This window comes from Mesoplodon mirus (assembly GCF_964341445.2).
Source record: "Mesoplodon mirus genome assembly, chromosome: 7".
Lineage (NCBI taxonomy): Eukaryota > Metazoa > Chordata > Mammalia > Artiodactyla > Ziphiidae > Mesoplodon > Mesoplodon mirus.
Window position 1 is genome coordinate 12,292,505 of NC_138983.1, and position 139,283 is coordinate 12,431,787.

General features: G+C 51.9%; 7 protein-coding genes across 10 annotated transcripts in view; 6 read left to right on the plus strand and 1 right to left on the minus strand.

Annotated features, from left to right (window-relative positions):
- SLC43A1 (solute carrier family 43 member 1) overlaps positions 1–225 on the plus strand; it is a 26,275-nt gene extending 26,050 nt beyond the window's left edge. For both annotated transcript variants that reach the window (XM_082626441.1, XM_082626442.1), the window contains one exon: positions 1–225. This exon is cut by the window's left edge and continues 1,001 nt beyond it. The gene's annotated coding sequence lies outside the window, so the exon portion shown is untranslated.
- Positions 226–6,510: 6,285 nt separating this feature from the next.
- On the minus strand, positions 6,511–21,617 carry RTN4RL2 (reticulon 4 receptor like 2). Its single transcript, XM_082627761.1, has 3 exons — positions 21,246–21,617; positions 14,954–15,435; positions 6,511–7,852 (listed from the first exon to the last, which is right to left on the minus strand). Exons 1-3 carry the CDS (start codon positions 21,274–21,276, stop codon positions 7,103–7,105), a joined length of 1,263 nt encoding a protein of 420 aa, XP_082483887.1. The 5' UTR covers positions 21,277–21,617; the 3' UTR covers positions 6,511–7,102.
- A 21,435-nt stretch (positions 21,618–43,052) lies between these two features.
- Positions 43,053–64,705, plus strand: SLC43A3 (solute carrier family 43 member 3). Of its 2 annotated transcripts, XM_082626687.1 has the most exons (14): positions 43,053–43,160; positions 43,814–44,180; positions 44,555–44,684; positions 47,489–47,535; positions 50,139–50,215; positions 50,441–50,533; positions 51,361–51,500; positions 52,617–52,711; positions 53,764–53,937; positions 54,163–54,282; positions 58,230–58,416; positions 59,056–59,179; positions 59,793–60,517; positions 60,746–64,011. In XM_082626687.1, the coding sequence occupies exons 2-13, from the start codon at positions 43,997–43,999 to the stop codon at positions 59,892–59,894; spliced, it is 1,473 nt and encodes a 490-aa protein (XP_082482813.1). In that variant the 5' UTR covers positions 43,053–43,160; positions 43,814–43,996; the 3' UTR covers positions 59,895–60,517; positions 60,746–64,011. The 2 variants fall into 2 exon arrangements, with proteins under 2 accessions (XP_082482813.1, XP_082482812.1); XM_082626686.1 differs by lacking the exons at positions 59,793–60,517; positions 60,746–64,011 and adding an exon at positions 64,028–64,705.
- A 16,948-nt stretch (positions 64,706–81,653) lies between these two features.
- On the plus strand, positions 81,654–83,310 carry LOC309808747 (bone marrow proteoglycan-like; the record flags this gene model as incomplete). Its single annotated transcript, XM_082629340.1, has 6 exons — positions 81,654–81,929; positions 82,074–82,107; positions 82,218–82,408; positions 82,634–82,648; positions 82,936–83,047; positions 83,252–83,310. 6 exons carry the CDS (start codon positions 81,654–81,656, stop codon positions 83,308–83,310), a joined length of 687 nt encoding a protein of 228 aa, XP_082485466.1.
- A 6,109-nt stretch (positions 83,311–89,419) lies between these two features.
- On the plus strand, positions 89,420–93,032 carry LOC309807297 (proteoglycan 3-like). 2 transcript variants are annotated; one of them, XM_082626690.1, is made up of 5 exons: positions 89,420–89,535; positions 89,984–90,297; positions 90,986–91,117; positions 91,949–92,054; positions 92,862–93,032. In XM_082626690.1, exons 1-5 carry the CDS (start codon positions 89,475–89,477, stop codon positions 92,918–92,920), a joined length of 672 nt encoding a protein of 223 aa, XP_082482816.1. In that variant the 5' UTR covers positions 89,420–89,474; the 3' UTR covers positions 92,921–93,032. The 2 variants fall into 2 exon arrangements, with proteins under 2 accessions (XP_082482816.1, XP_082482817.1); XM_082626691.1 differs by having other exon boundaries at positions 91,955–92,054.
- A 25,447-nt stretch (positions 93,033–118,479) lies between these two features.
- LOC309808748 (bone marrow proteoglycan-like) lies at positions 118,480–120,136 on the plus strand (the record flags this gene model as incomplete). Its single annotated transcript, XM_082629341.1, has 5 exons — positions 118,480–118,755; positions 119,103–119,234; positions 119,460–119,474; positions 119,762–119,873; positions 120,078–120,136. The coding sequence occupies 5 exons, from the start codon at positions 118,480–118,482 to the stop codon at positions 120,134–120,136; spliced, it is 594 nt and encodes a 197-aa protein (XP_082485467.1).
- Positions 120,137–126,232: 6,096 nt separating this feature from the next.
- On the plus strand, positions 126,233–129,733 carry LOC309808749 (proteoglycan 3-like; the record flags this gene model as incomplete). The annotated part of the gene is made up of 5 exons (XM_082629342.1): positions 126,233–126,348; positions 126,797–127,110; positions 127,799–127,930; positions 128,762–128,867; positions 129,675–129,733. The coding sequence occupies exons 1-5, from the start codon at positions 126,288–126,290 to the stop codon at positions 129,731–129,733; spliced, it is 672 nt and encodes a 223-aa protein (XP_082485468.1). The 5' UTR covers positions 126,233–126,287.
- Positions 129,734–139,283: the final 9,550 nt, after the last annotated feature.

Consider the following 139,283-nt stretch of genomic DNA (forward strand, 5'->3'; position numbering starts at 1 on the left):
AATGCTAAGGAATGCCTCTCAAGCTTTCCTATCCAGGGATCCCTGGAGGGAGGTCTGTTGCAAGTAACATTCTTTATAGTGTTTTATCTTAAAACTTCATGCAAATTTTGAGCTTCATTTTATGCTATATTCATATTTACTTTTAGCAATAAAGTGAGGCTTTAAAATTACCTGCATCAAGGGAAGACACTGTCTTTGAGGACAAGGGACCTTCCAGGAGGCTATACCTTCTTTATCCCACTCCTACATCTCTTTCTGTCCTGGGACATAAACCTTAAAGTCACAGAATGGAGGGATGGGGCAGGGAGGGACCACTAATATTTGTTGAGGATCTGCCTGTCCTAGCTACACAGGTATCTCATTTCATCCTAACTGTAGAAGTCGGTGTCTTCGGGTTGTTTCGTAGATTGAGGAAAGCTCAGACAGATTAAGGCACAAGACCCAAGGGCACACAGCTGGTAGGTGGTGGAGCTGAGCTTGGAACCTGGGCATTCTAACTGCTGAGTCCTAACCACAGGTCTGCCAAGGCAGTCAGCGGCAGAAAGGAGGTCCCAAGATTCTGAGCTCAACTTTCTGCTGCCCTCTCAGGGTTGGGAGTAACCACAAAAGCCTTATCCTCCCCCACCCCCCCCCCACACACCAAAAAAACCCTTGGAGAACCCCCAGATTTTAGCCCTGGAAGACAGTATTACAGATAAGCCCTCCCTTTGTCTTAAACTGTCTTTAGGAATTGATAAAACAGACTGACCCGCCCATTTTATAGATGCCCAGAGGGGTCTGGAGACTTGACAAAGTCACACAGCAGAGACCAGGCTGCTCTGAGCCCAGACTCCTGGCTTGCAGCACTGTGCCCTTTTCGCAAACTACAAAACCAGAACTGGACAGCACCCACCAACGGGTTGGACGGGTTCCCAGAGGCCTTGCCCTGGTCTCACTACACTCTCCGTCCCGGACCTTGACTTTCCCTACAGTCTGGTGGAAGTTGGTCACAAGCGATGAACAGCAGTGGGGCAGGCGGAGGAAGCAAGGCGTGTGCGCCGGGTGCTCGGTGTGCCCAGCAGGCGGCGCTGCGTGGCTGCGGCTGGGACGGGGTGGGAGGGAGGGAGCCGGCGGCGAGCCAGGAAGGGAACCCCGACACCCCTCCACACACACCCCTTACCCACTAGTCTGCCCTTTGCTGGGTCTCGACCTCCAGACCCCTACCCTGGCTTGCTCTGCCCTCCTTCGCCGAACATCCTTTCAAGCGTTATCCCTGCCCCACTGACCCTCGAGGCTGAAGGAGGGGGTCTCGACGCTGCCCCTGCCCAGCTGGGGCGTGGGACCGGGTGGGAGGTGCAGGCAGAGATCTCGGCCTCCTGGGGGAGGGGTGTGTCCTCCCTCCCCGTTCCCGGGGTGGGGAGCTTGGGGAGGGGGCTGGGCAGGGGCGGAAGCGAGCTGCAGCCGTGTTTGCCGCGGCGCTGCCGAGTGGAACAGATGGCTGGGGAGGGGAGAGGGTACGTGGCGGGGAGGAGGAGGGGTGCGGGGGCCGCAGGATGAGGAACGAGGAATTTCGACGCCCCGAGTCTCCCAGGAGAAGCCCCCCTCCCCATCTCTTCCCAGAAAGAGGGGCGGGCAAGCGCCTGCCTTTTTCCCGGAGAGCCCCGGCCTCTGCCTCCGGCCGACCCCGCCGTCCCCCCGGGCCGCGCCCCTCACCCCCTCGACTCCCGGCGCGGGCCAAGCCGGCGGGGTCTAGGCCGCAGGGAGCTGCGCGGGTCGCAAGGATTAATGCGGCCACACTCCGAGGGGCGAGGGGGCGGCGGGAAGCGGGCTCCCGAGCCGGGAGCGAGTTCAGGGATCGTAAATAGCTGAGGGAAAACGTGTTAATTGGAACTTTATGCAGATGAGCTGGGACGGGGGCTGGGGAGGGCCGGTGGAAGGAGAAGAAGGCCTGACGGACGCTGGATCCGAGAGGAGGGCAGGAGGGCTCCGGCCGGGGGAGTGATGGGTAGATGTGTATCCGTTTATCGCTGCGTGGGACCTCCGGGGAGGGCCGCTGGTCTCTGAAGATGAGGGCTCCTCCTTGACCCTACGCCCCAGAAACAGGGGACGCTTCTAGAGTCTCCACATCCCGGGACCAGAAATTCAGGGTCTCAGATCGCCACGAAGGTGGGGGCAACGTGCAAGTGACTGTTTCCGCTTGTGGCTGCTTACATTGGGTGTCACATTCACTGCATCCCCCCTCCCCCATCTGTCTCCATCCTTTTTCGCCATCCCTGGCGTCACCCTCTCCTTGCAAGAGTATTGTCTGTAACTTCCACCAAGTGAGTGGGAGAGGGGAGGGAATCTAACTTTTTTTCCTTTGCTTTCTCCCCTCTGCCCCCCCCAAGGACCACCCCACCTTTGAGGAGGTGTTTCTCAGCCTTTAGAGAGCTTCATAACCCACCCCTACATGTTAAAATGCAGATCCCAGGGCTCCCTTAGAGATCTGGTTCAGGGGCTCAGGGATCTGCATCTTAGCAGTTTCCCACCTAAATCAGATATAAAAGACCTTCATTTTCAGAAACATGGTGCAGGGAATTGGTGGGCTGGAGAGACTGGACAAGTCTTCATCAACAGCCCCCCACCCCTCCTCCATGCTCCTGACCTCACCTCTGTTCTGTATGGCCATCTCTGCTTCCGGTGTGAGAATACCAGGGGATGGAGAAGGTGCCAGAAAGGAGGGAAGGAAGGGAGGAAGGGGGGGAGAAAGGAGAAAGAAAGAGTGAGTCTCACCTGGCTGTTCTCTCTCTGAGCAGGGTCTTACCCTTCCTCTCGCTGCTGCCTTCTTCCCTCCCGTCTGCCTCAGCTGCTCCATCCATCTTCCTCTCTCACTTCCCTTCCCCCACCTCATCTGAAGTTTCTAAGAAGGCCAAAGAATCTTGGGGTAGGCGGTTTGGATCTTAGGGAGTAAGGGCAGAGCCAAAGTCCCCACCTCCAAAAGAAAGAGGCAAAGCACCTACCTCTGGGGTAGGAAGAAAACAGGAGGGAGGCAGGGCTTGAGGAAAGATAAGGGTGACAGCAAACATACAGGCCACCTTTCCACGGGCTATTGCACGTACTCCCCACAACAACTCAATTGAGGCAGGCGCTATTGCCCCCAGGTTATACATGCAAAACAAAACAAGGAATGTTCAGAGAGGTTAAGTGACTTGCTCAAGGTCACACAGTAAGTGGGAAAATAGCTATAGGTCCTTCACCCTTCTATTTCCCCCAGATCATTTCTCAAGAGGCTGCTGGGTAGCTGACCCAGGCCTCCCCTCCCTGCCCTACCCCCTGGGGCAGGGGGGTTGGGGAAGGGCATCCTGTACAGAGATGAAAGGAGATGCTCGGGTTTCGGAACATCTGACAAGTCTGGCTGGAAGCATTAAAAATTCATATAGAAACCTGACCCCAGCTGGACCTTGGGTCTGCCACCTGGACTGTCCCTGGCCTGGTGGCCTCTCTGATCCTGGTGGGCAAATTTCCCTTCAGCAGTGTCCTGGGAGCCCCCGAGTCCGTATTTCACAGGAGGGGGGTTCTCTCATGGATTAGGGAGCTAAAGTCAGGAGCCAGCAGCTGAGAAAGCAGAGCTGAGAACCCTCCCCCCACTCTGAGTATAAGAACCTTAGAGGTTTCAGGGCTTATAAACCTTGTCATCTGGCGTCCTATTCCTCTCCCCAGGCAGATACTCACTCTCAGTTTAGGGTAACTCAGCCTGGCTGTGATACCCGAGGTGGCCAGTGGAGGGTAGCTATCTCCTATGAGGGAGCCCTAACCTGAGCCTCTACCGAAGCTTTGAAGGACAGGAAAAGAACCCCATGGATAAGGTCCCGGAGATGCAGTTTTGGCCTTGGGGAAGGGCTCTGGAGTCTGTCATCTGAGGACAGGGGGAGAAGGCTCCTAGTTTGGGGGAGATTGAGGAATTTGGGGGAGGGTTCAAAGTAGGTTTGTGGGTTTCAAGTACATGGTAACTGATGGCCAGCATGATACAATCTTTCTAGCTGGAGTGAAGGTTTGGGAGGAGGCCACGAGAGAGAAAGCTAGAAAGGCAGTTGGGACCAGACTCTAAAGGATCTTTGATGCTTTGCTAAGGTGTTTTATCTTTAACCTGTAGGCAATAGGGAGCCATTGTACGTTCCTGAGTAACAGAATGACATAATGCAAACTTTGGTCACATGAATCTGGCCAACAGGGGCCAGTTGAGTGGGAGGGAGAGAGAGAGTGAATGGAGGAAAACCAGAGAGGAGGTTATTGCTATTTTCTTCTATATTCTAGGCATGAGGTAATGAGATGAAGCAGGGAGGTAGCAGGAGGAATGGAAAGGAAGGGCTGGATGGGGGCTGCGAGGGGGCTGGGTGAGCGAGCAGAGACAGGACATCAAAGAAAGGGAGGAGTTAACTACCACTGGTGTCAGGCAGACAGAGAGAACTCAGCATGTGGGTATACACTCAGGATGCAGGAGGTGAATGAGTTTTGTTCCTTTCAGGGCTGGGAAGTCTTGGACACATCACTTCCCATCTCTGGGCCTCCGTTGCCCCCCTCGGAGCAGTGGTGGGGTTTGGACTGGATGGCCTTGAAAGTCCCTCCTATTTCAGGGTGTGTGGCTCAGGGTTATCAGTCTGGGTTGTTTGGAGAGGCTGGGGTCCGTGTGTGTGACATGTCATGGGCGGGGACCCATGTGAGCAGCTGCACATGCGTGTCGGTATTTGGGGGTGCATCCCTCTGTGTGTGGGACCCGTGGGTATTGGCATGCCTGCACGTGCTCTCTAGCTCCGCTCTGTGTTAGTGTGTGTGAGAGAGCGTGTGTGGGTGTGCACGTGATGGGCGTCCGTGGGTCTGTCTGGGCGGGGGTGGGGGAAAGTGGCATTGCTGTAGGCTTCTTCCTGAGGCTCACACACTCCGCTTGCTTTCACTGCTCTGAAATAGCATCTGGACCAAAGGCCCATGAATATTTCACAACGAAAATTCTGTGACCTGGACTGCCTGCTTCTGAGTTCCCAGCATCTTCCCTCCTCCCCCTGCCCAGGCCCCAGCAATCCCTCCTTCAGAGCTCTTGCCTGGCTGGCCCCCTAGCCCCCCTCATTACTCTCCTCAAAGCCATCCTGACACAGGCCCCCATGAGACCCCAGACTTGGGGGGCACTATCCCCCCACCCCAACCCCACATCTTGATCCAAAGTCCACCAGCTTCAGGCCTTAGATGTTCACTCTGTCCCGTTTCTGCCTCCTCTCCCCACTATCCTTCTGACTTGTCTGGCCAGGGCCACAGAATCTCAGCATCCTTGAGCCCTGGCACCCAGGTACCCTCTCTTTCCATCCCCCAGATCCCAAGTTAGATTTTTTTTAACCCTAAATTTAAACCATCAAATGTCTCCCCAGTTGCTTCTGTTGGATGAGACTCAACCAAGTCCTTCTTAGCCAGGGCTCTTCCCTTTCCCCAGCCTGTCCTCCACACACTGGAAAGATGAAGCTTCTGATCACACCTCAAGCCAGCAAGACACCCCAGCTTGTGATTCTTGTCCCTCTGATCACCCTAGCCCCTTGATTTCTCCTCTAACCTGCTTGGAGAACTGCTTCTCTGACCTGATTCCTCCCTGATGACGTCTACCTCACAGGAGCCAAGGGAAAGAGACCATTTGTCTACAAGGTTGCTGTGTACAGCTGTGCAGGCTGTACACTGCACAAGGGCAATCAGCTGAGGGGGCAAGTGTGAGCTGAAATCCAGCCTTATGCTCTGTTTGCTAGTGTTTGCTGTGATATGGGGCTGGGTTCCCCTGAGGAAGAGGTGCCTTTTTCAGATTTATCCAAAGTCATGTTTGGGCTGGCTGTGACCATGGCTGTGACCATGTTACTCCTTGCAGGGGAAAGAGGGAACTGCTCTCCCTTCCTGAAGGAACAGAGCCTCAGAGAGAACGGTTAGCCAGGCTGGAGGCCTTCCCCAGGCTTAGATCCTCAGGCATAGACAACTCAGGGTCGTCTGTAGCTGCTTCTCCTGGACAAATGAGGAGGTGAGGTGCCATTAGCACCCACTCCTGGCTCTCAGATTTCACCTGTCCTGCCTGGGACTCCAGGGTCACAACTCTGTTCCTGAGGCTTCAGCTTCTTGTCATGGGAAAACAGCAAGAAGCACTTTGATAGCATGAAATGGTTCCCCTTTTTCTAACCCTCCTGGCCCTGAAAGCCTGATGGTTCTAAGCCCTCCTCCCACTTTTTTTTTTTTTTTTTTTTTTTTTGCTGTACGCGGGCCTCTCACTGCTGTGGCCTCTCCCGTTGCGGAGCACAGGCTCCGGACACACAGGCTCCGCGGCCATGGCTCGCGGGCCCAGCCGCTCCGCGGCATGTGGGATCTTCCGGGATCGGGGCACGAACCCGTGTCCCCTGCATCGGCAGGCGGACTCTCAATCACTGCGCCACCAGGGAAGCCCCCTCCTCCCACTTTTGAGGACCTGAGCCAACAAATCTTACAGAAGATAAAATAATAGAATTTTTTAATAAATTTTTTTTTTTCCCCAAACAACTTCTGTTGATCTTCACCACACAGGGGCCATGGTGGAGAGGAAAGTTCTCTCCAGGCACCCTAAAAAGTGTCCAAGGTAGACATAGGAGAAAAGTATTTCTCCAGTGTCGGGAGGTTGAGGGGTGCTAGGATAAGCAGGGGCCTAGGGTTGGCCTGGCCCCGACTGAAGCATCCCTCCAAAGGGCTCCTGGTCAGGGCTCCCTTCCCGGGAGCTTCCAAAGGCTCTGCTGGTGGAAGATGCTCTGCAGACAAAGCCCCTCCCGAGTCCACTGTGGGCACTGGAAGAAGGGGTCAGCGGCTGCCTGGGGTGTCCACCCCAGCCTTTGGATGGGAACGGGTTAACGGCCAGAGTTGGGGAGAATAGGGCTGAGCCACCAGATGTGTCCTCCTGGGGCTGCCATAAGCCAGCAGCCTGAGAGGCAGGGAGAGGTGGCCTGGTCCCAGGGGAAGAGAGGAGCTGGGAGGGGAAAGAAGGCAGCAAGGCCTCAAGGCCAGAGGGCGGGGCCTGGGCCGGAGCCGCAGCTGGGGATGGAGGATGGGGGATGAGGGGCAGCAAGACACACCGGCCTCTTCAGTCTCAGCACCGCAGTCAGAGGTGGTGTGGGACCAGGAGCAAGACGCAAAGCAGAGGGGTGGGGAGCCCGGCCGAGAGCGCGGGGCCGCGGGAGTCCGGGGTCGCCTGGCAGGCAGCGCCGGGGCACGTCTGCTCGCCCCGCTGGTCCTCGTCCCCGTAGCTCCCCCAGTAGTCGTCCTCGGTGGGTGCGTCCCCGCCCTGGCGCCCCCGCGGGTCTTCGGCTGGCAGGTCTCGGTAGAGGGTGGAGGGGTCGGCGGGGGGCGCCCCGGCCTCGGCCACCCCGTACAGGTGGTTGGACGAGCTGTTGCCGCGGGCGCGGCTGCCGGGCCGCGTGGGCACGGCGGGCGGGCAGGCCTGGAAGTCGGCCTCGCTGAGGGCGCGCAGGTCGCGGCCCTGGCGCTCCGGGGGCGTGGCGCACGTCACGTCGGAGCTGGACACGCGCGCGCGCTGGAACCAGGCCCAGAGTGGCCGCGCGCGGCAGTCGCACGCCCAGGGGTTGGCGTTGAGCCGCAGGAACTCCAGCGCCGGCAGGTCGGCGAGCGCCTCGCCCGGCAGCGAGGCCAGGCTGTTGTTGAACAGGTAGAGGATGGTGAGGCGGCTGAGGCCGCGGAAGGCCGCGCGGTGCACGCCCTGCAGCCGGTTCCCGTGCAGCAGCAGCCGGTCCAGACTGCCCAGGCCGCGGAACACGTGCTCCGTTAGCAGCCGCAGGCGGTTCCCGTGGAGGAAGAGGTGGCTCAGGTTGGCCAGGTCCGCGAACAGATCATCCTGGCGGGGCGGGGCGGGGGGGCCGGAGGGGAGAGAATAAGAGTGGTGAGTGGTTCTGAGACAGGCACCGAAGAAATCTGGGAAAGAAGGGGAGCATTGTGGTAGAACAGAAGGGGTTTGACCTTCTGATTCATAGAGTCCTGGGTTCTAATCCTGCCTCCTCTAACCTATTTAGAGGTTAATGTGAGAAACGCAATATAGTTCTTAAAACTTTGGGGGTGCATCAGAATCCCCTGCAGATTCCTGAGCCCTGCCCGCAGGGTTTCTGATTCAGCAGGTCTTGGAGCGGGGGGGGGGGGGGGGGGGGCGGCGGGGGGGTGAGATTCTGCACGTCTTTACAAGTTCCCAGGTGGTACTGATGCTGCTGGTGGGAGGACCACGCTTGGAGAATGAGAACCTCTGATTTGGCTAAGTATGCTGACTTTCAGACTCCCTGACTTTCAAATCCTGGCCTTATTAACTGACACTTGAGCAAGTCACTCAGTATCCTTATGACTCAGTTTCTTCATCTGTAACATGTGGAGATTAAATGAAACAACATGTATTAATACATGTGGTGGGCATTCTGTGAGTTAGCCATTATTGTGAACTTGGCCAAGCCAGCAATCTGGCCAAGCCAGTCTTTAAAATGGAGGTGAATGTACCTCCCCCTGGGTTTGTTTTGAGGATTAAAGAAGACAATCCCCATACATATCAGATGGGTGAAGTGCCGGGCACAGGGCCTGGCACATGGGGATTCGGTCCAGTGATGAAGCCCACAGGCTCAGGTGTCAGCAGAACCCTGGCTCAAATCCAGCTTGCCCTCTTCCCAGCTGCGTTACTTTGGGCAAGTTATTTAGCCTCATTGAGCCTGTTTCCTCAGTGTGTGTAACTCAGAGAACAACTCTTTCAGCAGGCTGAGGGAGGGTTAGATGAGATCCTGTAAGGATGCCGTACCCTGTGGGCACACAGACCACCATCAATAAATGGTGGTTATTATGACAATAGAGTCTTAGTTAGAATTAGGTCCCATCCATTTTCCTCTAATAGAGGAGCTTCCTGGGACCCCAAAGTTCTGCTACTGGGCTGGGACATTAAGGGGACTATATCAGCTCCACCCCACAGAGGCGGGAGGGGAGGGGAAGGAAGCCTGCTGCCCCATGCCCTGCATCACTGTCCCCTTAGAGGGGCTGTCCCACCTGCCCAAGGCTGGGGAGTCTCTGAATCAGACCACATTAGTGCTGGAAGGACCTTGAACTGTGGTTCAGGGGAGTGGAGGAGCGGGTATGCTCCATGGAGGGGAGAGAGCAGGGGGCTGGCCCTTCATTTTAACCAGTTCACCAAGGTATTGGTCATGGTCAACCAGATTTGGGAATTAGTGCTTCCGGGTGCACCAGCCTAGCCTGCGTTTCTGCAGAGGAGAGCACTGAGACCCAGAGAGATGAAGGGCTTGCCAGAGAGGGGACCAGAGCCCCAGTACTGAGGTCCTCCCCTCTTGTGGAGGACATCACTGTGGTCAGCAGACCCAGGGGGGTCTGGTTCTGGGGGACAGGGGCATCCTCTGTGCTCAAACCAGCTCACCCTGGATTCCCGTTTCCTGGCGGTGCCTCTCCCACCCTTCCCTGCCTGGGGAGATGATCCCCCCACCTCACCCAGGAGCCTGGTCTCAGGCTCTCAGGTGGGGGGAGGGCGTTGACTCCCAGCCCACACTCACAGCCTCCGCCTTCCTGTGCTCCTGCATTTTCTCGCCCCCTCCCATCTGGCTTCCGCCCTCTCTGCTACAGGAACTGAGCCTGCCAAGAACCCTCCTCTTGGCCACATTGAGATCCGTCCCCCTCAACCTTCTCGGCTGCCTGTGACACCAGCTTTCTCCACCTCCTGCTGCCACGGCCCCACGCCCAGCTCAGGTCTCCAGTGGAGGGCTCCCTGCACGTCCGTGGCCTCAGCCTGGCCCAGCATGGCCTGGTGTCCTTGTCCTTTTCTTCTTGGCCCCCCCAGGGAGTGGGTTGAATCCCTTCCACTCAAACACCTAATTAGGGTTTCTCTTTTTAATGGAGTGTTAGCAAGAGTAGGACACGCCCAGAGATACCTGGTCAAAGGATAATTATGGGGTGGGGTGGGGTATAGAGGGAGCAGAGGTGATTGGCCCTCTGGGACTTCCGGAAGTCAGGAAGGGAAGACCAGAAGTTCAGGGATGCTAGGGAATTCAGGCACCTCTGACCTACAGCCCCAGTTTTTGGGCTACAGGATTCCTTGATTCCAATCTCCTTCTCCTTCCCCTGGCAAAAGTCCTGCCCCTCCTGCTCTGAGCCTCAGCCTGGGGGTCCATTCCCCCAACCCCCATCCACAGCTGTTGCCAAATCCTGTTGTCACTTCCTAGGCTGCAGCTCTCAGATCCGGTCCTTCCTCTAAAATGGTTCTCTGTGCATTAAGAAGCTCTTGACCTTCACAGCCCTCCCCCTCCCCCACCACACTCCCTACCGTGCCCTCCCTCTGGGCAGAGAGTGTCTGTTAAAGTCATCCTCGTCCATTTTGAAAACCACATTTCCCTCACCTCCCCCTGGCCAGTTCACAGCTCTCTGAAACCATTTGGAACCTCAACGCAGCATCCCTGCCCCCTTCCCTGGACAGCATCCTGTTCTTAACCTTGCCTCCCTCCAGCCTCCCAGCTCCAGTCTCTGGCACTGGTCAAATCAGCTGCTGCGCTGTGTGACCTTGGGCAGCTCCGGGCACCTCTCTGAGCGTCACTTTTTTTCATCTGTGAAACAAGGGACTTGAGATCGTTGATCATTAAGATCCATCCTCATCTGATATTAATGAGCGAGTGAGTCCTGGAATGTACGTCATTCATTCAAGAAAGCTGTACTGAGTGTCTGCTCCGCGCCAGGCACCCCACTCACAATGCTCACCGATCTAGGCTGGGTATCATCGCCATCGTTTGCGTCAGCAGCTGACTAACAGAGCGCTTACCGTGTGCCAGGCTCTGTGCTACACAGATCCCATGTAGTAACCGAATCATCACAGCCCCACGAAGCAGATAATTTTTTTTTTTTTTGGCTGCGCCATGTGGCGTGTGGGATCTTAGTCCCTGACCAGGGATCGAACCCATGCCCCCTGCATTGGGAGCGCGGAGTCTTAACCACTGGACCGCCAGGGAAGTCCTGTGAAGCAGATAGTATTATTCTCCCCCTTTCAGAGGTTAGGAGAGGGAGGCTCGGAGAAGGCAAGTGACTGGCCTAGAGTTCAAGAGCCGATATGTAGTGGAAGGCAGACGTGAACTCTGGAGACAGAGCTCTGAACGGTTGCACTTTGGAGTCAGACAGACCTGGGCTCATTCTAGGCTGTGCCCTTTACGAGTTGGGTGACCTTGGATGGGTGCCTTAACTTCTCTGAGCCTCAGTGTCCTCAGCCATTGAATGGGGGAAATGATGCTTACTCTGGACTGGTCACACTAAACCCCTTTCAAGTAGCATCTCCTTTAATCCTCACAACGAACCCCTGAGTTACAGGTCATTTTTTCCATTTCACAGATGGGTCTACTGAGGCTTAGAGTAGTTAAGTAATTTGCCCAAAGCCACAGAGCAAATCAGATCTGCCTGAATGTAAAGACTGCTCTTTTACGCCATGCAGGCTGCTCTCACAATTAGAAGAGAGACAGGTGCCTCTATCATCTGGTTCCACTCCAGTAGGAAATACGCTTCAGGAGAGCAGGGACACAGTTTTTGTTCACTTCTGAATCCCTGGCACCCAGAACACTGCCTGGCATATAGTAGTTGCTCAGTAAGAATCTGTGATGAACGCACCTGGCACAGTGCCTGGCCTACAGCAGACAGTCTGTGAGAACCTCCACTCTACCCCATTCCCACTTCTACCTTCCTTATCCTGAAAAGCTGTGGTCCTCTTGCCTCCTCCAGATCTCCCCTCTCGGGGCAGGCCCGGTGGCGTCTTGGGTCACACCTGCACTCTGCGGATCTCAGCCCAGCCCGCATGCTTCCGCACCTGCCTGTGGCATCTCCCAGCCTAGTTTCTCCAGGCAGTTCACAGGCAGAGGCTGTCTCTTTCTTTCTCTTCTATATAGGGCCAGGTGTGAAGATGTTTCCTTCCCATGATGCCCCCTACCATTCATGCCAGGGGTGTGCAGAACCAACACTTCCCATTTCAGAAGACCCCAGTGTCCACTCAAGGTGAGTGTCCACTGACCTTGCCCAGGTCTTTCCTGACCCCAGGCCCTGGCTGCCATTTGTGATGGAGGATCAGGTCATGACGACAAAATTTATTCAGCGCTTAACTATGTGATTTATATATACGAACTCATTTACTCTTTACAGCCATTCTTTATGGAAGGTATTATTTTTATTATTCCCATCTTAAAGATAAGAAAACTGAGGTTCAGAGGGGGCAGCAACTTGTCTAAAGTTAAATAAGTCAGAATATAGCAGAGCAGGGATTCAAACTCAGGCCTGCTGACCCCAGATTCCTAATCTGAACAGCTAATATATGTTGACAAGGAGGTCAGGATCTCAGTAGTAGTGGTTGTCACAGTACTAATAATAATTAACAATAATAATGACAGCGCCCATATAGTGATGTGGCCCTGTGCTAATTTTTTTTCTTTTTCTTTTTTTTTTTTTTTTTTGCGGTACGCGGGCCTCTCCCTGTTGTGGCCTCTCCCGTTGCGGAGCACAGGCTCCGGACGTGCAGGCTCAGCGGCCACGGCTCACGGGCCCAGCCGCTCCGCGGCATGTGGGATCTTCCCGGATCGGGGCACGAACCCGTGTCCCCTGCATCGGCAGGCGGACTCTCCTGTGCTAAATTTTAATCCTTACAAAACGTCTTAGGTAAGTATTATTGTTAATTACTATCATGATTGCCATTTTACAGATGAGGAAATGGCAATGGAGAGAGTGATTTGTCCAAAGTCGTATAGGAGCCAGGATTTGAACTTAGGTCTGGCAGACTCCAAAGCATGTGCTTTCACGGACTTCCCTGGTGGTGTAGAGGTTAAGACTCCGCGCTCCATTGCAGGGGGCATGGGTTTGATTCCTGGTCAGGGAACTAAGATCCCACATGCTGCGCGGTGCAGCCAAAACCAAAACAAAACAAAGCATGTGCTTTCAAAGATGAGCCTGCTCTGCTGTCCTTCTGAGTACCATTCCCCCTGCACCTGGTCGGCTCCCAGTGGAGAGTTCTGAAGGACAAAAATGGCCTGAAGTGTCATCAGACTACGAAGCCTGAAGTGTCACCAGCTCTTCCTGGTTGTGTGGCCTCAGAAACTTCATTTTTTGTCCCTACTGCCCCTAACCATCCCTACTGCCAGCCTGTTGTGAGGTTTGACGTGACACTGAGAACACGTTAAGCCCCCAGGCACATGGACAATGATTTAAGAGACTTTGGGACCCTTGGTCTCAGCTTCCTCATCTGTAAGGGAATATAAACAATCTCCCGACAGGGCTGTAGAAATGAGATGAGGTGACTTGCACACTTTGGAAACCATGAAGTGCAAAGTCAGGAAGAAGAAAAAGGAGGGAGTGTTCTAGGACCCACCCATGGTCTCAGTATAATCCTTGAAGTTGACCCATATCTTCAGGATAGGGTCCAAGATGGGCCATTTCACTGAGACCAGTGTTAAATGAGGCTTGTTTCTCTTTTTAAAATAGTATCTTAACAAGCATTTATAGCGTGCCCACCGTATGCCAAGTGCTGTTCCAAGTGCTTTACAAATTATTCGTGCACTTAACACTTATAAAATCCCTAGAAGATGGGTGCTATGGCTACCCCTATTTTACAGATGGAAAAACTGAGGCTCAGGGAGGTTAAAAAATGCCACACACTTGTAAATGGCAGAGTTGATACCCACAAAGTCCTTAGCACAGCGCCTGACGCATAGTGTGCCTGCTACGTGCTAGTGGGCTATTATTATCATTACTTATGCAATAATAACAACACACAACATATTTTCCCAACATGCTGTACATTTTACTTCTTGTCTCTCCCCGCCACTAGAATGCTCTCTGCGAAGGCAGGAGTTTCGTCTGTTTTGTTCGCTGCCCTTTTCTCAGCACCAAGCACATTCTGAGTGCTCAGTAAACGTTAAATTATTATTGCTCTCGTTGTTATAATTATCAGCATCAAATCCACCAGTTAGGCCTCAACCTGGGATGGGGAGAAGGAAGTGCCTTCCAGGTTGGTGTGGGGAGAGGGGAGAGTTTGGATATCCAGAGGCTGTGTAGCCGAGGGAGAATTTTCTCCCAGAGGGGCTTGGAGGGTGTGTTATTGCTTCCTGGGGAAATAGAATGGGAGGATTTGACTGTCAAACAGTCAGCATAACGACAATAATAAACAATATTTAGATCAATAATAATAACAATAAATAGCAACGACTGTTATTCCTTCCGTTTTCAGAGCATCCATTTTCCAGCTGCTTAACAGCTCTTTACCCTTTTTTTCCTTCACCCGTCGCACTGAGACAACAGATTTGGGGGATAGGTTTGGGGGACGGAATCTAGAAAGGGTAGGGTTTCCCCTTGTCCCATGACCCAGTGAGGTGGAACCTCCTATGGGATACCAGTTGCAGTGGCTCTGCCCTCTTGCCCACCTCCCCGTGTTGTGGGAGGGCATGGGGGTGGGTGAGAAAAGCCGCCACGAAGCCCTTTGGGCTGGAGTGCCTGGGGAAAGGCAGAGTCCCCTAAAGGCAAACCAGGGGGAAAGGAGAGATCACAGAAAGACACACACACCCAGACAGACATGGGGGTGTGTGTGTGGAGTGGGCGTGTGAAGGGAGACAGACAGAAGAGGCAGAGGGAGACAGATGGGGGAGGCAAGTTAGTGAGCGAGACAGACAGGGACAGAAAAGGAGAGACGGACAGACAGGCAGAGGCAGTCAGAGGGGGGGTGGGGTGTTAGTGACAGAGAAAGATAGAGGAGACAAAATAAAGAAAAGCCCCTGGAGAAAGTGGGAGGGACAGAAACCTAGGAAAGGGACAGAGAAATAGAGGTGCTGAGACAGAGGCGGGAAGGGTGAGCAGCGACAGAGGGGCCGAGAGGCCCCAGGGAGAGAGGGAAGCAGAAGAGGGCTGTGTGTGTGTGCGCGCGTGCGCGCGCGCCGGGCTAGGGCCGGCTCACCTGTAGGTGGAGCAGGCTGTTTTCCTGGAGGTAGAGGTACTGCAGGCTGACCAGGCCGCGGAAGATGTTGCCCGGCAGGCTGCTGAGCTGACAGCGGTACAGATGCAGCGACTGCAGCCGCTCCAGGCCCTGGAAGGTGTCGGGCTCCAGAGAGCGCAGGTGCCGGTTGTCGCCGAGGTCCAGCTCCTCGAGCGCCTGCAGGTGGCGGAAGGTGCCCGGATAGATGGCGGAGAGGTTGTTGGAGAAGAGCCACAGAGTGAGCAGGTTAGGCCCGAAGGTGCCGGGCCGCAGCGTGCGGATGAGGTTGTTCTGCAGGAACAGGCGCTGCGTGCTGGGCGGCAGGGACAGCGGCACCGACGAGAAGTTGTTGGCCTGGCAGCTCACGGTGGGCGGGGACGAGTAGCAGGTACAGAGCATGGGGCAGCTGGGGGCAGCTGGGGGCAGGGCCAGGAGCATCAGCAGGAGGCAGGCCGGGGCGGGACCTGCGGGGAGGGCGCGGAGATCTCTCTGGGCGGGCTGCGAGCGTGGGAGTGCCAGCCAGGGGCCCCGCCCACCCACCCCTAAGGCGACCCTTGCTGAGAGCCTTGCGTTTCTAGCTTGGGTGGGGGGTTCTGGGTGCAACCTCAGAGTCGCGAGAGGCCCTGGCCACTTCCGCTTTTGGAGGCTCGTGGTATATTAAAGAATAAAGAAATGCCAAGAGGACATTGTAGGAAGCACTGTGATAGGTTGAAAGTTGTTTGATGAGTGATTGTCTACTTTCATTCCTGTTTTCACTATGGTAGGTTTGACCATGACTTTGGTCTTGAGACTTGGGCTGGACAGTGCTTTGTTGGAGGCAGTCCTATACAACGATGTCCTATATAGGGTGTTTAGCAGCATCCCTGTCCTCTACCCATTAGAGGTGTAACACCCCTCCCCCTGCCGTTATGATAACCTATGATGACCGAAATGTCTCCAGACGTCGCCAGGTATCACCTGGGGAGCAAAACTGACTCCATTTGAGAACAGGTGGTATTAAATTGAGACCCTCTGTGAACCTAAGGCCCATGGAAAATGGCCCTCCGGCTGCCTCTGGGGTCTGGTCTTGCTGGCCCACTGGTGACCACAGCCCTCCTCCCTCATCTCTCCACACTGGAAGGGGTCTTAGGAACCAAGGGACAGGGGGTCTCCAGCCACCTGCAGCAGAATCATCAGAGGGTCCTGGAAAGAATGCTGCTTCCTGGGCCCTGCCTGTGCAGAATCAGCATCCCTGGGGGAATAGCTCAGGAATCTGCATTTTACACCCCAGGCTTTTCTCATTCAAAGTCACTTAAAAATTCTTTTTCAGGACTTCCTTGGCGGTCCAGTGGTTAAGACTCTGCGCTTCCGCCACATGGGGGCACTGGTTTGATCCCTGGGGAACTATGATCCTACTTGGTGCGGCCAAAAAATAATTATAATCGTTTTTCAAAGTAACTTTTGAAGGTTGGCTATGACCCAGCCTTCTTATGATATAGATGGAGAGGCAGGCTCAGGGAGGCCCAAGGGCCTGGGGGCTAAAGAGTCGTGTCTAGGCCTCCGTATCCCTGAGCTATAGCAGGGCCTCTGGGGCCCCTCATCCATCCCTGTCCCCTGGCCTTCTGACCCTCACCGCAGCTGATGCAAGTTCTGGGCTGGAACTAGCTTGACCTCTACCCTTTATCATGACTTCCAGATGAGTCTCGGGATTTTCATCTGGCAGGTTTTGCACTCCAGAAGCCAGGCAGTCATTCTCTGGGCACACATGGAATGAGCACCTTCTGCTCCAAACAGTGTGCTACCGCCTGTGAAGGCAGAGGAAGACCTTTGCCCTTGGACCCAAGGACCTGAGATCCTGGGTCCTCAGGGTGGAGCCTGAGGGGTCCGTGACTTTCACTGACGCCTGGTGTCAGAGGTTGCTGTGTGTCAATGCGCGTGGGAGCCGGGTGCCCTCTACACGAAGTGCTGCTGAGCCCGGGGTGGGCACATGGCACCGACAGGCCCCGCGTGTGGCGCGGACATCACTGAAGCTGGGCTGTGCCTCCTCCCGCGGAGGAGCGCAAAGGCGCAGGGTGGGGACCCCGGCGCCACGCCACCCGGCCCACAGCGAGCGTCCCGGCTCCTCCCCGCGCCGCTGCGCGCAAGCGTGTGCCGGTGGTCCTCCGCGTGTGTGTGAGTGCCGGGCCCCGTGCGTGTGTAGGCTGGGTGTGATGTAATACTCGGTGACACAGCGGCTGCTGTTCCCTTCGTTCACACCACCTCCGCGTTTCTCGGCCCTTCTCACCCCTCCCCCGTGCGACGTTTCACGATTACTTTCTCCTCCCGAGTTTTTCCACATTGGGTGGAAGAGCATGTCTCTCACCCCTCAACCCAACCAGGCAGGGGCGGGGTGCGGGAGCCCGTTAGGGAGCCCTGGGTGGGTTTCAGGAGGGCTGAGGTTTGAGGCTTAGAACAGGAGATCTTGGAGGTGGAAAATCCTCCAGGTTCACCTGGTTCAAGCTCTGGTTCTACTGAAGTGATGGCTGGGGCTCAGAGAGGGAAAGTGACTTGCCCAAGGTCACACAGCAACGTGATTGGCAGGGCAAGGACTAGAAAGGAGTCTCCTGATGACCGGCCAGAGCACTTCCCTTCCTGGTGGAGTCACCCTCTGAGCTCGCTTCCCCAAGGACTTGACACCAGAGAAAGCCAAATCCCTCTCTGATCCCTTAATCCCACCCCTTATCCACAGGCTCACAGGGTGTTCATTCAGAAGGCCGCCAGCCCTCCAAGGATTATGGAGCTCTTTCCTCAGCCTCTAGGGCCAACTGTTAACCCAGGAGAGACAGAGGGAAGGACACGTGATCCCAGAGTGCTCCAGAGTCGGGAGCCAGTCCCCTGGCACCAGGGTCTCTTCCAGCCTGGAGGCCGAGCTCAGCAGGGGCTGGCAGGGGCCCCACTCATTCCTCTAGCCCACAATTCCCTGGCCCCCCGCTTGCCCTCATTCGAGGGCTTCTCTCTCACTTCCCCACATCCCCTCCCTCTTGCCCCCATATCTCCCCCCATCATGGCCCACCTCCCCAAGGCCAAGATGGTGCTCCCTGCGGGCTCTTTGAGGGGGGGCCCTGAGCAGGGGGCCCCTCCGTGACAGCCGTGGCGTAACAGTGGCTCTGTTGCCATTTCTGGTCCTCGCTGCTGCCGTGCAAAGCAGCTGTAACCCAAGGAGCCTCATCCATAATTCAGGCTGCGGCTCTCACTGGAAGCAAGCGAGGAGGAGGGGCAGGTGGGGCTCTAGAGTGCTCTGCCCCCAGGCCTGGCTGGAGTGCTCCTGGGCAGAGGCAGCGGGCCCGGTGAGCCGAGCCGAGCCTTTCTCTCCCGCCTCCGCCCTCAGCCCCTGCCCAGCGTGTGCCCTTTCCCTTCCCAGCACCATCGCCTCCCCACCCCCTGCTTCTCCCAGCTCTTCACCATCACTCCTTCCCTCCAGGCCCGGGGCTTCCCTCTCTCCCCAAGGACCACAGTTCCACTCCCGGCCCCCATTTTGTGAATCCCTGGCAAAGACGGGGGCAAGAGGCACACAGAGTGTCAGAGCAGGAAGGTGGGGGACACCTCATCGGCCATCAAGCGCAAACCCCTTATTTCACAGGCCACACCGCTGAGGACTGGAGAGGGGAAGAGTTCATTTCTGAGGGGGCAGCCCAGGCCCTGACCGAATCTCTGTCAATCTGCCTTCGGTTATCTTTCTCGAAGGCTTCATTTTATGCCCCTACTACTATCTGGGCCGATTCTAACAGCCTCCCCACCCTCTCTGCTCAGTCCATCCATCCTCTTTTTTTTTTTTTTTTTCTCTCAAGTCAGCAGGTGATGGCTAGAGTTGCAGGGGAGCACAGAGCAAGGATGGGCAGAAACCATCTGTTATTAAACACCTACTGTGTGCCAGCCACTGTATTTGTACATGTCTTTATGCATAGAACACAACATAACATAGCCCCGGTGAGATCAATCTTATGGCTCCCAATTTGCAGATGAGGGGAGGGAGGCTCACAAACATGAAATGAGTTGCCTCAGGTCATGCAGCTAGTACAGGTGGAACCCAGATTGGACAAGTCCATGTCAAAAGGGACTCTCTGACCTTTCTTTGGGAGACCCCACATCATCCACAGACACCACCCCTGAGTGTGAGCGTTACGGCACTCAGGGTGGGGTAAAGGGAGCACAGAAATTGCACCCAGGTGCACAGGGCTGGGCCAGCAATGACACCGGCTCTGTGTGGCTATTCAGGGTCAAGGCAAGGTAAAGGACCCAGGTTCTCTCCAACTTTCCCCTCCTGGGCTCCAGGCTGTGGTTGTTCTAGGGGACGGCCCACCTGGGAGTCAGGAAGAGATGAGCAGTGTCCAGAAGATGTGGCCAGAACTGACCAGGGGAGGGAATGGAGAGAGGCCAGAACATGGTATTGATCCCAGAAGACTGAGGTGCCCAGAGCCAAAAAGTATCCACTCACTGAGGGCCCACTGTCAAGGACTCTGGGCTATCATCCTGGAGCACCAAGGCTCACAAACAGAGTTCTCAGCCCAGGAGCCACCATTAAGTCCAGAGATCCCTGTGAAAGAAGAAACTTGAGAAGGAAGCAGATGGACCCAGTGTAGAGGCAGGAAACAGGGTGCCAACCCTCAGGGCAGAGTGGCCCCAGGAAAAGTACTCCCTGGAAAGGGAGTCAAGGCCTCTGGTTTTGAAGGAGGGGCACAGGGTCCCAGACAAGAAGCAACAGCTCCACACCCAAAAGGGCTGGGCCTGCCGGGCAGATGCTGAGGTGGCAGGGGCTTGAGGAGGTGGGAGCCGGGGAACAGAACGGAGGTGGTGATGATGCCAGTGACGCAGGGGCCTGGGGAGGCACTGACGCGGGTGATGGAGGTTTAGAGCTGCTGCAACCAGCTTCTCACTCTGCCAGAATGTAACACCCCAAAATAAGCAGCCACCGTGGCGGCGGCGGCAGGATCCCACGACAGGGCCCAGAGATATAAATGGCAGCACGGAGCCAGCCAGGGTGCCCACCCTCGGAGGCTGCCACCCCACTTGAATGTCTTCCCCCTCTCCCCCTCACAGCCACCCCCAAGGCCCTGAGCTCAGAGCCCAGGGTCTGGCCCACTGGCCACTCCCTGAGAGAAGAGAAGTGACAGGCAGGCGCTTTGGAAATGGAGGGCTTCCCACGTGGAAGTGGTTACCAGAAGTCCCTTTGTCTCATCCTTAGGCCGCCCCCCTGGTCTCTCTCTCTCTCCCTCTCCCCTTTCTCTCCCTTCCTCCTTTCCTCCCTTTCCAGCCCCCATCCCCATCCTGATCACCCCCAGCCCCTCTCCTATCTCTGGTTTCCCATCCCCAACCCTACAGCTCATCCCAATCGTCTTCCCCTGTTCCTGACACCCCATCTCTGTCCACCATCCCCATCCTCCTCTGGTTTCTGGCTTTCTGATCTTCTCACTCCCCGTTCCTTCCCCATCCCTAGGGTCCCAGCCCTCATTCTCTTTCCTATTTCTCCCACCGCCAGGTTCTGGGTCCCTGGCCCTGGTCTTCTCCCCACCCCTCCCCTAATCTGGTCTCCCCTCTCTTTCCCTCTTCCTCTGTCCTCACCAGGGTCTCACTTCCCTCCAAGCTTTTCCCGTCTAACCTTTATTCCTCCTCCTACCCCCCCCACCCCCGCTTCCTATCGCCCTCCCCTGACCGCTCTCTCCATCTTTGGCCCCTTCCTATCCCCTTCCTTCTTACCCCTTCCCCACCCCACCCCCAGTCTCTGGCACACCCTTGTCTGTCCGTCACTCAGTTCGGGGAACTATCCCTTTTCTAGCGCCCTCCATCTGTTCTACCGCGGAGGGCCATTTGGATCTCCCTCCGCTCCCCGATCCTCCCGGACAGCCCCCTACCCTCATCCCTCGTCCTCCCCGGTGACTGGAAAGTGCTGAGGCACGGGGCACGAGAAGTTGCTGAGTCGGCGCTTCCCCAGCCGGCCGGAGTCCTCAGCGTCCCCCAGAGCAGGTGGAGCCCGGACAGCAGAACCTGAGCCTCCCTCCCCACCCCCCGGGGCCGGTCCGCCTGCCCCCTGCGTCCCCCCTCGGTCACGGGTTCCCCGCACAGCCCAGCAGGCTCCGAGTCGGGTGCGCGGCTCCTGCCGGCAGCTCTGGGGGCGGGGGCGGGGCCCGGGGCTCAGCATTTTTCCTCCCAGGCTACCCCCACCCCCACCACTGCCCCACCCTCGCGCCCTGGCGGAGGGGGCGCCCCGCTTGCCTCGGTAGGATGCTCTCTGCCCTCCCGCAGGCTGGGGTCTCCCTACCTTGCAGCAGGCTCCTGAGCCCGGGCAGCATCTTGTCTCGACGCTCGGGGGAGGGGGCGGCGGGGGGGAGGGCGCTCCAGCTCGCTCCCTGAGCCGGCCAGACGGACGGCGGGGACTCCGCGGGGCTCCGGGGGGGCCCGGGAGTCCCCGGGCTGTGTGGCCGGGCCGCGGCGCTCTACCCCGCGCCCCCTGGGCTGCGAAACTCGGGAGGAGCCATCGGCCCCGACGGGACGGGGTGGGGCGCGGCGGGACGGGGCTCGAGCTGGCTGTCGATGCCCGGTGCCCGCGCCCCCCAGCAGCGCAGGCAGCGCGCGGTGTCCGTCAGTCCGTCGGTCCGTGCGCGCCGGCTGCTCGCCGAGGGAGAGTGGGGACAGCGAGGATGCTCTTCCTAACCACCCCCCTCCTTCACGCAGTCGCTGGCTCCTCCCTCGCTTCCTAGCTTGCCGACTTAACCCTTTCCTGGCCACTAGGAGGCGGGAGCGGCTTTCTAGCCCCCTCCATCCAGGCCCCCTCTCTTTCTTGGGGGATCCGGAGGACTGTGTTCGATCGCCTTCGCGGCGCCACGCTTCTAGAGCAATCCCTTCCTGGGGGGGGTGTGTGCGGTAGTGTAAGGGAACCCCGTGGACTTGCCCAGTTCCCCCCTCCCAACTTTCTGGGAGGAGCCGGGCTCTTGGGTCACCTCCTCCTCCTTGCCGGGCCCCAGGCACCTTTGCCCACGCCTCCAATGTTCCTCTCCTCTGGAAGAGCTCCAAGATCCCACTTTCCCTTTCGTTCCCAGACCCCAATCCCTGAGTGTGTGCGACTATAAGAATAGTATATGCAAGAGTTTGTGGGTGCGAGATCGAGTGCATATGAGCGTGCACGCGCGCGCAAGGACGCTTGTGCAGGTGTGACTGAGTGCTTGCACGTTATCTTTTACACGGGCCGGGGGAAGCAGGGGCTCGTGAGTGTGCGAATGGGTGAGCCGCTGTCAGCCAGCGCGCGTGTCTGCGCGGATGGGAAACGTGTGAGAGTTTGGCGCAAACAAACTCGGGGATGGGTGGCCAGGGTATGTGTACCGTGCTGTGTGTATGCCCCTTAACGCATCTGCAAGCGGGTGCAAGTTTGGGTGCGCGTGTGTCTCATCGCCCGTGAGGGGGATAGAAGACTCAAAGGTGGGAGGAGAGCGTTGGCTTCACGGGAGCTTCTTCTGCTTCCTTTTAAAGAGGGGGGCATTCTGATCTCTTCCGGACCCCTTGCGCCCCTCGTGGCCTCGTTCAGGGCGATACCTGCAGGCCCGCGACGCAACCGTCTCCTTATAAAGGGGGCGATGCGGATCACCCTGGCCTTGACCTGGTCCAGGGCGTCGGGCATCCGGACCTTGGGAGCCGCCCCGGCGCGGGACAGTCGCGGGGCCCTCGGGGTAGCCGCTTTGGGGACAGTGGCCAAGCGGCGCAGGCCGGGTTGGGGCTGCTGGAGCGGCGCCGACGGCCAGAGCCAGGGAAATCTGCGCGAAGCCGGCCCGAGGAAGCGCGGGAGTCCCGGGCGGCCGCTCCCGCGAGCAAAGAAAAAGACCCCCCTCGCTCCTCCACCTGGCTCTCTGGCTCCTCCTCTCCCGTCTGTGCCAGAGCCCAACGCAGCGCCTGGCGTGCAGTCGGCGCTTTATAAATGCTGGTCTCATTTTCCCATTCATTTTCTGTTCCATCCATAATCTCATTCTTCCCTCGTTCTCGTTCGATTTCTCTCATTTTCTCCTCCCGCCCTTATTCATATTTTATGGTCTCCGTCTCTCTGTTCCCTCCCTCCCTTCCTCCCCTCTTTACTCTCTCCCTGCCATTTCCTTCCTTTATGATTTGTCTCTTTGTGTCACTGTCTTCTCTGTCTCTCTCGCTTTCTGTCTGTGTCTCTGTCGCTTCCCTTCTGCCCTTGTGCCTCCTTCCCTCCCTGTCTCTCCATGTCTGGGTCGGATGTCTGTCTCTTGTCTCCCTTTCCACCGGCTTTCAGTAGCGGGCTCCCAGCCCTCTTGCACCTCGACGCTCGGGCGCCCCCTGCTGGTTACATCCTCTGCCCTTCCCGGGCTCCCAGGCCCTCCCAGCAACTAAATTTCCTCTTCCGGCCCGTCTTATGTTCGGGTGAGGTGGGAGTAAAAAGGGGCGTCTCTGGGGCTCCTGTCCCTCTCCCATCTCTAGAAAGCAGGGGGCCCTGCGTTTCCCGGGACCCACCCTGCCGAGGGCCCGCGCCTGGGAGGAAGGCCTGGAGGGGGCGGCGGGGAGGGAGTGTTGGGGGTAGTAGGGTGGGATTTGGCGTCCTTCCCCGGCATGAGCCGCGGCACAATCTGTCGCTGGGTTTGTTTGCCGAGCTGCCTCCGGAGCGCAGTGGGGCTGGCTCCCGGGGAGCGAAATATCACAAGATGCGGAGACAGACGCTGAGGGGCGGGTGGGCGGCGGGCTGACTCAGGTGTGTGCTGTCATCCGTTCCCTGGGCTGGCGCTCTTCTGGGTGGGGGGACTGGGACCCCAGGCCCCCAACCCAGGCGGGGACCCGAAGCTGGGAGGGGAGCCCCCATCCCGGGGTGAGCTGCAGGAAAGGGGGCGTCCCCGCCAACGATCCTTGGCTCCAGTCCTGTCCTTCAGCCCTGGGAGCCCCAAGAGACACCCCGAACTTGGGTGTGCTCCAGACGGTCAAAAATTCCTCTGCTTGTACCCCACTGTACAGGCGTCGGTTTCCTATAGTCATCTGCTGACTCACTACTTTCCGCTACTAGACTGACAGCTTTTTGAGGGCAGGAAATTCCTCTCATCCATCTTTGTGTCCCCAGCATGTGCTCAATGAACACTGTTGGATGGATGAATGGCGCATGGGTGGATGGCCCAGGGTCTCAGTTTACAGGAAATGTACCACAATGCATTTGATATTCCCAGTAGAGCATTCTGACCCCTTGTTCCTCCTCTCCCTATTCACATTTGCAGTCCCCCCAACCCCCATCCCCTCCTTCAGACAGGCAGAGAATTGGAAACAGCTCTCCCCGAAGACCAGAGTCCTCTAGGTGACCCGAAGGGAGTTACCTCCTTTCCTGTTTGCCTCAAGTTTCCTCCTCTGTACAATGGAATATACCACTGACGCATAAGCTTCAGCTTACCCAGTAAATCTCCAGCCAGTCAAGGTATGAGAAAGTGCTTCATAAAATGAGGTTCTAACCAGTGTCTGTAGTGGTAGCTGTTGTCATTACTCTTTTGCTGGTGATTCTTAAGATCTTTATCTCAGTAGAATCAGACACCATGTCTGATTGAACTGAACTTCTGCAGTTAGACTTTTTGAGATCTAAGGGAGTAAACTGATATACCCGAGGCAAAGTGTAACCGAGGGCTGTGCCATAGGGCATCTAGGTCCATTCCTGGCTGGACACTTGTGGGAGGGGGCTGGTGGGCAGCTTACTGTGTCCTCAGGACTTGCCGCAGAGCTGGCCTACCCTCTGGTGGCTGTAGGTGGACCTGCAGTCCCAAGGGAAGCCAAGGAGTGCAGGGAAATGGGCTGATGGATGGATTTTCCCTGAGAAGGAGGATTCACTGTGTGGAGAACTGTGAGCTTTGGAAAGGAGGTCATGTAGAAGAAGCAGGACATTGACACAAACTAGATGAGTCTTGACTTCATCTACCAGTTCCCGCTTATTAACGGCACCCCTACTCTCAGTGTGACACCTGGGGCCCCTCTTCCTTCTTGGGGGCCGCTTTAGTGAGTCCACAGAACTTCCCTGGTTCTTTTCTTCACCTATTTGGCAACTTCACCACAGGACACTTGGCAGTTGGCATACAAGATGGGGTGGCTCAATGGTCAAGAGCAGAGGCTTTGCTGGGTTCATGCCTTGCCTCTGCTGCTCTCATAGCTAGATGACCTTGGGCAGGGTGTTGAAGTTTTCTAAGCTTCAGTTTTCTCATCCAGAAAATGAGGTGGGCGGGGGGGCAATAGTAGCTCCAAGCTCATCAGGTTGTTTAAGGATGAAATGAGATAAAGCGTGAAAGAACCTGACAGAGAGCCTGACCCTGTGCTCAATAAATGCTAATAATATTCATATTAATTTTCTTGTTTAGCCTAACAGCAACCTGCAGAAATAGATGTTGCAGTTTAGGGGCAGAAAGTAAAGTTATGACCTGAGGTCTCCGAAGTCCTAAGTGGCAGAGCTGGGTCCGGGAGTCAGTTCTTAGTTAGAACTTCCCTTGTGGGCACGGGTTGCCCGGCGTGGACTGGTGGGGTGAGGAGGAACCTCTCAGCCTAGGGTCCCAGAGCCTCTGTTTGCATCCCACCCTGGCCCTGCAAATATTAAGGGCAGCTGGACCGAGAAGTCACATGGCTTCATCAAAGGGGATAGGGCAAGGAAGCTGTGGAGCCAGGTTCTGAATCCAGGTCTGCGTGACCCTCTCCTTTCATGAAGCTCCATGCCAGTCTTGACCGTAAGTCAGAGTTTTGGCGCCCTGGAGGCCTCTTGGTTAGAAAGTTAGGTCCCGTTGTGTCTGCTGGAGTGCCCTTCCCGGTGCAGAGAGCCTCCCTTTCTCACGAGACCATGAATTCACTGAGTGCAGGGTCCATATCTTTTTTGACTTTGCTTTATTTCGTGTACCTGGTACAGCCCGGTCCAGAGTAGGCACTCAGCACAAGTGTGGCTGACCTGTTGGGCCCACCGACTAGTGGGAAGACGCTAATCAAACAATCTGGGTGCAACGTGCTGTTGGTCATGCTGGTATCCAGCAGTGTGTGAAAAGTCTGGGGTCGGGGGTGGGATGGATTGGGAGACTGGGATTGACATATATACACTACCATGTATAAAATAGATAACTAATGAGAACAGACTATATAACACAGGGAACTCTATCAATGCTCTGTGGTAACCTAAATGGGAAGGAAATCCAAGGAAGAGGGGATATATGTATACATGTGGCTGATTCACTTTGCTGTACAGCAGAAACTAATACAACATTGTAAAGCAACTATACTCCAAAAAACAAACAAACAAAAAAACACCCCACCTCAATAGCACATTTTAATAACACCAGACTTTGAATCTTGTGATACCATGGTGAACTCACAGAGGTAAACTAGTTGTGAAATGTAATAAAATAATCAAATGGAAAAAAAAAAAAAAAGCCTGGGGTGGAGGTGGGTATGGGGAAGTATTGGGAAGCCCTGCCTGGGGGTGGCTATGGGATGAGTTGCCTTAGACTCCATTAGTCTGGGAACCCAAATAATAGGGCAAAAGACTCTGGTGGTTCCCGCTTCCCAGTTGCACTAATGCTCCACCCCCTCCCCCACCCCCTTGGAGACACCAGATGAGGAAGGTGCTTGCAGCATCCCCTCGCTGTGTGGTCCTCCACACACAGCACTTCTTATCTGCAGAGTGAAAGAACAGGACACAGCAATCCCTTTCCCCTCCAATTCTGTGGGCTGAAGCCTCTGAACTTGCAAGGGAGCATGAGGGGGCATTGCTGGAGGCAATGCAGAGAACCACAAGCTCCAGTGTGGGGGCCACGGACCCTCCTGCCCATTTCCACTCCTACTGTGCTGTTCAGGTCCCCGCTGTGGGATCGAGCCTGGCAGCCTACCGACAGATTTCTCTGTCTCTCAGCCCACTTTCCTCAATCAACCTAAATATTAATCTTCCCAAGCTGTAGTTTGATGATGCACTCACCTGCTCAGAAGCCTCCAGTGGCCAAATCTGGCTGGCAAATGATTAATATTTATCGACTCTAAAATGCTCATTCAAATTGATAAGAAAGGCCTCAAGACTCCAACAGATAAACAGGTGAAGGATGTGGACCACTACTTCACCCAAGAGGATAAGCAGAGAGTAAACAAATGCTTGGAAAATAGTTCAACTGGTTAGTGATCAAAGAGATGCAAATGAGAGCAGTATGGAGATAGCATTTCATACTTATTAAATTAGCAGAATTTACAAACACCATTACCCGGTGCCAGCCAGATTGGATGAAGTCTGTGCTCCTCCGTCTCTGGAAGCAGTGTGCAAAACTCTGGAAAACAATCTAGTACGATGTAACAAGAGCCTTGAAAATATTATTACCTTTTGACTCATTAATCTCACTCCTGGGAATTGATCTTAAGACCATAATTCAACAGAAGAAAAAAGCTCCAGGCATGCCATTGGCATTATTCTCCTGTATTTCTGCAGGCAGTGAGATGGTTAAGAAAACCATACCTAATCTAGTCAATACAATATTATGCTGCCGCCAAAATGATAATTATAAAGAATATGCAGAAGCATGGAAACTGTTTATAACATCATGTTTGTTGAGAAAAAGCAGGATACACAATTTGCATGAACACTGTGATTGCAACCACGAATAGTAAGTATTCATGTTGACAAAGTCTGGAGGAGAATATGCAAAAATGAACATTATTTAAGGTTGGGGAATTGATGAGTGGTTTTCCTTTTTGTTTAAGAATCTTCTTTTTTGGGACTTCCCTGGTGGCGCAGTGGTTAAGAATCCACCTGCCAGTGCAGGGGATACGGGTTTGAGCCCTGATCCAGGAAGATCCCACATGCTGCAGAGCAACTAAGCCTGTGAGCCACAACTACTGAGCCCACGCGCCGCAACTACTGAAGCCCACGAGCCTAGAGCCCGTGCTCCACAACAAAGGCAAGCCACCACAATGAAAAGCCCGCGCACCACAACGAAAAGTATCCTCCACTCACTGCAACTAGAGAAAGCCCACGCGCAGCAACAAAGACCCAACACAGCCAAAAAAAACAAACAAGCAAACAAACAAACAAAAACACTTAGAAAAATGCACATGCTCATGGATCTCAAAATTCACTGTTTAGGAAATTATCCTGCAGTTATTCTTTTTTTTTCCCTCCAAAGAGTGCATTTATTTATTTATTAAAGTTAATTTTCCTCCTCGAATTTATTTTATTTTTTATAAATTTATTTATTATTTATTATTTTTGGCTGCATTGGGTCTTCGTTGCTGCGCGCGGGCTTTCTCTAGTTGTGGTGAGCAGGGGCTACTCTTCATTGCAGTGCATGGGCTTCTCATTGCAGTGGCTTCTCTTGTTGTGGAGCACGGCCTCTAGGTGCACAGGCTTCAGTAGTTGTGGCTCACGGGTTCTAGAGCGCAGGGTCAGTAGTTGTGGCTCACTGGCTTAGTTGCTCCACGGCATGTGGGATCTTCCCGGACCAGGGCTCGAACCCGTGTCCCCTGTATTGGCAGGCGGATTCTTAACCCCTGTGCCACCAGGGAAGCCCTCCTCTACTTATTTATTTATTTATGTATTTAGCAGCACTGCACAGCATGTGGGATCTTAGTTCCCCAGCCAGGGATGGAACCTGTGCCCCCTGCATTGGGATCACAGAGTCTTAACCACTGGACCACCAGGGAAGTCCCTCCTGCAGTTACTCTTGAAATGTACACGAAGATATGTGTAGCTCAATAGCCATTGTAGCCTTGTTTGTGGTAGCATATGATGTAGGAAACACCCTAAGTATCATCAGTAGGGGTTGGTTACATAAATTTTAGTACGTCCATATACAGCCATCAAAAAGAATGAATGAGGTCTATGTGTTTTTATATGGAACAATATCAAAGATACTAAGTTAACAAAGCAAAGTGCAGAAGAGTGTAATAATATTTATCGTTTGTATCAAAACCCTGTGGGATGAAATATATATATATATATATATATATATATATATATATATATAATTATACACACATATCCTGATAGACAATCTCTGGAAGAGCATAAATAAAATAGGTAAGAGTAGCTGCCCAGAATTTTGTATTGGAAAGACTCTGGTTGAGAGAGAGGGAAGGGCAATGTTTGTCTAGCCAGCAGACTATATTGAGTCTCAGGGTAGTTTGAGGGGCTTGTGGATTCAAGTAATAGAGATCTCCCCACCTCCATGCCCACCACAGCCGCCCCTAGGCACTGCCCAGATCCTGGGAGACTTAGGTTTTACTATGTAATCTTTTGTGCTGTTTGTGTTTTAAAGCCCCGTGCCTCTGCTGGTGGGAATGTGAATTGGTACAGCCACTATGGAGAACAGTATGGAGGTTCCTTAAAAAACTAAAAATAGAACTACCATATGACCCAGCAATCCCACTACTGGGCATATACCCTGAGAAAACCATAATTCAAAAAGAGACATGTACCAAAATGTTCATTGAAGCTCTATTCACAATAGCCCGGAGCTGGAAACAACCTAAGTGTCCATCATCGGATGAATGGATAAAGAAGATGTGGCACATATATACAATGGAATATTACTCAGCCATAAAAAGAAACGAAACTGAGCTATTTGTAATGAGGTGGATAGACCTAGAGTCTGTCATACAGAGTGAAGTAAGTCAGAAAGAGAAAGACAAATACCGTATGCTAACACATATATACGGAATTAAAAAAAAAATGTCATGAAGAACCTAGGGGTAAAACGGGAATAAAGACACAGACCTACTTGAGAATGGACTTGAGGATATGGGGAGGGGGAAGGGTAAGCTGTGACAAAGCGAAAGAGAGGCATGGACATATATACAGTACCAAACGTAAGGTAGATAGATAGTGGGAAGCAGCCGCAGAGCACAGGGAGATCAGCTCAGTGCTTTGTGACCGCCTGGAGGGGTGGGATGGGGAGGGTGGGAGGGAGGGAGATGCATGAGGGAAGGGATGTGGGAACAGATGTATATGTATGACTGATTCACTTTGTTATAAAGCAGAAACTAATAAAAAAAAATACAAAAAAAAAATACAAAAAAAATAAATAAATAAAACCCCGTGCCTGTATTACCTCTTTAATAACTTAAAATAAAAAAAAAAGAGGAATTTCCTGCCTGAGGCAAAACCCACCTAAGAAATGGGGGTTCTCCAGGCTGCAGCTGGAGCCTCTCCACAGCACATGCAGGACCCAGGCACCCTCTCTTTTTTCAGCTGAAGATTTTCTCCTCTCCCTTCTCTGACCAGCAGCTGGATGGCTTCAGAGATGGGTTTTTGGTCAAGACATATTTCAGTAGCTTCTCTGAGTCCAGGGGCTTTATTCTAAGATGGGGATGATATAAAAAACTAAAATAAAAACATATAGGTGAGAATAATGTATACTTCACAGGGTGGTTTGAGAGGACAGGAGCTGGTACTGGGTGGCACCCAGAGATGGGACAGACCGCTTTATCTATGACCTTGGCAAAAAGGGTAATGTTGACCCATGAGGGGGTCAAACCAGCACACAGTGGGAGTGGAAGGGATGCCCCTCATCAGCCAGAGTACTTTGGGGGTGCAAGTTATAGAAAACCCAACCCAAACTGGCTTAATCTGGCCTCCTTGTCCTTCTTTGGGAGGAGAAATCAGGCCTTCCCCCATCACGGGACAAAAATCTTTCCCTTCTCTGTGGGATATCTTAGGTCAAAACTCACTTGAGGGCTTCCCTGGTGGCGCAGTGGTTGAGAGTCCACCTGCCAATGCAGGGGACACGGATTCGTGCGCCGGTCCAGGAAGATCCCACATGCCGCGGAGCGGCTGAGCCCGTGAGCCATGGCCACTGAGCCTGCGCGTCCAGAGCCTGTGCTCTGCAGCGGGAGAGGCCACAACAGTGAGAGGCCCGTGTACCACAAAAAAAACAAAAAAAAAAAAAAAAAACTCACTTGAGACAATGGTCACCTGGAGGGTATTATATACTGACTGACTTGGGTTGGGGTTCCTGAATCAGTCCCTGGCAGGGAGGGTGATACCGCTATGATTATCTTGGATGCATCAGGGCAGTCTTGCAGACTAGATCAAACCCAGAGCCACATTATTGGTGAACAGTGGAGAGGGGGGAAGAGATACTCAAAAGGGGGTCAACTACAAGGACCACCACAACCCCCCAGATCCAGGTGACAGTGTCTTGGCTGGACATGGAGCTAAATAAAGACAATCCATCCATTCACCCACTCATTCATCTGTTTAATCATTTATTGCATGACTACTGGGGGCCAACCATGGGACCAGGGGCTGGAAATTTAGCAGTGAACAGCCACCGTCTGCCAAGTCCTTGCTTTCTTCAAGGCTTTGCCCCTGCTTCCCCTTCTCAGTGAGGCCTCCCTGATCTCCCTGCTTAATCCTGCACCTCTGGCTCTCACCTGGCACACAGGTCTTCGCATACCCTGCTCTACTTTTTCTTTTTTTTTCCATAACCTTCCAATAGAATGTAAGTTAGTTACTTACTGGGTTTATTGTTTATTGTCTGTCTCTTCCTACTAGAATGTAAGCTCCGGGAGTTCCCTGGCGGTCCAGTGGTTAGGACTCCACGCTTTCACTGCCAGGAGTTCAATCCCTAGTTGGGGAACTAAGATCCCACAAGCCACACAGCACAGCCAAAAATAAAAAAGTAAGCTCCATGAGAGCACGGGTTTTTGTCTTTTTATCCAACTGATGTAATGGCAGCCCTTGGAGCTATCCTGGCATCAGGAGTCACTTAATAAATGCTCGTTGAATAAGTGACTAAAGGTCCTTGCCCCCACTGTGTACCCATGAGTGTTTACCTGTGCCTGTGATGAGGGAGAACTCAGAGATCAAATAATCCCGAACACAAATATGTAATTATAAGCGGGGATAAAGTCTATGATGAGAGAATATGGGCCACAGTGAGAGCACTTGTGCCAGTGAGAGCACTGGTGCTGGGGGACAGTGTCCTTCAGGAAGTCATATTCGAGCTGGGCTCTGGAGGATGAGTAGGAGTTGGCTGGGGGGTGAGGAGCAGAGTAGGAGGCCTTCTGCAGGAGCTGGGCTGGGCCTGGTGGATTCTGCCACAGAGCCACGAGGAGAAGTGAGGCCCAGGAGGACTGCAGCCTGTCCCAGGTTTCAGATCACTTTAATAGAGGGAGAGCAGCAGCTCTTCCCAGGGCCATGGGAGCTCCATACTGATGCACAGGGGCCATGAGGTGCTGGGCCCAGGTAGCCTGCCTCAGGAGTGACAAATGCCTCTTACCCCTGCCTTGGCTACTTCCTGGCCCTCTGTGTGCCACAGGGTCTCAGCACCCAAGCTGCTCCCAGCCAGAGGCCCTCACTCAGCACCAGAGTTCTTTCTGTGGCCTGCATTCTACAGTGCTGATGATGGAGAGGACACGGAGGACAGCATGCATGGGTTCAGAGCAAGGGTGTCCAAATCTCATGCGATGCTCATGGAGTTCCTGGAGGGAGCCCAGTGCAATTGCGTTCCTCTTTTCAGGCCCAAGAAGTGGCTCAGAGGAGAAGGGACTTATTCAAGGACACCCAGGCAGAGTGTTTCAGAGCTGGAGGGAGGCTGTGGACGGACCAGGGGTGGCCATCCCAGGCTTGGACAAGGATCCTAATGACCTTTGACTCCTAATCGTCAATTCTGTAGACTTGGGGGCGGGGCGGTGAGGCCCTCCCAAACACACCCCTGCTGGAGCGTCCCATGCATCTTGCAGCCGTGCTTCCTCCTCTCCTGCTGCCGCTCACTGCCCCTTCCCTCCAGGGTGGGTCCTGCAGCCCCTCTCTCCCGTCCTGGCTGAGAGAGGGAGGGTTCCTTTCTTTTTTCTTTTTTTTGCGGTACGCGGGCCTCTCACTGTTGTGGCCTCTCCCGTTGCAGAGCACAGGCTCTGGACGCGCAGGCTCAGCGGCCATGGCTCACGGGCCCAGCCACTCCGCGGCATGTGGGATCTTCTCGGACCAGGGCACGAACCCGTGTCCCCTGCATCAGCAGGCGGACTCCCAACAACTGCGCCACCAGGGAAGCCCGAGGGTTCCTTTCTTACTGATGCTGAAGCTATTTATTTATTTATTATTTTTGGAAGGTTTTTAATTTTTAAAATTTATTTATTTATTTATTTGGTTGCACCAGGTCTTAGTTGCAGCAGGCGGGCTCCTTAGTTGCGGCATGTGAACTCTTAGTAGCAGCATGCATGTGGGTTCTAGTTCCCTGACCGGGATCAAACCTGGACCCCCTGCACTGGGAGTGTGGAGTCTTATCCACTGCGCCACCAGGGAAGTCCCAATGCTGAAGCTATTTAGTGAAAGTCCCAAGGCAGTTTGGTTCCTTCTGTTTCCTGGGGGTCTCCTGTTTTGAGGAATCTGGACAAGTGACTTGGGGCCAAGTCAAAAACCAGCCCAGGCTGCATCTTTCTCAAGCGCGTTTGTCAAGCCAGAGCTCCCAGGAGTGGCCCCAAGCCCTCCTAGTCGTGCCTCAGGGTCAGATTCCAGCCTCCCTGGGCACTCCCCTCAGGTGTGAGCAGCCTTAGTCCCGCCTCCTTTTCTTTTTTTCTTTTTTCTTTTTTTTTTTTTAACCATGCTGCGCTGCTTGCAGGATCTTAGTTCCCCTGACTAGGGATCGAACCCAGACCCCCAGCAGTGGAAGTGCAGAGTCCTAACCATTGGACCACCAGGGAATTCCCCCCTGACCCTCCCCCCAACCCGCCTCCTTTTAGGTTGTCTTAACTCCTGAGTCCTATAGCCTGACCTGGATCCTTCACAGCTCTGGGCCCTCCCGGTCCCCAATCCCAGGGAACTGTAGACATCCAGGATCCTCCTTGGACCCAATCCATCAGCACCACCATGTATAGACCAAGCCCTGCACAGAGCTCAGTGGGGATCAGTTCACTCCCGTTGCCCTTTCTGGATCAATCTGCCCGGAGCCCTGTGTCAGCGTCCCTCCAATCCCATCACTTGCTTTGGACCTCTTTGCTTCCAGGTTTGACTTCAGGTCTCTCCTTTGCACCTTAATATGGTTTAAAGGCTGACCGTATGTGCGGGCGTGGGCTGGGTAGAAACTCTGATGAGCCCCAACGTTGAGTGCACAAGTTGTAGGATGAGGCAGGTGGGCTACAACCTGCCCAAACTTCAAGGTACAGAAGGCAGCGTGAGTTTGGTGATTGAGGTGGAGAGGGCAGGAAGGCATCCTTCCTCCCTCAGTCCAGGCTCTCTGGCTGCCCTGACTGCCTGGCTTTGATAGATGGAAGAGGGGTTCTGTGGCTGACTCGTCACCTGGTGGCAGGGTAAGATTGCACAGGAAGTACACTTAACCACGTCAGTTCTTCCAGAAGCCTCAGGCTTCCGGTTGCAAAATGGAATCTAGGTATCACCACTCTTCCCCTCTCACCTTACTCAGGTGCTGGGTCAGAGCCTAATCACTTAATTTGTCAGTGGCACCTCTTGGTGTCACTTCCCCTGAGCCCAGATACCTATTAGGTGTGGGCTAATGAACAGCTGATAACATCTCTGCGTTACCTCTGGGAGGTATCTGCTTCTCACTGGGGACTCTGAAACCAAACCTGTCCGCAAACACTCTGCTGCATCCCTTCTGACTGGTGGGATGGTTGCTCAGGGGGAGCCTGGGGAAGTGCTCTGTTTGACAAGGTGTAGAGAGCTGTTTAAATCCGAGTGGTTATCCGGTCTCTTCCCTGTTCTCCAGCGGGAAGCAGCATCCCATGTTCAGCTCTGAAGAATGGAAACCCAGGCTTGAGGAGGGGATACGGGGAGGACTGGACAGGAACATCAGTGCATATTGGTGCATCTCCTCCACAGGCAGATCTGTGCTCTAAGTGGGGGGAAAGAGGATTGTGTTCATTGGCCTCACCACACAGCATGCAGGATTTTAGTTCCCCAACCGGGGATCAAACCCGCGCCCCCTGCAGTAGAAGCACGGAGTCTTAACCGCTGGACCACCAGGGAAGTCCCGGATTATGCTCATTTTGAACTGTGCGGAAACTTGGGCCACTTGCATCCAGGACTCTGAGGACTTTCTAGAGCTTTCCCCAGGGAGGATGCCCCTCCCCTCAGGGAGTGAGACCTTCCGGTCTCTGAAAAACTCAGCCTCCGAAGATGGAGGCAGCTGTACTGGGTCTGTTCACACCAGGAGAGGGTGGCTGAGTTTGGGATGTGGGAAATTGTTATGAAAACAGAGAAGCTCTGTGAGCTTCTCCACCACTTACTGGCTTTATGATATTAGTGACTTTTTATCTCTCTGGGCTTCAGTTTTTTCATCTATAAAATGAATAATTAATCATTGCTAACAAGTATTGAGTGCTTACCAGATGCCATACACTGTTCAAAGCACTTTATGTGTATTAACTCATTGAATTCTCTCAATTCAATTATTATTATTTCCAACTTAGAGATGGGGAAACACTTTACCAGGATTCAAACCCAGGCAATCTGGCTTCAGATTTTGTACCATTTGCCATCCCTCCATGGCAAGGCAGTGTGGAGATGAAATGATAACATGGATGTGAAGGTTTTTCGAAGGGCAGAACGGCTGGTACGTATTGCTAATTCTTCAGTGGGTCTCAATGGGAAATTGCCTTTCAGTTCTATCAAATATGCAGAATTTAATCTAAGCAAACAAGTGAACAAAAAAGCCAGCCACGATGACGGTAAATGCAGCCGGAAAGGTAGGATCTTCACAGAAGCCAGAAAAATCCAGCACTGTCCAGAGAAAAGGACACCCATATGGCTCCCTGCCTTGGATATTCTGGTGCCTTGGCAGGTAGGAGGCTTTAGAGGAGTACGTCAGCCTTCACCTAAGTGTCAATCCATCAATCCCCTTCACTCTGATTTTGTACTGAACAGAGAACCTTCTGGTATTGATTTCCTTTCCCTAAAGTCTGTCCTTCCTGAAAGAGATTGTGCTGACCAATCAACCTCAGGATTCCTGTCTCCTAGGTGGTTTCATTTCTCAGTGTAAATTAATAAATTGCACTTCAGGTTTAACAATCAGTCTCTTGTGAGTTTGTTTAGTGTAGGTCATCCTGCCCCACTGCAACACCCCCCCCACCCCCCTCCCACCTAATCACAGCAGTTAAGTTCCCAGGGAGAGGCTGGAGGGGAAACACCATCAGGGTAGTATAAGAAAGATGTCCAAAGAATGGTATGAAAATGTACCCTGTGAGAATGTAGAGGACAGACAGAGGGCTTCTCCGTGGGGGAAAGGAGCATCAAGGAAGCCTTCCTGGAGAAGGATGACGTTGGTACAGGAAGAGGGATGTTATGCATAGAGGTCGAAACGCAGGCTCTGGAGTCTGCCTACCAGGGTTGGAAATCTACCTCTATCCCCTTATTGGCTATGTGACTTAGCCAAGTTACTCTATCTCTCTAGGCCTCAGGTTCTTCATCTCTAAAGTGGGCATAAAAATAGTAGCCACATTATGGGGTGGCTGTAAGGATGAAATGATTATATATAATATATATAGCTCTTAGCACAGTGCTGGGCCCACAAGCAACACTCAGAATGGCTGTCATTACTGTTGCCATTGTTAATATCCAAAATGATATTTTCATTGAGGAGAATTCTAGGAGAAGGAGACACATTGAGGCTTGCTGTATCCCCAGAGGCAATTTTGTCTCAAAAGGAGGGAGAGTTGAGTCTCAGTTTGCTTTAAGACCCAGAGGGCAGAAAGCTCTTTGCAGTATACGGCTCTTTCCTTAAGAGTGGTCACAGCCTGTCCTGTGGTTTTGCAGCCCCCAGGAGAGCTGCCTGTACAATCTATAAGAACCCATCAGCCTCGAGAACTTCCGTGGTTTCTGAGTCACTGTCAGGCCATTTCAGCTTCCAAGCAGAAACTCCCAGGGCAGACTTACCATCTAGGTGTTTTTCTGGCCTCCTCTGTGTAGGGAAGGGGAGGGCTGCATCCGGGGTTGCCTGCTGCCCCCAACCGATCCCTGTTTACGTTCAGCCTCTGCACAGAGTCCCAGCATCACAGAGAGTCAGGGCTGAGCGATTCAGCCCTGGCTTCACAGCTTTCCCAAAGGAAAAGATGCTCCAGATCACCTAGCTAGGGTTCTCCAGGGCTGGGCCCGGACCCCAGGCCTCCTGCTTCTTTATCCAGTGTTTTGTCTACAGATCCTGGTGGGGCCTTCCCTACTTTTACCACAAACTTGATTCTGGTTGATTCAGGGAAGAAAGGTAGAGAAGGACAGGTCAGTATGTTAGGGGAGCGCCAGGGTTTCCATCATATACGTGCTCTCCTTCTGGGCAAGTGGAGATCCCCCCTCCTCCCGGTTAATTCCTGATACCCCTACCCCCATCCCTCCGGCACCATGGAAACTGTTCTAGTTTCTTCCTGCTTCCCTTTGCCTTTTCACAAAACAAAAGTGTTTCGTTGGCCCTAGCTCTTTCCTGTTCTTTTTATCCTGGGGGAGCTGGGCATCTGAAAAATCCTGTTATTGTCACTCAGGAATCCTGTCTTCTCCCCCGGGGCCCATTTCCTCTTTTTGTGAGAGTGCACGGGGGTGGGGGGGTATGGGTGGCTGGGTAAGTAGGGCTGGGAGACACAGATCCGTGGTTGAATGGAGAGGCAACGCTTCTCTCTCTTTTTAATCCATGATGCCTTCTGAAAGGGGTACACACCCCCATTCCTATTACTAATAATTGATACCTATCAACCTAATTCCAGCTCTTGTTCTCTCTAGCACTTGTGGGAGCCCCCTCACAAGGGATGGGTGGGGTACAGGTTAAGAACGTCTGCCGTAGTTAGCGCATCAGGGTGTACAGCCAAGCCCTGCCATGTACTGTGTGATCTTGGGGGAGTTGCTTAATCCCTCTGGGCCTCAGTTGGCCCAGAGAATGGATGCTAATAATGACACCTATCCCCACAGGATTGTCGTGAGATTCAGAGAGAGAATAAACTCAAAGCACTTAGAAGAATGCCTGACAGGTGGTCAGTGCCCAGTGGAGACTAGGTACTATTGGTACTTGCTGTTCTTTTTCTCAGGGGCGGGGATGTCTCAGTGTTGGCAGCGTCCCCCAGCCTGGTCCTTAGCTTTGGAGATTCAGAAATCAGCAGTGCACCCAGGGCACTCTGTTCTAGCAGAGTCTACACGGGAGGTCAAGTTACCAATAAGCAGTTGCTTGATGAGCACTGAATTAGAGCTGGGTGGAGGGAGGTGGGCGGCAGGAGGCTCACAAGGCTAGTGTGGTGGGGTCTGTGACTCCCATTTCTATCACGGACACTGGTCCCAAAGCTCCCTGTGGCTGGTAAGGGGCCCTGTTCTCTGCACCGCAGAAGGGAGGCTGATCTGTTTGCAACATCTGCTGACTCCAGCATCCACCAGGGCTGACCTGATTAGCCGGCGCAGCCCCTTCTCCTCAATGCCTCTTTGGGGGTCCTTCTAGATTCACTCTAGGTTGAAAAGAAAGGTTTTCCCAGGGCAGGGGGCCTCATCTTCATTCAGGGCTCTGCAGCGGCGCCCCACCCTGTCAGACCGCTTTGAACACAGCAGGAGACACGCTGAAGGGTCCGGCTCTAAGACTCTGTGCCCTTTCCTATCTATTCCGGTTCCTGAACAGACTTCCTTCCCCAGCTCACAGTACAATCAAACTGCACCCCTGCTTTGGACAAGTCCAGTCAATGATGTAATCCAGTCACCCTGGGTTACACAGATGTGCATTTGGGAGCAACTAGAGATCATTTCTCGGGGGTGGAGTTTTTGGAACAGATGACAGAGCTCACCCATTATACAGTGATTATTTTCTCATTTCTTTTTTCGGTCAAGAGCACTTTCCCATCCTCCTCAAATATGATTCCATATTTCCTCTCTGTTTTTCAGTAATTAATTTTTCTTAGCAACAATAGCTGTTATTTATTAATTAGCTAGTGTGCTAATTTTCTTACATCTTTAATCCATACAGCAACCTGATTCCAGTTTTATAGATGAGGACACTGAAGCCCAGAGGGATCAGTAAGATCAGTAATTGGCCCAATAAGTCTTTTTTTTTTTTTGGCATTGCCTCAAGATGATTAGTATTTTTCTCCCCAGTTGAAATGAAACAGAAAATATGTGCATTTACATTTTGTCTTCCAAAACAGGGTCCTGAAACCTCATTCAAGACCATAGCTGGAAAAACCCAAACAGTTTGATTTGCAGCGAGCCCAGATCTTGAAGGAACTAAAAGTTTCTGTCTTGTTTTGTTTGTTTGCTTGGCATGTCAGTAATCAAAGCCCTTTATAGGAATGGTTCACAATGTATCCACGTATAAAAATTTGGAAGGGGATGAGGGGCAGGAGAGAGTATGTGGATCTTGCCCCGAGAGTGGCCCTTGGGGGGGCGGTTGGTCTTGCCTGAGGTTATTTGGAGGAGGCTTGAGGAGAGAGGTCAGTGCAGAGGCAGGGGCGGCATTGGAAGGTGGCCCTGCTGAGGACCAGCCACGGCTTGTGCCGGGGTGGGGGGGTGGGTGGTGACTTAGTGCAGCTCATTCCTATTGCCCAGTTTGGCAAACCATTCTTCCCTGATCTAAATAAATAAACCCACCTCCCCACCCCCTTGTCATAGGGTGGAGCCTGGGCATCCAGACATGCTCATAATGGGAAGGAAAATCCCCCCCAGCACGAGTACTTGGGTGGGAAGCAAGATACCCAGTGCTAAGTTCCCTCTTTTCCCCGGTGCAATAATGTCCCATGGCTGGTATCCCCAGAGCCTGGACTGGCCTTCACTGGCTGGTTGACTGGCTCTCTGGCCTGGGAGGGGTTTTGAGCAGGTAAGTAGTGTCATCAAATGGGAACAATGGACGTCAACTCTTGCAGCGTTTTGGAAGCAGGTAATGTCCAGGTGAGAGATGATGAGTGTCTGAATAGGGCAATGGCCAAGGATGGAGAGGAGAGATATTAAGGGGTAGAATCCATAGGACCTGATTGATTGATACGGGCTGACATCCAAAGACCTTCACTTAGGCGGCCACTCCAGCCTCCAGTGTTGCCACTGCTTCCTGAATGTTCTTGCTCTGCTTAGGCTCCATGCCTCTGAACGGAGTGTGCCGGCTTCTGCCTGGAAGACCATCCCCTCCCTCCAGAAATCTTGGATTCCTTTGTCTGTTTCCCCCACTAGAGAATGAGCTCCTTGAGGGAAGGGGCTGAATCTCTTAGCTCTGAATCCCAGCACCTGGCACAAAGCCTAGAGCGCCACGTCTATTTGTTGAGCAAATCAATCACTTACAATAGATGCAGGGTGGAGCGGAAAGAAGGAAGTGAAGAGGGAAGGAATGAAGACATCCCCAGGCGCACGGTCAGATCTTATTATAATCACTCCTCTCTCTGATGTTACACACTAATCCTCATCGGAGTGAGGCCTGAGAGTGATCTAAATAGCATCTGCCTCTGCTAGATGCTGGAACTCGAACCAAATAAAACGGGAATGGTTCAAAGAATATTCTATTATTCCATCCCAACGGTTTCAGGAAGACGGTCACATTACCAGAGGGAGCGCCTTCTGCAGACTTAGATGCGGGTGGCAGGTGGGGGCCACTGAGAGCCAGAGAGAGATAACAGGATAAGGTGGACAGAGCCCCGACAACCCGTCCGGCCCCGAGCTCCAGTCCTGGATGCACAGATAGCCCCGGGAGCTGGGCCTTTCTGACGGTTCCTGCAGATTGACATTCTAAAATCTCTGTCTCTTTGCTTTGACTTTTTGTGTTCCTCCCTTGCTGCTTCTACACTCACTGATCCCCCAGGTCCTCAGGAGACCAAAATGTAAGCCGGAGCAGGAGATAGGCCTTGAATTAATTTCAGTGTCTTTGTATCTCACAGTAAAATAGAAAATCTTGCATCTTAAGTCCTATTTGTCCAGGGCTGCTATATTTTCTTTTTTTTTCCCCCACCAATTAATTTTTTTTAAGAAAAGACTTATTTTCTCTAATGTCCCATTAGCCGATGTGAAGTCTGGTAGTGTTAAAGCACTCACAGAGTGACTTTGGGCAAGTTCCTCTGAAGACCCCTCCCAAGGCTGCTTCTCTGGCTCTGTTTGCATACCTGGACCCCGGAGAACCCAGTACTATCCGTAGGCAGTCTGGCTACTGACTACCATAGCTTCATCAACCCATCTCCTACTTCTTTTGTGACAATTCATGTAATTAATCAGCCTCATCTTACAGGTGGGGCTTCCAAAGGGCTGGCTTGGGGTTATATAACTCGTGAGTACCAGGGTATAGGATCAGAGCCACCCCTATCTTATGCAGCCCGTGCTTGGGTGGTCACACTTTATCCTTTGTGTTTTGGTAGCAATCTGGAAAATACTCCCTGGTTCTGGTTTTCCACTGTCCTAATCTCTTAATTCTTCTGCATTAAAAAAGACAGGTGGGCTTGGAATAGCTTGAGTCCCTGGGCCCCAGGGGGAATCCAGGAGGCTGGGCTTGGGGGGCTGTAGACTGCATTGAATATACAAGCAGCTCTCCCCCAGATTCAGCTTTCTATACGGGGAAATGGCCACGGAAGCCAGTAGTTCACTCGCTCTGGGCCAGAATGAGAGCAGCGCCGCTGGTTCAGCTGGCTAGCTCATGCTGATCACGAGCTCCGATGGGCAATTATATATGTCTTTGATTAATAAAAAATGGAGCAATGAATGAATATTTAATCAACAAAGTCTGGCAGGTTGACTTTTTCAGAACCTGGGCTGGGGGTGAGGCAGGGAGTAATCAAAGGGGTCCTTGGTGGTGAAAAGGCAGAGCAGCACTCCAGGGGGTGGTTTCTGGAAAGCTGTTGGGGACTGGAAAAAAAAAAAAGCACAACCTAAAAGTTGTGAGCTATGTTTTATTCGGGGACCTTACTGAGGACTATAGCCTGGGAGGCAGCCTCTCGGCTCTGAGAAACTGTTCCAAAGAGGTCAGGGAGGAGTCAGATATCTAAACGTTTTTGCTGGAGAAACAACAACAACGATAACCATAACGATAACAGCCCATGTAGTCAGACAGGAAAAGATTACTGCCAGTCACAAAAACAGACGTCTCAAGGTCATGATTTTAGCGTTTTTCTAAGTATGGGAAGAGGCAAGCATGTTGGCTCATTGCAGTTATTCCTGCATGAGATCTTAACTGGGACTTCCCTGGTGGCACAGTGGTTAAGAGTCCGCCTGCCCATGAAGGGGACAAGGGTTCAAGCCCTGGTCCGGGAAGATCCCACGTGCCGCAGAGCAACTAAGCCCATGCGCCACAACTACTGAGCCCCTGCACCACAACTACTGAAGCCCTCATGACACAACTACTGAAGCCTGTGCGCCTAGAGCCTGTGCTCCACCACAAGAGGAGCCACCGCAATGAGAAGCCCGCGCATCACAACGAAGAGTAGCCCCTGCTCGCTGCAACTAGAGAAAAGCCCCGGCGTAGCAACGAAGACCCAACGCAGCCAAAAATTAAAAAAAAAAAAGATCTTAACTATCTAGAGCCAGAATCCCGTTTTCTCCATCCTGAATTCCCCTCAGGGTGCACCGTCTGGTCGGCCACAGGTAGTGGAATGGCAGGCAACACAGTCACTGAAAGGCCAGCCACCATTTTTTTTTTTTTCCCTGTCTGCACTGTCTAGTTCCGGCTCTTGGTTCTCTGACTCCGTGTTGGGATTTGCTGGCAGCGCTAGGAGCATGAGGTCAGGAGAAAGGACTGAGCTCCTGGGCAAATGGGGAGAAACGTATTCTGTGCCCACCCGCGTGGTGTTGGTAGAGCAAAAGGAAGAGAGAGAGAGAGAGAGAGAGAGAGAGAGAGAGAGAGAGAGAGAGAGAGAGAGTGTGTGTGTGTGTGTGTGTGTGTGTGTGTGTGTGTGTGTGTGTGTGTGTGTGTGTGTGTGTTGAGCCGTCTGTGTGTGCTGCGACTGTGTGATCTTTTCCGTGGGGCTGCCTGTCCGTGCGCAACAGAACTAAAACTATCTCGGTCAGGGGAGGGAGGAGGGGCAAAGGAGCTGAGAGGCTGCAAGAGGATCAAGAGAGGGAAACAGATGCTGGGGGTTAGAGTGAAAGGAGGGAAGGTCTCAGGGCGTGGTCCAAAAGAGCAAGGGATTGTGAAAGCTAGAGAAGAAGGAAGTGATGGAGAGCGGGTCGCGGTGGACCTCTCTGGCCCCGCCCATCCCGGCCCTTCCGGGATCTCTGGGGGCGTGGAGGAACTGGGAGGGGCGAGTGGAGGCGCGAATCTAAACCTGGCAAGGTGCACCGCGGCGAACGCCGAGAGCTCCGCGCGGAGGCCAGCGGGTAGGACGCGGCTCGGGGCCGGGGCCGGGGCCGGGGCCGGCGGTGCGGGCGGCGGGGCCGCGGGGACGAGGCCAGGGGCTCTGTGGCTGGGCAGACCTCGGGGCACCCCTGCTGGGAGGGCCGCTGACCACGTGCTGGCGGGGGAGCGGGTGGGGGTGGGGAGCGGCTTCTGGGTGCTTTCCTGGCAGATGGTGATGTGAGGAGAGGCGTTGGGAAGGGGGTTATTGGGAGCCCTAGCCGAGGGTCACGGAGGATCGTGTGGAGGTGGGTATGTTTTTGCCCTTAGACTGGCCTGCGACGTGACTAACCAGACCGTGTGACCTTGGGAAGTTGACAAAGTCCTCTGAGCTTTTGTCAGTGAACTGAAGATAAGAAAACACCCACTTTGCCAAGTTATTGTGAGGCTTTGTGAGGACCTGTGTGAAGTCTCTTACCCCCTGTTCCTGGCTTACAATTGCTGCTGTTATTTTAGTGGACCGTCTCCAGAACTGGGGCTCGTTCCAGCTTCCCCACCTGTTGCCAGTTGTGGGATGGAGAGGCATGTGTAGCTGTTTCTAACACCTGGCTTCTTTGTCTATCCCACAAAGAACCTTTGTCCACCTCTGCCTTTCCCACAGCCCTGTGTACCAAGCAGCCTCTGCCTTATTTTACAGGATCCAGGGAATCGCCCACTGATGGTTTTTAGTCAGGCCTGAAACAGCCAGCACCAGAGAGCCACCTGAACAGAAGCGCCTGCCAAAGGAATTTTCCAAGTGCTCAAAAGCCGGGCTTTGCAGCTCCTGTGGTCAGCCCAGGAGGCCACCAGTGGGATCTGAGGATCAGCTCCACCTCGGACCATGCAGGACCCGAGCCTGCCTCTTCGTGTAGCCACCCTGCTGACGGGGCTGCTGGAATGCCTCAGCTTTGCGGGCGTCCTCTTCGGCTGGGCATCCCTGGTGTTTGTCTTCAAAACAGAACATTACTTTGAGGAGCTGTGTGAACCGAATGCCAGGCTGATGGGCAATGCCACGGGGCTGGATGGTAAGGGAGGAGGGCTTCTCTAGGAAGCTGAGTCTGGTTCCCAGGTGGTGGGAAGGGGTCGGAAGGACTCCACCCCCTGCCTCCTCTGCCAGCATGTCTCTGGTGAGAGGAAGGGAGTGTCAGCTGCCCCTGCCCTCAACCTTGGTCTCGGAGGTCCCTGGGGAGGGAAGTACCGGCTCCCAAGAGGTAATTAGGGGCAGTCACGTCTCCACTCATCTAAGAGAGAACTTATTCTACCAGGCAAGCTGTCCGAGATGGAAGAGGCTGCCCTGGACGGGAGCCAGGCTGGGTGCCGGCCTGGCAGGAAGGCTGGGATGGATGGGAGGTTGGCCCGTCCACGCTGGGCTCTTGAGATCTGCCTTTCTCTCCTCCAGACTGCAAAGCCCAGGACGAGCGCTTCTCACTCATCTTCACCCTGGCGTCCTTCATGAATAACTTCATGACGTTCCCCACTGGCTACATCTTTGACCGTTTCAAGACCACCGTGGCCCGCCTCATAGCCATGTAAGTCCCAAGGGGATCTGAACAGGGGTGGGGCAAGAGGAATTCTGGCAGCAGTTTTGTTTGGAGGGAGACCCAGGCCAGGCAACTGCTAGAAACTGCCCAGGGTGTGGACTCTGTCTCGACCTTCCCTATTCCCCACACCCCTGCTTCCCTTTCTTCACCTCCTTCCTCTGTTGCCTGTGAAACTGCCTGCTATAGGATGTGCTGAATAGCACAGGATCCCAGGCCTACTTCCTGTGAGGGCCGGCCTGGGGCAGGGTTATGAAATGAGCAAAGCCTAGAACTGTCACTCCCGGGTCTTCCCTGGTGGTGGTCCAGCGGTTAAGACTCCGCGCTTCCAGTGCAGGGGGCACCAGTTTGATCCCTGTTGGGGAACTGAGATCCCACATGCCGGGCGGTGTGGCCAATAAAGAAATAAAAATAAAAATAGAATTACTACCCTTGCCTTCATGCCAGGGAACTTTGTCCTCATGATACCCGAGTGACTCATCCTCCTCCTCCTCACCACCACCGTCACTCTCCAGAAGCTTAGGTAGTAAGGTGTCCTGAGTGTCTCCGGTGGTGGGATTTCAGTTTCCCTCTGACGGGAGGGGAGGCCGTGGGGGTCCATCCCATGCAGGTGGGATTTCAGTTTCCCTCTGACGGGAGGGGAGGCCGTGGGGGTCCATCCCATGCAGATGAGTCCCGGAGGGTAGGGGACTTGCTGGCTCCACAGGGTTCCACTGCAGCTGGCCAGGTTCGCATAGCAGCGGCCTGCGGGGGGCGGGGGCTGATAGGACCCAGAGCCGGCGCCTCCCGGGAGGCACGTGAGAGGCTAGTTGTCAGAGGGACCGGAGGGTGGCTGGACCAGGAAACAGCCTGGCAGGAAAGCAAGTCCTTGGCTCTCTAAGCCTTTGGGTGCACGATGACTCTGTCAGTCACTCTTGGAACTTGGTCACCTGTCTCCTCCTCGTTCCCGTCCTTCTTTGCCCACTCCCTCTTCTCCAGCCTTTAGTGTGTTAAGAAAAACCCAGGCTTCCCACCTGTGTTTCTCCTTTACTTTTACACAGAACTCTGCACTTCTGGTCACCAAATGTGTGGGAGCCTTTCCCACACCAGGCAATTCTGTGGCACCAGCTGGGTGTCCTATCATTTAACTCAATTCTGACACTGTCTACCTGGAGATATAGCATCAGATCCCACAGGTTAAGGGCTCAGTCCCAGCAGACTGCCCTCCACCTCAGATGCCAACTGCAAGTGGTAGGTCCCCAGTTTACCCACAGCTTCTGTCTGACTCGGCTGCAAACCTGGGATTCCTGTGACCTCCTCCCCCTTGGATTCAGTTATTTGCTAAAGGGCTCACTGAACTCAGGGAAACACATATACTAGTTTATTAAAGGATATGATAAAGGATACAGATGAACAGCCAGATGAAGAGACACATAGGGCGAGGTCAGGGAGGGTCCCGAGCCCAGGATCTCTTCTGTGCCTGTGGAGTTAGGGTGCAGCACCCTCCTGGTCCATGGCTGTGTTCACCAACCAGGGAGCTCCCCAAACTCCATACTCTTAGGATTTTATGGAGGCTTCCTCATGTAGGCATGATGAATTATTAACTCCATTTCCAGCCCCTGTCCCCTCTCTGGAGAAGTTGGGGGCAGGGCTGAAAATTCCAAGCATCTAATTATGGCTAGTCTTTCTGGTGAGCAGCCCCCATCCAGGACCCATCCAGGGTCACCTCATTAGAATAAAAGATGCTCCTAGGGCTTCCCTGGTGGCGCAGTGGTTGAGAGTCCGCCTGCCGATGCAGGGGACACGGGTTCGTGCCCCGGTCCGGGAGGATGCCACATGCCGCAGAGCGGCTGGCCCTGTGAGCCATGGCCACTGAGCCTGCGCATCCGGAGCCTGTGCTCCGCAACGGGTGAGGCCACAACAGTGAGAGGCCCACGTACCGCCAAAAAGAAAAAGATGTTCCTAGGGCTCTTATCATGTAGGAATTTACAAGGGTCTTAGGAGCCCTGTGTCAGGGACTGGGGACCTGGACCAAATATGTATTTCTTATTATAAATCAGAATATCACACTTAAGCACTGCTTTTATTACCCCATGCTTCTAAGAGAGTCCCGTAACCTTGGGATCGTGGTCCTTAAACAATAACATCCTAGAACTTTAAGCTTAGGGCCTAGATCAGTCAGTCCAATCATCTCTTTTTCTTTTTTTTAAATGGTTAGATTCTGGGTTTTTTTTTTTTTTTTTTTTTTAAATTGGGGTATAGTTGTTTTATAATGTTGTGTTAGTTTCTACTATACAGCGAAGTGGAGTTCCCTGTGCTATACAGTAGGTTCTCATTAGGTATCTGTTTTATACATATTAGTGTATATATGTCAATCCCAATCTCCCAGTTCATCCCACCCCCATCCCCCGCTTGGTGTCCATACGTGTTCTCTACGTCTGTGTCTCTATTTCTGCCTTACAAACGGGTTCATCTGTACCATTTTTCTAGACTCCACATATATGCGTTAATAAGCGACATTTGTTTTTCTCTTTCTGACTTACTTCACTCTGTATGACAGTCTCTAGGTCCATCCACAAACATCTCTTTATAGAAGAGGCTGCTGAGGCCCAGAGAAGGGCAGTGCCTTGCCCAAGGTCACACAGCAAGAGGAATTAGAACTCAAGATTATGATTTGTACATGAGGCACTAACCCCTTTCTTCAAGGGCTTGGCTGGTTGGGACTTCTAGGTGGGAGGACCTCGGCTCCACGCACCCTTCCCCTCCAGCTTTCTCTCTTGTTGACCGCATTCTCCATCTGCCGTTCTGTGTTCCAGATTCCTCTACACCAGCGCCACGCTTACGATAGCCTTCATCTCTGCAGGTGAGTGCTGTCGGGAGGGACACAACCTCAGGGGCAGCTGGTGGATGGGCAGGTGCAGAAGGTGATGGGCAGGATGCACTGACCCCCACAGGTATTCAGAGATCCACAGACTTTCAGCTGGAAAGAGTCCTTGAGAGAGTTATTGCTGGTCTATAAAAACAGTTTAGTGAGGGCTTCCCTGGTGGTGCGGTGGTTGAGAGCCCGCCTGCCGATGCAGGGGACACAGGTTCGTGCCCCGGTCCGGGAAGATCCCACATGCCACGGAGCGGCTGGGCCCGTGAGCCATGGCCACTGGGCCTGCGCATCTGGAGCGCGTGCTCCGCAATGGGAGAGGCCACAACAGTGAGAGGCCGGCTTACCGCAAAAAAAAAAAAAAAAAAAAAAAAAACAGTTTAGTGAGGCATGCAAAAAATAAGGGCAGTGGAGGGATTGCTTCAGAGAGAAGAATTTATTCAAAAGATTACATCCTTTTGTTATGTACTAAATGTCCTCTCTTTTTTTTTTTTTTTTTAATGAAATGATAATATGGATGGCAGTTTTTGAAAATATCCTGACTTAGCCGGGTACAAACTGATAACTCTAGTGTAGTCAGAAGTTTTCTTTTCAGATTTTACTGGTCTATAAGTGTATACAATTCCCAAAGTCTGGGAATTCCAGTCTGGTGTATTCCCCACTTCCTCCATTATGTAGAGGAGAAAACTGAGGTCAGAGAGAGACCCTTCGCAAAGACTAGCCAAAGGCCACAGAGCAAGTTAGTGGGAAGGGGTCCTGGGACCCTGGCTGTGCTCTTTGCTAGCATCTCAGTTATAGAGGCCAAGAGATGCTTTCCAGTATTCCTCCCCAGTGTCAGATTACGTGGCTCAGTTTTGGGGTTAGGAAGTAAAGGTACCTAACTCTCCTGTGTCTAGTACCTGTGCTGAATCTGTTACTTCATTTGTGTTCAGTGAACGCAAGGCTGACTGAGGGTCTCTGTCTGAGCAGATCTCATGAGGTAGCCTGGCACCTCAAGCCAGTTATTTAAAAACCACTGTGCTCATCAAACTGTCTTCTTACCTAAAAGCCTAAACATGATTTTCAAGTGGCTGAATGTGGAGGTGATGGCTGGGTATGTTTGGCTCACATTTGTGAATCACTGGAGTCACAATATTCCCTTCCCCCCTAAAATAGGGCTTTTTGGTTTTGGAAAAAGCATGCTATTGTGAAAGGAATCTCAACCAACTTTTAGTGCATTTGAAGACGTACCTTTTATAGAGACAGAAATTGAATGGTAAAGAGTGCGAATGCTCTAAAATGAGCAAGTTTACAGTGCTTCTCAAGGTATGGAACAAAAGTTACTAGGATAATAGTTACTTTGGAGAAGTGCTGCATTAATATTGAATCACCTGGTGGGAGAGTTACTCCCTTTTTATTTCTCATTCAGCCCTCTGATTTCATGCATGGAAGTCTTGGTTTGGGGCTGGGATGATTTTAACACTATGACAAGAGCAGGTATCAGGCTTTGAACATTCTGAAGGCAACTGCGTTCAGTTACAGTTTAATAACAGTGTTTTCACTGTATTTATTTTTACAGTTGCCTCCTACTCACAACAAGCAGCACAAGTTGCTTTTCATTTATACCAGCGATATAAAGTTTTCTCTTTTTTTGGTCGTGCCACAGTGGCTTGTGGGATCTCAGTTCCCCGACCAAGGATTGAAGCTGGGCCACGGCAGTGAAAGCCCAGAATCCTAACCACTAGGCCACCAGGGAACTCCCAATATAAAGTTTCCTTTAAAAATAATAGATTTCTTTTGGAGAAAAGTGAGTCAACTTTAAAAAAAATTTCTTTTAGCAAATAAGACAGGTGTGGGTTATGGCCCAAATCATGAAGGTGGACAGAAAGAAGGCTGTGACTTGGGAAAGACTAATTTACAGAGGGCTCTCTAGTCCTTGGCACTTTAGTTGTTTTTAGTTCTGCTCTTCTTACCCAACACTTGCCAGACTTATTAGAATGATTTTTTTGCATGCCAGTCTTTCCAAGGGCAAGAAGTATTTATTCATCCTGCATTTCCAGTGCCAAGCACAACGCCTGGCACAAAGGAAATGCTCAAAGTTTAATGAACAAAAGAAAGACACTCAGATCTCACAGCGCCTGGTGAGGTGGGAAGAGCAGGGACTGTTACTCCCATTCATCAGATGAAACGACTGAGTCACAGATTCAGAATCTAGCTCAAAGCAGTGAATTAGAGGCTGGGCTCAGGGACTGAATCCAGGCTTCTCTCCCCCACAGTGTCAAGGATGAATAGAGGGGCTGCTTGTGGTTTAGTGAGGGAAGGGGGCGGTGGGTTGAGTCGTGCCTCTCTGTGGAGACATCCACCCTGCCAGAGACCAAGGGTCATCTTTGGTGAGGAAGAGGGTGTCTCAGGAGACCTCTGCAGGGTCCCTCCGCAGGGGCACGTGAAGGAGTCTTGACCAGGACCCTAAGATCCTTGGAGGATGCTGGGAGGCTGCCTAGAATTGGGGCCCTGAGCCCAGGATTGTAGGGAGCAGGTGGCGGCCAGAGTTCGGGGCTGCATGTTTGGGTTGCACTGTGACACCTCCCCATCTCTGTCTTGGATTGTTCCAGACTCAGCTGTGCTGCTCTTCCTGGCCATGCCCATGCTCACCGTGGGAGGAATCCTGTTTCTGATCACCAACCTGCAGGTGTGAGCCTGCCCTAATCACAGGCACCTGGCTGGAGGTTGGGGCGGGTGGAGGGAGGGAGAAGCACTTTGCTACATTGGCTGCCTCTGATGGGGTTGGCCCAAGCCAGGGTGGTAGCTCCTGGGGTGGAGGGTAGGTCTGGGTATGAGGGCCTGACACTTGCCGGGTGCACAGGAAAGATTTCACAGATAAAAAAGTGATTCAGGCTGATCGTGTGTTCTCCAGATCGGGAACCTATTTGGCAAACACCGCTCAACCATCATCACCATGTACAATGGAGCATTTGACTCTTCCTCGGCAGTCTTCCTTATCATTAAGGTAAAAGAGAGCAGTAGCCCATGTTTATCTCCCCTGCTGCTGGGGAGCACCAGGCATCCATAATCAGCCTCCAGGGTGGAAGGCAAGAGCCTGGGCCAAGACTCATTCTTAGAAACAGGTTTCAGCCCCTAATTCTTACACTGACTTTTTGTATGATGAAATACACCCAGGGACTTCCCTGGTGGTCCAGTGGTTAAGACTGCACACTGCCAAAAAAAAAAAAAAAAAAAGACTCTGCACTTCTACTGCAGGGGATGCGGGTTCGATCCCTGGTCAAGGAACTAGGATCCTGCTTGCTGCGCGGCAAAAAAACCCCACCTAACGTAAAGTTTTCCAGGTTAACCATTTTTAAGTGTACAGTTCAATGGCATTAAGTTCATTCGTGTTGTTTTACAACCATCACCGCCATCCATCTCTAGAACTCTTCTCCACCCTGTAAACCTGAAACTATGTCCATTAAACAATAATCCCCATTGTGGGTACCCCCCCATCTCCCCCTTGCCCCTGGCAACCACCGTCTTATTGTCTATTTCTGTGAATTTGACCACTGTAGGTAGTACAGTAGTGGAATCATATAGTATTTGTTCTTCTGTGACTGGGTTATTCCATTTAGCATAATGTCTTCAAGGTTTATCAATGTTGTAGCAGGTGTCAGAATTTCCTTCCTTTATAAGGCTGGATAATGTTCCATCGTATGTATGTGCCACATTTCCTTTATCCATTCATCCGCGGATGGATATTTGATTTGCTTTCACCTTTTGGATGTTGTGAATAATGTTGCTGTGAACGTGGCTGTTACACTGACCTTTCCTCTCCTTTTTCTGCAGCTCCTTTATGAACAGGGCATCAGTCTCAGGGCCTCCTTCATCTTCATCTCTGTCTGCAGTGCCTGGCATGTTGGGCGTACTTTCCTTCTGATGCCCCGGGGGCACATCCCCTACCCGGTGCCCCCCAACTACAGCTATGGGTAAGGACTATGAGCTGGTGATGGTGTGCCCAGAGCCCCCCATCTCACCTTGAGTAGGAAGCAGGGATGGGACAGACATGGTAAGGCAGAGGAAACCTGTCCCAGGAGAGGAGGACTAGACCAGGGATGTATTAGTTAGCTACTGCTGCATAACAAACTACCCCAAAACTTAATGGCCTAAGACATTAAGCATTTATTATTTCCACAAGTCTATGGGTAGCTGGCTAGTTCTACTGATCAGGGAGCTACTTGAATCATCTTGACAAGGCTTCTCATGCCTCTGATCATCTGGTGGGCTAGCTGGGGGCTGGCTGGTCTAGGATGGCCTTACTCACATGGGGTTTGTCTGGCCATATGGAGTGGCAGGGATTTCTGGGTCACATGGCTCTTATCCTCCCGCAGGCTAGCTTGGGCTTCTTCACATGGTGGTCTCAGGGTTCCAAGATAAATGCCAAAATGCACAAGGTTTTTTCAGTTTTAAGCTTAGAATTGTCACAACATCACTTCTGCTGGGTTGTCTTGGCTGAGCAGCTCACAAGGCCAGCCCAAATGGAGGGGACAGGGAAATAGCCAGAGCTGTATTGCAAAGGGTGGAGAACAGAGGAGGGGAAGAAATGGAACCATTTTTGCCGTCACTCATCAAAGCAGTAGAGAGAGGGCATTTGTTTGCTGTTTGGCAGCCTCATGTGCTCTGACTTCATCTCACAGTAGTCCTGAGATACACATACTTATCTCCATTTTCCAAATGAGAACAAGGAGGCTCACAAGAGTTAGGTCTGAGGCATGTTGCACAGCCTCAGGAAGAGGCAGAATTGGGGTTTGAACCCAGGCCTGTCCTATTCCTGCACTTCAGTGGTTCCCAAACATTGCTGCATATTAGAATTGCTGGGATTACTTGGAGATCTTTAAAAAATATGGGAGCCTGTCTCCCATGCCCAGACATTCTGATTTCATCGGTCTGGGCTGTGACTTGGGCATTGGGGTTGTGAAAAGGTGATTCCAATGTATAGCGAAATGTACTATTCCCCCCCACCCCCACCCGCCGCCACCCCAGCCTGAATCTGAGGCTCAGCTCACAATTCTTGGGTCAGGCTGATGGGGCTTCTGTTTCCACAGCCTGTGCTCTGGGGATCGCCCCGGAGAGGAAGATAAGAAAACGGTTGAGTCCCCAAAGCTGGAGCTTTCAAAGGAGTTCATTTCACCAAAGGAAGGTGAACCCTACTGGTTAACCCATTTCCCCTCCAGAACCTGGCCTTTCCCCACAGCCAACTTGGTTGCTCACCTCCAAAGCTTTCCCAGGGACTCAGAATCAGGAAAGGACAGGTAGGGAAAAGACCTGCAGGATCTTCTCAACCCCCTCAGTTTATAGGCAGTCCAGAGAGGGGCAAAATTTTTGTCTCATCTCTCCTTTTTGTCCCCCTTTTCTTTCTCATCTCATCATACCCCTTCCCCTTGCAGCCAGTCTTCCAACATTTGCCTTCCCTTCCCCCCACTCCTAAGTCTGCCTTATTTGTCCCCATTTCTGCAGGTCCGCTGGGTCTGCCCTCTCTCATTGTCCCATCTCCATCACTGCCTCCTTTCTCTCCTCTGTCTGTTTTGGGTCTTTGGTTATAAACATCACAAACCACTGCTGGTTAAGGTAGAAACGAGAACAGGATTCTGGGAAGTTCACAAAAGCAAGGGCAAAGTGAACTTGCCAGGCTCCATCCAGGAGGAGCAGAACCAGGATGCCTCTGGGGACCCCAGTCTAAAATCACAGCCAGTCTGCCTCTGGAGGAGAATGATCAAATTGGTCAGCCTTGGGTGAGGAATGGAGTGCTTAATTCACAGTCCCATCTGGACCATGAAGACTAGGGCAGGGGGAGATTTCCGGAGGAGACTCAGGATCCTGGTACTGAAAGAAAAGAAGGGGGTATGGATCAGCTGAAATACTAGCTGTCCGCCACGAACCTTCATCTTTAACTTTCTCCTTTCGTCTTTCTTTTCATCATCCTGGCTGAGAAGGATCAGGAGAGTGTTAGTGCAAGAAGCGTCATTGAGTCCAAGCTGCGATAGATCAGATTTCGGCAGGCAGAGCACGTGGGAGGCTCATTCAAGGTGGTGGGGACAGGATGATGCGTGGAGGGGGCGGTGTGCCCAGGAAGGCCAGAAGAGCGGGTGAGCTCAGACCTCAGGCTGTCCTATCAAGACCCCTACACTATTGCCCATCCCTGCCCTCCAGCTTTAACTGTAACTCTTGCCCATATCTTCCTCTTCCCACCAGAGATCCCAAGACCAGGGCAGCAGCAGGAACCCCGCTCTTTCTGGAGCTACGCTTTCTCTCGGCGCTTTGCCTGGCACCTGGTGTGGCTGTCTGTGATACAGTTGTGGCACTACCTCTTCATCGGCACCCTCAACCCTCTGCTGAGCAACTTGGCCAGTGGGGACAGGGTGCTAGGTATGTGACGGGGCTGGGAGGCAGCACATCTGAGCATCACAGCTGGGGACTTAGAACCTCGAGCAGCGGGGTGCTAAGCTCGGCAGGGCTCTGTGCTCCAGAGAAAGGTCTGAGCAGGGGTGTGGCGAGGAGGGTCAGGCAGGGCAAGGGCCGGGTGGGAGGGTCCTCTCCTGTAAGTCACTCCTGGAGTGTTCTTACCGCCCAACCCCTCTCTGCCCTCTGCAGTCAGCACCTACACAAATGCCTTTGCCATCACACAGTTCTTTGGAGTGCTGTGTGCCCCCTGGAATGGCCTGCTCATGGATCGGCTTAAATACAAGTACCAGGAGGAAGCAAGAAAGACAGGTGAGACCTGGGTTCCAGAGGATCAGGGAGCCAGGAGGGGAGAGATCTTTATTTTCCTCCACACCCATCTTCTCTTTTCTTCTAAATCCTTTTCTACTTGCATCTGTCCATCCATCCATCCATCACTCATCCATCCATCCATCCCTCACTCATTCATCCATCCATCACTCATCCATCCATCCATCCCTCACTCATCCATCCATCCATCCATCCATCCATCCCTCATCCATCCATCCATCCCTCATCCATCCATCCATCCATCCCTCATCTGTCCATTCATCACCCATCCATCCATCATCCAACCACTAGTCACTGAGTGCCAATTATACGCCAATCACAGTTCTAGATTCAGTAACGGACAAGACAGATATGTCCTTGTTGTCAAGAAGCTGTTCTCAGTCTAGAGAGTGGAGAAATGCCAGGAATCAAGCTTTACAGTCCGTGAAGTAAACCTGCAGGGAGCTATGAAACAGAAAGAAGGGCACATAACCTGTTCTGGGTGGGGATGGGATGGGTGTCAGGGAAGGAAGTCTTCCTGGAGGAAGTGGCATCTAAGCCAAGACCTAAAGGAAGAATAAAGAAGTGAGAAGATGAAGAGGAGGGCCTTGGGAGAGTGGCCCAGGAGTACAGAGGAGTCAAGGTGGTGAAGGGGAGAGTGAAACATTAAGGAATCTGAGGAATCCCAGAAAGTGATTCGGGCTGGCCAGGGCACAGAGAGGTGGTAGGGAGGGGGCTGGAAAGACGGAGGTAAGAAGGGCTGGCAGTGTTATGCCCAGGAGCTTGGACGTGATCCTTGGACATGAATGGAGGAGCAGCCATGCTGAGGTCTCTCCCTCTTTTTTTTTTTTTGGCCTTGCACCTCATGGCTTGCGGGATCTTACCAAGGAGCTTGGACGTGATCCTTGGACATGAACGGAGGAGCAGCCATGCTGAGGTCTCTCTCTCTCTTTTTTTTTTTTTTTTTGGCCTTGTGCCTCACGGCTTGCGGGATCTTAGTTCCCTGACCAGGGATTGAACTTGGGCATACGCAGTGAAAGCACAGAATCCTAACCACTGGACCACCAGGGAATTCCCTTTACCCCTATAGTTTCATCTCTCCCACTCCTCACTTCCCTGAGCTGCTTCTCCTACCCCTGCTGGAGTATTTTAAAACAAATCTCAGACATCAGATCATTTCATCTGTAAATACATCAGTTTGTAGCTCCAGCAAATATGACCTCTTTTATTTAAATTAAACATCACCATAATATCATTATCATATGTAAAACAGCCCCTAATCATTTCTTAGTATCATCTAATAATGTCCTGTTCAAATTTCCTTAATGGTCTTAACTATGCCTTTTTATAGTTGGTTTGTTCAGATTCGGATCCATACAGGGGCCACACAGTGTACTGATGTGTCTTTTAGATGCTTTTAAGTCTCTGTGTCCCCCACCCCCTTTTTTCCCTTTGTTGTTCATTTATTGAAGGAACTAGGTTGTTTGTCCTGTCAAATTTCCCCCATTTTGGATTTGGCATCCTTTTCATGTCATTTAAAAATGTTTCTTTGATTGGGTCTTTCCTGTAAACAGGCAGATTAATATTTTTATTAATATTAATATTTAATATTTTTTGGCAAGAATAATTCGGAGCTGGAGCCGTGGGCTACCTACAAGCTCTCGTCATCAGGCCCTTGGTACCCATAGTTTTGTTCTTATGATGTTAAGACTGATCACTGGGTTCAGACATTGTCAGTCTGATCTGCCCATTATAAAAGTTTCCCATCAGCTGCAGGCCTAATGATTTTAACAGCTATTGATGATCAGTGCCCAGACCCATTATTTTATTAGGGTTGCAAAAAGGAGATTTTCTATTTCTATCTTTCCTTCTGCTTTTAATAGCTAGAATTCCTCTAGAAAGAAAAACTTTCCTTTATTAACTATTTCGTTACCCTGAAATAAATGCATGGTTTTTCCTCTATTAACTAGTTTTAGAAAAATGAGTTGGTGCCTTAGAAACTTCCAGGGGTAACCACTCATAGTTTTTCTTTTTTTTTTTCTGCGGTACGCGGGCCTCTCACTGTTGTGGCCTCTCCCGTTGCGGAGCACAGGCTCCGGACGCACGGGCTCAGCAGCCGTGACCCACGGGCCCAGCCACTCTGCGGCACACGGGAGCCTCCCAGACCGGGGCACAAACCCGTGTCCCCAGCACTGGCAGGTGGACTCTCAACCACTGCGCCACCAGGGAAGCCCCATAGTTTCTCTTTTAAAATCTCATTTTAAATATATTTGACATGTTCCAATCCATTTCTATCACAATTCTTCTTGATGCTCAAATTATCTCATCTTTGACTGTTGGCAACTTTACCAATCCAGTATCTGTGTCCTTAACAAAATAGTCCCATTAGTTTTAGAGAGTGTCTTTCCCTTCTGGCACAAGGAGATATTCAGGTCCATTTCACTGGGTATGTTTCCTGGCCCAGACCTGAAACCAGCCATTTCTCCAAATAGCCCTGGGTCCCTTTAAATGAGAAATGGTATTTACAGACTGCAACTTGGATGCTAAGGTTTCTAATTCTCCTGGATTGTCATTGCTTTTAGGCCTCTGAGGTAAGATTTACATAATTTTTTGGATGAAAAAATACATCATGAGTATCCAGTACTGATATTTTAATTCAAATTTTACTTCTTTGATTTTTACATTTGTATCTCCTTTTGTCTGAAAATCATGGTTCCTAAAATACTATAATATATACTATATTAATATATATACGGTATATACATACACTGTATACTATATACACATACTATATATATATAGTGTTTTAAAAATATATTTTATGCATAATTACTGGTTTAGCATCATCAATACTATTACTAATAGTATGATTGCTGCGTGCTGTTTCTCCCGGCCTCCCTCCTTTCTTTCCTTCCTTCCATTCTCATCCTGAGGATACATCCCATAAGAGCTGTCAGTCAAATTACAGTATTTTAAGAGTCACCAACTTGATATAAAGTTATGTTCATTGGTTTCATCTTGTTGGATTTTTTTTGGAATTGCTTTGCTTGTTTTCTTCCTATTATTTTATTTTAGATACATTTGCATATCAAACATTGACATTCCTAAGCCAAAACTATGAAACAAGATATAGTCAAAGAAGTTTAGTTTCCTTCTCTGTTCCCTGTCCTCCATTCCTTCCCTCGTTAGGTAATTGTTTTTGCTTTTCCTTAAAGACAGACTCTGTATGTATGTATAGTTTTTCTTTCTTAGATAAAAGGCAGCGAATCGCACACCCTGTCCTACAGCTTTCTTTTCTTTTCTTTTTCTTTTTTTTTTTTTGTTTTTGCGGTACGCGGGCCTCTCACTGTTGTGGCCTCTCCCGTTGCGGAGCACAGGCTCTGGACGCACAGGCCCAGCGGCCATGGCTCACGGGCCCAGCCGCCCTGCGGCATGTGGGATCTTCTCGGACCGGGGCTTGAACCTGTGTCCCCTGCATCGGCAGGCGGACTCTCAACCACTGCGCGACCAGGGAAGCCCCCTGCAGCTTTCTTTATGTAAATCTCTGTCCTGGGTGTGCCCCACAGCCAGGCTCCCTCCTTCTGCCTTTAACCCCTGCCTAGTTCTGTTATGTGACTGCAGCATAGTTGGCGCTGCATTCCCCTACTGCTGCTGATTTGGTTGGTTTCCAGTCTTTTGCTGTTACCCATGGTGCTACCCAGAGTATCTGACTGTGGGTTGAGGTCCCTCCCTGTCAGGAGGTCATTGTGATAATCTATGAGTTAGTGATGCTGGCCTATAATTAGGATGAGTCGCCAGGGTTGGAAACGAGTGGATACATTTGAATGATATTTAGGAAGTGAATTATCAACATTTGTTGATGGACTGGAGATGGGGCATGTGTGGAGAGAGGGTTCAGGATGACCCCCCTGCGGGCATCCACGCAGCCTCTGCTCTGCTCTTTGGCCCAGGTTCCTCGGCCTCGGCGGCGGCCCTGGGCTCAACAGTGCCTTCGCTGGTCCTGACGTCTCTGCTGTGCCTGGGCTTTGCCCTCTGCGCCTCCATCCCTGTCCTCCCCTTGCAGTACGCCACGTTCATGCTGCAAGTGATCAACCGCTCCTTCCTCTACGGGGGCAACGCTGCCTTCCTCACCCTCGCGTAAGTGGGCTTGGTATGTGTCACATGACAGGGGCACCCTTGGGGCAAAGGGAGGTGTGCTGGGGGCAAAGAAATCAGGAGGTGAGGACCAGAGGTGGCCAGAGGAGGCACACAGCATCTGGGAGCAGGTACAGAGGAGGTGGAGGCTGGTGGGAGGGTTAGAGCCTTCATGTACATGAAAGCTCTTCATGTCTGCTCCCCTCTGCCTCGGTTGTCTACCCTGTGAACTCCTATTCACCCTCCAAAGCCCACTTCTGTTCCAGCTCTCCCAGGGAAGAGCAGAAAGAAAGCGTCTTTCTTTCCTTGTGCCTCTCTATTCTTGCTTCCTCTGATAGGGCGTGCATCATCTAGCATAGAGCGGAATTATTCATGTCTCTTTTCCTTGAGACCTCCCGGGGCACAGCCTGTGTCTGGGTCCCTGCTGTTTCCCCAGGATCGAGCATGGCGCCATCTCTTTGCTCTGTCGTTTGAAAGCCTAACTAAGCAAAGGTGAAGGAGGGGAGCTGTGTGGGTGTGGGTGGGTGAAAGCAGGCTTAGGCTAGGGGAGCAGGGGCCTGACCAAGGCCCACCACAGCCAGGCCCCTACATGGAGGGAGGGTCCCCAGAGCTCACTGGAACCTCATTTGTCTCTCTGCCCAGGTTCCCTTCAGAGCACTTTGGGAAGCTTTTTGGGCTAGTGATGGCCTTGTCGGCTGTCGTGTCTCTGCTCCAGTTCCCCATCTTCACCCTCATCAAAGGCCCCCTCCAGAATGACCCGTTCTACGTGAGTACTGTGGCGGGTTGGGGGACCCTGGTCTTAGACCAGCAAGGATGTCCAGATTGGGACAACTGTGCTGGTCCCCAGCAGGGGGCACCCCCAACCTGGCTTGGGTGGCCTGGGTGTGGTCCCTGCAGGAACATTTCTTCGCATGGGTACATCTTTGGTCTTGCTTCTCAAACTGAGGTCAGTGGGAGTACCCTGCCTTGTGCTGGGGGTGGGGGTGGGGTCTCTGAAGCCAAAGGGTTAACGTGACACAGCTTCCCAAGTCACTGAATACTCTCTAGGCCTCTGTTTTTTCATCTGTGTAAAGGGCATTAGGACTTCCCTGGCGGTCCAAGGGTTAAGACTCTGTGCTTCCACTGCAGGGGGCGAGGGTTCAATCCCTGGTCAGGGAACTAAGATCCCACATGCCACGGGGTGCGGCCAAAAAAAAAGGCATCATATAATATTCCCCTACCCCCCACCCACCCTGCTCCATGGGGCAGAATGGAAAATAACCAAGAGTTCATCCCAGAGGGCACCATGGGGTCTGAGTGGAAGGTAGAGGATAGACCCGGCAGAATTCTGGACCCTCCACTAGTGGTGGACTTTGCCTCACTGCTTCCTCTCCCTCCAGGTGAATGTGACGCTGGTGCTCGTCACTCTTCTGACGTTTGTCCACCCTTTCCTGGTGTACCGGGAGTGCTGGCAGAAAGAAAGCCCCCCTGGGGTCGCCTAGTTCAGAAGCCCTCCCTTTTCAGCCCCGAGGACGTGTCATCTTCCTTCACCTTTGAGCACCCCGTGTCCAGAAAGACTTTGCCCACCCGGGCTACTTGTATTAAGTAGCCATTATTTTTTCTTAAAACAAAAAGACATATTTAACTGTCCACCAAGCCTTCTTATCGGCAAGACAAGAAGCAAAGTCACGTGCAAGTTCTTAGTTTCAGGGTAGGAAGCGCATGGCCCTGGCAGATGCTTGGCCCGAGCTGGGGTAATGTGATGGGAGGGTGTGTCCCCTGCTTCTCCAGGCCTCTTTGTCTCTGAAGCCCATGTGTGCCTGGGCCCTGTGCTGCTGGGTAAGTTTCCAGGTGAAGAGTTAGGTTGTCATGGCTGCATTGCCACCTGGCATTCAGAAGTGGCTCCCAGCTCTCTGGCAGAGCCCCAGCCTTGTTAGGGAATGAGCCTGGGGAGAAAGAGGGGCAGACCGGGTTGGGTGGGGGACCCTGGACTGAGCCCCAGCTCTGCCGCTGATGCCGAGTGACCTTGAGCAGACCCTTCTCCACTCTGAGCATCAGTATTCCCACCTATAGAAGGAGAGGGTCTTGGAGTTGGAGGTTCTTCCTGGAATTCACGTTCTAGAAGGTTTTTTTTTTTTTTTTTTTTTTTCTTTTTGCGGTATGCGGGCCTCTCACTGCTGTGGCCTCTCCCGCTGCGGAGCACAGGCTCCGGACGCGCAGGCCCAGCGGCCATGGCTCACGTGCCCAGCCGCTCCGCGGCACATGGGATCCTCCCAGACCGGGGCACGAACCCGTATCCCCTGCATCGGCAGGCGGACTCTCAACCACTGCGCCACCAGGGAGGCCCTAGAAGGTTTTAAGAACAGTGACAAAGAGGCCACCCGAAGGGCCTTGGGAACCAGCTAGCCTGCTTGACCAGAGGATTTCTGATGAAGCCTTTTGGGGATGTTTTCCTCTTCAAGAGGGAGATGATTATTTACTTTGGGTATTATATAAAGACGTCCTCTGGGGAATAGTTTTATAATATATTGAATTATATATTAAATAATTTTATTTAAAAAATAAAGCATGGGGCTTCCCTGGTGGCGCAGTGGTTAAGAGTCCACCTGCCGATGCAGGGGACACGGGTTCATGCCCTGGTCCGAGAAGATCCCACATGCCGTGGAGCGGCTGGGCCCGTGAGCCATGGCCGCTTAGCCTGCGCGTCCGGAGCCTGTGCTCCGCAACGGGAGAGGCCACAACAGTGAGAGGACCACGTACCGCAAAATAAATAAATAAATAAATACATAAATAAGTAAGTAAGTAAGTAAGTAAATAAATAAAATAAAAAATAAAGCCTTGGGGGGAGGGGGGAGGGCTGCCCGAGAAACATCCGTCTGTGGGAACAACATCGGGGAAGGTTTTTATGTGCCTTTTTGTTTTTGTAAAAAGGAAAACTCAGAAAGACTGAAAGAATACATTTTATATCTGGATTTTTACAAATAAAGAGGGCTATTATAATGGAATAAAAAATAAAGCCTTTCTGCCTAAGGCGATAGCTGCTCCACCTCTGCAGTCTTTGGGGCTGTCGTGATGTGCATGCATGCGTGCCTGCGTGTTCCTGTCCCAGCCCCAGCCTTGGGGAGTGGACGCAGGGGTGGAGTGGAGGAATCCTGGTATGGCAGCTGGACCCAGAGGTGGGGCAGGAGCCCTCAGACTGCGATCTGGCCACCTGGTCCTGGGCCCTGGGCTTGAGGACCCCCAGCAGTCCCTTCCCTTGCCTTCTCTTTCTGTCTACCCCACCCCTACCCCTATTGCAACGCTCCCCCCTGACCCCCCCACAAACTAGAAGCACTAGATGGAATCAGAAAGTCTGGTGTGAGTTTCAGTTCTACCTTTCAGCAGCCAGGCAAGTCCCTTAGCCACTCTCAATCACAGCGTCCTCACCTGCATCCCTGAGGGCGATTGTGAGAATTTAAGGTAATTTCTACTGCCTAGCACGCAGTGAGAGCACTTGAGCATTTGTTCCTTTGTTTACTGATGACCGGAGAGGAGGTAGGTAGCAAAGGGGGATAGGTGAGGGACCGGGTGGGCGAGACCGGAGAATCTGGAACACACCAGGTGTTTTATTTGTTTTATCCCTTTTAGCCAGGAGAGGACTGAGGGGGAGGGGCTGGCAGGCAGATTCATTCATTCATTCAATAAATGTTTATTGAGCTGCTGCATCAGGCATAGGACAAAGCCTAGAGTCCAGGCTGGCAATCCAGGCGGTCAGCAATGTGATACAACCTCTCCCCTGCCCTCTTTACCTCCCACCTCCAGGGACACAGAACTCATCCCTGTGGACCCAGGTTTCTGGTTTAGGATCTGTGAGCACACCAGTTCTTCTACACTGGGGGCTCACCCTGTCTGCCAGGGAAATCTGCCTGGTCCACTGGGGTCCTGCTCAAAATGTCATCTCCTGTAAAAACCTTTCCTTGGGCTCTCTGGCAGCTCTGAGTTCCTAGGCCTTGGTCACACCCCTCCTGGAGACTGGCCCCTGCCATGACCACCTCTCCTCCCTTCAACAGGGAGCTCCAGGAAGCAGCATCTGGGTCTCACTAGGCTCAGGGACTAGTGCCTGGTTGCCATGCATGTGGTGCCAGTTAGGACTTGTTGGAAGAATGATCCAACAAGGAATGAGTGGATTCTTTCTTGTTCTGGCTTCAGAACAAGAACTGGAAGGAGAGAGCGTAGTACACGGGGTGGGGTGGGGCAGTAAGAATTGGGAGCCAGGCCAACCCTTTTGGCATCCCAGCTCTGTCACTAGTGTGACCTTGGATGGAACACTTCTCCTCTACACCTCAGTTAATTTATCAGTGTGATTGGAGAAATAGACCTGCCTCCCTGGACTAGATTAGAAATTAGGTCAAGTGCCTAGCACATGGTAGGTACTTAACAGATCAAAGCTATTCTTACAGTTAATATATTAAATTCAAAAGGATGCCTAATACCATGGATAAATAAAATGTGGTATGTCCATACAATGGAATATTATTTGGTGATACAAAGGAATGAGGTATTGATACATGCTACCATATGCATGAACCTTGAAAACATTATGCTAAGTGAAAGAAGCCAAGAGAGACAATATAGTATGATTCGATTCAGATAGAAAATAGGCAAATCTATAGACGCAGAAAGTGGATTAGCTATTGCATAGGGCTGCGGGGAAGATTAGTGACTGCTAACGGTAAGGGGTTTCTTTCTAGGATGATAAAAATCTTCCAAACTTGATAATGGTGATGGTTGTACAACTCTGAATATACTAAAAACCATTGAGTTGTACACTTTAAATGGATGAATTGTGTGGTGTATGGATTATATCTGAACAAAGCTGTTATTTAAAAAAAAAAAAGTGCCTGGATTCCTCAGGAAGTGCAGAGAACAGCTGTATCCAGAGAGAGTCAAGGATGATTTCTGGGGAAGATAAGTGCGTGAGAGAAGCAGCCCATGTGTACAGCCTTTGTTTCTGTCCCAAGAGCCTCCCTCCTGTAACCTCTTCCTCAAATGGAATCAACCACTCTTTCAAACAAGGAAGCAAGCAACCCAGGGGTTTCACAACTTTTGATTTCACTCAGCAACAGGCTCCCAGTGCAACCCTTCTCTCTGCTACCAGCCTCAGCAGAGAGGGACTCAGGCAAACCTGCCCCTGCTGCAGGCAGTGCCAGGCGGTGTCTTCCCTGGGGCAGGGGACAGTCCACCAGGAGGAGGAGGGCACCTGCTGTTCAAAGGACAGCGACAGTGTGAATCAGAAACTTTGTGCGAACATCTCCTTTAAGCAGCCTCAATTTACAGATGATCAAAGTTAGGCTCTGCGGGACAAGTTACGTCCAAGATCATCCAACTATTGCATGGTGGAGCTGGTATTTAAACCCACGTCTGTCTGACTCTTTAAGGTCACCTTCACATTCATTTTAGACATTACCTTTTCCCTTTTGTGTTTTTGGCTGCGCCGTGTGGACCCTTGGCAGTGAAAGTCCTAAACACTGGACCGCCACGGAATTCCTGACGTTACCTTTTCTTTACATTCATTCTTATGTAAGAAATAAATAGTTGTAAAGCAGATCAGAAAATAAAGAACTGCGTGAAAAATAAATACCGCTGTTAATTGCAGCGCTCTGAGATACCATCGTGGCTAACAACAGTGGCATGTGTCCTCCCAGTGGTGCAACTGTGTGTGGTGATGGAAACCATCTCCGTAGGCTCTTCTTTACGTCACCAAATAGTTGTCAAAAACGTGACTGTGGGGTTTCCCTGGTGGCACAGTGGTTAAGAACCCGCCTGCCAATGCAGGGGACACGGGTTCGAGCCCTGGTCCGGGAAGATCCCACATGCTGCGGAGCAACAAACCCATGCGCCACAACTACTGAGCCTGTACTCTAGAGCCCGCGAGCCACAACTACTGAGCCTGCATGCCACAGCTACTGAAGCCTGCACGCCTAGAGCCTGTGCTCTGCAAGAAGAGAAGCCACCGCCATAAGAAGCCCATGCACCGCAATGAAGAGTAGCCCCTGCTCGCCGCAACTAGAGAAAGCCTGCGCGCAAGACCCAACACAGCCAAAAATAAATAAATTAATTAATTAAAAAAAAAAGTGACTGTGAACGGCTGCTTACAACCCCATCTTATGGCTGTGTCACAACTTGATCCCCCACTCCATCCTGGGTCTCCCCTCACACACGTCTTGGGAGGTTGTGGTTCCCCCTCCCTTTCTGTCCCCCCTCTGCTGCCTGAGCAGGGGGTCCCAGATGACAGTGAACCGTGAGAGCAGCCTAGGGCAGGTCGAGAGTGTAAATAATAATAGAGCCAGAAGAGCCACCTTGGGAGTTTTTAGGGAATGACATCACACCCATTAATCTTCCCTTAATCTGGTGCTCACTGTTCTCCAGTCTGAAGGTATTGGCTGCCCGCTTCCCAGGGGCTGTTGATCCTCTTCCCCTAATTCAAAGCTTGGGGTCCTAGCAGTTATGTCCCAGAGCTCCTTTCTCTTCCAGCCCCCTGGGGAGTAGATGCTTCCCAAATGCACTGGGCGTGGCTCTGGGGCACAGCAGTGAGTCCGTCCTTTAACGTTCTTTGGGAAGAACACTTGCATCCAGGCTCCAAGGCACAGGCTCTGGTCCAGGCTCCGGTCCTTTGCTGGCGATGAGGAGCTCACAGATGGGCCATGTCTGACCACTCCTGGGTCCACTGCTGCCCACAGTGGGGCTGACTCACTGGCAGGGTGATTAAACCCAGGACGATGCTCAGGTCCCTCCGCATTCCATTTGCTGAGTCCAGTGTTACCTCCCAGGCCTGAGGGTGGACTCAAGCAGTAGGTGCATGGGGAAAGGCTCTGGGCTTCGCAGACACTTACCAGCTGTGCGACCTCGAAGAATCAGTTTCCTCACCTGTAACAAAGATAATACGTAGTATGGGAGCTGGTTGGGAAGACTACAGAGGACTTTGGGGAATAAAAGGTAGAGGTACCTTGGGCTCGGCAGTTGGACTGTCCAAGACCAACTGCCACCTCTTTACCATGCGAGCTCTGGGACTTGGTTCATGGTGCCTTAGTTTCTTCATCTGTAAAATGGGGATGACAATAGAACTACATCTTGGCGTTGTAAGGATTAAGTGAATTAATGAATTTAAAGCACTTCAAACATGACATCAACCGCCTGGGATGCAGCAGGCCTGTGGTGCGTGCCTGCTGTTATCAGGAACATCCGTGATTCCCTGGGGGACAGGCAGAGTGAGGTGCTCCATACCTGATGGAGCCGGGAACGTCACTACGTTTGTCCAGGGCAGAAACCACCCTGCAAGCGTTTGCCCAAACTTTTTTCTGTCTAACAAAGCAGCACAGATTCTCTTGCATTGTTTCGAATGGGAAAACTTCAAGACGAAAAAATGGCTTTCTAATTATCCCAAATCTTAAGCCAAAGTCATTGAAAACTGTCAATCTTCATATTCAAATTTTGCACTTTTTTTTGTTTCTGCAGTAGTCAATGCAGAAAATCTGTGAGCAGAGAACAGTCCATCACCAGGGATAGGGCTGTGTATTCCTTCTGGAGCCAGGGCCCAGAGGTGGCTGGGGCCCAGGGAGGAGCGTAGACAGACAGCCCTGTGTCTCATGTCCTCAGGCTGTGTGTCCTTGAACCGGTAGTAGCCTCTCCTTTCAGGTGAGGATAAATGAGGCTCCACATGAAAAGTGCTTGGCCCTGGCACACAGTAGGTCCTGTAGTAATTTTTATTATATACACAATATCATGTTAAAGGTCAAGTGCACATTTTAAAATGGTTTTATTCTCCTTGCTTGGAATGCGTCCCATCCAACCCATCATTAACTCCTAAAGTTCCTTCAGCTCTCAGCTCAGATCTCCCTTCTTTCCTTTCCAGCCTGTTACCGAGTACAGATTTTCATTGCACCAGGGACTTCTCTAGCATAGAGCTTGTCACAGTTGCAGTTTAACATACAGATTAAATAATAATAATAATAATGATGATGATGATGCAAGACTTCCATTAGGCTGGGAACTCCATGTGGGCAGTAACTGCATCTTTTATTACCCCCTGTATCCTCAGGGCTTTGCACCCTACCTGGCACAGAATGGAGGTTCAAGAAATACTAGATGTTAGAGAGAGGCAGGGACTTCCCTGGTGGCACAGTGGTTAAAATTCACCTGCCAGTGCAGGGGACACGGATTTGATCCCTGGTCCGGGGAAATCCCACATGCTGTGGAGCAACTAAGCCCGTGCGTCACAACTACTGAGCCTGCGCTCTAGAGGCCGCGGGCCACAACTACTGAGCCCCTGTGCTGAAACTACTGAAGCCCGTGTGCCTAGAGCCCGTGCTCCGCAACAAAGAGTAGCCACCACAATGAGAAGCCCGCGCACTGCAACGAAGAGTAGTCCCTGATCGCCTCAACTAGAGAAAGCCCGCGCGCAGCAACGAAGTCCCAACACAGCCAAAAATTTTTTTAAAAAAAGAAAAGAAAGACAGACAGAGATAGAGACAAAGACAGAGATAGAGACAATTACAGAGAGAAAGAAGGAAGGAAGGAAAGCTGGGAGGGAGGGAGGAAGGGGAAAGGAAAGGGAGAGAAGAGAAGAAGGGAAGGAAAGAGGGAAGGAATGAATGCATGTTTGAAGGAAGGAAGGAGCCTCTTTAACCTTCCACCACCCTGAGATTTCCGTTCCCCACCCGCAGGGACTTGCCTGTGGAAACCTCAGGGTGACTTGAGCCAGGAGGCTTTGGAGAAGTTTGGGGTATTTCTGGGAGTATCATGTTGGGGGAGGTGATGAAATAAAATTTATATTTTATGACAAGAAAGATTTAAACATAAAAATGTTCTCAGCCCATCTGGGCCTCCTCCCTCTCCTAATGAAGATGTGTGTTGTGCATCTGCATTAATCAGACCTCCTTAGGAGATAACCTTCCTTCTTGATCTTGTAAGGGGTCACAATGACCCACGACCCACTACTCACTGTACGTGTAGATCTGGATGGTGTAAACTGTCAATAATACGTCATTTGACATATAACCCTTTGTCTCAAAAACTGATGTCATTGCTTTGATCCCTAACAGGTGGAACAGACCTCAGAACTTTCTGAAAGACTGTCTCCTGGGTTATAACCCTCAGGTTGTCTCGAATAAAATTTTCCATTTCTGGAACTTCCCTGGTGTCCTGGTGACTAAGACTCCATGCTCCCAATGCAGGGGGCCCCGGTTCGATCCCTGGTCAGGGAACTAGATCCCACATGCCACAACTAAGAGTTCGCATGCTGCAACTAAAACAAAGATCCTGCATGCTGCAACTAAAAAGATCCCGCACGCTGCAACTAAAAAGATCCCGCATGCCATAACTAAGACCCAATGCAGTCAAATAAATAAATATAAAAAAATTAAAATTTCTATTTTCTTCTTAGATTGACTGTTGATTAATTTCTTTGTCAACAAGGGGATGGAAAGATGCATCCATCCTTAGCATCAGAATGCTGTCCCTCCACAGCTGGTCAAGAGAGAGGAGGTCTATCTTGGGGGAAGACCCTGAGGTACACAAACCCTCTCCCACCGCAGGACCCCTCAGTCATCTCCAGGAGTCTTTCTGGGGCCTGACAGAAGCTGCTTCAGGGTTGGTGTGTGTGTCCAGCCTGGCGCTAGACCAGCAAACGTGAAAGCCCATTACGCCAATCACCATGACCAACTGCCCTTCCCGCTCATTACCAAATCAGCGAGTCAGCTTGTATCCATAGGCCCTCACTGCACAGGCACTAGCTCCCCTGCTGTTTCTGTGAGACCCCAGTTCAGGGCTCTTCCCACCAACTGAACCTCCATCATGGCTCTGAGCTTCCAGCTGGGAGAGCAGAGCTATATCCCCAGGTGCTCAGGACCTGGCTCCTCTTGGTGGTGTCTGTGACTGGTCCCATGCAGTGTTGAGTACGTCAAAGATGCTCAGAAAATATCTGCTCATTAGAATTCTTTTTTTTTAATTAATTTATTTATTTATTTATTTTTGGCTGTGTTGGGTCTTCGTTTCTGTGCGAGGGCTTTCTCTAGTTGCGGCGAGCGGGGGCCACTCTTCATCGCGGTGAGCGGGCCTCTCACTGTCAAGGCCTCTCATTGCGGAGCACAGGCACCAGACGCGCAGGCTCAGTAGTTGTGGCTCACGGGCCCAGTTGCTCCACGGCATGTGGGATCTTCCCAGACCAGGGATCGAACCCGTGTCCCCTGCAGGCAGATTCTCAACCACTGCGCCAACAGGGAAGCCCCTAGAATTCTTTTTTTCAAGTTCCGTCGTTTGCCAGTACATGAAATTTGGACCATCACTTAACCTTTCTGAGCCTTGCTTTCTCTATTTCTAAAATGGGGAGAGTATTTAGGATTGTTTGTTCAGGACCTACCATGTGTCAGATTAGATTCTTGTACAACCACCTACTCAGTGAGTCCTCCCCAAACCCTGTGAGGTTCTCATCCTTAACTTGCAGATGGGCAGACAGAGAACGGGAGATGAGGCACCTACCAAGCTCACGTGGTGGGCCAGCTCACGAGTGACAGAGCCAGGAATGGCCCCAGGATCCTTTGAATCCCAAGGAGCACATTCTTCATATTTCCTATATTATCACCTGCCCCACTAACTTACAGGGTGGCTTGAGTGCCACTCACGTTGCTTTGAGCTAATTAGTCACCACTACGGGGAAGTGAGGTGTGGAGGATAAGAACTCAGGCTCTCCGTTCAAATCCTGGCTTTGATGCTTACCTGGTAGGCAACTTCACCATCCTGAGCCTCAGTCTTTTTGTCTATAATTTACAGATGACAGTGGTACTTGTCTGATACAGTTGTTTAGAAGATTAAATGCTATGGAACACTCAAAACACTTAACACACAGAAAGTGCTTCCTGGGACTTCCCTGGTGGTCCATTGGTTAAGACTGTGCTTCCATTGCAGGGGGGGCAGTTTCCATCCCTTGTCAGGGAACTAAGATCCCATATGCCACGCAGTGTGGCCAAAAATATTTAAAAAAGAAAAGAAAGAAAGTGTTTCTCAAATGCTAAATGCTGCTGTTGTTATTGTCCTTAAAATTCCTGCTTAAGATCTCACGTCAGGGAGCATCTGCTCAACTCATCTTAAACAAAAATTTCTTTTCATCATTCATTCGCTTATTCAGCAAACATGAATTGAGCCTTTGGTATGTTTCCAGGACACTGCAGGTACCAGAGGTACACAGGTGAGAAAGGCAACGCTGCCAGTCTTCTGGGGAGACAGCAAGAAGACAGTTGCCATGAGATGGGATAGGGGCGGGGCTCGAGTTAAACCCCATGAGGTTCCTTTCTACTTCTCTCTGGGAGAATCAGGGCAGGCTTCCTGGAAGAGTTGATCTTTGGCTGAGACTTAGTAGAAGAGGAGGGTTTGCACAGTGGTTAGAGAGGAAAGGGCATTCTGGGCAGAGGAAATGGTATCTGAGAGCTCACAGAATATTAGGGAAATAGCAGGGCGTTCAGTATGATTGGAGCAGAGTGGGGTGTGTGTGTGTGTGTGTGTGTGTGTGTGTGTGTGTGTGTGTGTGTTTGGAGAGTTGAGGTTGTAGACCAGTGGCTCTCAACTAGGGGGCAAGTCTGCCCCCAAGGGGACATGTGGCAACATCTGGAGATATTTTTGATCGTCACAACTTGGGGGAAAGGTACTACTGGCATCTAGAGGGTGAGGACATTGTGCTAAACACCCAACACTGCACAGGACATCCCCCTGCAACAAAGAAGCATCCAGTTCCAAATGTCAATAGTGCTGAAGTTGAGGTAAGGAGGGGCCAGATCAGGAAGAAAGTATTTGCCCAAGAGCAAGAAGAAGTAATTGAAAAGTGTTTGTGTGATGAGCTCCGGGTTTTAGGAGCTCATTTTGGCAGCAGACAGACAATGTATCAGAGACGTGGGGGTGAGGGGTGGACTTCCCTGGTGGCGCAGTGGTTAAGAACCTGCCTGCCAATGCAGAGGACATGGGTTCGAGCCCTGGTCCGGGAAGATCCCTCATGCCGCGGAGCAACTAAGCCCGTGCGCCACAACTACGGAGGCTGTGCTCTAGAGCCCATGTGCCACAAGTACTGAAGCCTGCGTGCCTACAACCCATGCTCTGCAACAAGAGAAGCCACTGCAATGAGAGCACTACAGTGAAGAGTAGCCCCACCGCTCGCTGCAACTAGAGAAAGCCCGCACACAGCAGCGAAGACCCAATGCAGCCCAAAATTTAAAAAACAAATAAATAAATAGATAAATTTAAAAAAAAAAGAGATGGGGGAGGTTATGGTAAGAGGAGGAAGGGAAAGTGATTTGAGAGCCACTGAAGTGATCCAGGTGAAAGACAGTCAGCAGTTGGTTAGGAGAGCAGCAGGGGAAGTGGGGTTGGGTGGGTAGACGAGATGCGGAAGGAGGACCACTATGACCGTGAATGTGTGGTGATGAGAAGATTGTGGAAGGTGGCCCCAGAGTCCCGGCTTGGGGGTTTGGGTGCAAGGTGATGATTCCCCCTGAGAAAGGGACCACAAGAAGAGGAGCAGTTTTGTGTAGGGGTGTGTGTGTGTGTGTGTGCACGTGTGTATGTGACGAGTCAGTCTGACATGTTGAATTCATAATGCGCATGGGACATCCAAGTTGGGAGGCTTATTTGGTGGCTGTATATGTGAGTCTTCAGTTGTGGACCAAACCTGGTGAGGAGCAGGTCTGGAGCTGGAGATGAAGGTTTGGGAGTGATCTGTATATATTGCATAGCTTGAGATGCGGGGGTGGATGAGATAACCCATGGAGCATGTGTAGAGTTAGGAAAAAAGGGTACCAAGAAACCAGGGGATTGGGCTTCCCTGGTGGCGCAGTGGTTGGGAGTCCGCCTGCCGATGTAGGGGACACGGGTTCGTGCCCCGGTCCGGGAAGATCCCACATGCCGCGGAGTGGCTAGGCCCGTGAGCCATGGCCGCTGGGCCTGCGCATCCGGAGCCCGTGCTCCACAATGGGAGAGGCCACAACAGTGAGAGGCCTGCGTAGCGCAAAAAAAAAAAAAAAAAAGAAAAAGAAACCAGGTGATGGCCAACATTTAAAATTCCAGAAGAGGAAGAGGAGCCCACCAGCAGAAATTGGGAAGGCATGGCTAGAGAAGTTGTTAAGAAAAGAGGCTGTTTTTAAGAAGGAGGAAGTAAAGAGGTATCAGGCACTGCAGAGGTCAAAGAAGACAAGAACTGAAGAATGTCTGTTGGGTTTGGCAATTAGGTGGTCAGTGGGGACCTTGGCAAGAGTAGTTTCCGTGGAGCAATGCGGGGTGGGCAGAAACCAGATTACTATGGTGTAAGGAGTCGAGGGGGTTGACGAACTGGCCAGCAAGTCTACACTGCTCATTGGAGGAGCTTGGCTTTGGTGCTGAGAAACGAACCCACCTCGTTCTTTGACAACCTCCAGGAAACACCAATCCTCCATATCCTGGCTCAAATTCCAGCAGTTCAGGGCCATGGTTTGGCTCCTAGAATGCCTCCTACTTCTCTTCTGCCTCTCCTCTCCTGTCTGTCAATCCTTCAGAGCCCAGGCCAAGGAACGCCTTTACAAGGAAGCCCTCTCTGCCTGCCCTTGCCCTTAATGTGACTCTGGTAGCCCGGAAAATTGGTATCTTCTAGCAAGTGAAAGTTTTATCCTTCTAAGTGTCCACTCAATACAGTGCCTTGTTTTACTAAGAGGTTCATTTTGTTTGTCTTGCTTTATCAGTTACATGAAGCCTCCCTGAGATTAGAGACCACCTCTGAGTATTTACTGAAAGAATGAATGTATGACCCAGCGCACAGAGCCTGGCCCACGACTGTGTCCATGGCAGGTGGGGCTCAGAAAGACACCTGTAGAATTGAAATGAATGGACTTTGACTTTAACTCAGCTGGACTTTCTCCAGGAAGTAAATTTCAAGTTGATTAATCAACTAATTGAAAAACTCCTTCTATGATCTGGGTAGAGTTCTAGACAGTGAGCAAGAAAGATGAGGTCCCTGTTTTCTTAGAACTTACTTCCTACTGGGAAAGACAGACAGTAAACAAGAAACCAGTGAAAGAGCAAGATTGTATCACTTTGGCAACTGTTCTGATGGAAGTAAATGAATGATGTGCACCAGTGTAACTAGATATGCGAATGGGTTGGGTGGGCTTTTTAAAAAAATTAAATTAATTAATTAATTAATTACTTAATTTTACTTTTGGCTGCGTTGGGTCTTCATTGCTGCACGCGGGCTTTCTCTAGTTGCAGCAAGCAGGGGCTACTCTTCGTTGAGGTGCATGGGCTTCTCATCGTGGTGGCTTCTCTAGTTGTGGAGCACGGGCTCTAGGCGCACGGGCTTCAGTAGTTGTGGCTTGTGGGCTCTAGAGCGCAGGCTCCGTAGTTGCAGCACAGGGGCTTAGTTGCTCTGCGGCACGTAGGCTCTTCCCTGACCAGGGCGCGAACCCGTATCCCCTTCATAGGCAGGTGAATTCTTAACCACGGAGCCCCCAGGGAAGTCCCCGGAGTGGGCTTCTTTAGAAAGAGTCATCAGAGAAGACTTCTCTGAGGAGGCGACCTTGGAGCCGAGACCCGCTAGATGAGAAGGAGCCAGTATCAAACTTTAACTTGGCCAATGGAGCAGAAACCAGTATGACAAGGGTCACACACACCAGCGAGGTTGGACAAGTAGACAAGAGCCAGACCATGGAGGCCCTTGAAGGCAATGGTAATGAGTTTGGATGGACTGCTAGCACAGAAGGAAGACACTGAATAGCAAGCATGGGGGTGATGGGCTCGGATGTACGTTATCAAAGGTTGGCAGCTTGGGCTAAGGAGGTGGCAGCACAGATGGAGAGAATTAGACGGTCTGGGGAAGTATTGAAGGTGGAAGGTGGGGTGGGGGATGGGCACTGACTGCAAAGACGAATTCCTTCTAACCTTGCTGTGTGTACACAGTCCCTGGGAGAGGAGATGCCTGGAGGCCAAGGGGGGTTCTCTCACCAAGGGCGAAGGAAAAGCACTGAACTGGGAATCAGGACATCTGAGTCCTCCATATCTTAGGCATGGAGACTGGACTGGGTCAACTCTAAAGGCCCTTCCAGCCCTAGCAGCCCAGGCCTTGGTCTATGTCAATTGTTGGGGCACCTAAAGGGGGAAGTGTCAAAGGAGCTGTAAATCAAGGTTGATTTCACAGAGCAAAGACCCAGGTCTCTGTCTCCTGGGCTGCTTACCCTGGGGTGATGTTAGTCCTTTCACCACCTCTTATCTGCCCCCAGGGAGATGTTGGCTAAGCCCAGGCAGCAGGCAGTTGATCAGCTCTGAAGTTCTGGCTCCTGCAGCTCATTGCTTCTCTGAGGGCAGAACTTGGAGCTAGAAGAGGCTAACCAGCCTCTTATGGTCTGAGGGGAAGGGTGGTGGGACCTCTGGCTGGAATCAAACCTCTCTTTCTCCCTGTCCATATTTCCTGACCTTCTTTCCCTGGGTTCTTTAGAAGGTCCTCCAGTCCATTCCTTTGGGACACTCCCCTGTGCCAATCAATCCCCCACCATCAATTGCACTAACTGTAAGTTTCATCCGGGGAAGGAAATGGGCCTCGAGGGTTGTATGTGTCTTCTACGCCACATAACAAATTGGCACAGATTTAGTGACTTCAAACAGCACACATTTATTAGCTCATAGTTCTGTAGGTCAGAAGTGTGGGCATGGCAAGGCTGGATTTTCTTTTCAGCATCTCTCAAGGCTAAAATCAAGGTGTCGGCTGAGCTGTGTTCTCATCTAGAGTTCAGGGTCCTCTTCCAAGCTCACATGGTTGTGGTAAAATTCTGTTCCTTCTGCTGTTCCTGGCTGGCTGTCACATGGGGGCTGCTCCACATTCCTTGCCCTCCGTCCTCAAAGCCAGCAATGGAGAGCCTCCCTTGGGTTGAATCCTGCTCATGTTTGTAATCTCCGACTTCAGAAAGAGCCCAGTCACTTTAAAGGGCTTGCCTGATTAGATCAGACTCATCCGGGATATTCTCCCTTTCATAAGGTCAGCTGTGCCATATAATATAACACAACCATAGGAGTAAAATCCATCCTCTGTCCCTATGTGCAGTCCGAGGGATTATGCACCATATGTGTACGGGAGAGTGGGAGAAGGATCTTCAGGGACGTCTTAGAAGTCCGCTGATTACGAGAGCCAAGGAGGACGTTTTTGGTGGAGAAGGATGGAGGTCATTCCTGGCAATTTGAGAACAGATCATCCAGTAAAGTGAGAAGTTCCTTTGCCTTTTGGGAGGCCATAGAGCCATCTTATGGATGGTTTGAACACTCACCCTAGAAACATCACACCATATGTTGTCTATGTTTGCAGAGTTCATGGCCCCTGGAATCCATTCATCGTTTCTAGGTTGATAAACCCTGGGGCAGGGTGTGGGGAGGGTGCAAGTGGAGATGAGGGCTGAGCAGTGTGAGTTGGGTATTTGGAGCTGCAGTGCTTTCTACCTTCAAGCTGCTCTGTGTTGGTCATGGGAGGGACATAAACCAGACTTCCTCGGTATTGGCCACCTTCGCCAAGGTGACCTCTGCTCAGCGCCCTGTAGACACGTGTGCACATTTGTGGCAGGGCAGATGCCTCAGTGCCAGGTCTGCCCCTGCACAGGCTGTACCGGGGCTACAGCAAGCTCTCCCATGAGCCTAAAGTTGGGATGAGTCCCTGAGAATGAGATCAGGAAAGATGAAATACAGGGGTTGTCTGCTGGGATCCCCCATGGGAGTGCTGATATGGAAATGGATGACTGAGTCTGTTTAGGGTCATCCAAGCTCTGGAGTAACTTTGGGAGGTAGAAAGGGGGATTCCTAAGACTCAGGATCTTGCAATGTTTGTCCAACACTTCTTGGGGGAAGAAGGCAGGCCTGAGGCTGAAAGGCACTGGGCCCCGAGACCTCCAGCTCTCTGCTTCCATTCAAAATCCAGGTAAACTGAGCACACTGTAGCTTGGGATGCAGGGAGAGAACATGCTGATCAGAGGGCCCTAAGTGGGTCCCTTGCGGATATAGGTCAACCTAAATTATATCATTGGTACCGGATGTAGACATTGGTCTCTTGAGAACTTGATTAATGTGGGTCAGCCCAAAGACCTCAGTCACTTACACAAGTAGCTGTCATTTGTTGAGCAATAACTGAATGCCAGTTTCTGTGCTAAATGCTGTATCTGTTAGGGCTTTTAGTGGCAGGCAAAAGAAACTCTCCCTGGCTGATCTGAGAGAAAAACGAATTTATCAAAAGGAAATGGGGGGCTTCCCTGGTGGCGCAGTGGTTAAGAATCTCCCTGTCAATGCAGGGGACACGGGTTCGAGCCCTGGTCTGGGAAAATGCCACATGCCACGGAGCAATTAAGCCCAAGCGCCACAACTACTGAGCCTGCGCTCTAGAGCCCGTGCTCCGCAGCAAGAGAAGCCACCGCAATGAGAAGCCCGCACACCACAACGAAGAGTAGCCCCTGCTCGCTGCAACTAGAGAAAGCCTGCAGGGAGCAACGAAGACCCAACGCAGCCAAATAATAAAAATAAAAATAAGGAAATGGGGTTGAGACTTCCCTGGTGGTCCAGTGGTTAAGAATCTGCTTTCTAATGCAGGGGATGTGGGTTTGATACTAAGATTCCACATGCCCCGGGGCAACTAAGCCTGCGTGCTCTAGAGCCCGCGTGCCACAACTAGAGAGAAGCCCGTGTGCCACAACGAAGTGCCCATGCACTGCAATGAAAGATCCCGCATGCCTCAACGAAGATCCTGTGTGCTGCAAGTAAGACCTGATGCAGCAAAATAAATAAATAAATATTATAAAAAAAAAAAAAGGAAAGCGGGTAGATCATAAGTTTGCAGGAAGGGCTTAGAGGACCAGGTGTGAGGCCAAAACCAGGCCACAGATCAGGTCTGGGGAAGATCCCACTGCTGCTGCTGAGATTCAGACCTTGTGGCTGGCACCCAGGGTGCTGTAAGGCTTGGACCTTGGGTCTATCCTCTAGCCCTATGACCACTGCAGCCCCAGGAGCTCAATCTCTCTTTTTAAAAAAATATTTTATTTATTTATTTTTGGCGGCACTGGGTCTTAGTTGCAGCACTTAGGCTCTCTAGTTTTGGCGTGCGGGCTCAGTAGTTGCAGCGCGTGGGCTTAGTTGCCCCGTGGCATGTAGGATCTTAGTTTCTCGACCAGGGATTTAACCCACGTCCCCTACATTGGAAGGTGGATTCTTAACCACTGGACCACCAGGGAGGTCCCCAGGAACTCAGTCTCATCATTACTACCACCAGAGAGAGGTCTTCATGGCCCCCACTTTTTGGTCCCTAGCTGTATTCGAAGTCTTGAATAGATGCTTCTATTTGATGGAGCCTAGTCGTATGCCTTAGCTATGAAGGAAGCTGGGAATCTATCTGTCACATTTGTCTTCAATAATAAGAGGCCTGGCCCCCACCAAGATCCATAGGAAATGGAATCCCAGAAGCCAGAAGGCAAGGAGGAGGCTGTGCAGCTCACGGCGTGTCTGCTGCAAATGTGCTATCTCATTCGTTCCCAGCGAGGCAGATGTTGTTATCCCCACTTTATGAACAATGACAATGAGGTACAGAGAGGTTAAGAAGCTTGTCCAGTGTCACACAGCTACTAAGTGGTAGAGTCTCAATTCAAACTGGGACTGTCTGATTCCAGAACCGACACTCTCAGCCACTGCTCTATACCTCCACTGGATGTCAAGGAAATGGAATTTCTGTGTTCACTTAGCTGTGGATTTCAGACTGTGGATTGTGTGACCTAAAGGAGAACTTCCCAGGACTTCCCCGGCGGTGCAGTGGTTAAGAATCCGTGCTTCCACTGCGGGGGGCACTGGTTCGACCCCTGGTCGGGGGAACTAAGATCCCGCAAGCCGCATGGTGTGACCAGAAACAAGCCAGTGCCAAGCCACCAACTGGGCTCTAAGAGTCGGCTCCATCCTGTCCTTGTCTGGCTGTAATAGCTCTCTCCACACACATGTAAAGTGGCCCTGCCGGGGCGGCCCGGGGTGGGAGTGAGCAGAACGCAGCTCAGAGCTCCTGTCTTGGCTCTCGTTGAGTCAGCCCCTTATTCCTGTGTCTGTCTCATTAAGTCAGTGGATACAGGAGAAGGATATCTCCATCCTTGGCTCAAGATGGGATGTACTGGTTCCCTGTTTTTCCCACCCTCTTCCAAGGTGCATACTATTATTGACTTTAGTTCTGACAGGACCCTGTCCTGTGCACATGCCACTTGCACACCTTCCTCATGCCCTTCTTTCTACCCGGACCACCTGTTTCCTTCCCTTCTGTTCACCACAAATCCATCCAGATGAGACTCAGCTCCTTGTTTTCCTAGAGCCTTACCTACACTCTTCCACTCTGGAATTTCTTCTGAATCAGCAGAGAGTGCCTCTTAGCTTGGGTCTTAACCCATCTCCTCTTGTTTTATCGGGATGTGTCTCCCCTTACCAGTTAGATTGCAAGCAAATTGAGGGCAAGGATTATAATTTACTGTGTTTTGTCTCCACCTAGACAGCCTAGTTTTTGACATACAACAGGCACATGGAAGGGAAGAGAAATTTGGTGCCAGAGAGAACTGGATTTGAATCCCAACTTATTTACCTGAGCAATTTGCTTAAGTATTCATTTGTTTATGCATTCAACAATGTTTATTGAGGACCTACTATGTGCAGGCACTACTATGTGTAGGCACCAAGGCTACAAAGGTGAGTAAACGGACATGGTCTCTGCTATCCAGGAACTTGTAGTCTAGGGAGGGAGATAGATGTTGACCCATTGACCAGATAATTTCACAATAAAGAGAGAATGACTAACTCCAGAAAGCACTCTGAAGGACAAACACATGGAGTTTGATCCAATATGGGGAGGGGGTGTGGGGAGTGGGTTAGGAGCCGCATGGAGCCTTGGATTTCTCACCTGAACCACGGAGATATCACCTACCTAGCACACTAGGCTGTTGTAAGTGAGGTAATAGATGCAGTGCACAGAGGTTTAAAATGTGCAGTAAATGTTACCATAATCAAGGCTGGTACACTGGCCAACTGAGTGGCTAAGTTTTGAAGGAAAGTGGGGTTAGACAGATGTGAACATTTCCTGTGCTCAGACATCCCCAGGACAGTGATTCTCAGATACATTTTCCATCAGAATCAGCTGGGAAGCTTTTTTTTTTTTTTTTTTTTTTTTTCTTTTTTTTTTTTTGCGGTATGCGGGCCTCTCACTGTTGTGGCCTCTCCCATTGCGGAGCACAGGCTCCGGATGCGCAGGCCCAGCGGCCATGGCTCACGGGCCCAGCCGCTCCGCGGCATATGGGATCCTCCCAGACCGGGGCACGAACCCGTATCCCCTGCATCGGCAGGCGGACTCTCAACCACTGCGCCACCAGGGAGGCCCTGGGAAGCTTTTTAAAAAGGCATACGTCTGCCCTCCACTCTAGATCTACTAGCCAATCAAAATTTCCCAAGGTGGGGTTTGTGTATTTTTTAATTATTTATTTATTTATTTAGTTGCAGCAGGTGGGCTCCTTAGTTGTGGCATGTGGGCTCCTTAGTTGTGGCATGTGAACTCTTAGTTGCAGCATGCATGTTAGATCTAGTTCCCTGACCAGGGATCGAACCTGGGCCCCCTGCATTGGGAGCTCGGAATCTTAACCACTGTGCCACCAGGAAAGTCCCTAGGGGTTTGTGTATTTTTAAAATCATTAATAAGGTCTCTTGCAAAATTTCAGAGTGAGTACACACATCGTAACCATTGAAACATGCAGAGCTATAAAAAGAAGGAAAACAACAATCTCCCTCCCCTTTCTTCCCTTTGCTTCATCTACTCTTGGAGGCCACCAAAGTAAGCAGGCTGGTGTGAATCCCGTTTAGTACGCCAGCTCTGCAGTCTGTGGTTATGTAAAGGAAACTCACAGATAGATACTCACATATGTTTTTTTTCTTTACAAAAGTATTCTCATACTTTTGTAAGTATTTCTCTGTATTTTGCTTTTCTTTTTTCACTTCACAGTACAGCATACACATCTCTTCAGGTTTACAGATATAGGTCCATATCTTCTTTAAAGAGTCACGTTATATTCTGGGGAATTCCCTGGAGGTCCAGTGGTTAGGACTCTGCACTTCCACTGCTGAGGCCTGGGTTCGATCCCTGGTCGGGGAACTAAGATCCCGCAAGCTGCGCAGCACGGCCAAAAACCAACCAACCAACCAACCAAACAACCAAGAGTCACATTATATTCTGTAGAATAGATGAGCCACATTTTCCTCAATGCTCCACTGATGGATATGGGTTGTTTTGATGTCCGTAAATGGTAAAGCAATACCCAACTTTGTAAAAGTGTCTTTATTTATAGGTACTTTTATTTCCAAAGGATAATGTCCAAAAACTCAAATGGATCAAATGATCTATGCACGTTTTTTTGTTTTGGCTGCCCCTTGTGGCATGTGGGCTCTTAGTTCCCCAACCAGGGATGGAACACCCACCCCCTGCAGTGGAAGCATGGAGTATTAACTACTGGACCGCCAGGGAAGTCCTGATCTGTACACTTTTAATTTTAATAGATATTGACAGATGTGTTTCCAAAATATCGGTGGCAGTCACATCCCCATCAGTAAAGCAGGAGAGCTGTGTATTTTGGAAAACTCCCTAGGAGATTCTGAAGTGCAGCCCAGGATAAGAACCACTGGCCCAGAGCAAGCCCAGAATGGCCCCCAGGTTCCTGAAAGGGGTGTCAGGAGAGAATGAATGGGCTCCCAGAGATGTGAAGAAATGGTTCTTTTCAGCCCTCCCATCTCCCTCAGGCTGTGAGGCAAACCCTCCTGCCTCTGGAGAACTTCCTACAAAGCTCCTATATAAAGCATCATTGTGGGATGGAGTGAAGGAGGACATAGTTTGGGGTGCGCCTCGGGACCCAGGAAGAGCTCTGGGCTAGTGCGTGCCTTCCCTGTTGCAGTGGAGCTGGTCCTAAGTAAATGTTCAATCTCCTGGGAGGTGCCTGACTCAGGCTGAGAGGTTCTAGAGGGCTGGCTGGGACTGTGTGTGGCTCTCAGATGTCAGCAGGGTCAGGACTTCTCAGCCTCAGCCTATCACATTTCTTTTGAGCTCTGTGAAAGCTCTCCTTGGCTGGGGAAGGCAGAGCATGGAGGATGCGAGGGTGTGTGTGGCTTTCTGAGCTTTGAAGAGGAGACATGCTTTCCAAGGGCTGCGAGTTCCTAAGAAGGCCAACAATCATGTTGTCTTGATCCTCTCTTTTTTCGTAGACTCTGCGGAGACCATTAAGTACAAACAAAGAAAGGTAATACTCCCTTCTTCCCATCCAAGCCCACAGGAAAGTCAGCCTTGGCTGCCCCTCATGGTCTGCTTCACTCTATTCAGAAAGAGGTCTCAGTGTCCTAGAGCATCAGGGCGTGGGCACAGCAGTAGCTTTTCCATCCCATCTTGACTTCTATTCATGCTTTCTCTTTCTCCACCTCCCTCTCAAGGTCCCCTAATGGTGTGGCTCTTGTGTATGTGTGTGTGTGTGTCCAACTCTGCTCTCCATTGCAGGATAAAGCCAAAATGGAACTCCACCTACTTCTGGCTCTTCTACTTGGGACAGTTTCAGCTCTTCATCTGAGAAAGTCTCCTTGACCTTCAGCCTTTCTTTCTCTACTTGACTCCTTTCTATAGTTTATACGGTCAGAGTCACATAACCCCCTTCCTCTCTGGCCATCCCCTATTTCAGGATCTCTGCACAGAAAGGAGTGGGGACTCTAGAGCTGGAGTTGAAGGGATTCCTCAGGGCATCTGCATGTCTGCAGTCTTGGTTCTACTGTGACGGTCTCAATGTTGTCCTTTCTGCAAGATGCAAACGATGATCAAATGATCACTTCTTTTACTTTGAGCTCACCGAGTGTGCTGTGCTAAGCGTTTTCTATGCCTTATCTCCTTTAATCCTCATAGCATCCCCATGAGGTATGTGGTGTGCTATACCCATGTCACAAATGAAGAACTAAAGCTAGTAGATGATGGAACCAGAACAAAACCCACAACTGCCTGACTCTAAGTTCATGCCCATCACCACCAGGACCTCATGTGGGAGGTTGGCTTCTCCTGGGGTGGGGTGGGCTCTGTTCCGGGTTCTTCTTCTTCCAGGGCTCTGCTTGCAAATGCCTGGGGCCAGGAGGGAGCTGTCCGTGGTTCTGGGGAGGAAGAGGGGAAGATGTGAAGGAGGGGCACTAGGCCTTTCTTCTTGCCAGGAACTGAAATGTCCAACATTGAGAGCCCCTTGGGAGATGACACCCTGCCTCAGGTTGGGGAGGTGCCAGAAAGTGAGGCAAAGGGGGTCCCTGTGGAGGAGCCGATGCTGCTAGAGGAAGAGGAAGACAGGGGCTCTGGAAGTGAAGATGCCCCCAGGGAAGAGGGGGCTATTGAGTCCATCGCAGCCTTGGATGAGGTAGACAGGGACCTTCAGTGTCCTAAGGATGAGGACACAGTAAAACTGGAGGGCATCCCTGGATGCAAGACCTGCCGCTTCCTCCTGGTGGGGAGGCCCTGAATTTTATTCATGCTCAGGTGAGTGGCCAGTGGCTGAGGCTGAGGCCCAGGGTGGCGATGGGGAGCTGGTGGCTCCAGCCTCTGTGTCGCTGGTCATTTTCCGCACTGAGGACCCTGGGGGTGTTAGCAGAGGCTGAGACCCGCAGAGGTGTTGGGGGTAAGAGGTGAGGGTCATGCGGAAACAGAAGTTTCATCTTAATCTCCAGCCTTCAAATGTCTGTGGGGCTGGTGGGGTGGCGGGTGAGTTTTGGAGACTTAGACACCCAGGACTAAGGTGACGTGAATTCCTGTGGGACAGGCACTCCATTCTTCCTCTTTCATTCTGCCCCGCAGTTGACGTGCCAGAGGTGCTACCGGGGCAGACTCATCTGCATCCACAACTTCAGCCTTAATTACCAGATCCAGTGCTTAGTCAGACAGATCAACCAGGGCCAAGTCTGGATCAGAGGCCAGGTCACCGGCTGGGTAAGAGGGGTCCCAGGTCTCAGTGGGGGGCACCCCCTGACCCCAGCCCATGTTCAACCTGCTGCAGATTTGTCTGTGCTTCTCCTCTACAATCCCCTGAAGAACTGGGGATAGATGGACACCTGGGTGAGACAACAAGGGGGCTGCCTAGGCATCGGGAACAGCCAAGCATTTAGAATCAGGGTGTTTAGGTGCGAGTTCTGCTCAGTCTCTGACTGTCTATAGGACCTGGGCAAGACCGTGAGCCTTGTTCCTCGTCTGTAGGGTGGGGTTGGAACTCCTGCCCTACCTCTTGTTAGAGCCAAAAGGATGGGGGTGTCACTGGAATGCATAGAGTGTGATGGTGACAAGCACTGTGGATCTACATTTCAGTTGACCAGGACTGTGTCCATTGTGGTCCAGCGGTCCTTTAAGGGCCAATGCCTGGCAGGCAGCGGGAGGGTCAGGCAGGGATAGTCCCAGCTCTGCCTGCCTGCTTTCCCTTTGCCCGTGTCCCAGCCCACCTCTTTCCCTCTTGCCTCCCCTAGGGTCGCTGCACACGCTTTTGCTGGCTTGATGGCACTCTCTGGAAGTTTGCATACGGGGCTGCTGGCCAGCTCTGGGGCAGCGCTGGTAGATGTGTGACCCTGTGCACCGGAAGTGAGGTGGTGGGAGTGGGGGTGAATAATGGCAAGGCCTGGGAGGGCGGAGGCTCCAGGAAGAGCCAGACCCTGCACAGGAGAGGCCTCCTGGCTCTTTAGACTCACCTCCACTGAGGTGTGGGGTAGGCAGAGGGGAAGGCCCTACTGGTGCTGAGTCAGGGAGAACAAGAGGCTGAGACTCCTTCCTGTTGCGTCTTCACAGGAGGCCACTGGCGTCGAGCTCCCTGTGGCGTGGCTCTCCCGATCATCTGTTCCTACTGAGCTGGAGCTTTGTGGGCAGCCTCCTCCCATCCCCTCCCCTCCAGCCCCCAGCAATAAAATTGTTTTCCTGAAACTGATTTCTTTTTCTTCCAATCATGGATCTACTCTGCTTAGCCCCACCCACGAGCTTTCTGCCATACAAGGACCACACCTCCCCACCCTACTGTCTTTCATGAAAAGGAACAGAAGTTATCACCCTCAAGGAGGATGGAGCATGGGGTGGGGTCTGTGTGGCCCGAGACAGAGGAATGGGCTCAGGTGGCTCTTTTCGTAGGACACCCCATTACCGGGCTCGTGCATTGCAGGTGCTGCCAGGACACCACGCATCTCTCTCCAGACTTTCAAGGTGAATTCTCAATGTCCTGTACTTGCATCTCCACGTCTGAGGGCCTTTTCTTCCTCTCCCACAACCTGTGATCGCCTTAATGTGCCAGGATATTAACATGTCCCTGGGAACAGCCCACAACTCTCAGGAGTGGGTGTATGAGTACCCCAGTCCTTTGCCCCCTCAAGTGGAACAATTCTGGGGCAAGTATCGGGCACTGCTTCCCAGCGTTTCCCAGTGGGATTAACTTCCAGTTATCCACTGAGGTAGCTGGCTTTATAACACACATTTTATTGGCTGTCTTCTCTTCCCCACGACTGTCCCAGCACCTCCCATATAAAGTACTTGCACTCAAATCCTTGCCTCAGGGTCTGTTTCCGGGGAATCTCAATATAAGACAAACTGCTATAGGTCCAACTCTGTGTAAGGTTTGGGAATATGACAAGACACAGCTCCCTGCCATTCGGGAACATACAGATGTTTGTAATACAAGCACAACAGCATCTACTAATTGTTACCTCTTATTGTGCACCCACAAAGTACCCCCTGCTGTGGCAGGCATCTTACAAAGATGACCTTGTTTTTTTTTGGTTGTTTTGTTTTTTTTTCCGTTACTTGGGCCTCTCACTGTTGCGGCCTCTCCCGTTGCAGAGCACAGGCTCTGGATGCGCAGGCTCAGCGGCCATGGCTCACGGGCCCAGCCGCTCCGCAGCATGTGGGATCTTCCCAGACCAGGGCACGAACCCGTGTCCCCTGCATCGGCAGGCGGACTCTCAACCACTGCGCCACCAGGGAAGCCCGATGGCCTTGTTTGATCAGTAATTATTATCCCATTGTACAGAACCAGGCTCAGCGGAGTTATGACCTGCTTTTTTACCCAAGGCTGAACATCTAAATGTGACCCGTGCTGTGATTCAAGTATCTCCAGAGCGTGTTCTTTCAACCATTAGGATTTCATGTCTGGAAGTGTCGGCTGCTTCCAGGACATGATCATATGGGGACAGAGCACAGAGGGGAGGCACGAGAGACTCATCTACCCTTGGGTTCATCTTGGGGCATCGGACTCCAACCCAGCTGGAGATGAGGGAGTCCCAATCAGAGGTGAGGAAGGAAGGCATTCTGAACCCTCCCTCTAATGGGGAGGTGAGCAGAAAGTAAGGCATCAATGCTCCGAAGCCCACTTCCTCCGGGGCTCCTCAAATTCTTAGAAGTACAGATGGCCCCAGGGATTCCGTTCTATCTGGTGGCCCAGATAGAAGAGGCTACTTACGCAAGGTTGCACAGGAAGTTGAAAAAGATAGAAATCACACTGAGGTCCTTTGTAACTGCTGTTCTCTTGGTTTCAGGGACGGTGGAATTCTGACACACTCTTACGAGTTCAGCCCTGTGCTGTGTGCCGTGGAGGGTGCACTGGGAGAACGTTCCCTCCTTGCCCTCATGGACTTTGTATTCTGGTGTGGGGAGGCATTGCTTCTCTTTATTCCAGTACTACTAATAAAGAGTAACAAAATCTCTCATTTAATTGTTTATTGATCTTTATTGGAGTATAACTGCTTTACAACGGTGTGTGAGTTTCTGCTGTACAGTGAAGTGAATCAGCCATACGTATACGCACATCCCCTCTTTTTTAAAACCCCTCATGTATTAAGCACTAAATAGGTGCCAGTGTCTGTATCAGGAGACTTTGTGCTCAGGTGAGACCTTGTTTTATTCCTCACAAATCTCTCTTGTTGGCAGTGGTTTGTGACAGAAGCGTGACTTCCAGTCCACAAAGGTCTCCTTTGGGGGATTAATGTCAAGGAGGGGGCATGAAGGAGCATTTGGGCTCCTGGTAACATCCTGTATCTTGACCTGGCCTGGGTTACGTGGGTGCATCCCCTCCGTGACAACGCCTCAAACAGTGCACGCCACAGTGCACATTACAGGATGCATGTTAAAGATGCATCCTCAAGAAAAGCTTTAGGGCTTCCCTGGTAGCGCAGTGGTTGAGAGTCCGCCTGCCGATGCAGGGGACATGGGTTCGTGCCCCGGTCCGGGAAGATCCCAGATGCCGTGGAGCGACTGGGCCCGTGAGCCATGGCCGCTGAGCCTGCGCGTCCGGAGCCTGTGCTCCACAATGGGAGAGGCCACAACAGTGAGAGGGCCGTGTACTGCAAAAAAAAAAAAAAAAAAAAAAGCTTTCAATGAAATAAGAGGACTGGCCTTATGTCCCCAAATAAGGGCTTGTGTGGTATTTTTCCTGTCCAAAATGACGCTAACGAAGCTCTGGGAAGCTCAGCTTGTGTCTTTACAATGGTAACCCTAGTGTTCCTTGCATCGTCATGCCGGACACAGAGCGGGAGCTCAAGCAGCTCTCAGCGCTTACTTGCTGATGAGGGTCACAGTTCGGTCTCAGTTTCCTGACAAGGGCTACCCCCAGCTCCACATGCCAGGTGCTGTTCTGAGGGCTTTACTGGAGCTGATCTCATTTGAGGTAGGTCCTGTCCTTAGCCTCAATTTATGGATGGGAAAACTGAGACCCAGAGGGGCTGACCCTGGAATGGTGATTCCATTCTATCAAGACGTCACACTATGCTGCCCTCTGCATAACGTGGGGCTGGATGGACATTTGAGACGAGAGACAGAGTTTGAAACCCCTGTGAAGATAGATGCAAACAGTAAGCCAGAGAGTTGGCGTTTCATGGATGCTGAAAAGGTGGGCACCATTGGCTAGTCTGGGAGTAACACATTTGGGTGAATCAAAGAAAGCAAGGATGTAGGAGTCAAACAGACTAGGGTCAGACATGCCACTTCTAACTAGTTGTGTGAGCTTGGGCAAGTTATTTCACCTCTCTGAGCTTGTGTGGTAGGTCTGTGCGCTGGGATGGCAGTGTCTAATTGGCAGGATGATTGTAAAGATTAAGTAAGTAGGATAATGGATGGGAAAGCCTTAATGAAGCATAGTGTTTGGCATGTGGTAGACCTTCAAAAATGTCATTTCCGGACTTCCCCGGCGGCCCAGTGGTTAAGACTCCGCGCTTCCACTGCGAGGGGCGTGGGTTCAATCCCTGATCAGGGAACTAAAATCCTACATGCTGCACGGCGTGGCCAAAAAAAAAAAAAAAAGAGTTATTTCCAGTTTTACATCAGACATCACCGTGGTGACTGAGCAGGGCCCTGAAGTCCCTGGGATGTCTTTGCCCAAGGTCAACCCCGGGGAGAGGCAGGCCAGAGAGAGGAAGTAGAGGGAAGGCAGGCGTGGGGGTGACTAGGGAGCCGAAAGGTCTTGGTTTAGGCCTGTCTCTGACTTGCTGTGTAATCTTGGCTAACTTATTTAAGTTCTCTGAGATGCCGTTTCCTAATGTGTAATAAAGGGACGTTTAAATGACACAACGCTTGTAAAGCTTATCGTGGTGCTGGCCAACGGGAGTAGCCAACCTTATCGCTCATCCCAACCACTGAGTGAAATGAGGCCCCTGGCCTGGGCCCCAGGACTGGGGAGAATAATGGGGAGGGGGGCTAGTTTTCCACCCCTCCCCAGCTAAGGAAGTCTCCTGCTTGAACTCTGGAGACCAGGCTTTTGGGCCCTGGAATTAGACAATCAACCGCCAAGTCAGGTAGATAAGCTGAGGGTTGCGTCCGTTGGGCCAGGGAGATAACAGCCGAGACCGTTACTCTGAATTCAGGCCCAGAAGTGACCACTCAGATACTTCTCCATTTGTAGGTCCCCTGAGAGGGCAGAGGAGTGGAAGGAATCCAGGCCTTTTCACCCTCTGGGTGACCTGTCTCTGATGCCCTGAGCGCTGGAGGGCTGGGCTGGAATCCAAGGAACAAATATGCACTGCCCAGCTAGGATATCACAGAGTGGAGTCACCCACCCTGACAGGGCCCCAAGCTCTTGGCAGTGATGTCTGGCAAAATCAAGGCTCAGCGCTTGCTGGCCTCTCCTTGGATTGCAGTGAATGTGGCTGGAACTTGGTTGATTAATATTTTGACGTTTTGTTCATCATGGTAGCTTTACATCGATTCTGATTTTTAAGAAAGATGGCATTAAATATTTATTTATCTTGACTACTGAGTTCTTTAGTGTCCCCTTAAATTTTGCAACTGAGGCAAGTGCCTTCCCCTTAGTCTTGACCTTGGTCATGAAAGAGGGCTGGTGGGAGATGGGGAGTCGGGGTGGTGTGGGGAGGCTGGCCCACAGAGCATCTGAATGACTCTGCAGGAAGGTTTCCATTCCAGCTGCTGCCTCCCCACCAGAAAGATATGCCTCAAGGTTGGACAAAATAGCATGTTCTAGATCAGTGATCCTCAACAGGGGTACTTTTTCTTTCCAGAGGACATTTGAAAATGTGTGGAGACATTTCTGAGTGACATGATCTGGGGAGGCACGGTTGACATCTAGTGGGTAGAGACCCAGAGATGCTGCTAAACTTTCTACAAGACACAGGACAGCCCCTCCCCCAACCTTCAACAAAGAATGATTTGACTCCAAATAGTAATAGTGCAAGGGTTGAGACACTTGATCTAGAGCCACAGTATAAAGGAAGGAGCATAAGTTTTTCACATATTAAAGATAAGAAAGAGATGGAGAGGGAGAAGGAGAGAGAGAGGAAGAGAGTGAAGGAGGGAGGGTGGGAGAGGGAGAAGGAGAGAGAGAGGAAGAGAGTGAAGGAGGGAGGGTGGGGGAGAGAGAGAGAGAGAGAGAGAGAGAGAGAGAGAGAGAGAGAGAGAGAGAGAGAGAGAGATGGGGTGGATAGAGAATGTTGGGAGCCCCAAAGACTTAGAAATCCCAGTTCCCCCACTTCCTGCATAACCTTGGCAAGTCACTTTCCCTCTCTGAATCTCATTTTTCACATCTGTGCAGTAGGGCTAATCATACATTTTCATGGGACTGAGGTTAGGAAGGTGAGCTTTCAAGGATGCAATGCACATAACGTACTTGGTCTAGATAAGAGCTCAGAAGGGCTGAGTCTCCCCTTCATCTCCCACCTCCTCTCCTGTGGTCTCCCTCTCCCTGGGATTCTCCACTTCATTTGCTGGAATATTGACCAGAGGAAGACTGCCCCTGGGGCTAAAGAGTATTGTTCAGACTGGGACCCTTTAGGGGTGCTGAGAATCATGCCTGGACAGTAGTCATCTGGGGCTTTCTCGAGCATACAAGGATGTTTGGGCACCTGCATATGGCAGGAGGCAGGTCCCTGATGTCCCAGCAGAGAGCAGGGCCCAAGGGTGGGAGGACAGAGCAAACCTCTTATCAGCTCCACTGTCCCCCCCCGCCCCCACCAGCCCAAGCCTGGGGCAATCGTCCTGGCTTCTTCCCACTTCCCCAAAAGCCCAGTATAAGGGTTGCCTCTGGCACCCAGGAGCCAGAGGCACTGAGAGTGGAGGCTCCAGACTCTGAGGACGTAAGTGCTCCCTCGGCTGCCCGGGAAGGAGAGGGCCAGGGCTGGGGGAAGCAGGACCCTATATGGCAAACACCCTGGAGGCCTGTCCTTAGGACCATTATGGCCACTATCCTTCCCCTTTCACCCCCAGTGTGAGTGAAATTGGCCCTCAATGTGAGCAGACCTGTTCCCATGGCGGCTAGCATCTGAGCTAAGTGCTGCCCCAGGGAGCAGTGATGGAGCTCTCAGGAAAAAGGGTCTTTTGTACTTGAGCTGACAACCCCCTGTTCTTTTCTTGACTCTCCAGCTCAGGGTCTGTTCACGGGGGGAGAAGGAAGCTCTCTAGTTTGCCCTTTAATCCACCAGTGAAGCAAACACTGCATCTCCACTGTGTGCCAGGGGCCGTGCAGACACGTGAGAAGTCCCCAAGGAGGAAAGGTGAAGCTGTGTCCCTGTCACAAGACTGAGGGGATATGAAATGCCTCCTGCTTCTGCCTCTTGTCCTGCTGGGGACAGTTTCTGCTCTGTATCTGGGTAAGTCCTCCCCTTCCGCCCTCATCCATTTTTCTCTTTTCTCCTCTTTCCTGCATCTGTTTTTGCTCTTGTGAGCCAGGGCCACAGCCTCCCCTCTTCAGTTGACCCAGCCCACCTCTAGTTAGATTTCTCCTGGACTCAGAACTGTGACCTGAACTTTCCGTCAGGGCTCTTTTGCAAGGAAAAACACCCACCTGTGAAGATGAGGGCTTCTCACAGGTGCTGCCTCCCACTCCCAAAATACCCCACCTGTGGTGTCAGCCAGGTTCTCATGCCTTTGGGTGTGTGATGCAAGAATTCTGGCTTGCCCAACCCCCAAGGGATCCTTCCAGTCTTGGTTCCAGATGGCGTCCCTCGGAAGGCTGAGTGGGGCCATCAGAGCTGTCCGTGGTCCTGGAAGAACAGAGAGCCCGGCCTGAGGGCAGGTTACCTCTTCTCTTCTTTCCAGAGAATGATGCCTCCCATCTGGGCAGCAGAGAGACACAGGCTGACCTGAGCCAGGATCTGGAAGGTTCGGGGGAACAGGAGGGAGAGCTGGCCCTGAATTATGGAGGGCTTGAGTCGGAGGAAGAGGACGCTGTGGCTTCCAGCTATCAAGATGCGTTTGAGGATGAGGGGGCCATGGAGTCAGACCCAGCTGCCCTAGACAAGGATTTGCAGTGCCCTAAGGAAGAGGACACAATTCAGCTTCCAGGCGGTCCTGGGTGCAAGACCTGCCGCCTCCTGTTGGTGCGGACCCCGAGGAAGTTTCGGGAAGCTCAGGTAAATGGCAGGGAGGTTACTATGGGGGACCAGGTGGAGGAGACAAGAGTGGAGGCAAACTTCTGTCCCCTGTCATTTGGACCAATGGTTCTCCAAGCCGAGTATGCATCAGAGTCTCCTAGAAATCTCATTAAAACACAGATTTCTGGGTCCCGTCTCCTCAATTTCTGATTTAGCAAGTCTGGGGCTTAAGAGTTTGCATTTATAACAAATTCACAGGTGGTGATATTTTTGGTCAGGAGACCGCACTTTGAGAACCACTGGCTTAGATAAAAAGCTTTGGTATAAGATATGCCTGTGCTAAGTCCTGGCTTTGCTTGTCACCAGCCATTTTATTTGGGCAAGTCAATTCACCTTTCAGGGCTCCTGTATCTTCAATTTGTAAAATGGAGGTGTACCGTACCACCTCTTGGAGTTGTGGAGAGGATTTAAATAATACATGGAAAGTATTTAGAATAGTCCCTGGGTCATTGTAAACTCTCAGTAAATGGTGGCTGTAGTTATTCTGAATATTATTATTCTTTTCTGCAAGAAGTTCCTGACACCAAATAAAGGAACAAGAGACGGGATTCAGGGGGGCGATAGATCCCTGATTTCTGACTTGGAAAGGGATGAGGGGGTCTCTCCTGGAGACTCAGGGACTTGAGAGAAAACAGTGAATTTTCTACCCCACCTCTTCTCTCTGCAGAGTATATGCAGGAAGTGCTACCGAGGCAACCTCGTCTCCATCCACAACTCCAGTTTCAACTATCGCATCCAGGTCTGGGTCAGTAGGATCAACCAAGCACAGGTCTGGATCGGAGGCTTCATCAAGGGCCGGGTAAGCGAGGGGCCAACTCCCAGGTACACGAAGGTCTTTCTGATTGCCTCAAGGGACCACCTGCTGGCATAAAGCCTCATCCCAGCAGCTGAAGCTGGCTCATACCGGCTTAGGAGAACTGATGATTGAGTGCTTCTCTTCCTAACTCCATGTTCAGTGGCTTCATGCTTGTAGCTTGAAATCTGCCATGGTGGATGTATTTACACCAAGGAAATTGACAATTATTACAAATCAGGTTTCTTTCTTCCCTCTAGCCTCTCACCTTCCCCCAAAGCTGGTTGTTACACGTTTACCAGCACACTCCCGGCGTCAGGAGATAGATTCTATATCTAGTTTGGTCCCTTACTAGCTGAATGACTGCCTCCAAATTTCAGTTTCCTCATCTCTAAAGTAGGGTCCTTCTCTCAGAGTGGCCTTGGGATTGTGGACAAATAAGTGCCATTATATTTGCTACTCAAGTGTGGTTCACGGACCAGCAGTATCAACATCACCGGGTAGCTCATTAGACATGCACGATCTTGGGCCCCGCCCCAGACCTCCTGAATCAGAATCCGCATTTTTCACTAGATCCCTAGGAGATCTGTGTGCACAGTGAAGTTGGAGAAGCCTACTCTGTGTGATAGCCGGAAGTGATGTTTGCTCTTCCATTGTCATTGCCTGCGAACGCTCAGGGATGGGTCTCAACGGTATCCTAGGCAGGTAGTCAGTGAGAGGAGATTATATATACAGTGTTCAGGAAGGGATACCCAGTGGGCTTTCTGGAGACCCAGAATCTGTCTGTCTCTCTGGACCTCTGCTCTCTGACCCAGCCTCTCTCTTCTCTAATTCCAGTGCCAGAAATATCACTGGACTGATGGCAGTGCCTGGAATTTTGTACACTGGGCCTCAGGACAACCTGGGAATGGGAGAGGCCGCTGTGTGGCCCTGAGCACCAGAGGTGAGGGGGGCCGGGCACCAGGACAAGGGGAAGGGGTGGCAAGGTGGACTCCCACGCATGTCCCTTTGAGCTGCCTGAACACACCTCCCCAAACCCACACCCTCCCTCCAACTGGAGAACCAATGTCCCTGTCTGTGAGGAGGGCTGAGATGTAGGGATTCCTTAGAGCAAAACCAGGTGATGAGGCTCCCAGTACAGGGGCTAGATGAGGACTCTCCATCCTCCCAGGCAAAGCTGGGCTCGGGGCCTGGGGGCTCCTTTCCTTCCTCTGATATGATGGCGACAAGGAGTGAATATGGGACAGATGGGAGGAACAGATGTGAATGTAAGGTGTGGATGAGGCATGAGGTGAAGATGCGGGCATTAAGGATGACTGACATAATTTGCCAGCTTTGAACAGCATGGCTGCCAGATGTGAGGGAACTTATTACAATGGCTGGACCATATGGGTTGGAGTAAGATGGCCGAGATTCACATCCCAGCTGTGCCACTTGCCAGCTGAGACACAGGCAAGTTATCACTCCCACTAAGCCTCAGTTTCTTCATCTGTGAAACGAGAGTGATGACAGCACTGACCTCTTGGAGAGTCATTGTGAGGATTAAACGATAGTCCATATAAAGCACTTAGCACATTGCCTCTGCAAGGGAAGAGATCAATGGCTAGTCCGGATGTGTGGGAAACCTGTGGCCATCGGATCATGACTACGGCAGGCAAAGATGACATATGAGGTGCCTGAGGAGGGGAGGAGGGAGCACAGGCCACACACGCAGGTGGGCAGCTGACATCACTGTGCTCTCTACCGCTAGGGGGTCGCTGGCGACGAGCTCGATGCAAAACACGTCTGCCCTTCGTCTGCGCCTTCTAAGCCAAGCCAGAGGCACGGAGATCCTCCCTTCACGCCCTCCTGGTGGCCTCTGTCCTACCCTTGGCACTTGTCCCCAGCCTCTCCGGATCATAAAGCCAGACTTCCCACAGCATCTCCTGACTCTTGTTTCTTCATTGAGCACTTTAGAGGAGTTGGACTCTGGGTTGGAAAATCCTGGAAGCATTCACTTCGGTTTCGTGGGGAGTGGAGTGGGACTTTGAGGAAAGGAAAAGATGTTGCAGTAGGGCGCCGGATTGGGGGGGCGGGGCGGGGGCGGGGCCCCGGGGTGTGTCTGCAGCGCCACCTGGGGGCGGAGTGCGTACCAGGCGGCGGTCCTTCTCGTTCCGGCGCCGAGGATTCCACACCGCGCGCCCCACCTCCCCCAGGTTCTGGGAGGAAGAACTCCTTTGGTGAGGGGGTGGGGAACTGACCCTGTTGCTCTGTTTGGATTCAGTAAAATGTGCGGGGCGGGGTGGGAGTGGCGGCTTTCCAAAATGGAGGCTCTGTGGCAGATTCAAGAATTGGATGGACCATTGAGGTGCCACCTGCGCTAACCACGTAGGGGGGAAGAGAAAGTAGTCTGTCGGGGCAGCCGGCTTCTCTAGACCTGTGTCTTTGTCACTTATGATAATGGCCCCTATTTTCCACTCTCCCAGCCACCTGTGTGTGAGTTCAGAGGCCCCAACTTCTTCTGAGATGGTTCTCCACCCCATTCCCAGGAGGGTGGCTGTCCTCCTCACTGCACCCCGAATCCTTCGTCCCCTCCCCGGTCCCCAGCCTACCTCCCCTCCCTAGAGGGGCCGCATTCTCAGGAAGGAGCTGCCTCTCATCCCAGGGCCCTTTAAAAAAAAATTATTATTATTATTTTTATTATTATTTTTGGCTGAGTTGGGTCTTCGTTGCTGCGCGAGGCCTTTCTCTGGTTGCAGCGAGCAGGGGCTACTCCTCGTTGCGGTGCGTGGGCTTCTCAGGCTCTAGGCGCGTGGGCTTCCGTAGTTGTGGCACACGAGCTCTAGAACGCAGGCTCAGTAGTTGTGGCGCACGGGCTTAGTTGCTCTGCGGCATGTGGGATCTTCCCAGGCCAGGGCTCGAACCCGTGTGCCCTGCATTGGCCGGCGGGTTCTTAACCACTGTGCCACCAGGGAAGCCCCTCATCCCGGGGCCTTGGGCCCAAAGTCAGGGCATCTGTAGCTGTGTGGCTCCAATGCTGGTTCTACAGCCCCAGGTCTCCTCTGCTTCTCCCATTTTCTCACATCCTGGGGACATTGAGAGAGAACACTGTTGCTGCTCTTAACTTTGCTCCAGGCTGGGCTCCAGGAAGGATCTGGGCTTGATGAAGCGAGAAACTCAGACTGGAAACTGGGTATTCAGAGGACAGAGAGCCCCGGGTTGTGTGAGAGAGAGAGGGATAGAAAGAGAGACTTCTTTGGGGGTGTAGTTCTACATGGGGCGCAGGGAGAAGGTACAAGTATTTCTGGGGGCGCACACATACACATGTGTATATGTATCTTGGTGTGTACAAGAGTCAGTCTTTGGATACCTGTGTATATGTGAATCTATATTTGTAAATATGCATAAATCTGTGTGTGAGTCGTCATGTATGTGTTGTGCGTACGTTTTATACATCTCTATTTATGGATATGCCTTTATGTCTGTGTCCATCTTTGAGTATGTGTATCTGTGTAGCTTTGTACCTTATACTCCTGAATCTGTATATGCATACATATGTGTGTACCGCTGTGTCTTTGGCCAGTATCTTTGGGAGTATGTGTACATGTCAGTGTGTCTGAGCATACCTGTGTACAGGTCTACCTTTGTGCATGTATGTGTGTGTGTATCTGTACAGCTATCTGATGAAATGTGGAGTTGTTTTTTTTTTAATTGATCTTTATTGGAGTTTAACTGCTTCACAATACTGCGTTAGTTTCTGTTGTACACCAAAGTGAATCAGTCATATGCATACATACGTCCGCATATCCCCTCCCTCATGAGCCTCCCTCCCACCCTCCCTATCCCACCCCTCTAGGTCATTGTAAAGCACCGAGCTGATCTCCCTGTGCTATGCTGCTGCTTCCCACTAGCTAATTATTTTACATTCGGTAGTGTATATATGTCGCTACTACTCTCACTTAGCCCCAGCTTCCCCCTCCCACCCCGTGTCCTCAAGTCCATTCTCTATGTCTACATCTTTTTTTTTTAGATTCCATATATATGCGTTAGAATACGGTATATGTTTTTCTCTGACTTCACTCTGTATGACAGACTCTAGGTCCATCCACCTCACTACAAATAACTCAATTTCGTTTCTTTTTATGGCCGAGTAATATCCCATGGTATATATGTGCCACATCTTCTTTATCCATTCATCTGTCAATGGACATAGGTTGCTTCCATGTCCTGGCTATTGTAAATAGTGCCGCAATGAACATCGTGGTACATGACTCTTTTTGAATTATGGTTTTCTCAGGGTATATGCCCAATAGTGGGATTGCTGGGTCATATGGTAGTTCTATTTTTAGTTTTTTAAGGAACCTCAATACTGTTTTCCATAGTGGTTGTATCAATTTACATTCCCACCAGATGTGGAGTTTTTGGAACAGAAAATCCAGTTTTGCCAGATGTGCTTTGTTTCTAAAGATGCTGGAGTTGATGGAGCAGGACAGGATCGGAGAACCCCAGGGGAAGTGGCTGGTGACGAAGCAGCAGGCTTGAGTCCCTTGAACGTGAGCAGGCCTCTGGCAACAGGAGAAGGAGCCTTGACACTGCTATGAACCTCACCAGTGCTGGGCCCTGGGGACTGCCTCTAGGTGAAGAGGCCTGTCCTCAGTAGAGGGGTCTGTCCATCTGCCTTGGATAGGGATTGGGTCAGGAAGCTCTTAATCACAGCATGTCAGTCTCCCCAAGGGCATGGAAGGGGAGCTGCCTGGAGGTCAGGCTCCTACCCAAGTCCCTGCATTGTGTACTGCAACAAGCTAATCTTGATGCTGTACTTCTAGAAGCAGCAGAAGCAGTGGGGGGTGGGAAGGATGAGCTCTGCACAGGTAGCTCTGGGACTGGTATTTCTGGGACTTGCTGAATGGCAAGCCCCCTCTTATCAGCCTCCACTTATCTCCTTGGTGGGGAATGGGCTCTAGCTAATCCCAGTAACCAAATACACTGCCAGCCAAGGCCAGAGGTAGAGGGAGGGAGGAGAAAGGGGCGGGGTAGGGTGGTGCTCAGACCCTTCCAGACTGAAGCTTGCTTGAGGCAGGCCAGGGTAGAAAAGATGTCCTTCAAATATCCAGTACTGTCTGTTAGTGGGCCTCCGGTTCAACCATTATATATTCATTCCTTTGGCTGTTTAAGGCCTTTCAGACTCGAAGCCCTTGATTAAAAAGCAAATATTCTTAGTACAAGAAACTCCTGAGTGTGTTGCCTATCAATACCTCTGGAAGATTGATTGGTAACTTGCCGAGAACCAGGTTTTGTGAGGAGGAACACAGAAGGGAAAAATGTGTGTAACTGTCAGCGTGCATGGGTGGGGGGTTGTGGAGAAGAAAAGCTATTAACAAGGAGATAATGAAGCAGAGAGTGCTGTGCTCACAGTTTTCTCTTCCTGGGGACCTAGGAAGACTATATTCCCCAGTATTCCTTGCAGTCAACCTGGGCTCTGCAGCATGATACCGAGTCTGGCCAGTGCAATGTGGTTGGATGTGATACAAAGGCCAGACCTGGCCTTTATATGATCCCCTATGATCATCCATGATCCTCCAGTTCTCACTTTCCTTGCCACAGTGATCTGGGGGTCCATGTATCTCAGATGGCATAGCTGCCAGGTGGAAGGGGCTGACTGACCTACGTTGTTGTATTAAATCCTGAGGTTTCACAATTAACTTGTTACTGCACAAAAATCTGCTTTAGCCTAACACATATAGAAAAGAAGGTGCCAACAAATTCCCAGGCAGATATGGCCCAGAAGTCAAGATCCCAGACTCTGGAGTCATAACGGTCTGGGTTCAAGTCCCAGCTCTACCACTTCAGTTTTAAAACCTTACTCAGCCTCAGTTTCTTCTATAAAATGAGGGTTGAATGAGACAATGCCTGTCACACATTTAACTGATTGCTTGGCGATGGTGAGTTATCACTAAATGTTAGCTTTGATGCTGCGCTGTTAGGAATGAGCGTGGGTTTCAGGTCAAATGTCCACGTATTGCAAATTTCTTTTTCTATTTCTAGGATTAACGACAAACCGTAGCAAGCTTACCAGGGTTGGTGTGAGGGGTCACGTGATTATGTTGGTGACTGTGCTGAGTACACATGATGCAGCGGAGGTGAGTCAGTTACTGGGATCAGCCCTACGTCTTGCACAGGGAGCCATAACCTAGTTCAGCCGCGGGGAAGACAACATCAGGCTCACACATACAGAAGCTCAGGCTCGGGATGGGCTGGCAGTCTCAGGACGGGCTGATGCGCCCGTAGGAGGACCACCCCAGTCTGGAGGAAAGGGTCCCCCCAGGACGGAGCTGCCTCTGTCTCCTCCTCAGACAGTATCCCTGTGACCCCAGCCTCAGCCCATCCTCCTGAGAGCTGGATTCACCGGGGCTCCTGGTGGGAGAGCTCAGCTCTGTCTTCACTGATGTCTCTGCTGGTCAGATCTCCAGATGCTGCCTGATTGCCTAGGCCACCCAGGGGGAGGTGTTACCCCATCCTCTTGAGGATGGGGCTGGGGGTGAAGGCAGAGTGGGGAAGGTGGTGATGGGCCTCATGTGGTGTAATCTCACCCCTTCTCTCCCTGGGGTGGGGGATCAGAGGGGTTGGGCCTTCCCGAACTGCCCCCCAAGCTGCCTGCACCTTCTGTAGAGGGGCCAGCCCTCCACGTACAGTTAAGCTCGTCTCTGCTAAGACCTCATGATCAGGCCTGCGAGCCAACCTTTCCAAGGGATTTACCACGAAGCTAGTGAAACTTACACTCCAGGGCCGCTCACCTGCCTGAGCCCCTTCTAATCCTAAAAGATGACCCACATTGCATATGCTTCAGGCTTCATAAAACCTGGATCTGCTCCTGGTGAGATTTCTGGGCCTCCACTGTGGAAGAGCCCAGAAGGGGAGGGGGCGTCGGGGCAAAGGAAGACGGGGCGGGCTTGGCGTGCTCTCAGCAGCCTTCCCAGCTGCCTGTTCCTTCCTCCTTCCCTGAGTGGCGGGACACCTGCTTCTCTTTGTGCCACTAACTGTGGGACGCTGGACGAGTCATTTTCCCTCTCTGGCCTAAGTCTGCTCATCTGTAAACAAGAGAATCAGACAAGATGGTTCCTAAAGCCCCTTTAGTTTCTGACATTAGAGGACCGACCACCTCATCAGGGCCCCGCGGGGACTGGCCTGCAGACCGGCTGCTCGCCGGGCGCTGGGTCTCACCGGGCCTTTCCGTCAATGTGCTGGAGGAGACTTGCTGACCTCCTGGAACAGGGCACCAGGTTGGGGAATCCTGTCCCGCCCTGGGGGAGCCTAATTGGGCTCCCGGAGTGAGGGGCCTGGAATGTGTATGAGCACGTGGAGGTCCCCGAGAAAATGAGAATGGTCTCTTCTCTCGCTTGGGGTGAGGGAAGGAAAAATTCACTGACAGTTACGCCTCCTATTTCCTTCTGAATTTGGGACCCACCCATGTCAGAGAGAGACCCCGCACCCCAGTCCTACTGATCTCCCCTAAAACGGGGCCTGCCTGCGTTCCTGGGGACAGCATGGGGCTTACTCTTGACTAAGCTGAAACTAATCATGGTCAAGGTGGAGGAGGCTGAAGCAGCAGGGCAGACGGCCCCCGGGGGTTCATTCTCTCCTTGTGGGGTGTGGGCGGTGGAGTTAGTCAGACGTGGGTCCAAATCCCAGCTCTCTCGCTTCCTGGCTGTGTGGCCTGGGGCAAACGACTCAGTCTCTCTGAGCCTCAGTGTATCTTCAAAATAGGGAAGCTAATATCTACCTCGTAGGATTATTCTAAGGATTAAATGAGATAATGTGTGTGAAAGTGCCTGGCATTTGGGAGGCCCTTGTGGCCACTAGCTATTCCTATTATTAGCTCTACTTTTCGGAAGGGGATGACTCAGGTACCACTGCCCTGGGGGTCCTGGGAAGCACAGAGGGGTGAGGCGAGGGGGGAAGGTGAGACTGAGGTCTTAGTGGGAACAGGACCTGTCTGTAGAGCAGTGGGAGGGCCAGACACCTGGTCCCGGCTGTGGCCTCAAGGGGTGAGCAGCAAAAATGAGAGCCTCTCCTCTCTCCCATCCCCCCTTGCCCAGGTGGGACCCTCTGTTGGGAGGCCTGGAGCCCAAGGGTGAGAGTGGGGCCCACAGAAGAGGCCCTAGTGGCCAATGGAGTAGGCGCCTGAGTCCGTGGACTGCTTCTCCTCTGTGGTCTGGTCGCTGGGGTACACCGGGTTGGCCGAGGCCGTGACCTGCAGCGTGGTCTCGTTCACCTGCAGGCAGAAGGGCTGGCATGATCGTGCTCTGACTGTGGGCAGGGTCCTCCTCTGGGCCCCCGTGGGACAGACTCAGCCTTTGGGGCTCACAGCCCGGTCATAGGGGAGCTAGAGCGAGTCTGTGACCCCAAGACTCTTCCCATGCACCTCAAGGGCAAACAGACCTGAGCCAACCAGTAGCAGGATTTGTCCCTCCCCGAAGCAAAGAGGGGACCGTGAGTGGATGCAGACGATGACCACAGAGCCCACTCTTGGCCAGACCCCCTCTTGTCGGGATCCCCAGTACGCACTGAGGCCCAATGAACTCCCCTTCAGAGGCCCCCAGAAAGTGGGTCCCTGAGAGTCTGGGGTCCAGCTCCCCTCTTCCTCTCGTGGGTGCACCCCCCCCCCGCCGACTCACCTCCTCAAACTTCTTGGCTTTGTACTGGTCGGCCCCCTTGAGGAAGTTGAGCAGGATGATGTCGCAGAGGACAGTCCCCTGGAGGAGGAGAGCAGGGCGGCTCAGAGGGGCTGCAGGGTGGGAGCGGGGCGGCGGGAAGCACGGGCAGCGGGCAGGACTGCCCTCGGGGTCGGGGTGAGTCCTCCAGAGACACCTGACTGATGGTTCCTCTTAGGAAAACATCGAGGGGCTTTGCAGAATATCTCCAGAACCCACCTCCCCAGCTCCTGGGGTGAGCCCAGACCAGAGCGCAGAGAGAGGACTTGGTGGGAGACGCAGAGGGACCGCGGGGGTCCAAGTCCCTGGGGACGGGGCTCTGTCCCCACCTTGCCAGCTGGGCTCTGTTCCTCGACCGAGCTCTCGGGTCTGGGGACCCTGGAGTCTCCTTGCCCCCCTTCACGGTGGCAAACGGGGACTTTGTAGCAGCGGGGGGGCTGCCATGGAGGGAGTGAGCTCTCCAGGACTGGAGATGTTCACGCAAGGGCTGGCCCAGCAGGGAGGTGAGGGCGAGGGGTTGGGCTCACGGTCTGGGAAGGAGAGGGTCACTGCTTGCCCAAACCCTGCCAGCCCGGGCTGCACCCTGAGTGGCCTCCGGACTGAACCCAGAGGGGCTGCACTCACCACTCCCACAGACGTGAAGGCTGCCACGGAGCTGATGATGGTGGGAATGATGTCAAACTTGCCAGCCTGTGTGCGCAAAGACCCGGGTGAGTGGGCACAGCTCCAGCAGGGCCGGGGCGAGGCCTGACGTGGAGCTTGGACTCCCAGCCAGGGAGACCCTGGAGCCAGGAGGGCTCTTGGTGGATCAGCAGGCCTCACCTGCTGTGGACATGTGACCAGCGAGGGTCTCAGAGCTGGTCAGTGGCAGGACCCTGCCCCCAGAGGAGCCTCTTTAGGGCGCAGGATGGGTCCGGGTTTCCTCCCCTATCCCCCGTGTCTGCCTGGCCCAAGCACTCACATTCCCATACACCAGCACGTCGAAGCGGATGCCAAAAGCCTTCAGAAGCGTGCGGTACTCACTGCCGTTCTCCATCTTGTAGTACTTGGCAAACCTGGAGGCCAGAGGGGAAGGTGGGTCCCACTGTGGGCTCCTGTCTCTCTTGCCTGAAAATCCAGGGGCCTCTAGAGCCCTATGACCCTCACCTACCGAGCAACCCTTACTGATGGTTTGGTGGGACACCCGCCGTGGTCCTCCCTGTGTGGTGAGCTGAACCCCTGCACAGGCATCACCTTGGGGGTTTGTTAATAAGGCAGATTTCCAGGCCCCACCCTGAACCCATGGCATCAGCATCTGTGTGGGTAGAGCCCAGGACTCTGTCTTTTACTGTGTTTTTTTTTTTTTTTTTTTTTTTTGCGGTACGCAGGCCTGTCACTGTTGTGGCCTCTCCCGTTGCGGAGCACAGGCTCCAGATGCACAGGCTCAGTGGCCATGGCTCACAGGCCCAGCCGCTCCATGGCATGTGGAATCCTCCTGGACTGGGGCACGAACCCGTATCCCCTGCATCGGCAGGTGGACGCTCAACCACTGCGCCACCAGGGAAGCCCTCTGTCTTTTAAATAATTTCCCTAAATGATTCTGACGTGTATGAAAGTTGGAGCCCAGCTGGACTCCAAGCTTCTTCAGTTCTCTTTGTTTGGGTATCCCAGGGCCCGGCAGGGGCTCCTCTCTCCACAGGCTTCTCAGCCTATTGGGTTCAAAACCTTGTTCTGCCACATGTCAGCTGTGCAACTTGGGCCTGTTGCTTAACCTCTCTGATACTCGATTTCCTCATTTGTGAGTGGGAATAATACAGAAGTCCCGCTTCAAAGGGTTGCCATGAAAATGGAATGAAACCACATGTGTCAGGGGTTTAGAATAGTGTCTGGAACAACGTAAGCACCCAGGAAATGCTCACGTTGATTTCTAGAGCAGTTTCTAGAGCAGTTTCAAAAAGTGCCTTTAGACACCTCATCTCACACACATGTGGGATAGGGATGTGACTGCTCTGTTTTTCAAATGAGGCTCCAGGGGTTCAGTGACTGGTCCAGGGTTACCCAACTGGCTGAGACCTGGGGCTGGATTTGCCCCAGTTCAAGGATTTGTCCCCTGTACCTTCTCTGCCTGGGCTGCTGGCTGCCAGGAACCGTGCTGGAGACTGATAAGAATGATCGCATGTAATTCTCACCAAACACAGTGAGGTGGGTGTTCATACCCCCACTTGGAAGATGCCTGTGGGGTGAAGGGACCCGCCTGTAGTCTCACAGTCAGTAAGGATTCGAATTGCATTTGGCTTTTGGCTTCTAAAGCCAGTGCGTTTCCCCTTACACGGCTCTGCCCACCACGGGCCAAACTCTAACATTAGCAAAGTGCAATCTCTTTGGGCTACTGTCCCAAAGGTGTAACACAGGCTCCTGAGGCCAGCATCCCAGGAAGGTGGTGAGGATTGAGGGGGAGGATGGTCGAGAACGAGCTCAGAAACCTCCGTAACTGTGTGGCATGGACATCGGTCTCATTCGGTGCCTCCCTTTCAGTGTTTCCAGTCCCCAGAGATTCCCAGGCCAGTCCCAGGCCTCTCCCAGCACAAAGAGGGCATCTGAGAAACTCCTTCCCTGGAAGTGTTCCGTGATTGACGTGACACCCCTCCCAGGGCTGTTTGCCTTCGAAACTGTCCAGCAGGGAGAATGAAGTGCTGAGCCCAAGGGGATGAATAACGGAGAGCTCACGGGCAGAGGAGGAAGGTCATTTGTGGCGGGGAAGAGCCTCCTTAAACTGTAAGTATCGGCCACTGTCTGCTCTGGCTGCCAGGGAACTTTGGGGTCAAGCAGAAATGGGTTTAAATCCTGGCTGCACCACTTGCTGGCGGTGTGGGGCCTTTTAGGGGACTTAGCCCTCAGGGTTTGACTTCCCACGCCTATAAAATGGGGGTGCTCAGGCCCCCTTTGCAGGTCTGTTAGCGAGAAGGCTGAGCCCTGAGACCAGCCCTTCGAGGCAGGTGCTCCCCTGATTCCCACGTTGGACATTTTGCCTGCCCCTCCACACCCAGGCTCGGCCCTTCTCTGCGGGGCCTGGGAGCCTGGTCTGCAAAGACTGCTTCCTCCCTGCGCTCTGGTTCCAGCTGGGTTCAGCCAGTGGGAGGCACCCACAGGAAACCAGACGGTGGGAGGGAAGAAGGGCGAGGGCTTTTCCTCTCCCAGTTCCTCTGCTGGGCCTCTAACAAAGCTGACTTCCCTCCTGAGGTCCAGAGCCTGTCGGGCGCGCCCCTCTCCAGTCCTGTGACTGCTCTCTCCCCTTGCCCTGCCAGCTTAGCTGGTAGCAGCCTTCCTGTGGTGGCCGCTCTGGTCCTGCCCCAGGCTCCTAGCTTCCTTTAAACTGCCTGCACCTTTGCACACAGCCATCCCTTTTTTTTTTTTTTTTTTTTCTTTTTTTGGCGGTACGCGGGCCTCTCACTGTTGTGGCCTCTCCCTTTGCAGAGCACAGGCTCCGGACGCGCAGGCTCGGCAGCCATGGCTCACGGGCCCAGCCGCTCCGCGGCATGTGGGATCTTCCCGGACCGGGGCACGAACCCGTGTCCCCTGCGTCGGCAGGCAGACTCTCAATCACTGCACCACCAGGGAAGCCCAGTCGTCCCTTTTGAGACCACTGACTGTTTCCTCCCAGGACACTGACCCTTACCATCCCCGTTTTTACAGAGCAGGAAGCTCAGGCCTGGAGAGGTTTAGCTGGGTCAGGAAGGAGTGCAGGGGGAGGGCGACCCATCTTCTGTCTTGCCTGTGCCTGAGCAGGGCTGTCGCCGCGTGCCCGAGTAAAGCACCTGTTACCTGGCTAAGGCCTTAAAAAGGCCTTCCCTGGTGGCGCAGTGGTTGAGAGTCTGCCTGCCGATGCAGGGGACGCGGGTTCGATCCCTGGTCCGGGAAAATCCCACATGCTGTGGAGCAACTAAGCCCGTGCGTCACCACTACTGAGCCTGCGCTCTAGAGCCCGTGGGCCACAACTACTGAGCCCCTGTGCTGCAACTACTGAAGCCCGTGCGCCTAGAGCCCGTGCTCCGCAACAAAGAGTAGCCACCACAATGAGAAGCCCGCGCATCGCAACAAAGAGTAGTCCCTGCTCGCCTCAACTAGAGAAAGCCCGCGCGCAGCAACGAAGACCCAACACAGCCAAAAAATTTTTTTAAAAAAGAAAAGAAAGACAGACAGAGATAGAGACAAAGACAGAGATAGAGACAATTACAGAGAGAAAGAAGGAAGGAAGGAAAGCTGGGAGGGAGGGAGGAAGGGGAAAGGAAAGGGAGAGAAGAGAAGAAGGGAAGGAAAGAGGGAAGGAATGAATGCATGTTTGAAGGAAGGAAGGAGCCTCTTTAACCTTCCACCACCCTGAGATTTCCGTTCCCCACCCGCAGGGACTTGCCTGTGGAAACCTCAGGGTGACTTGAGCCAGGAGGCTTTGGAGAAGTTTGGGGTATTTCTGGGAGTATCATGTTGGGGGAGGTGATGAAATAAAATTTATATTTTACGACAAGAAAGATTTAAACATAAAAATGTTCTCAGCCCATCTGGGCCTCCTCCCTCTCCTAATGAAGATGTGTGTTGTGCATCTGCATTAATCAGACCTCCTTAGGAGATAACCTTCCTTCTTGATCTTGTAAGGGGTCACAATGACCCACGACCCACTACTCACTGTACGTGTAGATCTGGATGGTGTAAACTGTCAATAATACGTCATTTGACATATAACCCTTTGTCTCAAAAACTGATGTCATTGCTTTGATCCCTAACAGGTGGAACAGACCTCAGAACTTTCTGAAAGACTGTCTCCTGGGTTATAACCCTCAGGTTGGCTCGAATAAAATTTTCCATTTCTGGAACTTCCCTGGTGTCCTGGTGGCTAAGACTCCATGCTCCCAATGCAGGGGGCCCCGGTTCGATCCCTGGTCAGGGAACTAGATCCCACATGCCACAACTAAGAGTTCGCATGCTGCAACTAAAACAAAGATCCCGCACGCTGCAACTAAAAAGATCCCGCATGCCATAACTAAGACCCAATGCAGTCAAATAAATAAATATAAAAAAATTAAAATTTCTATTTTCTTCTTAGATTGACCATTGATTAATTTCTTTGTCAACAAGGGGATGGAAAGATGCATCCATCCTTAGCATCAGAATGCTGTCCCTCCACAGCCGGTCAAGAGAGAGGAGGTCTATCTGGGGGGAAGACCCTGAGGTACACAAACCCTCTCTCACCGCAGGATCCCTCAGTCATCTCTAGGAGTCTTTCTGGGGCCTGACAGAAGCTGCTTCAGGGTTGGTGTTTGTGTCCAGCCTGGCGCTAGACCAGCAAACGTGAAAGCCCATTACGCCAATCACCATGACCAACTGCCTTTCCCACTCATTACCAAATCAGCGAGTCAGCTTGTATCCATAGGCCCTCACTGCACAGGCACTAGCTCCCCTGCTGTTTCTGTGAGACCCCAGTTCAGGGCTCTTCCCACCAACTGAACCTCCATCATGGCTCTGAGCTTCCAGCTGGGAGAGCAGAGCTATATCCCCAGGTGCTCAGGACCTGGCTCCTCTTGGTGGTGTCTGTGACTGGTCCCATGCAGTGTTGAGTACGTCGAAGATGCTCAGAAAATATCTGCTCATTAGAATTCTTTTTTTTTTTTAATTAATTTATTTATTTATTTATTTTTGGCTGTGTTGGGTCTTCGTTTCTGTGCGAGGGCTTTCTCTAGTTGCGGCGAGCGGGGGCCACTCTTCATCGCGGTGAGCGGGCCTCTCACTGTCAAGGCCTCTCATTGCGGAGCACAGGCACCAGACGCGCAGGCTCAGTAGTTGTGGCTCACGGGCCCAGTTGCTCCACGGCATGTGGGAACTTCCCAGACCAGGGATCGAACCCGTGTCCCCTGCATTGGCAGGCAGATTCTCAACCACTGCGCCAACAGGGAAGCCCCTAGAATTCTTTTTTTCAAGTTCCGTCGTTTGCCAGTCCATGAAATTTGGACCATCACTTAACCTTTCTGAGCCTTGCTTTCTCTATTTCTAAAATGGGGAGAGTATTTAGGATTGTTTGTTCAGGACCTACCATGTGTCAGATTAGATTCTTGTACAACCACCTACTCAGTGAGTCCTCCCCAAACCCTGTGAGGTTCTCATCCTTAACTTGCAGATGGGCAGACAGAGAACGGGAGATGAGGCACCTACCAAGCTCACGTGGTGGGCCAGCTCACGAGTGACAGAGCCAGGAATGGCCCCAGGATCCTTTGAATCCCAAGGAGCACATTCTTCATATTTCCTGTATTATCACCTGCCCCACTAACTTACAGGGTGGCTTGAGTGCCACTCACGTTGCTTTGAGCTAATTAGTCACCACTACGGGGAAGTGAGGTGTGGAGGATAAGAGCTCAGGCTCTCCGTTCAAATCCTGGCTTTGATGCTTACCTGGTAGGCAACTTCACCATCCTGAGCCTCAGTCTTTTTGTCTATAATTTACAGATGACAGTGGTACTTGTCTGATACAGTTGTTTAGAAGATTAAATGCTATGGAACACGCAAAACACTTAACACGCAGAAAGTGCTTCCTGGGACTTCCCTGGTGGTCCATTGGTTAAGACTGTGCTTCCATTGCAGGGGGGCGGTTTCCATCCCTTGTCAGGGGACTAAGACCCCATAGGCCACGCAGTGTGGCCAAAAATACTTAAAAAAGAAAAGAAAGAAAGTGTTTCTCAAATGCTAAATGCTGCTGTTGTTATTGTCCTTAAAATTCCTGCTTAAGATCTCACGTCAGGGAGCATCTGCTCAACTCATCTTAAACAAAACTTTCTTTTCATCATTCATGCGCTTATTCAGCAAACACGAATTGAGCCTTTGGTATGTTTCCAGGACACTGCAGGTACCAGAGGTACACAGGTGAGAAAGGCAACACTGCCAGTCTTCTGGGGAGACAGCAAGAAGACAGTTGCCATGAGATGGGATAGGGGCGGGGCTCGAGTTAAACCCCATGAGGTTCCTTTCTACTTCTCTCTGGGAGAATCAGGGCAGGCTTCCTGGAAGAGTTGATCTTTGGCTGAGACTTAGTAGAAGAGGAGGGTTTGCACAGTGGTTAGAGAGGAAAGGGCATTCTGGGCAGAGGAAATGGTATCTGAGAGCTCACAGAATATTAGGGAAATAGCAGGGCGTTCAGTATGATTGGAGCAGAGTGGTGTGTGTGTGTGTGTGTGTGTGTGTGTGTGTGTGTGTGTGTTTGGAGAGTTGAGGTTGTAGACCAGTGGCTCTCAACTAGGGGGCAAGTCTGCCCCCAAGGGGACATGTGGCAACATCTGGAGATATTTTTGATCGTCACAACTTGGGGGAAAGGTACTACTGGCATCTAGAGGGTGAGGACATTGTGCTAAACACCCAACACTGCACAGGACATCCCCCTGCAACAAAGAAGCATCCAGTTCCAAATGTCAATAGTGCTGAAGTTGAGGTAAGGAGGGGCCAGATCAGGAAGAAAGTATTTGCCCAAGAGCAAGAAGAAGTAATTGAAAAGTGTTTGTGTGATGAGCTCCGGGTTTTAGGAGCTCATTTTGGCAGCAGACAGACAATGTATCAGAGACGTGGGGGTGAGGGGTGGACTTCCCTGGTGGCGCAGTGGTTAAGAACCTGCCTGCCAATGCAGAGGACATGGGTTCGAGCCCTGGTCCGGGAAGATCCCTCATGCCGCGGAGCAACTAAGCCCGTGCGCCACAACTACGGAGGCTGTGCTCTAGAGCCCATGTGCCACAAGTACTGAAGCCTGCGTGCCTACAACCCATGCTCTGCAACAAGAGAAGCCACTGCAATGAGAGCACTACAGTGAAGAGTAGCCCCACCGCTCGCTGCAACTAGAGAAAGCCCGCACACAGCAGCGAAGACCCAATGCAGCCCAAAATTTAAAAAACAAATAAATAAATAGATAAATTAAAAAAAAAAAGAGATGGGGGAGGTTATGGTAAGAGGAGGAAGGGAAAGTGATTTGAGAGCCACTGAAGTGATCCAGGTGAAAGACAGTCAGCAGTTGGTTAGGAGAGCAGCAGGGGAAGTGGGGTTGGGTGGGTAGACGAGATGCGGAAGGAGGACCACTATGACCGTGAATGTGTGGTGATGAGAAGATTGTGGAAGGTGGCCCCAGAGTCCCGGCTTGGGGGTTTGGGTGCAAGGTGATGATTCCCCCTGAGAAAGGGACCACAAGAAGAGGAGCAGTTTTGTGTAGGGGTGTGTGTGTGTGTGTGTGCACGTGTGTATGTGACGAGTCAGTCTGACATGTTGAATTCATAATGCGCATGGGACATCCAAGTTGGGAGGCTTATTTGGTGGCTGTATATGTGAGTCTTCAGTTGTGGACCAAACCTGGTGAGGAGCAGGTCTGGAGCTGGAGATGAAGGTTTGGGAGTGATCTGTATATATTGCATAGCTTGAGATGCGGGGGTGGATGAGATAACCCATGGAGCATGTGTAGAGTTAGGAAAAAAGGGTACCAAGAAACCAGGGGATTGGGCTTCCCTGGTGGCGCAGTGGTTGGGAGTCCGCCTGCCGATGTAGGGGACACGGGTTCGTGCCCCGGTCCGGGAAGATCCCACATGCCGCGGAGTGGCTAGGCCCGTGAGCCATGGCCGCTGGGCCTGCGCATCCGGAGCCCGTGCTCCACAATGGGAGAGGCCACAACAGTGAGAGGCCTGCGTAGCGCAAAAAAAAAAAAAAAAAAGAAAAAGAAACCAGGTGATGGCCAACATTTAAAATTCCAGAAGAGGAAGAGGAGCCCACCAGCAGAAATTGGGAAGGCATGGCTAGAGAAGTTGTTAAGAAAAGAGGCTGTTTTTAAGAAGGAGGAAGTAAAGAGGTATCAGGCACTGCAGAGGTCAAAGAAGACAAGAACTGAAGAATGTCTGTTGGGTTTGGCAATTAGGTGGTCAGTGGGGACCTTGGCAAGAGTAGTTTCCGTGGAGCAATGCGGGGTGGGCAGAAACCAGATTACTATGGTGTAAGGAGTCGAGGGGGTTGACGAACTGGCCAGCAAGTCTACACTGCTCATTGGAGGAGCTTGGCTTTGGTGCTGAGAAACGAACCCACCTCGTTCTTTGACAACCTCCAGGAAACACCAATCCTCCATATCCTGGCTCAAATTCCAGCAGTTCAGGGCCATGGTTTGGCTCCTAGAATGCCTCCTACTTCTCTTCTGCCTCTCCTCTCCTGTCTGTCAATCCTTCAGAGCCCAGGCCAAGGAACGCCTTTACAAGGAAGCCCTCTCTGCCTGCCCTTGCCCTTAATGTGACTCTGGTAGCCCGGAAAATTGGTATCTTCTAGCAAGTGAAAGTTTTATCCTTCTAAGTGTCCACTCAATACAGTGCCTTGTTTTACTAAGAGGTTCATTTTGTTTGTCTTGCTTTATCAGTTACATGAAGCCTCCCTGAGATTAGAGACCACCTCTGAGTATTTACTGAAAGAATGAATGTATGACCCAGCGCACAGAGCCTGGCCCACGACTGTGTCCATGGCAGGTGGGGCTCAGAAAGACACCTGTAGAATTGAAATGAATGGACTTTGACTTTAACTCAGCTGGACTTTCTCCAGGAAGTAAATTTCAAGTTGATTAATCAACTAATTGAAAAACTCCTTCTATGATCTGGGTAGAGTTCTAGACAGTGAGCAAGAAAGATGAGGTCCCTGTTTTCTTAGAACTTACTTCCTACTGGGAAAGACAGACAGTAAACAAGAAACCAGTGAAAGAGCAAGATTGTATCACTTTGGCAACTGTTCTGATGGAAGTAAATGAATGATGTGCACCAGTATAACTAGATATGCGAATGGGTTGGGTGGGCTTTTTAAAAAAATTAAATTAAATTAATTAATTAATTAATTAATTTTACTTTTGGCTGCGTTGGGTCTTCATTGCTGCACGCGGGCTTTCTCTAGTTGCAGCAAGCAGGGGCTACTCTTCGTTGAGGTGCATGGGCTTCTCATCGTGGTGGCTTCTCTAGTTGTGGAGCACGGGCTCTAGGCGCACGGGCTTCAGTAGTTGTGGCTTGTGGGCTCTAGAGCGCAGGCTCCATAGTTGCAGCACAGGGGCTTAGTTGCTCTGCGGCACGTAGGCTCTTCCCTGACCAGGGCGCGAACCCGTATCCCCTTCATAGGCAGGTGAATTCTTAACCACTGAGCCCCCAGGGAAGTCCCCAGAGTGGGCTTCTTTAGAAAGAGTCATCAGAGAAGACTTCTCTGAGGAGGCGACCTTGGAGCCGAGACCCGCTAGATGAGAAGGAGCCAGTACCAAACTTTAACTTGGCCAATGGAGCAGAAACCAGTATGACAAGGGTCACACACACCAGCGAGGTTGGACAAGTAGACAAGAGCCAGACCATGGAGGCCCTTGAAGGCAATAGTAATGAGTTTGGATGGACTGCTAGCACAGAAGGAAGACACTGCATAGCAAGCATGGGGGTGATGGGCTCGGATGTACGTTATCAAAGGTTGGCAGCTTGGGCTAAGGAGGTGGCAGCACAGATGGAGAGAATTAGACGGTCTGGGGAAGTATTGAAGGTGGAAGGTGGGGTGGGGGATGGGCACTGACTGCAAAGACGAATTCCTTCTAACCTTGCTGTGTGTACACAGTCCCTGGGAGAGGAGATGCCTGGAGGCCAAGGGGGGTTCTCTCACCAAGGGCGAAGGAAAAGCACTGAACTGGGAATCAGGACATCTGAGCCCTCCATATCTTAGGCATGGAGACTGGACTGGGTCAACTCTAAAGGCCCTTCCAGCCCTAGCAGCCCAGGCCTTGGTCTATGTCAATTGTTGGGGCACCTAAAGGGGGAAGTGTCAAAGGAGCTGTAAATCAAGGTTGATTTCACAGAGCAAAGGCCCAGGTCTCTGTCTCCTGGGCTGCTTACCCTGGGGTGATGTTAGTCCTTTCACCACCTCTTATCTGCCCCCAGGGAGATGTTGGCTAAGCCCAGGCAGCAGGCAGTTGATCAGCTCTGAAGTTCTGGCTCCTGCAGCTCATTGCTTCTCTGAGGGCAGAACTTGGAGCTAGAAGAGGCTAACCAGCCTCTTATGGTCTGAGGGGAAGGGTGGTGGGACCTCTGGCTGGAATCAAACCTCCCTTTCTCCCTGTCCATATTTCCTGACCTTCTTTCCCTGGGTTCTTTAGAAGGTCCTCCAGTCCATTCCTTTGGGACACTCCCCTGTGCCAATCAATCCCCCACCATCAATTGCACTAACTGTAAGTTTCATCCGGGGAAGGAAATGGGCCTCGAGGGTTGTATGTGTCTTCTACGCCACATAACAAATTGGCACAGATTTAGTGACTTCAAACAGCACACATTTATTAGCTCATAGTTCTGTAGGTCAGAAGTGTGGGCATGGCAAGGCTGGATTTTCTTTTCAGCATCTCTCAAGGCTAAAATCAAGGTGTCGGCTGAGCTGTGTTCTCATCTAGAGTTCAGGGTCCTCTTCCAAGCTCACATGGTTGTGGTAAAATTCTGTTCCTTCTGCTGTTCCTGGCTGGCTGTCACATGGGGGCTGCTCCACATTCCTTGCCCTCCGTCCTCAAAGCCAGCAATGGAGAGCCTCCCTTGGGTTGAATCCTGCTCATGTTTGTAATCTCCGACTTCAGAAAGAGCCCAGTCACTTTAAAGGGCTTGCCTGATTAGATCAGACTCATCCGGGATATTCTCCCTTTCATAAGGTCAACTGTGCCATATAATATAACACAACCATAGGAGTAAAATCCATCCTCTGTCCCTATGTGCAGTCCGAGGGATTATGCACCATATGTGTACGGGAGTGGGAGAAGGATCTTCAGGGACGTCTTAGAAGTCCGCTGATTACGAGAGCCAAGGAGGACGTTTTTGGTGGAGAAGGATGGAGGTCATTCCTGGCAATTTGAGAACAGATCATCCAGTAAAGTGAGAAGTTCCTTTGCCTTTTGGGAGGCCATAGAGCCATCTTATGGATGGTTTGAACACTCACCCTAGAAACATCACACCATATGTTGTCTATGTTTGCAGAGTTCATGGCCCCTGGAATCCATTCATCGTTTCTAGGTTGATAAACCCTGGGGCAGGGTGTGGGGAGGGTGCAAGTGGAGATGAGGGCTGAGCAGTGTGAGTTGGGTATTTAGAGCTGCAGTGCTTTCTACCTTCAAGCTGCTCTGTGTTGGTCATGGGAGGGACATAAACCAGACTTCCTCGGTATTGGCCACCTTCGCCAAGGTGACCTCTGCTCAGCGCCCTGTAGACACGTGTGCACATTTGTGGCAGGGCAGATGCCTCAGTGCCAGGTCTGCCCCTGCACAGGCTGTACCGGGGCTACAGCAAGCTCTCCCATGAGCCTAAAGTTGGGATGAGTCCCTGAGAATGAGATCAGGAAAGATGAAATACAGGGGTTGTCTGCTGGGATCCCCCATGGGAGTGCTGATATGGAAATGGATGACTGAGTCTGTTTAGGGTCATCCAAGCTCTGGAGTAACTTTGGGAGGTAGAAAGGGGGATTCCTAAGACTCAGGATCTTGCAATGTTTGTCCAACACTTCTTGGGGGAAGAAGGCAGGCCTGAGGCTGAAAGGCACTGGGCCCCGAGACCTCCAGCTCTCTGCTTCCATTCAAAATCCAGGTAAACTGAGCACACTGTAGCTTGGGATGCAGGGAGAGAACATGCTGATCAGAGGGCCCTAAGTGGGTCCCTTGCGGATATAGGTCAACCTAAATTATATCATTGGTACCGGATGTAGACATTGGTCTCTTGAGAACTTGATTAATGTGGGTCAGCCCAAAGACCTCAGTCACTTACACAAGTAGCTGTCATTTGTTGAGCAATAACTGAATGCCAGTTTCTGTGCTAAATGCTGTATCTGTTAGGGCTTTTAGTGGCAGGCAAAAGAAACTCTCCCTGGCTGATCTGAGAGAAAAACGAATTTATCAAAAGGAAATGGGGGGCTTCCCTGGTGGCGCAGTGGTTAAGAATCTCCCTGTCAATGCAGGGGACACGGGTTCGAGCCCTGGTCTGGGAAAATGCCACATGCCACGGAGCAATTAAGCCCAAGCGCCACAACTACTGAGCCTGCGCTCTAGAGCCCGTGCTCCGCAGCAAGAGAAGCCACCGCAATGAGAAGCCCGCACACCACAACGAAGAGTAGCCCCTGCTCGCTGCAACTAGAGAAAGCCTGCAGGGAGCAACGAAGACCCAACGCAGCCAAATAATAAAAATAAAAATAAGGAAATGGGGTTGAGACTTCCCTGGTGGTCCAGTGGTTAAGAATCTGCTTTCTAATGCAGGGGATGTGGGTTTGATACTAAGATTCCACGTGCCCCGGGGCAACTAAGCCTGCGTGCTCTAGAGCCCGCGTGCCACAACTAGAGAGAAGCCCGTGTGCCACAACGAAGTGCCCATGCACTGCAATGAAAGATCCCGCATGCCTCAACGAAGATCCTGTGTGCTGCAAGTAAGACCTGATGCAGCAAAATAAATAAATAAATATTATAAAAAAAAAAAAGGAAAGCGGGTAGATCATAAGTTTGCAGGAAGGGCTTAGAGGACCAGGTGTGAGGCCAAAACCAGGCCACAGATCAGGTCTGGGGAAGATCCCACTGCTGCTGCTGAGATTCAGACCTTGTGGCTGGCACCCAGGGTGCTGTAAGGCTTGGACCTTGGGTCTATCCTCTAGCCCTATGACCACTGCAGCCCCAGGAGCTCAATCTCTCTTTTTTAAAAAATATTTTATTTATTTATTTTTGGCGGCACTGGGTCTTAGTTGCAGCACTTAGGCTCTCTAGTTTTGGCGTGCGGGCTCAGTAGTTGCAGCGCGTGGGCTTAGTTGCCCCGTGGCATGTAGGATCTTAGTTTCTCGACCAGGGATTTAACCCACGTCCCCTACATTGGAAGGTGGATTCTTAACCACTGGACCACCAGGGAGGTCCCCAGGAACTCAGTCTCATCATTACTACCACCAGAGAGAGGTCTTCATGGCCCCCACTTTTTGGTCCCTAGCTGTATTCGAAGTCTTGAATAGATGCTTCTATGTGATGGAGCCTAGTCGTATGCCTTAGCTATGAAGGAAGCTGGGAATCTATCTGTCACATTTGTCTTCAATAATAAGAGGCCTGGCCCCCACCAAGATCCATAGGAAATGGAATCCCAGAAGCCAGAAGGCAAGGAGGAGGCTGTGCAGCTCACGGCGTGTCTGCTGCAAATGTGCTATCTCATTCGTTCCCAGCGAGGCAGATGTTGTTATCCCCACTTTATGAACAATGACAATGAGGTACAGAGAGGTTAAGAAGCTTGTCCAGTGTCACACAGCTACTAAGTGGTAGAGTCTCAATTCAAACTGGGACTGTCTGATTCCAGAACCGACACTCTCAGCCACTGCTCTATACCTCCACTGGATGTCAAGGAAATGGAATTTCTGTGTTCACTTAGCTGTGGATTTCAGACTGTGGATTGTGTGACCTAAAGGAGAACTTCCCAGGACTTCCCCGGCGGTGCAGTGGTTAAGAATCCGTGCTTCCACTGCAGGGGGCACTGGTTCGACCCCTGGTCGGGGGAACTAAGATCCCGCAAGCCGCATGGTGTGACCAGAAACAAGCCAGTGCCAAGCCACCAACTGGGCTCTAAGAGTCGGCTCCATCCTGTCCTTGTCTGGCTGTAATAGCTCTCTCCACACACATGTAAAGTGGCCCTGCCGGGGCGGCCCGGGGTGGGAGTGAGCAGAACGCAGCTCAGAGCTCCTGTCTTGGCTCTCGTTGAGTCATCCCCTTATTCCTGTGTCTGTCTCATTAAGTCAGTGGATACAGGAGAAGGATATCTCCATCCTTGGCTCAAGACGGGATGTACTGGTTCCCTGTTTTTCCCACCCTCGTCCAAGGTGCATACTATTATTGACTTTAGTTCTGACAGGACCCTGTCCTGTGCACATGCCACTTGCACACCTTCCTCATGCCCTTCTTTCTACCCAGACCACCTGTTTCCTTCCCTTCTATTCACCACAAATCCATCCAGATGAGACTCAGCTCCTTGTTTTCCTAGAGCCTTACCTACACTCTTCCACTCTGGAATTTCTTCTGAATCAGCAGAGAGTGCCTCTTAGCTTGGGTCTTAACCCATCTCCTCTTGTTTTATCGGGATGTGTCTCCCCTTACCAGTTAGATTGCAAGCAAATTGAGGGCAAGGATTATAATTTACTGTGTTTTGTCTCCACCTAGACAGCCTAGTTTTTGACATACAACAGGCACATGGAAGGGAAGAGAAATTTGGTGCCAGAGAGAACTGGATTTGAATCCCAACTTATTTACCTGAGCAATTTGCTTAAGTATTCATTCGTTTATGCATTCAACAATGTTTACTGAGGACCTACTATGTGCAGGCACTACTATGTGTAGGCACCAAGGCTACAAAGGTGAGTAAACGGACATGGTCTCTGCTATCCAGGAACTTGTAGTCTAGGGAGGGAGATAGATGTTGACCCATTGACCAGATAATTTCACAATAAAGAGAGAATGACTAACTCCAGAAAGCACTCTGAAGGACAAACACATGGAGTTTGATCCAATATGGGGAGGGGGTGTGGGGAGTGGGTTAGGAGCCGCATGGAGCCTTGGATTTCTCACCTGAACCATGGAGATATCACCTACCTAGCACACTAGGCTGTTGTAAGTGAGGTAATAGATGCAGTGCACAGAGGTTTAAAATGTGCAGTAAATGTTACCATAATCAAGGCTGGTACACTGGCCAACTGAGTGGCTAAGTTTTGAAGGAAAGGGGGGTTAGACAGATGTGAACATCTCCTGTGCTCAGACATCCCCAGGACAGTGATTCTCAGATACATTTTCCATCAGAATCAGCTGGGAAGCTTTTTAAAAAGGCATACGTCTGCCCTCCACTCTAGATCTACTAGCTAATCAAAATTTCCCAAGGTGGGGTTTGTGTATTTTTAAATTATTTATTTATTTATTTAGTTGCAGCAGGTGGGCTCCTTAGTTGTGGCATGTGGGCTCCTTAGTTGTGGCATGTGAACTCTTAGTTGCAGCATGCATGTTAGATCTAGTTCCCTGACCAGGGATCGAACCTGGGCCCCCTGCACTGGGAGCTCGGAATCTTAACCACTGTGCCACCAGGAAAGTCCCTAGGGGTTTGTGTATTTTTAAAATCATTAATAAGGTCTCTTGCAAAATTTCAGAGTGAGTACACACATCGTAACCATTGAAACATGCAGAGCTATAAAAAGAAGGAAAACAACAATCTCCCTCCCCTTTCTTCCCTCTGCTTCATCTACTCTTGGAGGCCACCAAAGTAAGCAGGCTGGTGTGAATCCCGTTTAGTACGCCAGCTCTGCAGTCTGTGGTTATGTAAAGGAAACTCACAGATAGATACTCACATATGTTTTTTTTCTTTACAAAAGTATTCTCATACTTTTGTAAGTATTTCTCTGTATTTTGCTTTTCTTTTTTCACTTCACAGTACAGCATACACATCTCTTCAGGTTTACAGATATAGGTCCATATCTTCTTTAAAGAGTCACATTATATTCTGGGGAATTCCCTGGAGGTCCAGTGGTTAGGACTCTGCACTTCCACTGCTGAGGCCTGGGTTCGATCCCTGGTCGGGGAACTAAGATCCCGCAAGCTGCGCAGCACGGCCAAAAACCAACCAACCAAACAACCAAACAAACAAGAGTCACATTATATTCTGTAGAATAGATGAGCCACATTTTCCTCAATGCTCCACTGATGGATATGGGTTGTTTTGATGTCCGTAAATGGTAAAGCAATACCCAACTTTGTAAAAGTGTTTTTATTTATAGGTACTTTTATTTCCAAAGGATAATGTCCAAAAACTCAAATGGATCAAATGATCTATGCACGTTTTTTTGTTTTGGCTGCCCCTTGCGGCATGTGGGCTCTTAGTTCCCCAACCAGGGATGGAACACCCACCCCCTGCAGTGGAAGCATGGAGTATTAACTACTGGACCACCAGGGAAGTCCTGATCTGTACACTTTTAATTTTAATAGATATTGACCGTTGTGTTTCCAAAATATCTGTGGCAGTCACATCCCCATCAGTAAAGCAGGAGAGCTGTGTATTTTGGAAAACTCCCTAGGAGATTCTGAAGTGCAGCCCAGGATAAGAACCACTGGCCCAGAGCAAGCCCAGAATGGCCCCCAGGTTCCTGAAAGGGGTGTCAGGAGAGAATGAATGGGCTCCCAGAGATGTGAAGAAATGGTTCTTTTCAGCCCTCCCATCTCCCTCAGGCTGTGAGGCAAACCCTCCTGCCTCTGGAGAACTTCCTACAAAGCTCCTATATAAAGCATCATTGTGGGATGGAGTGAAGGAGGACATAGTTTGGGGTGCGCCTCGGGACCCAGGAAGAGCTCTGGGCTAGTGCGTGCCTTCCCTGTTGCAGTGGAGCTGGTCCTAAGTAAATGTTCAATCTCCTGGGAGGCGCCTGACTCAGGCTGAGAGGTTCTAGAGGGCTGGCTGGGACTGTGTGTGGCTCTCAGATGTCAGCAGGGTCAGGACTTCTCAGCCTCAGCCTATCACATTTCTTTTGAGCTCTGTGAAAGCTCTCCTTGGCTGGGGAAGGCAGAGCATGGAGGATGCGAGGGTGTGTGTGGCTTTCTGAGCTTTGAAGAGGAGACATGCTTTCCAAGGGCTGCGAGTTCCTAAGAAGGCCAACAATCATGTTGTCTTGATCCTCTCTTTTTTCGTAGACTCTGCGGAGACCATTAAGTACAAACAAAGAAAGGTAATACTCCCTTCTTCCCATCCAAGCCCACAGGAAAGTCAGCCTTGGCTGCCCCTCATGGTCTGCTTCACTCTATTCAGAAAGAGGTCTCAGTGTCCTAGAGCATCAGGGCGTGGGCACAGCAGTAGCTTTTCCATCCCATCTTGACTTCTATTCATGCTTTCTCTTTCTCCACCTCCCTCTCAAGGTCCCCTAATGGTGTGGCTCTTGTGTATGTGTGTGTGTGTGTCCAACTCTGCTCTCCATTGCAGGATAAAGCCAAAATGGAACTCCACCTACTTCTGGCTCTTCTACTTGGGACAGTTTCAGCTCTTCATCTGAGAAAGTCTCCTTGACCTTCAGCCTTTCTTTCTCTACTTGACTCCTTTCTATAGTTTATACGGTCAGAGTCACATAACCCCCTTCCTCTCTGGCCATCCCCTATTTCAGGATCTCTGCACAGAAAGGAGCGGGGACTCTAGAGCTGGAGTTGAAGGGATTCCTCAGGGCATCTGCATGTCTGCAGTCTTGGTTCTACTGTGACGGTCTCAATGTTGTCCTTTCTGCAAGATGCAAACGATGATCAAATGATCACTTCTTTTACTTTGAGCTCACCGAGTGTGCTGTGCAAAGCGTTTTCTATGCCTTATCTCCTTTAATCCTCATAGCATCCCCATGAGGTATGTGGTGTGCTATACCCATGTCACAAATGAAGAACTAAAGCTAGTAGATGATGGAACCAGAACAAAACCCACAACTGCCTGACTCTAAGTTCATGCCCGTCACCACCAGGACCTCATGTGGGAGGTTGGCTTCTCCTGGGGTGGGGTGGGCTCTGTTCCGGGTTCTTCTTCTTCCAGGGCTCTGCTTGCAAATGCCTGGGGCCAGGAGGGAGCTGTCCGTGGTTCTGGGGAGGAAGAGGGGAAGATGTGAAGGAGGGGCACTAGGCCTTTCTTCTTGCCAGGAACTGAAATGTCCAACAGTGAGAGCCCCTTGGGAGATGACACCCTGCCTCAGGTTGGGGAGGTGCCAGAAAGTGAGGCAAAGGGGGTCCCTGTGGAGGAGCCGATGCTGCTAGAGGAAGAGGAAGACAGGGGCTCTGGAAGTGAAGATGCCCCCAGGGAAGAGGGGGCTGTTGAGTCCATCGCAGCCTTGGATGAGGTAGACAGGGACCTTCAGGGTCCTAAGGATGAGGACACAGTAAAACTGGAGGGCATCCCTGGATGCAAGACCTGCCGCTTCCTCCTGGTGGGGAGGCCCTGAATTTTATTCATGCTCAGGTGAGTGGCCAGTGGCTGAGGCTGAGGCCCAGGGTGGCGATGGGGAGCTGGTGGCTCCAGCCTCTGTGTCGCTGGTCATTTTCCGCACTGAGGACCCTGGGGGTGTTAGCAGAGGCTGAGACCCGCAGAGGTGTTGGGGGTAAGAGGTGAGGGTCATGCGGAAACAGAAGTTTCATCTTAATCTCCAGCCTTCAAATGTCTGTGGGGCTGGTGGGGTGGCGGGTGAGTTTTGGAGACTTAGACACCCAGGACTAAGGTGACGTGAATTCCTGTGGGACAGGCACTCCATTCTTCCTCTTTCATTCTGCCCCGCAGTTGACGTGCCAGAGGTGCTACCGGGGCAGACTCATCTGCATCCACAACTTCAGCCTTAATTACCAGATCCAGTGCTTAGTCAGACAGATCAACCAGGGCCAAGTCTGGATCAGAGGCCAGGTCACCGGCTGGGTAAGAGGGGTCCCAGGTCTCAGTGGGGGGCACCCCCTGACCCCAGCCCATGTTCAACCTGCTGCAGATTTGTCTGTGCTTCTCCTCTACAATCCCCTGAAGAACTGGGGTTAGATGGACACCTGGGTGAGACAACAAGGGGGCTGCCTAGGCATCGGGAACAGCCAAGCATTTAGAATCAGGGTGTTTAGGTGCGAGTTCTGCTCAGTCTCTGACTGTCTATAGGACCTGGGCAAGACCGTGAGCCTTGTTCCTCGTCTGTAGGGTGGGGTTGGAACTCCTGCCCTACCTCTTGTTAGAGCCAAAAGGATGGGGGTGTCACTGGAATGCATAGAGTGTGATGGTGACAAGCACTGTGGATCTACATTTCAGTTGACCAGGACTGTGTCCATTGTGGTCCAGCGGTCCTTTAAGGGCCAATGCCTGGCAGGCAGCGGGAGGGTCAGGCAGGGATAGTCCCAGCTCTGCCTGCCTGCTTTCCCTTTGCCCGTGTCCCAGCCCACCTCTTTCCCTCTTGCCTCCCCTAGGGTCGCTGCACACGCTTTTGCTGGCTTGATGGCACTCTCTGGAAGTTTGCATACGGGGCTGCTGGCCAGCTCTGGGGCAGCGCTGGTAGATGTGTGACCCTGTGCACCGGAAGTGAGGTGGTGGGAGTGGGGGTGAATAATGGCAAGGCCTGGGAGGGCGGAGGCTCCAGGAAGAGCCAGACCCTGCACAGGAGAGGCCTCCTGGCTCTTTAGACTCACCTCCACTGAGGTGTGGGGTAGGCAGAGGGGAAGGCCCTACTGGTGCTGAGTCAGGGAGAACAAGAGGCTGAGACTCCTTCCTGTTGCGTCTTCACAGGAGGCCACTGGCGTCGAGCTCCCTGTGGCGTGGCTCTCCCGATCATCTGTTCCTACTGAGCTGGAGCTTTGTGGGCAGCCTCCTCCCATCCCCTCCCCTCCAGCCCCCAGCAATAAAATTGTTTTCCTGAAACTGATTTCTTTTTCTTCCAATCATGGATCTACTCTGCTTAGCCCCACCCACGAGCTTTCTGCCATACAAGGACCACACCTCCCCACCCTACTGTCTTTCATGAAAAGGAACAGAAGTTATCACCCTCAAGGAGGATGGAGCATGGGGTGGGGTCTGTGTGGCCCGAGACAGAGGAATGGGCTCAGGTGGCTCTTTTCGTAGGACACCCCATTACCGGGCTCGTGCATTGCAGGTGCTGCCAGGACACCACGCATCTCTCTCCAGACTTTCAAGGTGAATTCTCAATGTCCTGTACTTGCATCTCCACGTCTGAGGGCCTTTCCTTCCTCTCCCACAACCTGTGATCGCCTTAATGTGCCAGGATATTAACATGTCCCTGGGAACAGCCCACAACTCTCAGGAGTGGGTGTATGAGTACCCCAGTCCTTTGCCCCCTCAAGTGGAACAATTCTGGGGCAAGTATCGGGCACTGCTTCCCAGCGTTTCCCAGTGGGATTAACTTCCAGTTATCCACTGAGGTAGCTGGCTTTATAACACACATTTTATTGGCTGTCTTCTCTTCCCCACGACTGTCCCAGCACCTCCCATATAAAGTACTTGCACTCAAATCCTTGCCTCAGGGTCTGTTTCCGGGGAATCTCAATATAAGACAAACTGCTATAGGTCCAACTCTGTGTAAGGTTTGGGAATATGACAAGACACAGCTCCCTGCCATTCGGGAACATACAGATGTTTGTAATACAAGCACAACAGCATCTACTAATTGTTACCTCTTATTGTGCACCCACAAAGTACCCCCTGCTGTGGCAGGCATCTTACAAAGATGACCTTGTTTTTTTTTGGTTGTTTTGTTTTTTTTTCCGTTACTTGGGCCTCTCACTGTTGCGGCCTCTCCCGTTGCAGAGCACAGGCTCTGGACGCACAGGCTCAGCGGCCATGGCTCACGGGCCCAGCCGCTCCGCGGCATGTGGGATCCTCCCAGACCAGGGCACGAACCCGTGTCCCCTGCATCGGCAGGCGGACTCTCAACCACTGCGCCACCAGGGAAGCCCGATGACCTTGTTTGATCAGTAATTATTATCCCATTGTACAGAACCAGGCTCAGAGGAGTTATGACCTGCATTTTTACCCAAGGCTGAACATCTAAATGTGACCCGTGCTGTGATCCAAGTATCTCCAGAGCGTGTTCTTTCAACCATTAGGATTTCATGTCTGGAAGTGTCGGCTGCTTCCAGGACATGATCATATGGGGACAGAGCACAGAGGGGAGGCACGAGAGACTCATCTACCCTTGGGTTCATCTTGGGGCATCGGACTCCAACCCAGCTGAAGATGAGGGAGTCCCAATCAGAGGTGAGGAAGGAAGGCATTCTGAACCCTCCCTCTAATGGGGAGGTGAGCAGAAAGTAAGGCATCAATGCTCCGAAGCCCACTTCCTCCAGGGCTCCTCAAATTCTTAGAAGTACAGATGGCCCCAGGGATTCCGTTCTATCTGGTGGCCCAGATAGAAGAGGCTACTTACGCAAGGTTGCACAGGAAGTTGAAAAAGATAGAAATCACACTGAGGTCCTTTGTAACTGCTGTTCTCTTGGTTTCAGTGACGGTGGAATTCTGACACACTCTTACGAGTTCAGCCCTGTGCTGTGTGCCGTGGAGGGTGCACTGGGAGAACGTTCCCTCCTTGCCCTCATGGACTTTGTATTCTGGTGTGGGGAGGCATTGCTTCTCTTTATTCCAGTACTACTAATAAAGAGTAACAAAATCTCTCATTTAATTGTTTATTGATCTTTATTGGAGTATAGCTGCTTTACAACGGTGTGTGAGTTTCTGCTGTACAGTGAAGTGAATCAGCCATACGTATACGCACATCCCCTCTTTTTTAAAACCCCTCATGTATTAAGCACTAAATAGGTGCCAGTGTCTGTATCAGGAGACTTTGTGCTCAGGTGAGACCTTGTTTTATTCCTCACAAATCTCTCTTGTTGGCAGTGGTTTGTGACAGAAGCGTGACTTCCAGTCCACAAAGGTCTCCTTTGGGGGATTAATGTCAAGGAGGGGGCATGAAGGAGCATTTGGGCTCCTGGTAACATCCTGTATCTTGACCTGGCCTGGGTTACGTGGGTGCATCCCCTCCGTGACAACGCCTCAAACAGTGCACGCCACAGTGCACATTACAGGATGCATGTTAAAGATGCATCCTCAAGAAAAGCTTTAGGGCTTCCCTGGTAGCGCAGTGGTTGAGAGTCCGCCTGCCAATGCAGGGGACATGGGTTCGTGCCCCGGTCCGGGAAGATCCCAGATGCCGTGGAGCGACTGGGCCCGTGAGCCATGGCCGCTGAGCCTGCGCGTCCGGAGCCTGTGCTCCACAATGGGAGAGGCCACAACAGTGAGAGGGCCGTGTACTGCAAAAAAAAAAAAAAAAAAAAAAAAAGCTTTCAATGAAATAAGAGGACTGGCCTTATGTCCCCAATAAGGGCTTGTGTGGTATTTTTCCTGTCCAAAATGACGCTAACGAAGCTCTGGGAAGCTCAGCTTGTGTCTTTACAATGGTAACCCTAGTGTTCCTTGCATCGTCATGCCGGACACAGAGCGGGAGCTCAAGCAGCTCTCAGCGCTTACTTGCTGATGAGGGTCACAGTTCGGTCTCAGTTTCCTGACAAGGGCTACCCCCAGCTCCACATGCCAGGTGCTGTTCTGAGGGCTTTACTGGAGCTGATCTCATTTGAGGTAGGTCCTGTCCTTAGCCTCAATTTATGGATGGGAAAACTGAGACCCAGAGGGGCTGACCCTGGAATGGTGATTCCATTCTATCAAGACGTCACACTATGCTGCCCTCTGCATAATGTGGGGCTGGATGGACATTTGAGATGAGAGACAGAGTTTGAAACCCCTGTGAAGATAGATGCAAACAGTAAGCCAGAGAGTTGGCGTTTCATGGATGCTGAAAAGGTGGGCACCATTGGCTAGTCTGGGAGTAACACATTTGGGTGAATCAAAGAAAGCAAGGATGTAGGAGTCAAACAGACTAGGGTCAGACATGCCACTTCTAACTAGTTGTGTGAGCTTGGGCAAGTTATTTCACCTCTCTGAGCTTGTGTGGTAGGTCTGTGCGCTGGGATGGCAGTGTCTAATTGGCAGGATGATTGTAAAGATTAAGTAAGTAGGATAATGGATGGGAAAGCCTTAATGAAGCATAGTGTTTGGCATGTGGTAGACCTTCAAAAATGTCATTTCCGGACTTCCCCGGCGGCCCAGTGGTTAAGACTCCGCGCTTCCACTGCGAGGGGCGTGGGTTCAATCCCTGATCAGGGAACTAAAATCCTGCTGCACGGCGTGGCCAAAAAAAAAAAAAAAGAGTTATTTCCAGTTTTACATCAGACATCACCGTGGTGACTGAGCAGGGCCCTGAAGTCCCTGGGATGTCTTTGCCCAAGGTCAACCCCGGGGAGAGGCAGGCCAGAGAGAGGAAGTAGAGGGAAGGCAGGCGTGGGGGTGACTAGGGAGCCGAAAGGTCTTGGTTTAGGCCTGTCTCTGACTTGCTGTGTAATCTTGGCTAACTTATTTAAGTTCTCTGAGATGCCGTTTCCTAATGTGTAATAAAGGGACGTTTAAATGACACAACGCTTGTAAAGCTTATCGTGGTGCTGGCCAACGGGAGTAGCCAACCTTATCGCTCATCCCAACCACTGAGTGAAATGAGGCCCCTGGCCTGGGCCCCAGGACTGGGGAGAATAATGGGGAGGGGGGCTAGTTTTCCACCCCTCCCCAGCTAAGGAAGTCTCCTGCTTGAACTCTGGAGACCAGGCTTTTGGGCCCTGGAATTAGACAATCAACCGCCAAGTCAGGTAGATAAGCTGAGGGTTGCGTCCGTTGGGCCAGGGAGATAACAGCCGAGACCGTTACTCTGAATTCAGGCCCAGAAGTGACCACTCAGATACTTCTCCATTTGTAGGTCCCCTGAGAGGGCAGAGGAGTGGAAGGAATCCAGGCCTTTTCACCCTCTGGGTGACCTGTCTCTGATGCCCTGAGCGCTGGAGGGCTGGGCTGGAATCCAAGGAACAAATATGCACTGCCCAGCTAGGATATCACAGAGTGGAGTCACCCACCCTGACAGGGCCACAAGCTCTTGGCAGTGATGTCTGGCAAAATCAAGGCTCAGCGCTTGCTGGCCTCTCCTTGGATTGCAGTGAATGTGGCTGGAACTTGGTTGATTAATATTTTGACGTTTTGTTCATCATGGTAGCTTTACATCGATTCTGATTTTTAAGAAAGATGGCATTAAATATTTATTTATCTTGACTACTGAGTTCTTTAGTGTCCCCTTAAATTTTGCAACTGAGGCAAGTGCCTTCCCCTTAGTCTTGACCTTGGTCATGAAAGAGGGCTGGTGGGAGATAGGGAGTCGGGGTGGTGTGGGGAGGCTGGCCCACAGAGCATCTGAATGACTCTGCAGGAAGGTTTCCATTCCAGCTGCTGCCTCCCCACCAGAAAGATATGCCTCAAGGTTGGACAAAATAGCATGTTCTAGATCAGTGATCCTCAACAGGGGTACTTTTTCTTTCCAGAGGACATTTGAAAATGTGTGGAGACATTTCTGAGTGACATGATCTGGGGAGGCACGGTTGACATCTAGTGGGTAGAGACCCAGAGATGCTGCTAAACTTTCTACAAGACACAGGACAGCCCCTCCCCCAACCTTCAACAAAGAATGATTTGACTCCAAATAGTAATAGTGCAAGGGTTGAGACACTTGATCTAGAGCCACAGTATAAAGGAAGGAGCATAAGTTTTTCACATATTAAAGATAAGAAAGAGATGGAGAGGGAGAAGGAGAGAGAGAGGAAGAGAGTGAAGGAGGGAGGGTGGGAGAGGGAGAAGGAGAGAGAGAGGAAGAGAGTGAAGGAGGGAGGGTGGGGGAGAGAGAGAGAGAGAGAGAGAGAGAGAGAGAGAGAGAGAGAGAGAGAGATGGGGTGGGTAGAGAATGTTGGGAGACCCAAAGACTTAGAAATCCCAGTTCCCCCACTTCCTGCATAACCTTGGCAAGTCACTTTCCCTCTCTGAATCTCATTTTTCACATCTGTGCAGTAGGGCTAATCATACATTTTCATGGGACTGAGGTTAGGAAGGTGAGCTTTCAAGGATGCAATGCACATAACGTACTTGGTCTAGATAAGAGCTCAGAAGGGCTGAGTCTCCCCTTCATCTCCCACCTCCTCTCCTGTGGTCTCCCTCTCCCTGGGATTCTCCACTTCATTTGCTGGAATATTGACCAGAGGAAGACTGCTCCTGGGGCTAAAGAGTATTGTTCAGACTGGGACCCTTTAGGGGTGCTGAGAATCATGCCTGGACAGTAGTCATCTGGGGCTTTCTCGAGCATACAAGGATGTTTGGGCACCTGCATATGGCAGGAGGCAGGTCCCTGATGTCCCAGCAGAGAGCAGGGCCCAAGGGTGGGAGGACAGAGCAAACCTCTTATCAGCTCCACTGTCCCCCCCCGCCCCCACCAGCCCAAGCCTGGGGCAATCGTCCTGGCTTCTTCCCACTTCCCCAAAAGCCCAGTATAAGGGTTGCCTCTGGCACCCAGGAGCCAGAGGCACTGAGAGTGGAGGCTCCAGACTCTGAGGACGTAAGTGCTCCCTCGGCTGCCCGGGAAGGAGAGGGCCAGGGCTGGGGGAAGCAGGACCCTATATGGCAAACACCCTGGAGGCCTGTCCTTAGGACCATTATGGCCACTATCCTTCCCCTTTCACCCCCAGTGTGAGTGAAATTGGCCCTCAATGTGAGCAGACCTGTTCCCATGGCGGCTAGCATCTGAGCTAAGTGCTGCCCCAGGGAGCAGTGATGGAGCTCTCAGGAAAAAGGGTCTTTTGTACTTGAGCTGACAACCCCCTGTTCTTTTCTTGACTCTCCAGCTCAGGGTCTGTTCACGGGGGGAGAAGGAAGCTCTCTAGTTTGCCCTTTAATCCACCAGTGAAGCAAACACTGCATCTCCACTGTGTGCCAGGGGCCGTGCAGACACGTGAGAAGTCCCCAAGGAGGAAAGGTGAAGCTGTGTCCCTGTCACAAGACTGAGGGGATATGAAATGCCTCCTGCTTCTGCCTCTTGTCCTGCTGGGGACAGTTTCTGCTCTGTATCTGGGTAAGTCCTCCCCTTCCGCCCTCATCCATTTTTCTCTTTTCTCCTCTTTCCTGCATCTGTTTTTGCTCTTGTGAGCCAGGGCCACAGCCTCCCCTCTTCAGTTGACCCAGCCCACCTCTAGTTAGATTTCTCCTGGACTCAGAACTGTGACCTGAACTTTCCGTCAGGGCTCTTTTGCAAGGAAAAACACCCACCTGTGAAGATGAGGGCTTCTCACAGGTGCTGCCTCCCACTCCCAAAATACCCCACCTGTGGTGTCAGCCAGGTTCTCATGCCTTTGGGTGTGTGATGCAAGAATTCTGGCTTGCCCAACCCCCAAGGGATCCTTCCAGTCTTGGTTCCAGATGGCGTCCCTCGGAAGGCTGAGTGGGGCCATCAGAGCTGTCCGTGGTCCTGGAAGAACAGAGAGCCCGGCCTGAGGGCAGGTTACCTCTTCTCTTCTTTCCAGAGAATGATGCCTCCCATCTGGGCAGCAGAGAGACACAGGCTGACCTGAGCCAGGATCTGGAAGGTTCGGGGGAACAGGAGGGAGAGCTGGCCCTGAATTATGGAGGGCTTGAGTCGGAGGAAGAGGACGCTGTGGCTTCCAGCTATCAAGATGCGTTTGAGGATGAGGGGGCCATGGAGTCAGACCCAGCTGCCCTAGACAAGGATTTGCAGTGCCCTAAGGAAGAGGACACAATTCAGCTTCCAGGCGGTCCTGGGTGCAAGACCTGCCGCCTCCTGTTGGTGCGGACCCCGAGGAAGTTTCGGGAAGCTCAGGTAAATGGCAGGGAGGTTACTATGGGGGACCAGGTGGAGGAGACAAGAGTGGAGGCAAACTTCTGTCCCCTGTCATTTGGACCAATGGTTCTCCAAGCCGAGTATGCATCAGAGTCTCCTAGAAATCTCATTAAAACACAGATTTCTGGGTCCCGTCTCCTCAATTTCTGATTTAGCAAGTCTGGGGCTTAAGAGTTTGCATTTATAACAAATTCACAGGTGGTGATATTTTTGGTCAGGAGACCGCACTTTGAGAACCACTGGCTTAGATAAAAAGCTTTGGTATAAGATATGCCTGTGCTAAGTCCTGGCTTTGCTTGTCACCAGCCATTTTATTTGGGCAAGTCAATTCACCTTTCAGGGCTCCTGTATCTTCAATTTGTAAAATGGAGGTGTACCGTACCACCTCTTGGAGTTGTGGAGAGGATTTAAATAATACATGGAAAGTATTTAGAATAGTCCCTGGGTCATTGTAAACTCTCAGTAAATGGTGGCTGTAGTTATTCTGAATATTATTATTCTTTTCTGCAAGAAGTTCCTGACACCAAATAAAGGAACAAGAGACGGGATTCAGGGGGGCGATAGATCCCTGATTTCTGACTTGGAAAGGGATGAGGGGGTCTCTCCTGGAGACTCAGGGACTTGAGAGAAAACAGTGAATTTTCTACCCCACCTCTTCTCTCTGCAGAGTATATGCAGGAAGTGCTACCGAGGCAACCTCGTCTCCATCCACAACTCCAGTTTCAACTATCGCATCCAGGTCTGGGTCAGTAGGATCAACCAAGCACAGGTCTGGATCGGAGGCTTCATCAAGGGCCGGGTAAGCGAGGGGCCAACTCCCAGGTACACGAAGGTCTTTCTGATTGCCTCAAGGGACCACCTGCTGGCATAAAGCCTCATCCCAGCAGCTGAAGCTGGCTCATACCGGCTTAGGAGAACTGATGATTGAGTGCTTCTCTTCCTAACTCCATGTTCAGTGGCTTCATGCTTGTAGCTTGAAATCTGCCATGGTGGATGTATTTACACCAAGGAAATTGACAATTATTACAAATCAGGTTTCTTTCTTCCCTCTAGCCTCTCACCTTCCCCCAAAGCTGGTTGTTACACGTTTACCAGCACACTCCCGGCGTCAGGAGATAGATTCTATATCTAGTTTGGTCCCTTACTAGCTGAATGACTGCCTCCAAATTTCAGTTTCCTCATCTCTAAAGTAGGGTCCTTCTCTCAGAGTGGCCTTGGGATTGTGGACAAATAAGTGCCATTATATTTGCTACTCAAGTGTGGTTCACGGACCAGCAGTATCAACATCACCGGGTAGCTCATTAGACATGCACGATCTTGGGCCCCGCCCCAGACCTCCTGAATCAGAATCCGCATTTTTCACTAGATCCCTAGGAGATCTGTGTGCACAGTGAAGTTGGAGAAGCCTACTCTGTGTGATAGCCGGAAGTGATGTTTGCTCTTCCATTGTCATTGCCTGCGAACGCTCAGGGATGGGTCTCAACGGTATCCTAGGCAGGTAGTCAGTGAGAGGAGATTATATATACAGTGTTCAGGAAGGGATACCCAGTGGGCTTTCTGGAGACCCAGAATCTGTCTGTCTCTCTGGACCTCTGCTCTCTGACCCAGCCTCTCTCTTCTCTAATTCCAGTGCCAGAAATATCACTGGACTGATGGCAGTGCCTGGAATTTTGTACACTGGGCCTCAGGACAACCTGGGAATGGGAGAGGCCGCTGTGTGGCCCTGAGCACCAGAGGTGAGGGGGGCCGGGCACCAGGACAAGGGGAAGGGGTGGCAAGGTGGACTCCCACACATGTCCCTTTGAGCTGCCTGAACACACCTCCCCAAACCCACACCCTCCCTCCAACTGGAGAACCAATGTCCCTGTCTGTGAGGAGGGCTGAGATGTAGGGATTCCTTAGAGCAAAACCAGGTGATGAGGCTCCCAGTACAGGGGCTAGATGAGGACTCTCCATCCTCCCAGGCAAAGCTGGGCTCGGGGCCTGGGGGCTCCTTTCCTTCCTCTGATATGATGGCGACAAGGAGTGAATATGGGACAGATGGGAGGAACAGATGTGAATGTAAGGTGTGGATGAGGCATGAGGTGAAGATGCGGGCATTAAGGATGACTGACATAATTTGCCAGCTTTGAACAGCATGGCTGCCAGATGTGAGGGAACTTATTACAATGGCTGGACCATATGGGTTGGAGTAAGATGGCCGAGATTCACATCCCAGCTGTGCCACTTGCCAGCTGAGACACAGGCAAGTTATCACTCCCACTAAGCCTCAGTTTCTTCATCTGTGAAACGAGAGTGATGACAGCACTGACCTCTTGGAGAGTCATTGTGAGGATTAAACGATAGTCCATATAAAGCACTTAGCACATTGCCTCTGCAAGGGAAGAGATCAATGGCTAGTCCGGATGTGTGGGAAACCTGTGGCCATCGGATCATGACTACGGCAGGCAAAGATGACATATGAGGTGCCTGAGGAGGGGAGGAGGGAGCACAGGCCACACACGCAGGTGGGCAGCTGACATCACTGTGCTCTCTACCGCTAGGGGGTCGCTGGCGACGAGCTCGATGCAAAACACGTCTGCCCTTCATCTGCGCCTTCTAAGCCAAGCCTGAGGCACGGAGATCCTCCCTTCACGCCCTCCTGGTGGCCTCTGTCCTACCCTTGGCACTTGTCCCCAGCCTCTCCGGATCATAAAGCCAGACTTCCCACAGCATCTCCTGACTCTTGTTTCTTCATTGAGCACTTTAGAGGAGTTGGACTCTGGGTTGGAAAATCCTGGAAGCATTCACTTCGGTTTCGTGGGGAGTGGAGTGGGACTTTGAGGAAAGGAAAAGATGTTGCAGTAGGGCGCCGGATTGGGGGGGCGGGGCGGGGGCGGGGCCCCGGGGTGTGTCTGCAGCGCCACCTGGGGGCGGAGTGCGTACCAGGCGGCGGTCCTTCTCGTTCCGGCGCCGAGGATTCCACACCGCGCGCCCCACCTCCCCCAGGTTCTGGGAGGAAGAACTCCTTTGGTGAGGGGGTGGGGAACTGACCCTGTTGCTCTGTTTGGATTCAGTAAAATGTGCGGGGCGGGGTGGGAGTGGCGGCTTTCCAAAATGGAGGCTCTGTGGCGGATTCAAGAATTGGATGGACCATTGAGGTGCCACCTGCGCTAACCACGTAGGGGGGAAGAGAAAGTAGTCTGTCGGGGCAGCCGGCTTCTCTAGACCTGTGTCTTTGTCACTTATGATAATGGCCCCTATTTTCCACTCTCCCAGCCACCTGTGTGTGAGTTCAGAGGCCCCAACTTCTTCTGAGATGGTTCTCCACCCCATTCCCAGGAGGGTGGCTGTCCTCACTGCACCCCGAATCCTTCGTCCCCTCCCCGGTCCCCAGCCTACCTCCCCTCCCTAGAGGGGCCGCATTCTCAGGAAGGAGCTGCCTCTCATCCCAGGGCCCTTTAAAAAAAAATTATTATTATTATTTTTATTATTATTTTTGGCTGAGTTGGGTCTTCGTTGCTGCGCGAGGCCTTTCTCTGGTTGCAGCGAGCAGGGGCTACTCCTCGTTGCGGTGCGTGGGCTTCTCAGGCTCTAGGCGCGTGGGCTTCCGTAGTTGTGGCACACGAGCTCTAGAACGCAGGCTCAGTAGTTGTGGCGCACGGGCTTAGTTGCTCTGCGGCATGTGGGATCTTCCCAGGCCAGGGCTCGAACCCGTGTGCCCTGCATTGGCCGGCGGGTTCTTAACCACTGTGCCACCAGGGAAGCCCCTCATCCCGGGGCCTTGGGCCCAAAGTCAGGGCATCTGTAGCTGTGTGGCTCCAATGCTGGTTCTACAGCCCCAGGTCTCCTCTGCTTCTCCCATTTTCTCACATCCTGGGGACATTGAGAGAGAACACTGTTGCTGCTCTTAACTTTGCTCCAGGCTGGGCTCCAGGAAGGATCTGGGCTTGATGAAGCGAGAAACTCAGACTGGAAACTGGGTATTCAGAGGACAGAGAGCCCCGGGTTGTGAGAGAGAGAGAGGGATAGAAAGAGAGACTTCTTTGGGGGTGTAGTTCTACATGGGGCGCAGGGAGAAGGTACAAGTATTTCTGGGGGCGCACACATACACATGTGTATATGTATCTTGGTGTGTACAAGAGTCAGTCTTTGGATACCTGTGTATATGTGAATCTATATTTGTAAATATGCATAAATCTGTGTGTGAGTCATCATGTATGTGTTGTGCGTACGTTTTATACATCTCTATTTATGGATATGCCTTTACGTCTGTGTCCATCTTTGAGTGTGTGTATCTGTGTAGCTTTGTACCTTATACTCCTGAATCTGTATATGCATACATATGTGTGTACCGCTGTGTCTTTGGCCAGTATCTTTGGGAGTATGTGTACATGTCAGTGTGTCTGAGCATACCTGTGTACAGGTCTACCTTTGTGCATGTATGTGTGTGTGTATCTGTACAGCTATCTGATGAAATGTGGAGTTGTTTTTTTTTTAATTGATCTTTATTGGAGTTTAACTGCTTCACAATACTGCATTAGTTTCTGTTGTACACCAAAGTGAATCAGTCATATGCATACATATGTCCCCATATCCCCTCCCTCATGAGCCTCCCTCCCACCCTCCCTATCCCACCCCTCTAGGTCATCGTAAAGCACCGAGCTGATCTCCCTGTGCTATGCTGCTGCTTCCCACTAGCTAATTATTTTACATTCGGTAGTGTATATATGTCGCTACTACTCTCACTTAGCCCCAGCTTCCCCCTCCCACCCCGTGTCCTCAAGTCCATTCTCTATGTCTACATCTTTTTTTTTTAGATTCCATATATATGCGTTAGAATACGGTATATGTTTTTCTCTGACTTCACTCTGTATGACAGACTCTAGGTCCATCCACCTCACTACAAATAACTCAATTTCGTTTCTTTTTATGGCCGAGTAATATCCCATGGTATATATGTGCCACATCTTCTTTATCCATTCATCTGTCAATGGACATAGGTTGCTTCCATGTCCTGGCTATTGTAAATAGTGCCGCAATGAACATCGTGGTACATGACTCTTTTTGAATTATGGTTTTCTCAGGGTATATGCCCAATAGTGGGATTGCTGGGTCATATGGTAGTTCTATTTTTAGTTTTTTAAGGAACCTCAATACTGTTTTCCATAGTGGTTGTATCAATTTACATTCCCACCAGATGTGGAGTTTTTGGAACAGAAAATCCAGTTTTGCCAGATGTGCTTTGTTTCTAAAGATGCTGGAGTTGATGGAGCAGGACAGGATCGGAGAACCCCAGGGGAAGTGGCTGGTGACGAAGCAGCAGGCTTGAGTCCCTTGAACGTGAGCAGGCCTCTGGCAACAGGAGAAGGAGCCTTGACATTGCTATGAACCTCACCAGTGCTGGGCCCTGGGGACTGCCTCTAGGTGAAGAGGCCTGTCCTCAGTAGAGGGGTCTGTCCATCTGCCTTGGATAGAGATTGGGTCAGGAAGCTCTTAATCACAGCATGTCAGTCTCCCCAAGGGCATGGAAGGGGAGCTGCCTGGAGGTCAGGCTCCTACCCAAGTCCCTGCATTGTGTACTGCAACAAGCTAATCTTGATGCTGTACTTCTAGAAGCAGCAGAAGCAGTGGGGGGTGGGAAGGATGAGCTCTGCACAGGTAGCTCTGGGACTGGTATTTCTGGGACTTGCTGAATGGCAAGCCCCCTCTTATCAGCCTCCACTTATCTCCTTGGTGGGGAATGGGCTCTAGCTAATCCCAGTAACCAAATACACTGCCAGCCAAGGCCAGAGGTAGAGGGAGGGAGGAGAAAGGGGCGGGGTAGGGTGGTGCTCAGACCCTTCCAGACTGAAGCTTGCTTGAGGCAGGCCAGGGTAGAAAAGATGTCCTTCAAATATCCAGTACTGTCTGTTAGTGGGCCTCCGGTTCAACCATTATATATTCATTCCTTTGGCTGTTTAAGGCCTTTCAGACTCGAAGCCCTTGATTAAAAAGCAAATATTCTTAGTACAAGAAACTCCTGAGTGTGTTGCCTATCAATACCTCTGGAAGATTGATTGGTAACTTGCCGAGAACCAGGTTTTGTGAGGAGGAACACAGAAGGGAAAAATGTGTGTAACTGTTAGCGTGCATGGGTGGGGGGTTGTGGAGAAGAAAAGCTATTAACAAGGAGATAATGAAGCAGAGAGTGCTGTGCTCACAGTTTTCTCTTCCTGGGGACCTAGGAAGACTATATTCCCCAGTATTCCTTGCAGTCAACCTGGGCTCTGCAGCATGATACCGAGTCTGGCCAGTGCAATGTGGTTGGATGTGATACAAAGGCCAGACCTGGCCTTTATATGATCCCCTATGATCATCCATGATCCTCCAGTTCTCACTTTCCTTGCCACAGTGATCTGGGGGTCCATGTATCTCAGATGGCATAGCTGCCAGGTGGAAGGGGCTGACTGACCTACGTTGTTGTATTAAATCCTGAGGTTTCACAATTAACTTGTTACTGCACAAAAATCTGCTTTAGCCTAACACATATAGAAAAGAAGGTGCCAACAAATTCCCAGGCAGATATGGCCCAGAAGTCAAGATCCCAGACTCTGGAGTCATAACGGTCTGGGTTCAAGTCCCAGCTCTACCACTTCAGTTTTAAAACCTTACTCAGCCTCAGTTTCTTCTATAAAATGAGGGTTGAATGAGACAATGCCTGTCACACATTTAACTGATTGCTTGGCGATGGTGAGTTATCACTAAATGTTAGCTTTGATGCTGCGCTGTTAGGAATGAGCGTGGGTTTCAGGTCAAATGTCCACGTATTGCAAATTTCTTTTTCTATTTCTAGGATTAACGACAAACCGTAGCAAGCTTACCAGGGTTGGTGTGAGGGGTCACGTGATTATGTTGGTGACTGCGCTGAGTACACATGATGCAGCGGAGGTGAGTCAGTTACTGGGATCAGCCCTACGTCTTGCACAGGGAGCCATAACCTAGTTCAGCCGCGGGGAAGACAACATCAGGCTCACACATACAGAAGCTCAGGCTCGGGATGGGCTGGCAGTCTCAGGACGGGCTGATGCGCCCGTAGGAGGGCCACCCCAGTCTGGAGGAAAGGGTCCCCCCAGGACGGAGCTGCCTCTGTCTCCTCCTCAGACAGTATCCCTGTGACCCCAGCCTCAGCCCATCCTCCTGAGAGCTGGATTCACCGGGGCTCCTGGTGGGAGAGCTCAGCGCTGTCTTCACTGATGTCTCTGCTGGTCAGATCTCCAGATGCTGCCTGATTGCCTAGGCCACCCAGGGGGAGGTGTTACCCCATCCTCTTGAGGATGGGGCTGGGGGTGAAGGCAGAGTGGGGAAGGTGGTGATGGGCCTCATGTGGTGTAATCTCACCCCTTCTCTCCCTGGGGTGGGGGATCAGAGGGGTTGGGCCTTCCCGAACTGCCCCCCAAGCTGCCTGCACCTTCTGTAGAGGGGCCAGCCCTCCACGTACAGTTAAGCTCGTCTCTGCTAAGACCTCATGATCAGGCCTGCGAGCCAACCTTTCCAAGGGATTTACCACGAAGCTAGTGAAACTTACACTCCAGGGCCGCTCACCTGCCTGAGCCCCTTCTAATCCTAAAAGATGACCCACATTGCATATGCTTCAGGCTTCATAAAACCTGGATCTGCTCCTGGTGAGATTTCTGGGCCTCCACTGTGGAAGAGCCCAGAAGGGGAGGGGGCGTCGGGGCAAAGGAAGACGGGGCGGGCTTGGCGTGCTCTCAGCAGCCTTCCCAGCTGCCTGTTCCTTCCTCCTTCCCTGAGTGGCGGGACACCTGCTTCTCTTTGTGCCACTAACTGTGGGACGCTGGACGAGTCATTTTCCCTCTCTGGCCTAAGTCTGCTCATCTGTAAACAAGAGAATCAGACAAGATGGTTCCTAAAGCCCCTTTAGTTTCTGACATTAGAGGACCGACCACCTCATCAGGGCCCCGCGGGGACTGGCCTGCAGACCGGCTGCTCGCCGGGCGCTGGGTCTCACCGGGCCTTTCCGTCAATGTGCTGGAGGAGACTTGCTGACCTCCTGGAACAGGGCACCAGGTTGGGGAATCCTGTCCCGCCCTGGGGGAGCCTAATTGGGCTCCCGGAGTGAGGGGCCTGGAATGTGTATGAGCACGTGGAGGTCCCCGAGAAAATGAGAATGGTCTCTTCTCTCGCTTGGGGTGAGGGAAGGAAAAATTCACTGACAGTTACGCCTCCTATTTCCTTCTGAATTTGGGACCCACCCATGTCAGAGAGAGACCCCGCACCCCAGTCCTACTGATCTCCCCTAAAACGGGGCCTGCCTGCGTTCCTGGGGACAGCATGGGGCTTACTCTTGACTAAGCTGAAACTAATCATGGTCAAGGTGGAGGAGGCTGAAGCAGCAGGGCAGACGGCCCCCGGGGGTTCATTCTCTCCTTGTGGGGTGTGGGCGGTGGAGTTAGTCAGACGTGGGTCCAAATCCCAGCTCTCTCGCTTCCTGGCTGTGTGGCCTGGGGCAAACGACTCAGTCTCTCTGAGCCTCAGTGTATCTTCAAAATAGGGAAGCTAATATCTACCTCGTAGGATTATTCTAAGGATTAAATGAGATAATGTGTGTGAAAGTGCCTGGCATTTGGGAGGCCCTTGTGGCCACTAGCTATTCCTATTATTAGCTCTACTTTTCGGAAGGGGATGACTCAGGTACCACTGCCCTGGGGGTCCTGGGAAGCACAGAGGGGTGAGGCGAGGGGGGAAGGTGAGACTGAGGTCTTAGTGGGAACAGGACCTGTCTGTAGAGCAGTGGGAGGGCCAGACACCTGGTCCCGGCTGTGGCCTCAAGGGGTGAGCAGCAAAAATGAGAGCCTCTCCTCTCTCCCATCCCCCCTTGCCCAGGTGGGACCCTCTGTTGGGAGGCCTGGAGCCCAAGGGTGAGAGTGGGGCCCACAGAAGAGGCCCTAGTGGCCAATGGAGTAGGCGCCTGAGTCCGTGGACTGCTTCTCCTCTGTGGTCTGGTCGCTGGGGTACACCGGGTTGGCCGAGGCCGTGACCTGCAGCGTGGTCTCGTTCACCTGCAGGCAGAAGGGCTGGCATGATCGTGCTCTGACTGTGGGCAGGGTCCTCCTCTGGGCCCCCGTGGGACAGACTCAGCCTTTGGGGCTCACAGCCCGGTCATAGGGGAGCTAGAGCGAGTCTGTGACCCCAAGACTCTTCCCATGCACCTCAAGGGCAAACAGACCTGAGCCAACCAGTAGCAGGATTTGTCCCTCCCCGAAGCAAAGAGGGGACCGTGAGTGGATGCAGACGATGACCACAGAGCCCACTCTTGGCCAGACCCCCTCTTGTCGGGATCCCCAGTACGCACTGAGGCCCAATGAACTCCCCTTCAGAGGCCCCCAGAAAGTGGGTCCCTGAGAGTCTGGGGTCCAGCTCCCCTCTTCCTCTCGTGGGTGCACCCCCCCCCCGCCGACTCACCTCCTCAAACTTCTTGGCTTTGTACTGGTCGGCCCCCTTGAGGAAGTTGAGCAGGATGATGTCGCAGAGGACAGTCCCCTGGAGGAGGAGAGCAGGGCGGCTCAGAGGGGCTGCAGGGTGGGAGCGGGGCGGCGGGAAGCACGGGCAGCGGGCAGGACTGCCCTCGGGGTCGGGGTGAGTCCTCCAGAGACACCTGACTGATGGTTCCTCTTAGGAAAACATCGAGGGGCTTTGCAGAATATCTCCAGAACCCACCTCCCCAGCTCCTGGGGTGAGCCCAGACCAGAGCGCAGAGAGAGGACTTGGTGGGAGACGCAGAGGGACCGCGGGGGTCCAAGTCCCTGGGGACGGGGCTCTGTCCCCACCTTGCCAGCTGGGCTCTGTTCCTCGACCGAGCTCTCGGGTCTGGGGACCCTGGAGTCTCCTTGCCCCCCTTCACGGTGGCAAACGGGGACTTTGTAGCAGCGGGGGGGCTGCCATGGAGGGAGTGAGCTCTCCAGGACTGGAGATGTTCACGCAAGGGCTGGCCCAGCAGGGAGGTGAGGGCGAGGGGTTGGGCTCACGGTCTGGGAAGGAGAGGGTCACTGCTTGCCCAAACCCTGCCAGCCCGGGCTGCACCCTGAGTGGCCTCCGGACTGAACCCAGAGGGGCTGCACTCACCACTCCCACAGACGTGAAGGCTGCCACGGAGCTGATGATGGTGGGAATGATGTCAAACTTGCCAGCCTGTGTGCGCAAAGACCCGGGTGAGTGGGCACAGCTCCAGCAGGGCCGGGGCGAGGCCTGACGTGGAGCTTGGACTCCCAGCCAGGGAGACCCTGGAGCCAGGAGGGCTCTTGGTGGATCAGCAGGCCTCACCTGCTGTGGACATGTGACCAGCGAGGGTCTCAGAGCTGGTCAGTGGCAGGACCCTGCCCCCAGAGGAGCCTCTTTAGGGCGCAGGATGGGTCCGGGTTTCCTCCCCTATCCCCCGTGTCTGCCTGGCCCAAGCACTCACATTCCCATACACCAGCACGTCGAAGCGGATGCCAAAAGCCTTCAGAAGCGTGCGGTACTCACTGCCGTTCTCCATCTTGTAGTACTTGGCAAACCTGGAGGCCAGAGGGGAAGGTGGGTCCCACTGTGGGCTCCTGTCTCTCTTGCCTGAAAATCCAGGGGCCTCTAGAGCCCTATGACCCTCACCTACCGAGCAACCCTTACTGATGGTTTGGTGGGACACCCGCCGTGGTCCTCCCTGTGTGGTGAGCTGAACCCCTGCACAGGCATCACCTTGGGGGTTTGTTAATAAGGCAGATTTCCAGGCCCCACCCTGAACCCATGGCATCAGCATCTCTGTGGGTAGAGCCCAGGACTCTGTCTTTTATTGTGTGTTTTTTTTTTTTTTTTTTTTTTGCGGTACGCAGGCCTGTCACTGTTGTGGCCTCTCCCGTTGCGGAGCACAGGCTCCAGATGCACAGGCTCAGTGGCCATGGCTCACAGGCCCAGCCGCTCCATGGCATGTGGAATCCTCCTGGACTGGGGCACGAACCCGTATCCCCTGCATCGGCAGGTGGACGCTCAACCACTGCGCCACCAGGGAAGCCCTCTGTCTTTTAAATAATTTCCCTAAATGATTCTGACGTGTATGAAAGTTGGAGCCCAGCTGGACTCCAAGCTTCTTCAGTTCTCTTTGTTTGGGTATCCCAGGGCCCGGCAGGGGCTCCTCTCTCCACAGGCTTCTCAGCCTATTGGGTTCAAAACCTTGTTCTGCCACATGTCAGCTGTGCAACTTGGGCCTGTTGCTTAACCTCTCTGATACTCGATTTCCTCATTTGTGAGTGGGAATAATACAGAAGTCCCGCTTCAAAGGGTTGCCATGAAAATGGAATGAAACCACATGTGTCAGGGGTTTAGAATAGTGTCTGGAACAACGTAAGCACCCAGGAAATGCTCACGTTGATTTCTAGAGCAGTTTCTAGAGCAGTTTCAAAAAGTGCCTTTAGACACCTCATCTCACACACATGTGGGATAAGGATGTGACTGCTCTGTTTTTCAAATGAGGCTCCAGGGGTCCAGTGACTGGTCCAGGGTTACCCAACTGGCTGAGACCTGGGGCTGGATTTGCCCCAGTTCAAGGATTTGTCCCCTGTACCTTCTCTGCCTGGGCTGCTGGCTGCCAGGAACCGTGCTGGAGACTGATAAGAATGATCGCATGTAATTCTCACCAAACACAGTGAGGTGGGTGTTCATACCCCCACTTGGAAGATGCCTGTGGGGTGAAGGGACCCGCCTGTAGTCTCACAGTCAGTAAGGATTCGAATTGCATTTGGCTTTTGGCTTCTAAAGCCAGTGCGTTTCCCCTTACACGGCTCTGCCCACCACGGGCCAAACTCTAACATTAGCAAAGTGCAATCTCTTTGGGCTACTGTCCCAAAGGTGTAACACAGGCTCCTGAGGCCAGCATCCCAGGAAGGTGGTGAGGACTGAGGGGGAGGATGGTCGAGAACGAGCTCAGAAACCTCCGTAACTGTGTGGCATGGACATCGGTCTCATTCGGTGCCTCCCTTTCAGTGTTTCCAGTCCCCAGAGATTCCCAGGCCAGTCCCAGGCCTCTCCCAGCACAAAGAGGGCATCTGAGAAACTCCTTCCCTGGAAGTGTTCCGTGATTGACGTGACACCCCTCCCAGGGCTGTTTGCCTTCGAAACTGTCCAGCAGGGAGAATGAAGTG

What these genes read in the sequence shown, in the direction of transcription:
- RTN4RL2 (XM_082627761.1), bottom strand. Translation starts at nt 21,276, where the DNA reads ATGCTGCCCGGGCTCAGGAGCCTGCTGCAAG. An exon ending in GCTCAGGAGCCTGCTGCAAG is followed by an intron (nt 15,436 to 21,245) that starts GTAGGGAGACCC and finishes CCCTCCCCGCAG; the next exon opens with GTCCCGCCCCGGCCTGCCTC. An exon ending in ACAGCCTGCTCCACCTACAG is followed by an intron (nt 7,853 to 14,953) that starts GTGAGCCGGCCC and finishes CCGCCCCGCCAG; the next exon opens with GATGATCTGTTCGCGGACCT.
- SLC43A3 (XM_082626686.1), top strand. Translation starts at nt 43,997, where the DNA reads ATGCAGGACCCGAGCCTGCCTCTTCGTGTAGCCACCCTGCTGACGGGG. An exon ending in GATAGCCTTCATCTCTGCAG is followed by an intron (nt 47,536 to 50,138) that starts GTGAGTGCTGTC and finishes GGATTGTTCCAG; the next exon opens with ACTCAGCTGTGCTGCTCTTC. An exon ending in GTTCATTTCACCAAAGGAAG is followed by an intron (nt 52,712 to 53,763) that starts GTGAACCCTACT and finishes TCTTCCCACCAG; the next exon opens with AGATCCCAAGACCAGGGCAG.
- LOC309807297 (XM_082626690.1), top strand. Translation starts at nt 89,475, where the DNA reads ATGAAATGCCTCCTGCTTCTGCCTCTTGTCCTGCTGGGGACAGTTTCT. An exon ending in AGTTTCTGCTCTGTATCTGG is followed by an intron (nt 89,536 to 89,983) that starts GTAAGTCCTCCC and finishes TCTTCTTTCCAG; the next exon opens with AGAATGATGCCTCCCATCTG. An exon ending in GAGGCTTCATCAAGGGCCGG is followed by an intron (nt 91,118 to 91,948) that starts GTAAGCGAGGGG and finishes CTCTAATTCCAG; the next exon opens with TGCCAGAAATATCACTGGAC.